Source organism: Neovison vison, chromosome 12 (genome assembly GCF_020171115.1).
Source record: "Neovison vison isolate M4711 chromosome 12, ASM_NN_V1, whole genome shotgun sequence".
NCBI classification, from domain to species: domain Eukaryota; kingdom Metazoa; phylum Chordata; class Mammalia; order Carnivora; family Mustelidae; genus Neogale; species Neogale vison.
In genome coordinates, this window is record NC_058102.1 from 20,935,741 (window position 1) to 21,037,756 (window position 102,016).

Here is a 102,016-nt window from a genome sequence, read left to right on the forward strand (position 1 = left end):
TATCTTTTTCAAACCCCAAGAATCACTAACAAATCATTTTCAAGAAATCTTAAGGTTTTTTTCATCCTTGGTTCATTTAAACTTTGTACATTAGTTTGTACAAGTTTGAACTTTGTACAAGTTCTCCTAAAAACAAGAAAACTTGCTTTCTCTTTCAACATTAGGCTCTAGTTCATTCATTTTCATTCTCTTTTATAATTATTCTGAAATATATCCATTCTCCCACTGATGAACATTAAGGTTGCTTTCAATTTTGAAATATTCCAATCAATGCTTAAGTGAAGATTCTCACATCTAACTCCAGGAGCACAGGTTCATTGTTTTCCTGGATATGTCCGTGCAACTGAAATGGTAGCATTGTACTGTATGCACACTTTAAACTTTAATAGACTTTACTGAATTGCTCTCCAAACTTGTTCTACCAATTATACTCTCATTTCTGTACATCTTCGCTAACATATCTTGTCAGCTTTCTTACTTTTTGCTTACTTTTTTACTTTCAATCATGAGACTGAAATAGTATCTCATTTTAATGTGCATTTCTTTGATTACTGTTTAGGTTTATTTGCCATTCAGTTTTCCTATTCTGTGAGATGCTTCTTTATATTCTTCACCTATTTTTCTATTGGGTTGTTTGGATTTTTCATTGATTTATAGCTAAATCTTTACATGTTTGGAATCTTAAATTTTTCTAGTGATATGCATTACAAATATGTTCTCTGTGGTCTGTCTTTTAAACTCTCATGCACAGAATTTGAACATTGTAGTGTCAACTTTTTTCTCTATGAATTGTGGCTATGTCTTAAGTCCTTTCCTACTGAAACCATAAAAATATATCTTTCAATATTTTATTCCATTAATTTTATAGTTTTTCTTTTCAAATAGAGGTCTTTAATCCATGGAGAAATAAATCTAAATTTAAACTTAAAAATTTTTAACTCTAAGAATACCAAATTGTAGCTTTTATGACAACTGAAAGACTTGTGAAAGAAAAAAAAATTATGAAAAAGTAGAAAGGACACCCAAGAGAGTCCAGAAAAAAGATCAGAGGTAGCTGAAAGAACTCTGTCATACGTATTTTTTTTTTCTACATCACTTTTAAAGCACTCTTCAGAGTCCTTCATCCATTTCTCATGCAACATAGGATCTTCAGCTTGTGTATTGAGCTCTGTTTCTGCTCCACTCCAGACCTGCTCATCCTTACATACCCTGCAGCCTTGGCCACTTGCCTTTCTTCCCAGGCTGGAGCCATCCCAGAGATGGCTCACATCCCAGCTGCTGCCACAATCACCTCATATCCCAACATCTCCAATTTTCTCAGCCTCCCCAGGGATAAGGGCTGGGCTTAGCCACAGATTCCTCTCTGCACCAGCTATGTGAGAACTGCAGCAGGTTTAGGGTGCAGCCCCAACCTGATTATTACAGCCAGTGGTTGCTGAAAAGGGCAACATCAGGCAAGTGAGTGAAACTTGGTGCCCTGTAGGGCAGGCTTTCCCCAGTGAAGCAGAAGATGGAAATAGGCTTGCAGATAAATGCCATGACTTTATTTTTCTTCCACAGTGGACTATTCTAAGAAATCATGAATCCATGTGGCCACTCAGGAGGTGTCCCACATTAGCTAGCCATGTATTCTTGAGAAAGTGTGTCTAAGTGTGGCAACATACCAACTTGTATTGTTTTCCCTCCTTCCCTGTCTTATTTCCATTTTTCCCTCTCTCTAGCATTCTTAGGATTACACCCTCTTCAGTAAGCATTGCATGGAAATTTTGCTTCATACTCTCTTTTCCAGGGATCCTACACTAAGAGAGCTTGCTTAAATTTTTCAAACACATATTATCCATCAGTAACTAAAATTTATTTTTTATCAAAACTGGTAAGCAGTTTTGAATTTGCAGATATTACCCATTTTTAAGGAGAGGGAAGTCTACTGGGGAACTTCTAGGAGGGATCTTTCTCCCTGATAAAAAAACATAGAGCAGCATGAGAAGAAAGCTCTCTTCTGCCTTCAAAACCCCCTTCCTTCCTTCTAAATGTGTTATGTGGGAACCTGAGGTTTGACGCTTTAGCTGCCATTTTGAAACTCTGAGGCAGCCTTTTTCGAATGGCAGAGCTGAAAGGTGGAAAGACCTTGGTACCTGATGACACCTCTGAACCCCTGAACCAACCCTGGAACAGACTATCTCCAGACTTCTTGTTCTGTGAGATGACACTTAAAGTTCATCATTGTTCGGCCATTATTGGGTATTCTGATGTCTGCAGCCAAAGTCTCCCTAAATAATGCAGATATAATCTGCATACCCATGGTAACTGAAGCTATAGGAGTGGATGAGACCTGCGCCTTGGGCAGGACTTTGAAAAAAGCCAGTATTAAAAGTACAGACAGGAGGGAATGGAATCTATCAAGGGATATTTAAAAAACCAGCTCAGACATTAACACTCTCAAATAACAACGGCAACAGTACTCATAATCTAGCAGCACACAAGGAAGAAATGTAAGTGAAAACTGTCAGTTTAGCTCTTTAATTGCCAATCTGTTCAAATATTTGACCAAGATAAGGTGGAAAACAGGAGCCACAGGGTTTTATCTAAATAAACTTAAAAAAAAATTCTGATAACTTTAACTTTATTCTTTTTTTCCCCACCCCATTATCCCATTGATTTAGTATGGAGACATTCATTGATAGATAAAGTGAACATCTTCAAATTCCTTGCCCAAGAGTTTCCTATGGGATTGGGTCATGAAATTTACTTGGCCCTGGAGAAATCATTGCTTGTCAGCATGAAGCCAGGCTGATGAATAATTCTGACAACATCACACACCAAATTAGCGAACTGGCCAACTTCAGATTTCTCAACTAGCTACTGTTTTTGCCAAGTTTTTAATTATGAATGGACACAATAAGGTTATCTCTCTCCCTTCACTTAGAATAAATATTTGTACACTCACTGACATTACCCTGTCCATATAATGCATTTATTTAGTCATTATGTTATTGGTGGTTTAAGGGAATAATACTCTGCCAGACCTAGCGTAAAAGATGAGGTCGGGGAATACTTTGTGGGAGATAATACTGCAATTTTAGAAATGTTTAAGGTAAACTAATTAGCACTGGAAAGAAGAAAGGGCCTGGGAAAGAGCTCAGGAGTGAGAGTTGCTGTTGAATTTCAGCCTGTCACTTAGAAACTGTGAGAAATTAAGCAAGTTACTTAGACTCTCTAAATCTCAGTTTTTGCTCTGCCAGAGAAATAATAATATCAACTCCCTAGGGTAGTTCTGAGGACTAAATCATGTCTGGAAAGAGCTAGCACAGTGCCTGGCTTATAGTCCATTTTAATAATTAAAAATCCTAAATGAAACATTTACAGGTTGTTTTTAATATTGGAAAAGATTATTGAGGGTAACTATCTATTAACTACATTGCAAAAACATTCTCCCAAGAATTCTTGTGTTTCTTAACTTTATATATAGTGTTTTACTTTGGGCAAAAAAATTTCCACTTTTCTGAGTCCTGTCCATCCATTTTTCTCTCCTTAGGGCTTCTCTGTTTATGTCTTACTTAGGAAAGCCATTCTCATTTTTAAGATTTAAATATGCTGCTCCTTATTTTGTCCTAATACTGTCTTACTTACATATATGTAATAATCTGAGACTTTGTTTTAGATTATGATCTAACTCTTTTCCAAATCAATATCCAGTAATCTTTCTTTACTATTGAAATGACAACCTTACCATAGATTAAATTCTGTAAATGTATGCCTCCATTTCTAAACTTATTGTTTCATTGATCAATTTATTTATGTCCACATAAGTACCACATTGTTTTCATTAACAATGCCTTACGGGCGCCTGGGTGGCTCAGTGGGTTAAGCCACTGCCTTCGGCTCAGGTCATGATCCCAGAGTCCTGGGATCGAGTCCTGCATCAGGCTCTCTGCTCAGTGGGGAGCCTGCTTCCTCCTCTCTCTCTGCCTGCCTCTCTGCCTACTTGTGATCTCTGTCTGTCAAATAAATAAATAAATTCTTAAAAAAAAAATACTGCCCTACAATATGTTTTAATATCTGGTAAGGCAAGATCCTCATTATTCTTTTTTCTCAAAATATTTTTTATTCTAGCCCAATTTTTTTCAAACAGATGAATTTTGGAATCAGTTTATTAGCTTTCTTTCAAAAAAAAAATCCAGCTATAAACATTATTGAGATTGGACTGAACTGACATGTTTATGAAAATCACTCTTCCCTTCCAGACCTATTCAAAATGTCTTTTTATATTGTAAAAATATATTGTAAAATATATTGTAAAAAATATCATAAAAATATGTATTTTATTTTGTATTCTTGAAAAGAGCTTTCTGCACCTTTCTTGTTAATTAGGTTTATTCATATATGTATGTATAATGGTTTTTAAGTCATAAGCACAATTCTTATTAGGTTTTTTAATGCCCATTTTATAGTTTTATCACTAAGATAAACAGGAGTTTTATGCTTTCTAATTGGTCCTCGCTGCTATACATGAGAAAGCTATGGTTTCTAGCTTCTTGTGTGATCATGTGTGATCTTCTGAATCTTCATATTAGTCTGCCTAGTTTTTCTATTGGTTCTCTTGAATTTCAAAAATAGAACATCAGATTTTTATGAAAAGTGACAATTTTATCTCTTCCAGTCCAATATTTATACTTTCTTCTTTTTCTCATTATATCATATGTGTTAAGCCCTCCAGAATAATGTTGAATAGTAGCAGTCATAATGGGCTTCCTTGTCTAGTTTCTGACAGAAGCAGGAATTTTCTGATTTTCACCTTTAGGTATAATGATTTTTTTCCAATCCTACTTTTGTTGAGTGGTTTGATGATCTACATACATATTAAAAGCCTTTTCAGTATCTATGTACTTTTTACCTGTTAGTAAACAGCTTTTCAAATATTGAAGCATTCTTATCTTCCTAGGATAAACCCTATTTTTTTGTGAAATATTATTTTTCTCTACATTGCTGGATTTAATAAGCTAGTGTTTTATTTAAGAATTTTTCATCCTGGGGTGCCTGGTGGGCTCAGTATGTTAAAGCCTCTGCCTTATGCTCAGGTCAGAATCCCAGGGTCCTGGGATCGAGCCCCATATCAGACTCTCTATTCAGCAGGGAGCCTGCTCTCCCCCCTCCCCACCCTGCTTGTCTCTCTGCCTACTTGTGATCTCTGTCAAATAAATAAATGAAATCTTTGGGGGGGAGAAGAATTTTTCATCCACTTATCAATGGGTGGGAATAAATTTTCCTTTGCATGGGTGCTCTCTGTGATAGTTTGAGTTACTGTCACTCAGGTCCAAGGCTACCCTTCTATACTTTGATTCGTGGTGCTAGAATTCTGCAAGCCATATTTCTGCTCTGCCAGCTAGCTTTTTATTAGGCTCTAACAAAGAAGACTACAGGGCTAGAAGAGGAAGAGGGGATTTACTCCTTCCTGACAGCTTGCTGTGGTCTTCCTGTTTGCTCCTCTTCCTGTGTGTGGTATCCTGGCAACAATTCTTGACCCAGGCAGCAGCAGTTCCTTCCCATAGCAACAGCTGACTCCAGTTGGTAGGGTTTTTTTCAATACTTGCAGAACCAGCCTCAGCGTGATCCACATCTCCACTCCACCGCATCTCAGACACCAGGACAAGTGGGGCAGTAGCTTCTCTTGAGAGATCTGAATTTCAGTTCATGTAGATCCTCCTCTAAACTTCTGTATTTTAATAAATTTAAGTTCTGCCCTTTATTTCTTCATGCCCTGGTGTGGAACCTGCTTTCTACTGTAGCTACAATGCTAATAGTTCTCTTGCTAGCCTTTCGGTTACCCGGGTAACAATTTTATATCAAGTTACCCATTCTTTCATTATTTAATCATTTTTCAGTAACTGGCAAGTTTTCTATCCCCTGACTGGACCTTCACTGTTCCACTATCCTGTCTGGCTTTGGTAACAAGGTCTGGTCACCTCTTTGAATGAGTTAGAAAGTTTTCCTTTTTTTCATCTGTTCCCTGATGTTTAATAAAACTCTTCTATAGATACTTCTGGGCCTGGTGCCTTTTAAGAGGTAATAGTTGAAATAAATTTTTAATTTATTTTGTAAATATAGTTCTATTTAATTTCTCTATTTCTTTTTGAGTCAATTTTGCTAATCTCTATATTCTTTTTTTTTAAAGGAATTTTTTTTTTAAAGATTTTATTTATTTGCCAGAGAGAGAGAGAGAGTACACACAAGCAGGCAGAGAGGCAGGCAGAGGCAGCGAGAGAAGCAGGCTCCCTGCTGAGCAAGGAGCCCGGTGCAGGACTTGATTCCAGGACCCTGAAATCATGACCTGAGCCGAAGGCAGCGGCTAACCAACTCAGCCACCCAGGCGTGCCTAATATATATATATTCTAAGAAAACTGTACATTGCAACTTTCTTTTCAAATTTGTTTCTATTAAGCTGTTCACAATACTCTTTTAAAATTCAGTTATCATTCATATTTTGATTTCTGAAAATTAATAGCCTGGGTATAGAATGTTAGATTTAAAATCAAATCCTGTCAGACCTTTGAAAATTTGGTACATTGTTTTCAGCATTCTGCCAATGAGAAGTCTGTTACTACTTAGCTGCTATCCATTTTGTAGAGAAAGCTTCCCTTTCTATTGTATTCTTTCCCCCCTATAAAAGTTTCCTAACTTTTTCTTTATTCTTTTAGGGTGAGGAATTTTCACCAGATAGAGTTTGTTACAAAATTTTTTTGTTTACAATTCTCTGTAAGAATGTCTATTTCAGTCACCAAACTGTGGAAAGAACCAAGATGCCCTTCAAAGGATGAATGGATAAGGAAGATATGGTTCATATACAATATGGAGTATTATGCCTCCATCAGAAAGGACAAATACCCAACTTTTGTAGCAACATGGACGGGACTGGAAGAGATTATGCTGAGTGAAATAAGTCAAGCAGAGAGAGTCAATTATCATATGGTTTCACTTATTTGTGGAGCATAACAAAAAGCATGGAGGACATGGGGAGTTAGAGAGAGGGGTTTGGGGTAAATTGGAAGGGGAGGTGAATCATGAGAGACTATGGACTCTGAAAAACAATCTGAGGGGTTTGAAGTGGCGGGGGGGTCGGAGGTCGAGGTACCAGGTGGTGGGTATTATAGAGGGCACAGATTGCATGGAGCACTGGGTGTGGTGAAAAAATAATGATACTGTTATGCTGAAAATAAATAAATTTTTAAAATTTATATATAAAAAAAGAATGTATATTTCAATGTAACATGTCTATTCAGTTTCAGAATTTTTTTATTGTCTTGATAATCTTTGATTATCTCTTTTCTCTGTCTGGTAACCTTATCAGACGAATGTTGGACCAGCTTCCCCGCCTACCCATGATTGGGTAACAGGGACTGACTTTATGCTTTTCCCTTAAACAACTAGAAAACTGAACAAAATATCAGAAATGGTGGGTATTAGAAATTGGATAATGGAATTTAGGACTATCATCCCTGAGAAAAGTGAAACAAATTAGGTGAGACTTAGGATAAGTCCAGCTTACTGTTGGGAGGCAATTTCCAGGCCATAATGCAGGGAGGTTGCTGCCAAACAGAAATCACTTGGCAATCTTGTTGAGTTAAGGATATAGAAATCATATTTTAGGGAGGCATCATTGCTCAGTAATCTGATGGACAAAAGTTAAAAAGTATAGCAAGACTGGGGAAACAGATACCGACACCTTCATACATGCAGGTGGAACAACCTAAATGCCCATATATAGGGGATTGGTTGGGTAAACTATGATACAACCACACAACAGCATGTAATTTCAGTATAGGAAAGATAAGATTCTATGAGCTGATAAAGAGCAATCTCCAGGATATTGCTAACTGAAAAAAAAAAGTACAAACAGTATATATAGTATGCTATCCTTCCTGTAAAAAAGAAAAGTACATAAGAAAAGAAATGTTTCTTCTCATCTGAGCAAAAGAAATAAAAGAAGGATTAACCAGAAACTAATGATATTACTACCTGTGAAGAGTGGGTGAGAATGGTATGATCAAGTGTGGAGAATGGTATGGAAACAACGGGGGAAGAGGCATGAGCTTATTACCTTTGAAGAGTGGGTGAAAATGATATGGAAAGAATGGGGGAGGAGGCATGGGGTGGTTGGGATGACAAGGGTAATGACATTTCTCTGAATACATCTTTTGGATAACATTGACTCCTAGAATCATTGTCATGTTTCATATGCCAAAAGAGAAATAACCAATTAACATCAACTGAGGGGAGGGGAAGAGGAGGACCCAAAATGGGGTGTAACAGTACAAGAGAACTTAACTGTATTGGGTGAATAATAGAGCCACACTTGCTGGACCTCTGAAAGGTCAAATAAGAGTCCAAACTGTACAGCAAGGTTCCACTGAACAAGCCTGAGACTGCCTCCTAGCCAGAGACCTAACTTGGTTATGCTTTTCCATGGCTGCATATATGGAGCCCTCTGTTTTATTGGGCTTCAGTTATTTGTCATCAGCCTTAGTGACAACCTTAGCTAGCATTTGAAGACCACATAGGTTTAGGAAAATGTTCACTATTTTTAGATTCTGCTCTTAGTTTTAGAAATATCTGCTACTGGGATCAGGAGTATGCCCTACCAAAGAGATTGACCGGCCTAGGCTTGGTGGAAAAGAAAATTCTTCTTTTGTGAAATAAAGGGCATGATGTTGGATGAAAAGATTTCATTATCATCAGTTTCTACATGACTTTAGAATGTTCTTCATGCTCATTAACAAAGATTAATTATAGTTAGCCTTTTCAGTTTAATCAAAAGTGAAAGAGGGACAGGTTTTAAAAGCCTGGTGAGACACTGAGTAAGTGAGTACTTAAATGATTCACTGTTGGGGACCTTAACTCTCAGCTTTTCATGGTGTGTTAGGTATAATGCTGAGAAATAATCAATAATCAAGAAGTCATTTTTTTTTTAACTTTTAAAAATATTGACCTACTGATTTTACACTCAACAATTTCTTACAAGAAAGTCATCAGAGACACACCAAGTGTTTACATACACAGATTGCAGCATGACTTTTCATAGCACAGTAATGGAAGGTACCTAGACATCCAACTATAGAGAAATGGCTAAAGACACTATATTACAGCTGTATTGTGGTATATTATGCATCTATTTAAAATGTTCTCCAAAAAAAAATAAATAAAGTGTTTTCCAAAACCATCTAATGACATGGGGAAATACTCAGAATATTAGAAAATAACACTAGGAAAGTTTGCCTGCATAACACTGCCCACTAGCAGAAAAATTTTGGGTATCAATAGCTCAGATATATTTTCACTATGTTTGTTTGTTTGTTTTAAAAAAGCAGGATGTGTGTGTGTGTGTGTGTACCGGTTTATATATACATTTATGTATTTTTGTAATTATGTATACATACACACACAGGAAAAAGCCTAGAATAGTAAATAAGGGAGGAAAAAATGAGTACATGGGGGGCACCTGGGTGGCTCAGTGGTTTAAGCCTCTGCCTTCGGCTCGGATCATGATCTCAGGGTCCTGGGATCAAGTCCCACATCGGGCTCTCTGCTCAGCGGGGACCCTGCTTCTCCCCCTCTCTCTCTGCCTGCCTTCTGCCTACTTGTGATCTCTGTCTATCAAATAAATAAATAAAAATCTTTAAAAAAAATGAGTACATGGAAATACCAAGTTTTTTTTTCCCAATTTATTTATTTTCAGAAAAACAGTATTCATTATTTTTTCACCACACCCAGTGCTCCATGCAAGCTGTGCCCTCTATAATACCCATCACCTGGTACCCCAACCTCACACCCCCCCCCCGCCACTTCAAACCCCTCAGATTGTTTTTCAGAGTCCATAGTCTCTCATGGTTCATCTCCCCTTCCAATTTACCCAAAAGCACATACCCTCCCCAATGTCCATAACCCTACCCCCCTTCTCCCAACCCCCCTCCCCCCAGCAACCCACAGTTTGTTTCATGAGATTAAGAATCACTTATGGTTTGTCTCCCTCCCTATCCCATCTTGTTTCATGGATTCTTCTCCTACCCACTTAAGTGCCCATGTTGCATCACCACTTCCTCATATCAGGGAGATCATATGATAGTTGTCTTTCTCCGCTTGACTTATTTCGCTAAGCATGATACGCTCTAGTTCCATCCATGTTGTCGCAAATGGCAAGATTTCGTTTCTTTTGATGGCTGCATAGTATTCCATTGTGTATATATACCACCTCTTCTTTATCCATTCATCTGTTGATGGACATCTAGGTTCTTTCCATAGTTTGGCTATTGTGGACATTGCTACTATAAACATTCGGGTGCACGTGCCCCTTTGGATCACTACGTTTGTATCTTTAGGGTAAATACCCAGGAGTGCAATTGCTGGGTCATAGGGCAGTTCTATTTTCAACATTTTGAGGAACCTCCATGCTGTTTTCCAGAGTGGTTGCACCAGCTTGCATTCCCACCAACAGTGTAGGAGGGTTCCCCTTTCTCCGCATCCTCGCCAGCATCTGTCATTTCCTGACTTGTTGATTTTAGCCATTCTGACTGGTGTGAGGTGATATCTCATTGTGGTTTTGGTTTGTATTTCCCTGATGCTGAGTGATATGGAGCACTTTTTCATGTGTCTGTTGGCCATCTGGATGTCTTCTTTGCAGAAACGTCTGTTCATGTCCTCTGCCCATTTCTTGATTGGATTATTTGTTCTTTGGGTGTTGAGTTTGTTAAGTTCTTTATAGATTTTGGACACTGGTCCTTTATCTGATATGTCGTTTGCAAATATCTTCTCCCATTCTGTCAGTTGTCTTTTGGTTTTGTTAACTGTTTCCTTTGCTGTGCAAAAGCTTTTGATTTTGATGAAATCCCAAAAGTTCATTTTTGCCCTTGCTTCCCTTGCCTTTGGCGATGTTCCAAGGAAGATGTTGCTGCGGCTGAGGTCGAAGAGGTTGCTGCCTGTATTCTCCTCAAGGATTTGGATGGATTCCTTTCTCACATTGAGGTCCTTAATCCATTTTGAATCTATTTTTGTGTGTGGTGTAAGGAAATGGTCCAATTTCATTTTTCTGCACGTGGCTGTCCAATTTTCCCAACACCATTTATTGAAGAGGCTGTCTTTTTTCCATTGGACATTCTTTCCTGCTTTGTTGAAGATTAGTTGACCATAGAGTGGAGGGTCTATTTCTGGGCTCTCTATTCTGTTCCATTGGTCTATGTGTCTGTTTTTGTGCCAGTACAGTACATTAAAAGGATTATTCACCACGACCAAGTGGGATTTATCCCAGGGCTGCAAGGTTGGTTCAACATCCGCAAATCAGTCAATGTGATACAACACATCAATAAAAGAAAGAACAAGAACCATATGATACTCTCAATAGATGCTGAAAAAGCATTTGACAAAGTACAGCATCCCTTCCTGATCAAAACCCTTCAAAGTGTAGGGATAGAGGGCACATACCTCAATATCATCAAAGCCATCTATGAAAAACCCACTGCAAATATCATTCTCAATGGAGAAAAACCGAAAGCTTTTCCACTAAGGTCAGGAACACGGCAGGGATGCCCATTATCACCACTGCTATTCAACATAGTACTAGAAGTCCTAGCCTCAGCAATCAGACAACAAAAGGAAATTAAAGGCATCCAAATCGGCAAAGAAGAAGTCAAATTATCACTCTTCGCAGATGATATGATACTCTATGTGGAAAAACCAAAAGACTCCACTCCAAAACTTCTAGAACTTATACAGGAATTCAGTAAATTGTCCGGATATAAGATCAATGCACAGAAATCAGTTGCATTTCTCTACACCAACAACAAGACAGAAGAAAGAGAAATTAAGGAGTCAATCCCATTTACAATTGCACCCCAAACCATAAGATACCTAGGAATAAACCTAACCAAAGAGGCACAGAATCTATACTCAGAAAACTATAAAGTACTCATGAAAGAAATTGAGGAAGACACAAAGAAATGGAAAAATGTTCCATGCTCCTGGATTGGAAGAATAAATATTGTGAAAATGTCTATGCTACCTAAAGCAATCTACACATTTAATGCAATTCCTATCAAAGTACCATCCATCTTTTTCAAAGAAATGGAACAAATAATTTTAAAATTTATATGGAACCAGAAAAGACCTCGAATAGCCAAAGGGATATTGAAAAACAAAGCCAAAGTTGGTGGCATCACAATTCCGGACTTCAAGCTTTATTACAAAGCTGTCATCATCAAGGAAATACCAAGTTTTTAACAATGTTTATCTTTAAGTGATAGGAATTTGAGGTAATTATTGTTTTCTTACTTATATTTTAGATATTTCCCAGATATTCTGCATTAAGCATGAGTCACTTTTGATAATTTTATTTTTCCTGTAGCTCAAGCCAATAATCTTGGAGCTACCACAAACCATTTATCTGAAAGATCCCATATCCAATCCAATGTGTCATCTCTACCTTCAAAAGAGTTCTGAATCTATTTGCTTGCTTACAACCTCCCCTTATGATAAACCAAATCACTGTCATCTGGCACTTGAATTTCCACCCTAGCCTTCTTTCCAGTCTTTAGTTTCCACACTTGCTCTCCACTTCCAGCCGCATCCCTAGAAGGAGCAGAGGAGGGGTCATAGTCAGAGAAATCTATGGAGAGTAAAATAAGGTTCCATTTACAGAACAACAAGCCAAAGTCTAAAGAGGAGCATTTTTAATGGGAGAATTGCAGGAAAGGTGAAACATTTCAAGAAATACCAGAGTCTGAAATTGCATATGAAGTTATGTTCCTACTTCCCACTCAAAACACAATAAAAATCTCTTATCCATAGTAACCTTCAGTTAGTTGTGCTTTGGGTTGCTTGTAATAAATCCATTCAGATCTAACACAGTGAAAGCAGGAGGCAAGATGACAAATGAAGAGCAGAAAAAAACTGGAGTAAGACGTGACTACCAGGAATCTTCAGAAAGCACTGAAGTAGGGCACTGATCTCCCAGAGTGCATGTGATAGAGGTCTGAGCCATCTTATTACCATATGAAGATAAAAGTTCTCTAAAGTTTAGAGAACATGGGACACCTGTGTGGTGCAGTTGGTTAAGTGTCTGACTCTGGTTTGGGCTCAGGTCATGATCTCAGGGCTGTGATATCAAGACCCATGTTGAGCTCTGTGCTCAGTGAGGAGTCTCCTTAAGATTCTCTCTCCCTCTCCCTGTGTCCCTCCCACTCTTGCTCTCTCTAAGATAAATAAATCTTTAAAAAAAGAAAGAAAGAAAGAAAGAAAGAAAGAAAGAAAGAAAGAAAGAAAAGAAAAGAAAAGAAAAGAAAAGTCTGGAGAACTTAAGTACATCCACTCAGGCAATTATGTTACATTAACACAATATCAGGGGAAAAAATGGGTTGAACAGATGCCATTTCCACATTGCTTTCTAATTGGCTTCATGTTAATATCTCATGAGCTGAGGCAGTGCCCCATTAATCTTCATATATCTGACACTTCCCACAGGATCCTTCCACAAAACAGTTGTCAGAAAACAGTCATAAAATGAGAGGATTAATGAATTAGGAAGGAAGAAGGAAGGGAGGGAGGGAGGAAATATGGAGAAATAAAAGGAAGGAGAGAAATAGGGTAGAGAGAAAGGAGGGAAGAAGAATGAATGAATAAATTTATAGATAACAATAAGAATGGTTAATGCTTCTGAAGCATTTACTATACCAGGTGCTATTCTAAGCACTTTCATGTATTAACTCATTGACTCGAGATTAGAATTCAATTCCCCCTGGCTTTATGTACCTTGTGTATTTTCATTATCAGCTTCACCAGTGATCAGACTCATGATGCAAAAAACTCTCTAATGAGACTGATTTTAAAAAGCAGACATCCTTAATTAAAAAGAGGATGCTCATCAAATCTGTTCTTACATAAGCTGTCCAGGTGCTGTTGACTTATGAAAATGCATATGAGCACCAGAAGCTAGAAATGCTGAGGGGATGTCCTCATTATTCTATTATATGGGCAACTAGAATTGACAGGCTAAGTCAAAACAAAGTAATTATGCTGTTAATTCCAGCCTCCCCAAAAGCTACTGGTCTCGGCAGCTGTCTTAGTTCACTAATAACATAACCTAACATAACATAATATAACATAACCTAACATGACATAACCTAATAACTAATAACATAACATAATCTAAACTAACCTAACCTAACATAACATAACCTAACATAGATTTGTACAGTTTTCCCAAAGGTCTTTGAGTACATTGTCTTTCATGTACTCACTCAACAAGTCTTTATTGAGCACCTACTATGCACATGGCACCACTCTAAGTGCCTGGGTACAGCAGTAATCCAAACACTGACATGGCTCCATGGAGTTCACATGATCTCACCACTGAGACAGCAGGACAGTAATCCCCACTTCAAAGATAAAGTTGAGGTTCAGATTGCTTAAAAGACTCTAATCATGATTTGAGTTAATGGCACTAGATTTTAAGTCTTACTACTTGAATTTAAAACATGGTAACCTGAGCGGGGGAGGAGCAAGATGGTGGAGGAGTAGGAGATTAAAATATCATCCAATCCCAGGAGTGCAGCTAGATAGTTATCAACAATTCTGAACACCTACAAACTCAACAGGAGATTGAAGAGAAGAGCAGCAATTCTAGGAACAGAAAATTGACCACTTTCTGGAAGGTAGAACATGTGGAGAAGTAAATCCAAGGCAACACACAGGAAGATAGACCACAGGGTGATAGGCTGGCTCCTGGCAAGCAGTAGAGCAGCAGAACATATAATTGGAACTTTTAGAAGTCTGCTCCACTGAGGGATGTCACACCAGAGGCTAAGCAGGGAGTGGAGCCCTTGCAGGGACTGTGTGGTCTCAGGACTCATGAGGTCACAAAAAAACAGTGGTGTCTGAGTGTGGCAGAGCTTCCAGTATCAGATGGGGAAACCAGCTGTAGAGATGGAACTAAGAAGTAGACTCTCAGGTAGGAGTTACCTTAAACCATGATCTAAGGCACATTCAGGCCACTGGTTTTCAAGCAGGGACCCCACAAGTAGCAGATCCAGGGAGACCCCTCCTTCCTCCTCTGGGAAGAGCAACATGGGAGGGTGTGGCAGGAATTTGTTGGGCTTGGAGACTCCTAACTGGGCCATGGGCCAGAGATAGAAATGCTCGGTCACAGCTTGGGTGAGCTTGGAGTGTAGGTGGAGACCAGGGAGATAGGAATGATTGTCCACTTTTCTCACTAAGGAGTGGGCCCCTGAGCTCTTGGCTCCTATGGGACCAAAGATTGGGAGGCCACCATTTTCATTCCCATTCTCCAAAGCTCTACAGAAAGCATTAAGGGAACAAAAGCTACCGAGAGCAAACCCGAGCAGATTACTTAGCCTGGCCCATGGCAAGCACAGTACAATTCTACCTCAGGCAAAGACATCTGAGAATCACTGTAACAGGCCACATCCCCAGAAGATCAGCAAGAATAATCCAGCCAAGACCAAGTTCACCAATTGATGAGAACTGCAGGGACGCCTGGGTGGCTCAGTTGGTTGGACGACTGCCTTCGGCTCAGGGCGTGATCCTGGAGTCTCGGGATCGAGTCCCACATCGGGCTCCCAGCTCCATGGGGAGTCTGCTTCGCTCTCTGACCTTCTCCTCGCTCATGCTCTCTCTCACTGTCTCTCTCTCTCAAATAAATAAATAAAATCTTTAAAAAAAATAAAAAAAATAAAAAAAAAAAAGAACTGCAGAACTCCAGAGCTAGGGGAAAGCAACACATACAATTCATGGCTTTTTCCACATGATCCTTTAGTCTTTCAAAGTTAAATTTTTTTAATTTTATTTTTTTCTAATTCTATTTCTTTAATTTTTGTTCTTTCCTATTTTAATGTTTTTTAACTATTTCATCTTATCAATACTTTTTAAATTTTTTTAAATTTTCATTGTTATATTCATATTTTATCCCTTCATTGCATTTAACCTTATTTTTTGTATACGTATAGTTTTTTTTTCCTTAAAATTTTGGGATACAATTTCTTCTAATAGACCAAAATATACCCTAAATCTACCCCATGGCTTTGTTCGAGTCTCCAGATTGATCACATCCTTTCCTCTTTTTTTCCTTTTTTCAACCAAATTCTTATCAATTCCTTTTTTAGAATCTTTTTAAATTTTTATCATTGCAGTCATATTCCATCCCTTCAGTGTGTTTACACTCATTTTTGTATATATGTAAGTTTCTCTTTCTTTAAAATTTTGGGAGGTAATTTTTTCTAACAGATCAAAATACATCTCAAATCAAGTGTGTGGCTCTAATCTATTCACCAGTCAAATATATACATTTTTCATTTTCTCCCCCCTTTTTCTATACCCAGTTTTGGGTCTCTTCCGATTTGGCTAGTATATACATTTCTGGGGTCATTGCTACCCCTTTAGTATTTTGTTCTCTCATTCATCTATTCCAATCTGGATAAAATGACAAGGTGGAAAAACTCACCACAAAAAAAGGAGAACAAGACACAGTACTGACAGCTAGGGACCTAATGAATATGGACATTAGTAATAAGTCAATTCAGCATGAAGAATAACAATTATCAAGGTGCTACCTGGGCTCAAAAAAAGCATGGAAGACACTAGAGAATCCCTTTCAGGAGGAATAAAAGAACTAAAATCTAACCAAGTTGAAAAAAAAAAAAGCTATAAATGAGGTGCAATAAAAAACAGAGGCTCTTACAGGCAGGATAAATGAGGCAGAAAAGAGAATTAGTGATATAAAAGACCAAATGATAGAGAATAAAGAAGCTGAGCAAAAGAGAGACAAACAACTACTGGACCACAAGGGGAGAATTCGAGAGATAAGTGATACCATAAGATGAAACAATATTAGAATAATTCGGATTCCAGAAGAAGAAGAAAGAGAGGGGCAGAAAGTATAGTGAACTAAATTATAGCAGATAATGTCCCTAATTAGGCACAGGGTACAAGCATCAAGTCCAGGAGGCACAAAGAACCCCTCTCAAAATCAGTAAAAATAGGCCCACACCGTATCATCTAATAGTAAAACTTATAAGTCTCGGTGCAAAGAGAAAATACTGAAAGCAGATCAGGACAAGAGGTCTGTAACATATAATGGTAGAAATATTAGATTGGCAGTAAACCTATACACAGAGACCTGGAGGGACGGAAAGGACTGGCATGATATAATCAGAGCATTAAATGAGAAAAATATTTAGCCAAGAATACTATATCCAGTTAGGCTCTTGTTGAAAATAAAAGGAGAAATAAAAAGCTCCCAGGACAAACAAAAACTAAAACAATTTGCAAACACCAAATGACCCATACAGGAAATATTTTTTTTAAGATTTTGTTTATTTATTTGACAGATACAGATCACAAGTAGGCAGAGATGCAGGCAGGCAGAGAGAGAGGAGGAAGCAGGCTCCCTGCTGAGCAGAGAGCCCAATGTGGAGCTCAATACCAGGACCCTGGAACCACCCAGGCAACCCCACACAGGATATATTGAAAGGGTCCTCTAAGCAAAGATAGAGCCCAAAAGTAACACACCAGAAAGGAACAGAGACAATATACAGTAGCAGTCACCTTACAGGCATTACAATGGCAATAAACTCATATCTTTCAATAGTTACCTTGAATGTAAATGGGCTAAATGTCCCAATCAAAACACAGAGGATATCAGAATGGATTAAAAAAAAAAAACAAGACCCATTGATATACTGTCAGCAAGAAACTCATTTTAGACCCAAAGACATCTCCAGATTTAAAGTGAGGGAGTGGACGGGGCACCTGGGTGGCTCAGTGGGTGAAAGCCTCTGCCTTTGGCTCAGGTCATGATCCCAGAGCTCTCTACTCCTGGGCTCTCTGCTCAGCAGGGAGCCTGCCTCCTCTCTCTCTGCCTGCCTCTCTGCCTACTTGTGATCTCTGTCTATCAAATAAATAAATGAAATCTTTAAAAAAAATGAAAAAAAAAGTGAGGAGTGGAAAAAAATTGACCATACTAATGGACATCAAAAGAAAGTTGAGGTGGCAATCCTTATATTAGAGAAGTTAGATTTTAAACCAAAGACTCTAAGATATGAGGAAGGTCACTATATCATACTCAAAGGGTCCATCCAACAAGAAGATATAATAATTTTAAATATCTATGCCCCTAACATGGGAGCATCCAACTATATAAACCAATTAATAACAAAATCAAAGAAACACATTGACAATAATAGAGTAATAGTAGGGGATTTTAATACTCCCCCTTACTGATATAGACAGACCATCTAAGCAAAAGATCAACAAGGAAATAAAGGCCTTAAATGACACACTGGACCAGATGGACATCACAGATATATTTAGAACATTCCATCCTAAAGCAACAGAGTACACATTCTTCTCTAGTGCACATGGAACATTCTCCAGAATAGATCCCATGCTAGGTCACAAAAAAACTGGTACCAAAAGATTGGGGTCATTCCCTACATATTTTCAGACCACAATGCTCTGAAGCTAGAACTCAATCACAAGAGGGAAGTTGCAAAGATCTCAAATACATGGAGGCTAAAGAGCATCCTACTAAAGAATAAATGAGTCAACCAGGATTTAAAGAAGAATTGAAAAACTTCATGGAAACAAGTAATAATGAAAACACAACTGTTCAAAATCTGTGGGACACAGCAAAGGCAGTTCTGAGAGGAAAGTATATAGCAATACAAGCCTTTCACAAGAAACAAGAAAGATCTCAATTACATCACCTAACCCTACACCTAAGGGAACTGGAAAAGAAGAGCAAATAAAGCCTAAGCCATGCAGGAGAACTAAAATAATAAAGATTAGAGCAGAAATCAATGAAATAGAAACCAAAAGAACAGTAGAACAAGTCAATGAAACTAGGAGATGGTTCTTTGAAAGAATTAATAAGATGGATAAACCCCTAGCCAGACTTATCAAAAAAAGAGAAAGGACCCAAATAAATAAAATCATGAAGGACAGAGGAGAGATCACAGCCAACCAACCAAAGAAATACAAACAGTTATAAGAACATATTACGAGCAGCTATATACCAGCAAATTTGACAATCTGGAAGATATGGATGCATTCCTAGAGACATATAAACTACCACAAATGAACCAGAAAGAAATAGAAAATCTGAACAGACCCATAACCAGTAAGGAGATTGAAGCAGTCATCAAAAATCTCCCAACAAACAAGAGCCCAGGGCCAGACAGCTTCCCAGGGGAATTCTACCAAGCATTTAAAGAAGAATTAACTCCTAGTCCCCTGAAACTGTTCCAAAAAATAGAAATGGAAGGAAAATTGCCAAATGCATTTTATGTGGCCAGCATTACCTTGATCCCAAAACCAGACAATGCCCCATCAAAAAAGAGAATCACAGGCCAATATCCTTGATGAACACAAACGCTAAAATTCTCACCAAAATACTAGCCAATAGGATCCAACAGTACATTAAAAGGATTATTCATCATAACAAAGTGGGATTTATTCCTGGGCTGCAAGATTGGCTCAACATCCACAAACCAATCAATTTGATACAATATGTTAGTAAAAGAAAGAACAAGAACCATACGATACTCTCAACAAATGCTGAAAAAAATATTTGACAAAGTACTGGATCCTTTCTTGATCAAAACTCTTCAAAGTGTAGGGATAGAGAGTACATCCTCAATATCATCAATCCATTTATGAAAAACCCACAGCAAATATCATTCTCAATGGGGAAAAACTGAGAGCTTTTCCCCTAATATCAGAAACACAGCAGGGATGTCCACTATCACCACTGCTATCCAACATAGTATTAGAAGTCCTAGCCTCAGCAATCAGACAACAAAAAGAAATTAAAGTCATCCGAATTGTCAAAGAAGAAGTCAAATTCTCACTCTTTGCAGATAATAGGATACTTTATGTGGAAAACCCAAAAGACCCCACTCCAAAACTGTTAGAACGTTACAGGAATTCAGTAAAGTGTCAGGATATAAAATCAATGTACAGAAACCAGTTGCATTTCTATACACCAAGAGCAAGACAGAAGAAAGAAAAATTCAGGAGTCAAGCCCATTTACAATTGCACCCCAAAACCATAAGATACCTAGGAATAAACCTAACCAAAGAGGCAAAGAATCTGTACTCAGAAAACTATCAAGTACTCATGAAAGAAATTGAGGAAGACGCAAAGAAATGGAAAAACCTTCCATGCTCATCGATTGGAAGAACAAATATTGTGAAAATGTCTATGCTACCTAAAGCAATCTACACATTTAATGCAATCCTATCAAAATACCATCCATTTTTTTCCAAAGAAATGGAACAAATAATCCTAAAATTTATATGGAACCAGAAAAGAACCTGAATAGCTGGAGGAAAAATTTTGAAAAAGAAAACCAAAGTTGGTGGCATCACAATTCCAGACTTCAAACTTTATTACAAAGCTGTTATTATCAAGACAGTATGGTCCTGGTACAAAAACAGACACATAGATCAATGGAACAGAACAGATAGCCCAGAAATAGACCCTCAACTCTATGGTCAACTAATCTTCGACAAATCAGGAAAGAATGTCCAATGGAAAAAAGACATTCCCTTCAACAAATGGTGTTGGGAAAATTGGACAGCCACATGCAGAAAAATGAAACTGGGCCATTTCCTTACACCACACACAAAAATAGACTCAAAATGGATGAAAGACCTTAATGTGAGACAGGAATCCACCAAAATCCTAGGGGAGAACACAAGCAGCAAGCTCTTCAACCTCAGCCACAGTAAATTCTTCCTAGAAACATCACCAAAGGCAAAGGAAGCAAGGGAAAAGATGAACTATTAGGACTTCATCAAGATCAAAAGTTTTGGCACAGCAAAGGAAACAGACAACAAAACCAAAAGACAGCTGACAGAATAGGAGAAGATATTTGCAAATGACATATCAGATAAGGGGCTAGTATCCAAAATCTATAAAGAACTTCTCAAACTCAACATCCAAAGAACAAATAATCTACTCAAGAAATGGGCAGAGGACATGAACAGATGTTTCTGCAAAGAAGACATCCAGATGGCCAACAGACACATGAAAAAGCATTCAATATCTCTTGGCATCAGGGACATACATATCAAAACCTCAATGAGATACCACCTCACACCAGCCAGGATAGCTAAAATTAACAAGTCAGGAAATGACAGATGTTGGTGAGGATGCAGAGAAAGGGGAACCCTCCTACACTGCTGGTGGTAATGCAAGCTGGTGCAGCCACTCTGGAAAACAGTATATAGGTTCATCAAAAAGTTGAAAATAGAGCTACCCTATGACCCAGCAATCACACTACTGGGTATTTACTCTAAAGATGCAAATGTAGTGATCTGAAGGGGCACATGCACCTGAATGTATATAGCAGTAATGTCCACAATAGCCAAACTATGGAAAGAACATAGATGTCCATCAGCAGATGAATGGATAAAGATGTGGTACATATATACAATGGAATACTATGCAGCCATCAAAAGGAATGAAATCTTGCCATTAGCAATAATGTGGATTGAACTAGAGGGTATTGTGCTGAGCAAAGTAGGTCAATCAGAGAAAGAAGATTATCATATGATCTCTCTGATATGAGGAATTTGAGAGGCATGGCGGGGGGTTGTGGGGTGTAGGGAGGGAAAAAAATGAAACAAGATGGAATCGGGAGGAAGACAAACCATAAGAGACTCTTAATCCCCAAAACAAACTGAGGGTTGCTGGTGGGGTGGGGGGGCAGGGATAGGATGGTTGGGTTATGGACACTGGGGAGGTATGTGCTATGGTAAGTGCTATGAAATGGGTAAGCTTGATGATTCACAGACCTCTACCCCTGGGGAAAATAATACATCATATGTTAATTTTAAAAATGTATTGAAAAAAAGCCAATGAAGCAAATATAATGTAATATAGATGATTATTATATTGGTGATAGGGGTTTAGTATATTTCCTATTTTTCTTATGATTGCAAGTTTGCCCAATATAAACTAAGTGCCTCTGGAAAAATAAATAAATAAAAATAAAACATGGTCACTTGTATAGAGAGATCTCCTTATATAGAGATGAAATCGTTTTCAGTGTTTTGGTTTCCTCTCAGACTATAGAATATTTTGCCATGTGTCACACACACAGGGTGAAAGCTTAACTTTCCATTCTCTTGTGGCAGTGTTGCTTAGAGGTTTCATTCTGGAAACTCCTGGTGGGAAAGCTGTAGACACCCTTGATTCCCGTCTTTCTCTCAAATCCCTCAGCAAATCTGACCCAGAACCCAGTTACCTCCCTCTACCTCCATTGCTATACTCTGGCCTAAGCCTTGTTCATCGCTTGTCTAGGTGTCTACCATCCTCCTTCCTCTTCACTTCTCTCATCACAATGGCAAGAGGGATCCTTTTAACATGTAAGTTAGATATTGTTACTTCTCTGCCCAAAACCCTATAAAGACTCCCCCATTTCACTGACAGTAAAAGCTAGCCAGCATCCTTATGGTGGCTGACAATGCCCTTCACAATCTGGCCTCCTGAGCACTTCACCTGATCACTTCTCCTTCATTCTCCTCTTCGATTCACATTGACCTTCTCAATCTTTCTCAAACCATAAGGCATGTTTCCACCTCAGGGACTTTACACCAGCTCTTCTCTTTGCCTCAAAATTTCACCCCAGATATCTGCATCTTCACGTCTTTGCTCAAGTATTATCTTCTTAGTGAAGGCTGCCCTGAGTACTCTATTTGAACTTGCCACACTCTCAGATACTTCCAGTATCTTTTACCATGCTCTGTTTATTTTCTGTATCACACTTACCACCTTGCAAAAAACTATATAAACTATTTCTATATTATGTTCCTGGCCTTTCTTCTTCCACAAAGTCAAAAGTCTTTCTTCCACTTATTTTCTTATGTATTCCCAGAAACTAGAATAATACCTGGCATATTGTAGGCACCCAGCATACATAATCATTATAATAATAATTTTTATTGATATTATTTGGGAATGTCGAGGGGCAGGAACTATGAGACCTTTAGAGAAAGAGATTTTCTCACTTGGAGACACTGGACTTCAGAGAAATATATAAAAATTTTTCAAAGTCAAAGATAATTAGATGTGAATCCTAGCTCTGCCATTTCCTTGGAGCCTTGGGCCAGCTACTCAGTGACTGTGAGTTTCAAGTCTCTTTAATGTCAAAATGGGAAAACTAATACCTATGTCAAAAGGTTGTAGGACGGGTGAAGTGATGTGATATATAGCCAGTATCTGGTGGTGCATTCCAAACATAATTAATATTGATTGACAATAGTGTGAATATCTCAAACTAATACTCAAGTAACAGTTTTGTTTTCCTTGGCCAGATTCTTACTTAACAGCATGGCTTTGAACACATTCCTTCCCCTTTAGAGCCTGGGTCCATGGAGCTATGTAACAAAAGTGTTTGTTGCCATGTTCTCTCAACAGAAGCCTATGATCATGGCTTGGAGAGTTCCAAAGGGACTGGTAGGAACCTTGGGCCTCACAAGACATTGCTTCATCTTTCCCAGTGGGTTAGCTAATCTGCCTCTGTTCGTTACCCAGCCCTTTAAAAGTCAACAGATAATAACAGGAGATAAATAAAACCTTTGTCACTTACTGCTGCCTCAGTTTTATGCATGTGATGCAAAAGGAGTTGCAATAGGAACCTTTGAACAGGAGACCAGTCAAATGGCACATGCTGATAAACTTGTTTAGAATGCAGCTCCCTCCCTCCACTGGAATTTCTCAAAATTAACTAACTGCACTAACCAAGACCCTGCTAGACAGCTGTTTTGAGTAGTTATTACCAAACTTCTTACCACTAGACATCCCCAATTACTTCCCATAGCCTCCATCATAGATGTCCTGGTGTCCAAAGTTATCTCTACCAAAAAAATTGATGTATCAATGATAATTCCTGTATTTTACATTAGTCAAACTAACGAATATAGTCAAGGACTTATGCTCATTGGAACTTCCAATCAGCATGAAGCAGACATACTTTCACACTGCGTGGTTATCATTTGAGCTACAAACAAAGAAATGTGATATTTTACACAGCCTGAGCAGCCTAATTAGAGGTATATTCATTCATTCAACATATACTTAATGAACCCCTTTTATCTGCCAGACACTATTCTAGGATAAAGCAGTGAACAAAATGCATAAAAATTCCTATCCCCATGGAGTTCACATTCTAATGAAGATAGACAATTAAGAAAAATAAATAAAATATATAGATAGCATAAGTTCTAAGGGAAACATATAGCAGGAAGGAAAATGGGATGCTCAAAACACAGTAGGGGCACAGGATTGTTCTTTGTAATGGTGAGGTTAGAAAAAGTTCTGACTGAGAAGGTGACAACTGAGCAAAGATCTGGAGGAAGTGACAGAGTGATCCCTTGAGACATCTGAGAGAAGAGGAATAGGCCCTGAGGAGGAAGCATGCCCAGTATCTCTGGAGAGCAACTAGAAGGTCAGGATGGCTTAGACAAAGGACAGAAGCAGGAGACACAGTTAGGAGAATAGATCAAAGGAAGTCTTGGATTTGTGCTCTGGATCATTTTTTACGATTAGTGAGAAGGGAGCCATTGAGGGGTTTTGAGAAAAGCAAGGCTTGCTCTTCGATTTTAATGGCATCATTCTAACAGTTGTGTGAGGCAATATGATGTTTCCAGCAGCACTGTTGAAGGGGTGGCTGGCTGGCTCAGTTGGTAGAGCATGTGACTCTTGATCTCAGGGTTGTGAGTTCAAGCCCCACTTTGGGAGTAGAGATTACTTAAATATAAAATCTTTTAAAGAAAAAAATTCCAAAATTGCTTTGTTAAAAAAAATTAAAATAAAAAGGGCTCATGAAAGTTGTAAAGGCTATCTCAAAGATGCAGAGCTTAAGCATTACTAATAATGGCCAAAAAGTGGAAACAACCCAAATATCCACCAATTGATGAACAGAAAAACAAAATGGTATATCCATATAATGGAATATTATTCTGCCATAAAGAGGAATTAAGTACTGAAACATGCTACTACATGGTTGAACCTTGAAACCATTATGCTAAATGAAAGAAGCCAGTCACATAAGATCATATATGAACCCAGGTATATGAAATGTTCACAACAGGCAAATCTGCAGAGACAGAAAGTAGATTAATGGTTGCCAAGAAATGGAGAAAGGGAGAATGAGGAGCAACTGCTAATGGGTACGTGGGGTTCTTTTGGGGTGATGAAAGATGTTCCGGATTAGATAATGACGTTGGTTGCATAACTTTGTGAATATACTAAAAGCTACTGAATTTTTCATTTTATTTATTTATTTTTATTTTTTAAAGATTTTATTTATTAATTCAACAGACAGAGATCACAAATAGGCAGAGAGGCAGGCAGAGAGGGGGGTGGTGGAGGGAGAAGCAGGCCCCCTGCTGAGCAGAGAGCCTGCTGCGGGGCTCGATCCCAGGACCCTGGGATCATGACGTGAGCCAAAGGCAGAGGCTTCAACCCACTGAGCCACCCAGGCACCCCTGAATTTTGCAATTTAAAAAAATAAAATTTATGGTATGTGAATTAATCTCAAATTTTTAAATAAGAGATTTGACTTTTGGAAAGCAGTGCCAATAAAATTTCTTCTCTCTGCTCTCTGCCCAGTCGCCCTCCTCCCCTCAGGAAACGCACAGCACTAAACAAAGTCAATTCTGTGAAACTAGTCAATGCTCAGCCAGAATAATTTAATCCAGGAGAGTGGATTGTGACTGTGACTTGTTTCTTTCCTCCAAATGTCTCTCACATATACCCTTGACTATATGTCCCTATCACCATGACCCTTATCTACTTCACATGGATAAATGCATCAGCCTGGCTGGGGCCCCTACCTCTTTTTTCTTCCTGTCTCTAATCTTCAATCTGTCCTGACAGAACAATCACAAGACACCACTTTCATCACTCCTGTGCCCCGCTTAAGAATCTGAAGTTGCTTACTCAATGCATATCCCATGTCAAAGAATGTATTTTCTAAAGAAAACAGAAAAAAAAAAAACTGTCATCTAACTATGATTTTTATATTGCTTCTGCCTTAGAAGTGTTGTTTGGATGCTAAAGTGTCAAAAGATGTTTTGTTGGTTTACATGAAATATGGAATACGTATTTCAGATCAGAGCTAGCTTGGAAAATTCAGGAGGAGTGGTTGATGCATGAACTGTTTATTGAATCAAGTATACCAGCCTATTCCTGACATTTTTTTAATTCTGCAACATCCATTTCCTTTTTTCCTTGCTCCTCCTATGTCTGTTCTCCCTAGGCCTTCTTCCTCCCTTCACTATTCTGAATCTTGCCTTCGTTCTAAGACCCAGCCCTCATTCCTGCTTCACTGTAAAGTTTTCAGGCTAGGCCAACGGTCCTTCAGCTTGGCTGTTCTTTGAGATCTGCTGGCTTACTAGTTATCCAGAGTGTCGTCTGGGCCATCACTCCACACCCTCTGGGGTGGATTTCAAGAGTAGCCAAGGTTGAAACCCATTACACTAGGCATATTTTTATCCTGTTATATGTAGGAATAAAGAAGACAGATGAAGCCTTAATTCCCATAGAACTCATATTGCACTGGGAAAATAAGCATTTTTTTTTAAGTAAGGTAATTTCAGAGAGTAATTTTCAAAATAGAGAAAAGCAAATAGGTAATAAAATGAAGAGTAGCTAAGAGAGTTGGAAGAGGCAACTTCAGACGAGTAACTTTAAATATTATGAGAATTCTCACTTACATGTGAAATCTAGAATAGTCAAACTCACGGAAGCAAAGAGTAGAATGGTTGTTACCACAGGCTGGGGGTGGAGGCAGGGAAAATAAGTAGGTGATGGCTGAAGGGTACAAAGTTTCAGTTATGCAACATGAATAAGTTCTGGACATTACTATATAGTTTAGAGCCTCTAGCCAGCAATATTGTACTGTATACTTAAAATTTGCTAAGTGTAGATCATATGTTAATTGTTCCACACACTAATAATAATAACAATAGGGGATGTGAGGAAATTTTTGGAGATGATGGACATGTCTTTGGTCTTATGGAGGTGGTTTCACGGATGTATACCTATCCCCAAACTCATAGAGTTGTACATATTGAATATATACAGCTTTTTACATACCTCAAGAAAGTGGTTTTAAGAAGAAAAAATAGATATTCAGTGACATTTAACCGAGACCCAAATAATGAAAGGAGCCAAGATAACAGGAAGGAGCAATTCAGAAACAGTTGTTTTTTGAAAAAACAACGCGGTACAGTTTGAATAACAGAAAAAAGGGCAATAAACAAAGGAAAGCAATGAACAATACAAGATTGATAAAGAAGGCACATGAGGTAGCAACTTGTAGGTCATGGCAAAGTTTGGGTTTTAATTCTAAACGTGATGAGAAGGTGTGGTGGATTGCTTGCAAAGACAACTACTATAATCCTTGCATCCCTATGTGGATGTGCCTTTGCAAAATGACTTTGAGACTCCTTTCATCCAGAGGCAAAATCTATTTTCCTTCTCCTTGAACTGAGGAGGCTGGCCCTGGAACCAAGGGGATGTGGCAGAAATGGCATTGTGGGACCTCTGAGACTTGGCCTCAAGAGGCCCTGTAGCTTCCATATTCTCTTCCTTAGAATGCCGCCCAGAGTCTACCATAAAAAGAAGCCCAGACCTCTCAACTGGAAGATGAGACCATCCAAACACCACCAAACACAAGATGGCTGAAGTCCCGTGAGTGACCCCAGGGGAGACCAGCAACAGAGCCACCTGCCTGAGCCCAACCCAAATTGCCGATCCATGGGACTGGGGCCATTACATAGTTTTGTTTTAAAAACATAAAAATTCAGTTGCAGCTTGTTCTGCAGTGATAAAAAGCACTACAGAAATCTTTGGAGTTTTAAATAAGGAGTAAAATCAGATTTTTATCATTTAAAAAAACAATTTCATCCCAGATACACTGATCAATCCATCTGTAAAAAAAAAAAAAAAAAAAAAACAGGGTCTTACAAGCACCTGGGTGGCTCAGTCAGTTAAGCATCCAACTTGATTTTGGCTCAGGTCATAATCTCAAGGTTGTGGGATCAAGACCCACGACAAGCCCCCACATGGGATACATGATGGGCATGGAGCCTGCCTGAGATTCTTTCCCTCTCTCTCTGTCCCTCCTCCTTTGCTTACACATGCACATGCTCTCTCTCCCCCTCTCTCTCTCAAAAAATAAATAAAAAGAATTTTAAAACAACATGGTCTTCAATCTTTCTTAAAAAGATAAAAATATTATGGCCTTCATTACAGAGAATGCTGCTTACAGGTCTATGTTGGACCACAGGGGCCTAAACCCTTCTCTTCAAAATAAAGTCTTATCCTCAAGCGTATTAAAACCATGTGAAACCACAAACGCTACACAAAAAAGGGAGCCAAAAGTTGTTTGACTCTTTACCCCATTTCAGCTAAGAATAGTATGAGAAAAAATCTGATGAAAACCAGGATAGCATTTTAGACTAGAATTCATTATGAAACTTATTTCTAAAGAAGATTAAAAAGGAAGTATCTGTGAATCCTAAACTCTGGAGCTTTGATTCCATGTTATGGTGAAATAAAGAAGCAATACATTATTCTAAAAAATGTGAAAGATTACATCATTCTTAAAAATGTGAAAGATTTAAAAAAGATTAAAAGATGATCTTTGAACGTACAGTCTCGGAAAGAACTTTAAAACAACCAGCACTCTTAAAATACAAAAAGCTATTTGTGTAATTAGTAAAAGCCAAGATGCTTGCTCTTGCTGTGCATAATTATTTGATCTGCAAAGAAATGGGATTCACTTTTGGTATATAAATAGCATAATTTTGTAAATGGCTCTTTAAGTGATAATATTTAACCAAGCTCTATGGGTATTTATTCACAGTATCTCATAGTATTTTCCAGTAATTTATCAAGAATGTTAACATTATCTTCCTGGGGTGCTCATCATCATGTTTGAGCACATATTATGGTCAAATGGTATATGGCTTGGAAAAAAAAACTACGCACAGTACTTTTTAAATGAATTTACCTATTTAATTCCAATGTCTTATAATCATATCTTATAAGAAGAGTGGGAAAGGATGGGAGAGAAATAAATTAAAGAAGTTCTGACCTACCTGATTGCCCCACCATTTGAAGACAAACTCCCCTGCTCAGTCTATGATGGTAGAGATAGAAGAAGAAAAGGAGTATAGAAATAGACAAAAATGAAGAAAGGTGTGTCCAAGTGAAGGAAGGAATTGAGGGGAAATGATAGGGAATAAACCAGGGAAGTTAGATGAGGAAAAGAGGAGCGATGAGGCCAGATGCTTGAGCCAGAGAATTAAGCTTTCACAAACGGCATGTCAGTTACAGCTGTTGTGTAACAATTAGGTTGCCTTCTATTCAGCACCTGTAGCTCATTCTGGGCAAATCTTGGCCTCTTTTGAGTCATGAACAACTTTGAGAATATGATGACAGCTATAAAATATAGATAGATCCTCTTTCTGGGCAGAATTGAGCTTGCCTGGAGAAAGACAACTATCATATGATCTCCCTGATATGAGGAAGTGGTGATGCAACATGGGGGCTTAAGTGGGTAGGAGAAGAATCCATGAAACAAGATGGGATAGGGAGGGAGACAAACCATAAGTGACTCTTAATCTCATGAAACAAACTGTGCGTTTTGGGGGGAGGGGGGTTGGGAGAAGGGGGGTAGTGTTATGGACATTGGGGAGGGTATGTGCTTTTGGGTAAATTGGAAGGGGAGGTGAACCATGAGAGACTATGGACTCTGAAAAACAATCTGAGGGGTTTGAAGTGGCGGGGGTGGGGGTGGGGTGGGAGGTTGGGGTACCAGGTGGTGGGTATTATAGAGGGCACGGCTTGCATGGAGCACTGGGTGTGGTGAAAAAATAATGAATACTGTTTTTCTGAAAATAAATAAATTGGAGAAAAAAAAAAGAATTGAGCTTGCCATTTCCTTCATGTTTTCTGAGGGTGTTCTATGATATTTGGTGTTCTATCCAAAATTGAGAAGTTTTAAGGTCTCACGTCAAGGTGCTCAGGTAGCTTCTCCCACACCAACATTATCCGGAACCACCGTGGCTTTACTTGGCTTCAGGATCCAACTATAACTGCTCCTCTTTCCCTTGTGATACTCCCCTCACATGAAATTTGTGGCAAGGTGAGCACTTGGCCAGAAAAGCTCAGCCTCCTCCCCTAGTTCCGGTAAAGGTGGTTATGTCTGTCCTGCCACAGGCCATGGCTGAAAGGTGGTGCTATTCACCCTCATTGGAAGAATTTAAGGAAGAAAGGAAGTGGAATCACCTGGCTGCGTATCTCAAGCCAGTCTGCAAACTCCACACAAGCTTCCACACAAGCTACCACACAGACGGCTGAAAGAGTTGAAAGTCTCGTAAGTTTGTGGGATGTCTTAGTTATTTGACGGAACTCAAACTTCATTTCAGAATTCAGACATTGTGAGTGGATGTGTATATGTAGAACAATAAAGTTAATTCATACATCAGGACCCCAAAAATGAAGGCAGCTTTTGTGGCCCAGCCCACACCACAAATCTAAACCCGATGCAGCCTGCCAGAAAAAACACTTGTTGGGGAAACCTAACACACACCAATCACAATTCTGCAACATAGTGTTAGTCAGCTTACCTGACCCTAGAAAATAGGACTTGTTTGCCTTATAGGAAAATCCCCAACCTCCTAGCCAGTCATGTCCTATTTCCATGTTGTCTCTTCTTTTTTTTTTTTTTTTTTTTAATCATGAAAAAACTGTATTTAGATTTAGCCAGCTGGACTCAGTTTAGATGATCCCAATTTTGTTGGCAACATCCAAAGCATCATAGTCAGGGGCCAGCCAAACGTATGCCTTCTTCTCTCCATCAGGCCTGATTAAAGTGTTGACCTTGGCTACATCAATGTCATAGAGCTTCTTCACAGCCTGTTTGATCTGGTGCTTGTTGGCCTTGACATCCACAATGAACACAAGTGTGTTGTTGTCTTCTATTTTCTTCATGGCTGACTCAGTAGTCAGGGGGAACTTGATGATGGCATAGTGGTCAAGCTTATTTCTCCTGGGGGTGCTCTTTCGAGGATATTTGAGTTACCTTCGGAGACGCAGAGTCTTGGGTCGTCGGAAGGTAGGTGATGTGCGGATCTTCTTTTTTTTGTGACTGTGGACGCCTTTCAGCACCCCTTTCTTGGCTTTCAAAGCCTTTGCTTTGGCTTCAGCTTTGGGAGGGGCAGGGGCTTCCTTCTTCGCTTTCGGCGCCATCTTCCCATGTTGCCTCTTCTAATGTTCCCTAAAACTCATGCTTGCCCAAACCCTCAGGAACAGTGTCCCAACTGCTTGTGGAACACTGGACTCCCACAATCTGTAGGTTGTTTTCCCTGGAATAAAGGACACCAAACTCATTACTGAATTGTTTTAGTTTTTTGTTTTGTTTTTTGGGTTTTTTTTTAATTAAAAATAAAAGTAAAGGGCGCCTGGGTAGCTCAGTGGGTTAAAGCCTCTGCCTTCAGCTCAGGTCATGATCCCAGGGTCCTGGCATCGAGTCCCACATCAGGCTCTCTGCTCTGCAGGGAGCCTGCTTCCTCCTCTCTCTCTCTCTCTCTCTCTGCCTACTTGTGATCTCTGTCTGTCAAATAAATAAATAAAATCTTTTAAAAAATAAATAAATAAAAGTAAATAAATTGCTTAGTTTTGTCATTTGGTGGGAGAGAGACAAAAGGGTAAGGGAGATGAGAGGTGGAGCAGGGAAGGGGAGGGAGAGATAAGAGGAAAACACTATTACTACATGCTATTCCTGTGCTTGAAGTACTTTCAGACCCTGAAATTTTAGTTACCTAGTCTTTTTTTATATAACTATTAAAGAAATGTATTTCAAAGCCACTTTGAAATTGTTTTTCAGACAGCCACATTTTTCCATCATCTGTTCTGTTGTTGCTGCTAATAAGCTTAACTGGTTACTTACAGAATGATAAATAGAAATGAAAAGTCAGGTTAATTTTCCCTGGAAAATATCTCTTACAGATGAAGTCAAGGATTTATAATCAGAACTATTATTTAAATAGTGAAAATTTAGAAATTGCCTAAAACATCTAACAACTGGTCTAGGCACGTAAGATGAAATGATACCAATCAACCATTTAAAAAAATCATGTTTTGGGGGTGCCTGGGTGGCTCCATTGATTAAGCTTATGCCTTCAGCCCAGGTTATGATCCTGGGATCCTGAGATTGAGCCCCATGTCAGGCTCCCTGCTCAGCGGGGACCCTGCTTCTCCCTCTCCAGCAGCTCTGCTTGTTTGTGCTCTTGCTTGCTCTCTCTCAAATACATGGATAAAATATTTTAAAAAGTAAATAAATAAATAAAAATCGAAAAAATTGAAAAGTAAAATGAAATAGCCATTGTGGAAAAGTATTTGGCAGCTTCTTACAAAGATTTACACCTACCCTATGACCCAGCAGTCCCACCACTAGAGAAATAAAAACCTATGCCTACAAAAAGACAAGAATGTTTATAGCAGATTTATTCACAGTAGCCTCCTCTCCCCAAAATTGGAAACAATCCAAATGCCCATCAATAGGAGAATGGATAAACAACTTTTGTTATAGCCATAGAAAATAATACTATATACCAATTTTGCTTAAAAAGAAACTACTGATAAACACAGTAACACTTATCAATTTTTTAAATATTATACTAAGGGAAGGAAGTAGGATTCAAAAGAGTTGATTCTATATGATTCCATTTATACAAAGCTCAAAAACAGCTAAAATTAGCCCACAATAATAGAAATCAGAATAGTGATTACCAGTAGGGTCAGTACACAGGTGGTATGTATACATGAGTAAAAATCCATCCATGTGTAAACCTAAAATTTGCATATTTTACTCTATGTAAATTTCATCTCAGTGATTATTTTAAAATCATGTTCTCAAGAATATTTAAAGACACAGGAATTTATCATATAAGGTTAAGTGCAAAAAGCGGGACATAAAACTGTGTCTTACGTATGATCCCAGATTGTTGAAAAATACATATGTATAGAAGAAAGACTAGGGCACATGTGCTGAATGGCAAGAATAATTAAATCTGCTATAATATTAGCATATATATGCTAATATAAATAATGTAAATCTGTTATAGTATTATATTATAAAGGAGCATGTTCATATTTTTTTAGGGAAAAGAAGTTTTTTAAGTATTCTGTAACTACCCTTTCCTCCCCATTTTCATTGCTCCAATCCTGGCTCTGCCTTCATTTCTAAATTATTATAGCAGACTCCTAACTGATGTCCCAGACTCAAGAGTTTATCTAGCCCAATCTGCTTCTCTGGGTATTTCTTCCTTTTTAAAAAATAGAATTCTATTTTTGTGTCATGCATGCAGTATTTTTTCTTCCCCTTTAGATTAAGATTTATTCTAATCCCTGCATAGACAATAAAAGGCCCACCCTTTATTTAACCCAAAGGCCCACCCTTTATTTAACCCATTCATCCAGGATTTTGTTATTACCATGACACTGAAACTGCTCTAGTCAAGGTCACCAACAATCTTCATGTTGCTAAATTCAAACATCCATTCTCAGTCCTCATCTTCCTTGACCCCCGTTTGATACAACTGATCATGTCCTAACCCTATGTCTCCCTCTGAGCCATGCTTTTCTCACTTGGACACTAGGTTCCTCAACCCACTCCCCAACTTCCCTCTGTCCTCCATTTCCCCATCTCTTCTGCTGATTTCTCTTCATCTTCCTGATCTCTCTATGTTGGAGCACTCCCCAGGTTCAGTCATGTTCAAATCTTGTTGATCTCATCTGGTCTTGTGGCTTTAACTACCAGTGAGACGTGATGATGACGCATAAGTACACAACTTCAGATCTGACCTCTGCCCTGAATCCCAGACTGTTTCCACTGTCCACCTCATAAGGCCACATAGATATCAATAGGCAAGTAAAATTTCAAAATCAAACATGTCTAACTTCTTAATCCCTTCTTTACCAATCCTGATTCTCCCCAGTCTTCTGCCTCCTAGTAAATATCTCATCTTCCTTCAAAATGTGTTCAGAACTTCAAGGAACTGGTGTTCTTTGAATATGCCAAGTGCATTCACCCTTAATGGCCTTTGTACTTGCTTTTTCCTATTCCTGAAACTCTTTGCCCAAATATGCTTCTGCCTTCCTCCCTCACTGCCTTCCTTTCTCTGCTCAAAGTTCACTTTATCCCTGAACACTCAGCATAACTCAACAACCTCCACATTGCACATCCCCCTTACCCTGTTTTATGTTTGTTTTTAACATGTATCATCCTCTGACATATTATGTGTTTGATTTACTCATCAACCTGCTTGTTTTTTTTTGTCTGCCCCCTAGAATGCAAGCTCTATAAGAACAGATACTTACTTTGTTAATTTATTTCCTATTCCCAGTTTCCAGACCATCGTAGGTACTCAATAATTGAGGTGCTCATTATCAGTACTAAATAATTATAGGATGAATGAATGAATGATGGAATTTCTATTCCCATAGCAGGACTCTGTGGGTGGCCTCCAAGGGAGTGACTGAGCAGTTATTTTGATGGAGGAAAAAACCCCAAATGTCAATGGCTATAAGCATTCTCTTAGTGAGTTTCCCCCCCTCACCCTGGGGTTCCTCTAATCTCTTACCTAGGGACTATAAACCTGGCTACCAGCGTTATGGAAGTTCAGCTCACAAAGGCGGTTGAAAGCTTTCAGTGTTCATTATGCAAACTGTTAATTAATTTCCCTGTGTTTATTAAGGTTCATTCATTTATTCCTTAGACAAATATTTACCAAATGACTATTAAAGCCAGGCACTGTTATAGGTACTTGAGATATATCGGTGACCACAACAGACTAAAATCTCTACCTTTTAAAGCTTATATTGAACTATGACAGGTGTTCTTGAGTCCAGAGAGTTCCTGTCCAGAAGATTAACCTCCTATTTCTACTAGGTATGGAGAGAAACAGTTCCTTGGTTGAGCTGATCAGGCACAGACTCTGGGGTTATATCTGCTCTGTATATGCATTTTCAGCAGGGTTGGGAAATCTGGCAACTCTCACTTTCAACCAATCCTTGTTTTCAGCCCCCTTCCTCTGATCTCATTCTACCCCTGCCCCTCCCCATCCTTCAGAGGTACTTGGTGCTGCTGCCTTCAATTCTTTAGCTTCTGTGGGTACAGTAACTCAAAACAGCTTCCTTCTTTTTCCTTCAGTTCTACTGAATTCAGTTAAGACTGATGTATCCCCATTCAACTTCCTAAATGCAATTTTCACCTTCTTTCTTATGTTTGTGTTTCCATAAGTGGGGTTTCCGGGCCTGGGAGAAATTCAATCCTCTGGAACCTGCCCCTGACTCCCCAAGACACACATGCCCAGTTAACATTGGGTTCAAACTTCCCATGTTATACTTTGTGTAGTCAGGAAAATAGGGAAAAGACAAGGACCTCTGATTCTTAATCTCATTTTAGTCCAGTAGCTGATGAGAAGAGGGATCTCACCTGTTCATCTGTTGTTTCACCTGTCCCTGGTGCATGGGTCTTGACTAAGCTACCAGGGCTCATTCCATCAGCTGGCTCATTCTCACTGAGATAACTGGGACACTCTCCTGACTTTGAGAATCACCACTGTCTGGAATTACTGCAGCCCAGGAGAAGCAGTGGAGAACAGATTAAAAATTAAGAATTAAGATTAAAATATGTCCACTAGAGTCTTACATTTAAGTTCTGCACTGAAACACCACTTACTTATTAATAAATGTTTGAAATAAATAGTTGAACCTTCCTCATGGGATTGTCATGAAAACCAAATGATCATGTATGGAAAAGCCTTAGCATAAGGTCTGGGACATAGTAATATGTGAAATCTAAAGAAAGATGTAGTTTTCCTTGTCCTTCAAATAGGTGCATGTAGTTATTAACTCAGATTTGAATCAGGCCAGAATTTATTCTGCTCTAATGAGACTGAATTGGTATGTTTGTGGTCTCTCCTGGATGGGGCTCAAAACTCCCTCCCTTATAAAATTTGCTCCCTACAACCTAGTTCAGATCTTCCAGAATGCCACAAAGCGGAGTCACATCATTTATGGCACTTGGAGTTAGGGAACTAATTCAGCATGCCACTTGAGAGTTCAAAAGACCCCGAACCTAGGCTAGAGCTGAGTAGAGATGTAATTAGTGTTCATTCTCAGGATCCACAGGCTCTCCTTCATGTCCTAGCCACCTCTGAAGTTAGCTTGGAACTATATGACTAGTGTAGGTTGATGGACTAGAAGCAGAAATGACTGTGTCAAGATGGTGGAGGAGTAGCAGACTGGAATGACATCAGGTCGCAGGAGTTCAGCTAGATAGTTATTAAACTATTATGAACACCTACAAACCCAACAGGAGATTGAAGAGAAGAGCAGCAATTCTAGGAACAGAAAATTGACCACTTTCTGCAAGGTAGGATGTACAGAGAAGTGAATCCGAAGCAACGGGAAGATAGACCACGGCTCCCCACAAGCAGTGGAGCAACAGAGCACAAAATCAGAACTTTTAGAAGTCTGCTCCACTGAGGGATATCGCTCCAGAGGCTAAGTGGGGGTGGAGCCTTCTCAGAGACAGTGTGCTCTCATGACCTGTGGGATCACTGAAAGATCAGGGGTGTCTGAGTGTTGCAGAGCTCCAAGGTTTTGGAGCGGGGAAGCCAACTACAGCAACAGACCTGAGGAATGAGCTCTCAGCTCGGGGGTTACCTTAAACTGTGATCCACAGCATAGTGGGGCCACTGCTCTTTTAGCAGGGTCCCCACAAGTGGCAGATCCAGGGAGACTCACCCTCCTCTGGAGGCAGAAATCTGCTGGGTTTGGAGACTCCAAATGGGGCTGTGGGTCAGAGATAGAAACGCTCAATCAAAGCCCAGGTGAGCACGGAGTGCAACAGGAGACCAGGGAAACGGGAGGGATTGAGTGCTTTTCTCTGAAGGTGCACTGAGGAGTGGGGCTCCCAGTTCTCAGGTCCTCCGAGCTGGAGATTGGGAGGCTGCCATTTTCATTCCCATTCTCCAGAGCTCTACAGAAAGCATTCAGGGAACAAGAACTCCCAAGAGAGAAGGTGAGCAGATTTCTGAGCCTGGCACCTGGCAAGGATGGTGCAGTTCTGCCTCGGGCAAAGACTTCTGATACTCACTACAACAGACAGCTCCTGCAGAAGATCAGAAAGAACATCCAGCCAAGACCAAGTTCACTGATCAAGGAAAACAGCAAAATTCCAGAGATAGGGGAAAGAAATGCATGGAATTCATGGCTTTCTCCCCATGACCCTATAGCCTTGCAAAGTTAAATTAAATTTTTTTAATTTTTTTTTCTTCTAATTTTTTTAACTTTCCCTCTTTCCTCTTTTAATATTTTTAACTAGTTTATCTTAATAATAACTTTCTTTAAAAGATCTTTTAAAACCTTCATTATTATAGTCATATTTCATCCTTCATTGCATTTAACCTTATTTTTGGTATACATATAGAATTTCTTTTTTCAAAAAAATTTTGGGATACAATTTCTCTTAATACATCAAAATATGCCCTAAATCTAGCACAGGGTTTTGTTAAGTCTCCAGCTGGAGCACATTCTCTACCCTCCACCGTTTTGGTTTTTTTTTTTTTTCTTTTTTCTTCTTTCTTTTTCCAACCAACTTATCTTATCAATTCCTTTCTTAGTATTTTTTTTAATTTTCATCTTTACAGTCATATTCTATCCCTTTATCATGTTTACCCTTATTTTATATATATATATATATATATATATATATATATGTTTTTCTTTCTTTAATATTTTGGGAGGTAGTTTCTTCTAAGAGACCAAAATAGAACCAAAATCAAGTGGGTAGCTCTGTTCTATTCACCTACTTGAATAGAACTCTGTTCTACCAAAAATATATATATAAGGAAGGACACTATATCATACTCAAAGGGTCTGTCCAACAAGAAGATCTAACGATTTTAAATATCTGTGCCCCTAACATGGGAGTAGCCAAATTTATAAATCAATTAATAACAAAATCAAAGAAACACATCAACAATAATATAATAATAGTAGGGGACTTTATCAACCCCCCTCACTGAAATGTACAGCTCATCCATGCAAAATATCAACAAGGAAATAAAGGCCTTAAATGACACACTGGACCAGATGGACATCACAGATATATTCAGAACATTCCATCCCAAAGCAACAGAGTACACATTCTTCTCTAGTGCACATGGAACATTCTCCAGAATAGATCACATGCTGGGTCACAAATCAGGTCTCAACTGGAACCAAAAAATTGGGGTCATTCCCTACATATTTTCAGACCATAATGCTCTGAACTCAATCACAAGAGGAAAGTTGCAAAGATCTCAAATACATGGAAGCTAAAGAGTATCTTAATAAAGAATGAATGGGTCAACCAGGAATTTAAAGAAGAATTGAAAACTTCATGGAAATAAATGATAATAAAAACACAACTGTTTAAAATCTGTGGGACACAGCAAAGGCAGTACTGAGAGGAAAGTATATAGTGATCCAAGCCTTTCTCAAGGAACAAGGAGGTCTCAAGTATACCACCTAACCCTACACCTAAAGGAGCTGGAGAAAGAACAGCATAGAAAGACTAAATCGCGCAGGAGAACAGAAATAATAAAAATCAGAGCAGAAATCAAAGAAATAGAAGCCAAAAGAACAGTAGAACAAATCAATGAAACTAGGAGCTGGCTCTTTGAAAGAATTAATAAGATTGTTAAACCCCTGGGCAGACTTATCAAAAAGAAAAGAGGGAGGACCCAAATAAATAAAACCATGAATGATAGAGGAGAGATCACAACCAACACCAAAGAAATACAATTATAAAAACATAATATGAGCAAGTATACACCAGCAAACTCGATAATCTGGAAGAAATGGATGTATTCCACTACTAAAACTGAACCAGGAAGAAATAGAAAACCTGAACAGACCCATAACCAGTAAGGAGATTGAAGCAGTCATCAAAAATCTCCCAACAAACAAGAGCCCAGGGCCAGACAGCTTCCCAGGGGAATTCTACCAAGCATTTAAAGAAGAATTAACTCCTAGTCCCCTGAAACTGTTCCAAAAAATAGAAATGGAAGGAAAACTGCCAAATGCATTTTATGAGGCCAGCATTACCTTGATCCCAAAACCAGACAATGCCCCATCAAAAAAGAGAATCACAGACCAATATCCTTGATGAACACAAACGCTAAAATTCTCACCAAAATACTAGCCAATAGGATCCAACAGTACATTAAAAGGATTATTCATCATAACAAAGTGGGATTTATTCCTGGGCTGCAAGATTGGCTCAACATCCACAAACCAATCAATGTGATACAATACATTAGTAAAAGAAAGAACAAGAACCATATGATACTCTCAACAGATGCTGAAAAAACATTTGACAAAGTACTGGATCCTTTCTTGATCAAAACTTTTCAAAGTGTAGGGATAAAGAGTTCATCCTCAATATCATCAAGCCATCTATGAAAAACCCACAGCAAATATCATTCTCAATGGGGAAAAACTGAGAGCTTTTCCCCTAAAAACAGGAAAACAGCAGGGATGTCCACTATCACCACTGCTATTCAACATAGTATTAGAAGTCCTAGCCTCAGCAATCAGACAACAAAAAGAAATTAAAGTCATCCAAATCATCAGAGAAGAAGTCAAACTCTCACTCTTTGCAGATAATAGGATACTTTATGTGGAAAACCCAAAAGACCCCACTCCAAAACTGTTAGAACGTTACAGGAATTCAGTAAAGTGTCAGGATATAAAATCAATGTACAGAAACCAGTTGCATTTCTATACACCAAGAGCAAGACAGAAGAAAGAAAAATTAAGGAGTTAAGCCCATTTACAATTGTACCCCAAAACCATAAGATACCTAGGAATAAACCTAACCAAAGAGGCAAAGAATCTGTACTCAGAAAACTATCAAGTACTCATGAAAGAAATTGAGGAAGACGCAAAGAAATGGAAAAACCTTCCATGCTCATCGATTGGAAGAACAAATATTGTGAAAATGTCTATGCTACCTAAAGCAATCTACACATTTAATGCAATCCTATCAAAATACCATCCATTTTTTTCCAAAGAAATGGAACAAATAATCCTAAAATTTATATGGAACCAGAAAAGAACCTGAATAGCTGGAGGAAAAATTTTGAAAAAGAAAACCAAAGTTGGTGGCATCACAATTCCAGACTTCAAACTTTATTACAAAGCTGTTATTATCAAGACAGTATGGTTCTGGTACAAAAACAGACACATAGATCAATGGAACAGAACAGATAGCCCAGAAATAGACCCTCAACTCTATGGTCAACTAATCTTCAACAAATCAGGAAAGAATGTCCAATGGAAATGGTGTTGGGAAATTTGGACGGCCATATGCAGAAAAATGAAACTGGGCCATTTCCTTACACCACACACAAAAATAGACTCCAAATGGATGAAAGACCTTAATGTGAGATAGGAATCCATCAAAATCCTAGTGGGAACACAGGCAGCAAGCTCTTCAACCTCAGCCACAGTAAATTCTTCCTAGAAACATCGCCAAAGGCAAAGGAAGCAAGGGCAAAGATGAACTATTAGGACTTCATCAAGATCAAAAGTTTGGCACAGCAAAGGAAACAGTCAACAAAACCAAAAGACAACTGACAGAATGGGAGAATATATTTGCAAACGACATATCAGATAAAGGGTTAGTGTCCAAAATCTATAAAGAACTTCTCAAACTCAACACCCAAAGAACAAATAATCCACTCAAGAAATGGGCAGAGAACACGAACAGACATTTCTGCAAAGAAGACATCCAGATGATCAACAGACACATGAAAAAATGCTCCACATCACTTGACATCAGGGAAATACAAATCAAAACCACAATGAGATACCACCTCATACCAGTCAGAATGGCTAAAATTAACAAGTCAGGAAATGACAGATGTTGGAGAGCATGCGGAGAAAGGAGAACCCTCTTACACTGCTGGTGGGAATGCAATCTGGTGTAACCACTTTGGAAAACAGTATCGAGATTCATCAAAAAGTTGAGCTACCCTATGACCCAGGAATCACACTACTGGGTATTTACCCTAATGATACAAAAGTAGTGATCTGAAGGGGCACGTGCACCTAAATGTTTATGGCAGCAATGTCCACAATAATCAAACTATAGAAAAACCTAGATGTCCATCAACAGATGAATGAATAAAGAAGATGTGATATATGTATATACAATGGAATACTATGCAGCCACCAAAAGGAATAAACTCTTGTTATTTGCAACGATGTGGATGGAACTAGAGGGTATTATGCTAAGCGAAATAAGTCAGTCAGAGAAAGATAATTATGATATGATCTCCCTAATACGGGGAATTTGAGAGGCAGAATGGGAGGTTTCGGGGGTAGGGAAGGAAAAAATAAAACAAGATGAGATCAGGAGGGAGAAAAACCATAAGAGACTCTTAATCTCAAAAAACAAACTGAGGGTTTCTGGGAGGAGGGGGGTATGAAGAGGGTGGCTGGATTATGGATCTTGAGGAGGGTAGGTGCTATGGGGAGTGCTGTGAAGTGGTAAGCCTGACGATTCACAGACCTCTACCCCTAGGGCAAATAATACATTATATGTTAATAAAAATAAGTAATAAAATAAAATAAAAAACTTTTAAAAAAAGAAAAGAAATGAAATGACAGTGACGTTTCCAAGTGAGGTGGTAAATAGCCAATGTGCCTTCCTTCCCCTTTGCATGGTGATAACAGAGGTCATATGTTCCAAATGGTGAACTGTAAGATGTGAGTGGAGAAAAAGACAAATCCTAGATACCTGAGTGACTGTTTGAAACAAGCTTCCAGGCCACCCACCTAAACCCACACTTGATTAGCAACATCAGAGAGAAATCAACATTTGCTGTATTAAGCCGCTGAGATTTGAGGTTTATTACCACACTATCTCGAGAGAGATAAATCTGTTCAAGAGAATTTGTGTAAATAAAATTAAAAAGGACTTCGTCGTCCATTAATGACAGTCTACTTAGTTTAGGTGAAGACACTAGAAAAGCTCGTGGGGGGGGGTGCTGGGGATGTCTTTTTTAGTGTCTGTTCAACAGTATTGGAGAATCAGCATGGAAGTGAAAAGTTTCCTGGCTACCATCTGGCCATCTGGGGGAAGACAAAAATCCTGAGAATTGAGGCTGGCATTTGAGGCCACTTTTCTCCTGGGAGCATTTGTTAATTATAACAAAGCCAGTGCTTGATAGTTGAGCAGTTTGAGGGCTTGGTATAAACCCACAGTAATGCACAGCAGTGTGGGTTGAGACCCTGATGTGCAATAATCTAGGAATGAAGTTGAAATGAGAGTAAAAGAGCCTTCATGCTGCCTGTAGCCCAGCTTTGAGTCATCTGGGTGGCCCAGAAGATCTCAGATTTCACAACTGGAAACTCTCTGGGCTCTTGGAAAAAAACAAACAAAAATCCTTTCTGGACAGAGAAAGGAAAAAAGGCATTATTTTAAACCTAAAATCATTTCTACAAACAATTTTTCTTTTTTTCCCCCAAGATTTATTTATTTATTCATTTTAGAGAGGGAGCAAGAGCAAGCATGATTGGGGGAAGGGCAGAGGGAGAAGGAGAGAAAATCTCAAGCAGACGTCCGGCTGAGTGTGAAGCCCTAGGTGATCCCATGACCCCAAGATCATGACCTAAGCTGAAACCAATAGCCAGACACTTAACCAACAGAGCCACCCAGGAGCCCCTCTACAAATAATTTTTTTTCTTTTTTTTAATTAATTAATTTATTTATTTTTTGTTTATTTGACAGACAGAGATCACAAGTAGGCAGAGAGGCAGGCAGAGAGAGAGAGAGGAGGAAGCAGGCTCCCCGCTGAGCAGAGAGCCTGATGCAGGGCTTGATCCCAGGATTCTGGAATCATGACCTGAGCCGAAGGCAGAGGCTTTAACCCACTGAGCCACCCAGGCGCCCCCAAATAATTTTTCAAATACAATTTTGGATACAGAGAAAACCAAATACAGACCAAGATAAGATAATTTGAACAAGAATCAGCAAAACCCACAGAAAATAGAAACAGAATTACATGGTCTCCAGATATTGGCACTGAACAGACTTCAAAATAATTAGCTTACTGTGTTCCAGGAAATAAAATACAGGATTGAAAATTTCAGCAGAGAACTAGAAATATTTCTTAAAAGACATAGTAGAACTTTGAAAGAATCAACAAAATTCTCAAACTGAAAATACAGTAACCGAAATGAACAACACAACAGATTTCTTTTTACCAGATTAGACCTTGCTCAAGAGAGTAATAAAGAACTTTAAAAAATCAGAAGATATCCAGAATGACACAGAAAGAGGAAAAAGTTTAGAAAATATAGAAAACGTAGAAGAGATATGGAAAACACTCCCACGTCCTGTCCAGCATCCATTTAGCTGGACTCTTCGAAATTGCACACAGGTGAAGCAAAAGCAGTATCAGAAGAGAAAACAGCTGAAAATTTTTCCAAAACCAATGTAAGACATTGATCACAGACTGCAAATAAAATTAAATAGATTTGGCGGGGAAGAGAAAGAGAAAGAATTACTTTTTTAAAAGTAAAAAATGACTCCAAGATTCCTAGCTCCAGCAAAGAGTGATGTGACTAGCTGAGAAAAGAAACAGAGACAGAAGAACAGGTGTGTTGGGGTCAGAAGGAGGCAGTGCGAAAGAGAACCAGTACATTTCAGTTCTTACCTATTGAACTTCACATCCACACAGGGATAACAAATGTGTCTTGATTTCTTGAATAATTTTTTTAGTCATATTTAGGAGTCTTCCAAGAGTTGCATTCTTTACAAAAAGTCAAACGTTTCTTGTTTCAAGAATCCAATACTTCAGGCTTTCCCATCCCTTCTGCTGAATTTATGGTTTGTTTCCTGGGTTGACCTACAAATGGATATTTGCAGCAAAATATACATGGACTGAAAACTGCATCTGTCTGGTGTTCGAATGTAATAATCTGTGTGATGCAACCTTTGCAGAACTCATCACAACAAAATAATGTGTTTTCATTTTCAACACAATGATCCAGGGCTCCATTCTTTTTTCTTTTTTTAATATTAGAAGGGCTAGTTACAGGCACCTTGAATGCTTTGATTTCTCAAAATGTGGGATTTCTGCATATGACATTGACTCTAAGTGATGGAGCAAATACGGCTTTGTATTGCAATCTTCAATATTAATAATAATAATAATAATCCTCAAGGATTATCATGAGTTTTTTAAAAGTTATTTGACTTTATTAATAGAAGAAAAAATAAAACACTAGCTACTGTAAATTTCTCTCTTTTTTTTTAACTTAGAAAACAACACAACCTTCACAACAAATTCTATGGCTGATGGATGAGAAATATATAGCATGCTTTCTTTTCAACTGAAAAGTTCCCAGAAAGTTTACAGGATGGTAATGATGATAATAGTTAATATTTATTGATCACTTTCTACATGCCAGGAACTGTCGTATGTACATGCATTCACTCATTAAACAGATTTAAAGATATAAGATAACATAAATTATATACCAATGATATACAGGATATTACTTACTAGAGAGTCAGACAATTCTTTTTTTCTCACAAAATTACCCTTTTGCAACTCTGCTGATACAACTAGCAACAAGAAATGTACCTGGTAGAACTTACAAAAAACACTTTATAATGAACTACAAATAAATCTATAATTTTTCTTTGACATTATATTTTTCTTTTGAAAGTAGAAACAAAATTTTCAAAACCAATGAACAAGAAAACAATTTTATTTTCAAGTAGTATCTTACATGCCAACTTTAAATTTTAAAATAACATTCGATTTTAAAATATATCCAGAGAGTATCCATGTTACTGCCTTATGTGATCAAAGATGAATTTTTCAAGATTAGCTATAGGTCTAGTTGTTACAGGTGCTTTCATTCATGCTTTCATTTCATTTCCCTATATAATTACTACTATGTTATTTTGGTTTTTCCCAATAACATTCCAAATACAATCATTAGGAAATACTTCAACCATAGTTGTGCATAGTTTAATCAAACTTCCCAATATCACTAGCAGAAATGGCTAAAGATGCACATTTTTTTAAAACAGAAGACTCTTCTAAGAAAATTTTACCTAATAAAACACATGAACCTACTTCTTAAATTACTGAATGTCTTAAAGCTGTATAAGTAATTTGGGGCATTATTTATTTAACTAAATTCTTGATGCCATGAAGGGTCAAAATTTAGCCAACCCCTTACTTACTTCCTCTCAGCCATTCTGGACATCAGATTCCTGAACATATGGCTATCTTATTTAGCTTTTTTCCTTTTCTTTCTTTCTTTTTTCTTCTCTTTCTCCTTTCTTTTCTTTGTTATGTTTTAACCTCTCTCCAAACTCGGGATCTTTGAATCCAGCCCCTCATACAATGGCAATGCTTTCACACCAAACCAGATGTTTCCCATTCCCCCATGGCTGCCAAAATAGGGAATTATGCCCAAGACAACCCTGTCAAGTTTCAGTTTTCAATATTTAAAAAAAAAAAAAAAAAGTCTTCTCTACACTGAGGTGAAAACTTCTTCCCCAAAACTGCCACCTATTTTGGACCCCATCAATCTCAGCCCTGGCCCTTGGGCCAATCAATATCTTGTTGCTTTAGCTTCCTTAGCTGTAAAATGAAGGCAAGAAAAATGTCATAGTGGTGTGGGAATTAAATGAGAATGTCTATAAAGCACCTGGCACAATGCAGGACCTCCATGAGCAGTGGCCTTTATTGGGAATAGGAAACCCTCTTCTGCATGGCTGCCCTCAGAAATGTAGAGACAGCTACTGCTTTCTTTGCCCCAGGCCAAATATCCTCAGTTCCTTTGGTTTTTCTTTAAACAGCATGGTACTGTCTCCCTTATTCTTCTAGTCATTCCTTCCTGAATAAGTTCAGTACTTTGAGAACTGAGCTTTGAACTGAACTTTCAGAACACTTCTTTGAGAAGAGCCAACTGCCAATCCAAAAAATTATATATTTATCCCCATTTTGTCAACTGAGAGTCAACTCCATACCCTAACATGTCATTGCAAGATATTTTCCTTTCTTTCTCTATTGCTGATTAGATTTCCTCTCCTCCCCAGCTCCTACTTCCAATATCACCATATTTGACCCTCTAGCAAGCCGGGTTATGGGGAAGGCAATAGGTATGGATACTTTCTGACTCTATGTAAGGAGAAGATGGAAGTGCCCCTCAGACTTTAGGCTGAATCTGAGAAGTTTCCCTCTTCATTCTGGTAGGATGTCAGCTCTTCTTCATCAAGGGTCACTCCCCTCTGTCCTCTCCATTTCTTCTGGACTTCACAATTCTGGGTGGTGGCACCATAAGACATCTTCTTTTTGGGACTTGCAAAACTCTCATGGTTGAATTCTGTCTCCTCGGCTAATTCATCCTGGTCAATGATCCCACACTTCTCCTCAGAGAGATTCTCAGGGTCAGCCCACTCCTGTTTCTCCCCTGAAGCAAAGACTCCATAGAAGATCACACCACTGTAGTGCACCAGAGCAGCTATAAGAAACACATTCTGCCATTCCTCACGGGTCTAGACAAGGAAATATTTGTAACAATTAATGTGTTTTAACCAAAAATAGAGATTAACAGTTTGTTCTAGAAGCTTCCACAGGGACAAAATCTCCTGCCCACAACCAACTGCAATGCTGTGCTTCTAGGGAAGGTATATGGCAGAAGCCAGCCCAGGAGCCAAACAGAATTTGAGTGTTTAAAAAATTAAAATTAACACAACAGTGAATACAGAAATTAGAGATGACCATAAATGTACATTTTTTAAATTTAGACAACTTCTTTTTAAAATAAACAATATTGGGGGGACTGAGTGGCTCAATAGGTTAGGCATCTGCCTTTGGCTCAGGTCATGATCCCAGGGTCCTAGGATTGAGTCTCTTGTTGGGCTCCCTGCCCAACAGGGAGCCTGCTTCTCCTTCTGCTCCTCACCCCTGCTCATGATCTCTCTCTCTCTCTCTCATGTTCTCTCTTCCTCTCAAATAAATAAATAAAACCTTTTTAAAAAATAAAAATAAAATAAAAAATATGTAAAAATACATACAGCACCATTTCACAGGTCTTTTAAATATACAAATGGGGTTTCCATTTACATGGTAGCTTACATTAAACTTGCTTTAGGAAACCACCATTTTAAATATCAGAGGTCTCCCTCTTGCTTGCTGTTGGATACATAACAATATTTGAATTATGAAATTGCACACTCTTGACTGTCAATAGCTTACTTTAATCATATTATCTGTGTCAGATATGGTAAATTGAAAAATAATGGGAATTTGTGTTTAAAGTTAGGTGAAGTCATTATCCGAGATTTAGTGGTCAAGTTATCCATCTCACAATCTCATGAAAAGAGAGGGAAAACATAGAACTTCTGCCTATAAAACCCCCAAATCCCACCTTCCTTTTCTATTAAAAAAGAAGAAGAAGAAGAAAATTTAACCTACATTTTTTTTCTCCAAGAAGCTGACTTTCTAAAATCATATTAGTAATAGGCAATCTAACTAAGAAAAGTCGGGTAAAAACTCCATAGAATCAGAAAATTTTTATTTGTGCAAAGCAGCATCCTAAAACCTTTTCAGTGACAGGGATTAAGAAACCATGTGGCCTCTGGTTGAACTCTGGATAGATCTGGGATCTTCCTCTACTACCCACCCTCCTCTAAATACACAAAGGTTCAGTTATGACTGAGTGCCCCACCCTTGAAGGTTCTTAGATAAGGCCATTAATGTATTGTTCATTTTCTTCATAATAAGGAAGTATAACACCACTAATATCTTTACACTGGAACATGCTAAGTAATAGATGGGAATAGGCTATAAAGTTTAATTACTTAGAATTATAAAACAATCTTGGGTCAATTATTTATCCTGAGTTGATCACCTCAGTTTCTTCTTTGTGTCTCTAAATAGTCCCTATGATGTTCATTTCTCTCCCCCATACCCCGCAACACACACCCCTTGAGGAAATGTGGAACCAAACCTCAATCAGTCCTCTTGCCATCAATAAACAATAATTAAAAAAAAAAAAAAAAGGAGGAGGAGGAGGAAAAAAGTTCAAATGACTCAGCCAAGGTCAAAGACATACACATTTACAGGCTGGGGTAGGGCCTTGAGATCTCAAGTTTGCACAGTAGTTCAGTCCTCTGATACTGCAACCCAGAGTCCCAAAGGAGACCATTACCTTGTGCTTGGTCATTGCACCAACAATGAGGGGACAGACCATTCCAGAGAGGGTCCCCACTCCATTTGAGATTCCCATGAGAATGCTGGCATAGCGGGGGGCAATGTCCAGGTGGTTGACGTTAAAACCTACGGTGAAGCCAAAATCTCAAAATCAGAGTCAAGAACATTTTGGTAACAACACAGCTTTTCCTAACTCTCTCCAATCTATTTGGCTTCCTCTACCATATGACTAATGAACACCTCTCCTGACACGGCTGGGTTGAGAATTGTCAGGCGTGCCTGCACATAGCAGAAAAATGAACTGTGATTGACCAGCAATAGTTCCCATGGGTTCTCCATGGAGAGAATTGTGACATCTGTGCTCCTAGGTGGAACTCCAAAATAACAGTGTTTTTGGGCAATACTGAAAAAATTGAAAGGATCACATTTACTCAGAGTAAACAATCGCACTGATTGTTTACATTAGGATTAGAACCAAACCTGGCCTTATAAAACCCTCCCTCCTAGTCCTTAACTCACTCCCAAAAGGCCACCGGAGGTGAGCTTGTCTTGGTGGCCACATGGCACAATGGAAAAGGTCCTTTTTTGATAACAACTATTTGCACAAACATTGGCAGAATCCTCTGTAACTTGCAAAAGACTTTCACATACATACTTGATTTGGAGTTTGTAAATCTGGATTTGAATCTTATTTCCACCACTTACGTAAGTTTTAGGGCTTTGTTTTCCCCTCTCTAATATGAGGGTAAAATGACTACTTAACTCCTAAAGATACTGTGAGATGAGCCTCAGGAAATATGTATGCAAGAGCCCTTGGCAAGCAGCTAAACTCTGCTAACCAGCACTGCTACCACCACAAGGACACCACCCGCTGCAGCTGCCAGGCTAAGCATCTCCCTCTCTTTGAGGTCTTCTATGGGATGATAATGTTCCTGGGAATGGTAAAACAATAAGATGCCAAAACCTCACTATTTATCAAGAGAGAGGAATGAATGGGTGGCTTAGTCAGTTAAGCACCTGCCTTGAGCTCAGAATCCCAGGGTCCTGGGATGAAGCCCAAACTCCCTGCTCAAAGGGGAGCCTGCTTCTCCCTCTCCCTCTGCCACTCCCTCTGCTCATGCTCTCTCTTTCAAATAAATAAATAAAATCTTTTAAAATATAAAATGAATGAATGGAATTAAGGGGGAAGAGCAAAGGCAGGGGAAGGGGCTAGGCTCCGAAGGAGGAGGTCACCTGCCCTCGGAACCAGTTCTACTAGTGTTGCCCAGGTGAGCATTCTAGAGTCAGAAAGACCTGCCTCTTGCAGACTGAGATGCAAATGTGGACAAAGGATTTAAACGTTCTGAACCTCTGTTTCTTCCTCAATCGGCTGGCATAATCATTCATATAAAATTGTGAGAATTAACTTAAAAATTGTATGCTAAGGACATGGTACATAGAAGTGAAAACCAACATGAACGTTCTTTATGGCTGGTTATCCATCTGTCTTGTTTACCACTATCTTACCTGAACTGGCAAAGTGTCTGGTACATAGTATGCACTTGATAAATAATTAATTATGCATTTGAGCCATTGAAATTACAGCAAGAGATTGTAGGTTTTGCTTATTCATGTTTTTGTTTTTCTTTGCCTTTCTTTTTAATTCTCTATTCTGTGCAAAGAACCTGAAAATAGGATTTAAAAAAAATTTTTTTTGCCCTAATCTGGCACATTGGTTGTTTTTCCCTATCTCCAGTTCAGGGAGAATTCTGAGAAAACCTTTTTTATAATAAATATACCTTCTCTTTCAGATCAAAGTGGCAGACAATCAGAATATGAAACAGCTGCAAGATTAATTAATCTTACTGTTGATTTGAAAGAGATAAACACTTTATTAGAAAAGAACCCAGAGATAAGAAGCAATTAGTATGATCGTTGAGTATTATATTCTGATACAAAGCCTCGGCATCTGAGTTCAGCTAAAGATAATGTGAGAAAAGCCATTTAGATTTCTAGCTGCACAACCCTGGTGTTTAGGAGAAAAAAATCATTGAGAAACTGAGATACTGTAGTGGATACAAAAAAAAAAAAAGCACACAAGCTAGGAGAGTCTGTGGGTCTGTCTTCTCTACATAGGACATTTCTCAAAATAAGGATCGCTCATCCCTGTATCTTCCTAATCCCATCTAGGTCAGCTTTCTTGTTGATACTCAGTTCCTGAATGGTACTATCATCCCTGGCATCCCTATGAACTCCTTATAAAGTGCGTAGATAGAAGATGCTGAGGAATCATTGTTCCCAGGGCCCTTGTCCCTCCCACAGTGTCACTACTGGGTCACGTAAACCATTTTTCCAATCCCAGCCATTCAATTTACATGGGCAATTTAAGTCACCTTTCTAAACTCTGGTGTCCTCACTAGTAAAATGGATATAGCAATATCGTTCTCACTGGGTTGTCAAAAAGAAAGAAAGAAAGAGAGAGAGAAAGAAAGAAAAAAGGCAGGTGCTGTTTTTTGGTATATTGGGTTTGTCTCCTTCTGATCATGGTGTAATTGCCAATCCAGGAACAATGTGAGCCTAAATATTTCATTATCTCTGGACACAGGATATGAATCCCTTTTGCATCACAGGGCTATCAGAGAAAGGTATCCACATCTACTGGAAACAAGTCATGATGGCTTTATCTTTGCTACTCAAAGTATAGACCATAGATCAGCAGCATCAGCAGTGCTGGGGAGCTTATTGGAAATGCTGAATCTTGGGCTGAATCAGAATCTGCATTTGGCAAGATCCTGGGGTGGTTTGTATGTGTATCAAAATTTGAGAAGTCCTGGGCTAAAGTGAATGAATAATGACTCAACAACACAATTCACAATAGTGAATACTTGTTAATTTTGTCGTGTATCTGGCACTGGACTAAGGGTTTCAAATGCTTTATTTCTACCAGAATGTAAACTTTATGACAATGCCATATGATTTTTTTTTTCTGCTATACTCTCCCTCCGGCTGCCAATGGCACCTGGCTCATAGGAAATGTAAGTCAATGCATGAATTATCTCTATTTCATGGCCATCTCCCAACAACCCCCATGAGGTTGCCATTATACCTCTCCAATTTCTAGGTGAGGAAACCAGGGCTTGAGAATTTAAATAACTTAGCATTTTTTCTTTTATAAATAGCAAATAGTAAAGCGAGGCCTCAAAATCAGGTCTATGCATCTCCAAATCCAATTTCTTAGCTGCATGCTACTTTTAAAATAGACCCCCTTGCCCCCAATTTCACTGTCCAACAGCTCTATTGACTTTGAAAAGATCAAGGCTTTATTTTACGATGGTTTAAAAAACTATCAGAGGTTCCATATTTTTCTGTTCCAGGATATTCTTACTCTGATGTTTCAGGCAGCCTAGAACAGCAGAAAGAGCACAGGCTTAGAGCCAGACAGAACTTTACTTCTTCCTTTGCTACCAACTATATGACAGTAGAAAAAGATCTGATTTTTCTGAGTTTTAGGTACCTCCTCGGTGAACTAGTGACATTACCTACTTGCTTCAAAGTGTTGTGACATACACACCATCTGTGTAAAGTGTCCAGTAGGGGATCACTGCCTGGTGACAGTCTGGTTTAAAGTATGAGAAAAACTGAATTTTACTTTTTCATCCAGTTGTGCATAGGGAGCTTCTGAAGCCCAAAGACATGATATAACAGTGCCCTGGCCTCTCACACACCCTCAGTAGACTGGTCTTCACTCCTGTGAAACGTGGAGACAGACTGAGGCCACCTCAGGTAGTGTGAGAATTTCACAGAGGGCTTTGAACAGAACCAGGAACAGAGTCTACGCTTGGTCAAGGTTAGCTCTCACTAGCATCAATATTATTCTAAGTACTTGCTCTTGCCTGTTAGGAAAGTCACTTCCCCTCTCTAGACCTGCATTTCCTTCTTTAGAAACCGAAAGCCATGGAGAAGACAAAATCTAAAGATGTTTTCCACTCTAAAAAAAAATTTAAAAACCGTTTGGATTTTATAACATAATGTCAAATGACTGCATCACCTGACTTTTGAGCTAATATTAGCCATTCTCTAGTTAGAGATGAAGATCGGAAATTTTACAAGAGCTTCTATGAGATGGGGTGACCTGGTCTTGAAGTATGAAGGGACCACTTCATCTGGGGCATGTGCTTGTGCCTCTGCCCATGGCTCAGGGGGGTTATCACTCCCACATGATGAAACTCTCTAGCCCAGAGCCTGTTCCCTGAGAGTGGGTTGGTTGCTAAAGGAAAGTGATAGAATATTCCTTTTCTCTTCCTTCCTCCCAAGACTCACTGAATCTGTAGTAAAGATTTGGAAAATGAAAGGACACCTCACCTGAAATAGCAAAGCCGCTAAATCCTACAGCAAGCACCAGAAAGGAGATGGCCACTCCTTTGGTGTGGGAAAAGCCAACCACCAGGAGCAAGGTTGCCTCCATGCCAAAACCTGCAAATGGAAACAGCAGGGAGAAAAAAAAAACACATTGTTTCCATGTCAGTCAGCTCAGTTCAAGTATTTATCAAATAAGAATCTATTCCTATTTCCACAGACCTAAGTTTTTAGTATCTACATCCTAGCCCATTGCTAGCAATATTACCTGGGTGCTTCATGATTACATGACTATGCTAACCTTGCCCAGGTGTTCTGTGAGCCTTGCTACCTACACCCTGGTGCACGGTGAATACTGAGTGTTTCCAGCATGTTCCAGTGATGCCCCTGGGATGGGGAATATTTTTTATCAGTGGCTTCATGGGTAGTTGCCCCTGCCATTTCTAGATACCAAAACTCTCTTGTATACTGTCCGTGATCCCCCTTTGATTATATAAGTGATGGCCAATCAGAAAAATACAACACTCTAACATATATTGCCAGAAATGACAAGAAAGCTGTAGTGAATATCTAAAAACAAACAAACAAACAAACCCAGCACCTCACTTCTTGTAAAGCACAAGGCAAAATTCTTCCCTTTTCAGAAGTTTACTAAGCTCTCAGACTGCTGCATAAAAGCTTTGAGATATTTGCACAGAAGTACAGGAGGACAAAAGTACTTTCTGTTCCTTTCATTCTAAATAAGTGAATCCAGTACAATAGAAAAGGATGAGGAAATTGTGAAGATGTTTCTTCTCACAAAACACACACACATACACACACCCGAGTTCAGTCAACAGCAGACAGAAAGATGATATAAGAGCCATTTTCAGGTATATGAAGTGTCCTGGGAGGTGGAAGATAATGATGCTTCATTCTGGAGACTGTCTGCTGATTCCAGACATCACCTGACTGTTCTGTAGTCACCTCAAAGACTACATACTCACATCAAATCTCTGTTCCCCTATTCTTTGCTTCTAAACAAAGAACAACAACACCATTTCACCTCCACCACGTTCTCTCTTCCTCCCTAAATTAATCTGTCCACCTGTGCTTAGAACCCAGACTTTAGAGTCAGACAAGCCGGGGCTCAGATTCCGCAACAAATCACAAATTATGTGACCCTGGACAAGTCACTCCACTCCTTAGATGCCTCGTCCCCCAAAAGGGTGCTAATAATACAACCTTGTAGGATGCTGGAAGATTAAATGAAATTGGGTAAATAAGGCATCAAATACAGTGACTATCACATAAGCACAGTGAACCAAAAGTGGGGCATGTGACTGACTCAGTCAGTGGAACGTGTGCCACTCTTGATCCTGGGACTGTGGGTTCAAGCCCCACATTGAGTGTAGAAATTACTTAAAAAAATAATAAAATCTTTAAAAGAAAAAAGCCAACAAAAGTCAAATGCTCAAATCTCAGAATCATCTTGGATACTTCTCATTCTCCCTCAGCTTTCAAAGACAAATCTACAGGTGTCAATCTGACCTCTGCTTTCTCCTCTGCCACTGTCGTGTCCTGATCCCATTACCTCTCACCTGGACAACTTCAACAGCTCCTTTTATGGTCTCTCCATCTCCCCCTCTACCGACCCATTCTCCACATCATCCTCTCTCTCTTAACCACAAAGCTAGACCACCGACCCTTTGCTTAAAACTTTCATCAAGAGTTCCACATTACCACTATAGTGCATATAATAAGCCTTTCCTGCTGTCCATCTGCCAGCCCTCACCTCTCTGCCCCTAGGCCGTATAAAACCCTCCTTGTAGTCAAGCAGATCCATGAGCCATTTCCTACTCACAAAATTTGTTACATACCCCTAATGTATTTTCACAGGCTCTTCCTTTGCCCAGGATACTCTTCTCCTACCACTTACTTCTCTTTTTCTGGAGAAAACTTACTATCCTTTAAAGTCCAATTCAAACATTGCCTCTTCTAGGAAGTTTCCCCGGCAACCCTGCCCTTCCCCTGCCCCCACCAGTGAAGCTGACATCTCTTTCTTCTTACTAATTTTACAGAACTTTTCGTAATTGCTTTGTAATTTTTCATTTGTGTTTCTGCCTCCCCCACAAAGATACCAAATGTATAACACAGAGCCTGGTTAGCATATAGTATCACTCAGTAAGTAATATTTAACAAATTAATGCAAAGGGGGAAAAAATGGGACCCAGAGTCAAGACAGTTAGGTTGAAATACAAGCCAAAACGCTTTTTGTAGACCCTGGTAAATTGCCTACCTTCTGAGCTCATTTTCTTAAAACTATCAAAGAAACAAGGCAAGCATCAATAATTGGTTTAGATGGTCACTTAAAAAGAATCAGATGATGGAGCTCCCGGGTGGCTCAGTCAGTTAACCTTCTGGCTCATGATTTCAGTTCAAGTCATGATCTCAGGATCACGAGATGGAGCCCTGCATTGGGCTCCATGCTGGGTGTGGAGACTGCTTAAGTATCTGTCTCTCCAAAAAAAAAAAAAAAAAAAGATTCTGTCTCTCCTGTCTTAATCTCACAAAACAAACTGAGGTTTGTTGGCAGGGGGGTGGTTGTGTTATGTACATTGGGGACAGTATGAGCTATGGTGAGTGTTGTGAAGTGTGTAAACCTGACGATTCACAGACCTGTACCCCTGGGGCTAATAATACATTATACATTAATAAAAAAAATTTTTTTTAATTTTTTAAATAGACTCTATCTCTTCTGCCTCTGCCTTTCCCCCTGCTTTCATACCCAATAAACAAACAAACAAATAAAATCTTTTAAAAAGACTCACATGAAATGGAAACAGCTGTGTTTCTCAAGTGTGGGGTTTGTACCACTGTTACTTGTTATCAATTTTGTTTCAACGTTTTAAATTAAATATAAGAGACAATTGCTAGTGTTTTATACACTAACTATATGTGCTTTAGAAGTGCCCTGTCTTAAATAAGAAAGCATCTGGCTGAAATGTCTTTAATTTTAACACTCTAGACAAAAGTTGTACCAAAAAATTAATTCTTCCAAACAATTAGAATGGAGACATTTGTGAAGAATAAAACTTATGAATGAAACATTGGTACATCTATAAGGGAAGAAAAATGATCTTTGCCAAATAGTTAGTAGATTTCCAAAAAGAGGAAAAATATAATTTATGAGCTTAAATGTTCCTAGTGAAAAAAATGCTATAGATAGGACTATATATTTCAGGAGCTTGAGGATAAAACTTGAACTTCAGAAGTGAACAAGAGACCTTGAAAGTGAACCTATCAGAGCTGACAAGAGAAACAGAATTAGGATTTAAAGGTCAGAGAAAAATGTTCATTTCATATTAAATAATCTAAAAGTTCACACAGGCAACCAATTCAGCCAGACTAGAATTTTTTACCTCAGTCACGCTTTACATGTACTATAGAGGGAAGTACAAGGATTTGACATCTGTTTTTGAGGATCTTGGAAATGTGCCCTGATTGAGAATGAAGTAGAGCAGAGCTTCGTGTCTTAGGTGATCTGTTTGCTTTAAGTAATTCTAGCAGCAAACATCCCTTGTCTATGGAAAGAAAAAAAGGTGACAGACTCTAGGAAATGTGTGATAGAGGATGAGAAATGTCCTCTGTATTTCCTCTTTGAGAACATGAAACCAACTAAATTCTCTAGAAGATCATGCAAATGCTTCCTTATGTCCAAATTGATCTGGCTTCCTCAGTGATGGAACAAAGCTCTCTCTTCGTGTATTTATCTCTAGTCTAGCATCTTTGCATATAAGCAAAAGAAGAAACCACCTTTTAAAACATACAACGTAGAACTCACTGGTCTGCTATTTCAAAATATAAAATGACATGAAAAGACATGTGAGAAGGTTTGGGTTGGTTTTTGTTGTTGCTATTTTGTTTGTTTGTTAAAGATGGGAGAGAAGCTAGGGAGATTCTATGTTTGCATTCTAGTTTCCAGAACAAAAAAAGGTTTATTTTCAACAGTCACTTCATTAGCTCTGTCAAATCTTTGATAATTCTCACCACCACTACCCAACACTGACACTGTCAATTATGGCGGGACAATGGCTGAAGTGACTGGGGTAAAATTAAACACGAACAAGACAGTCCTATACAGTATGTTCAGAGTCTTCAAGGCATGTGGCTTGAGAAACAGTTGTGCAAGTGGGGTTGAAATCCAGAATTTTTCTTCAAGTTCCAGGTTAAGAGGTTACATATTTTTGGCCATCAAAGATACATTTGAATAGCAGATAGTTGTCTAATGTCTCCTTAGACAAACTTCTGTTTTGTCAGTGTTTTAAACACGGGAGAGGAAAAAGGCACTAACATATGCTGACAACCTTCTAAAGGTTGGATCCATGCTAGGTGCATTTGTACCTTGTCCCATTTCACATTTGTAATAATCACTGGAAGTAAATTCTATTATTCAGATTTTAAAGAAGAAAGTTGGGCTCAGAGACTTTAGAAACCCATCCCACTCTATCTCCATTGATACCACTTTAGTTAAAGACACCATCTTCTCTTGACACAATTGAAATGGCCTCCTCACTGGTCTCCTTTCTTTCACTCTTAAGTTCTATGTTCTAGTCTTCAGATTTGAAAACATAAACCAGATCATGTCACTTTTTCTGTTTTAAACCTTCTATTTGCTTCCCAGGGCATTTCAAAAAAAAAAAAAAAAATCCAAGCACTATGCGTATCTCAAAGTCTCCCAAGATCTGGCTCTAGTTGAGTAGTCCCATCCCTTGTCACCCTCCATCTCACTCTTAAGCTCCAGCCATTCTGACTTTCCTTCCTTCTGCTCTCTGGCATGCCACATTCATGCCAGCCTTGGGGCCATTGTTCATGCTGTTCCTTCTGCCTAAAACACTTTCCTGCAAGAGCTATAATATGGTAGCTAACATGATGAGTTACCACCCAAGTGTATGCATTGGAAGGAGCAGTCACTGGAGGTTGATGTCAACTTCACAAGACGGAAGATGAACCCATGTGGAAGGACATGTGGTGAGGACTAGGTGAGAGGTGAAGGTGTGAAGAGCTCACAGTAAAGAGCGAGGAAAGGACCAGAGTCAGAGATGGAAAGAGATATCCAGGGCCTGGTGTAGAGGGAAATTTTCAGCTGGGGCAGAACATGATAACCAGAGGAGAAAAATTTGGCTCCTATATTTGTTTCTGATTGCTACAGTAACAAACTATCACAAATTTAGTGGCTTAAAGCAATACAAATTTACTACTGTACGGTACTGGAGGTCTGAAGACCAAAATGGGTCTTAGAGAGCTAGCATCAGGAGGCTAGCAGAGCTGTGTTCCTTCTGGAGGCTCTAGGGAAACCCCATTCTTGCTTTTTCCAGCTCTAGAGACTGTCTGCATTCCTTGGCTTTTGGCTATATCTCTGATGTTTGCCTCTACCATCATATCTCCTTCTCTGACTCTGACCCTCTTGCCTCCTCTTAGAAAGAACCTTGTGATTAAATTGGGTCTACCCAGATAATCCAAGATTATCTCCTCATCTCAAGATCCTTAATTTGATCATATCTGCAAAATTCCTTTTCGTCATGTAGGGAAACATAAACACACATTCTGGGAATTAGAACTTGAACATTTGGGGGGGCATCAATCTGTTTACCTCAGCTACCATAAATGCAGTGCCCCAGAGCTTCACCTCTCACCTGCCAGAGAGCAGGTCCACACCTGCCAACCTTCAGTCTCCTGTAAAAAAGTTCACGTCGATGGACACCTGATGCCAACACATTATTCCCAAACTCCCTGGTCAGACTTTATACCTGAAATACTGTGGGACCAGATTATGTCTGCCCTTGTGCAATCTCTATGTACTCTTCATTTCTAAATGGCCCTGACCCATTTAATCTAGAGTGACTGTCCCTCCATTCCAATGTAGTAGCTCTTGTGATTTATCACCCATAGATGGCGCTGTTCCCTACTTCCTGCCTGTCCACCTCAAACCCCACCAGTCCTTAGGAGGAGTAGCAGCAGCCACTGGGACATTGGCAATGAGCTCAGACAGACCTGGGATCTTGCACAACATCTGCCACTTGAGCAAGTCACTCTTCTTTACTCCAGTTTCCTCACTGTAAACCACAGCATGGTTATAAGGATTAAATAAGATAATGTGTATAAAAGATGTCATTTAGTGTCTCACACAGAAAGCATCCAATAAATGCTAATTTAAAACACAAAAACAAAAAGAAATAAGGAAAAAGTGGAAGGTTTAAAAAAGGTAAGCAGTCATAAACATGGCAGGGGCTCATGATTACTTTCACCTACCTCTTTTGGAAAATCACCCTGCTTCCTTGTCTTTGCCAAATCAAAACATAAAGCAGGAAATAAATACAGAAAAGAGGATGGGTGTGTGTGTGTGTGTGTGTGTGTGTGTGTGTGTGTGTGTACACCACATATACAAGCATAAGCTGAGAGGAAAGAAGACTATTCAGATAAAATATTTTTCTTGTGTTTCTTACCAAAAGCTGTATGTGCAGAAAGGGAAAGCGATAAGGGAATAAACTACATAAGCGAAGGATTATGTGTTTGGGAGAATGTATGGGGAGGACAAATGATAAAGGTATGTCACAGGAAATCAGTTCACTTTGGCTTAAGAGTAGACGAAAGAAGCATTTCTACAGTTGGAGGTGTGTACTGATTTACCAGCTAAGTTGTCCTATCTCAGACTGCACAAGCATGGGCTGGAGGACCAGTTGGCAGGGACATGATAGGCACTCAAGTATCGCTGGATAATGAACTTAGGAGACTTTAAGATCCTTTGTTATCTTCCTTTCTTCCTTTCTTTCTTTCTTTTTTTTTTTTTTTAAGATTTATTTATTTGAGAGAAAGAGGGAGAGGTCCAGACTCTCCACTGACATGGATCCCAACACAGGGCTTGATCTCACAACCCTGAGATCATGACCTGAACTGAAATCAAGAGTTGGCTTCCCAACCAAATGAGCCACCCCAGACGCCCCAGGATCCTTTCTAATGGGTAGATATAACCTCCAGGATATGCTCTGCAGCTCAGTTTCATCTCATTCTGTAAAGGTTGCTGAAGCCACCTATGAAGTATGAAGTCCATAGTACCTCCACAGTTCATGATTTTTCTGACAGCCGTTGTGGTCAAAATTTTCCTGCTTCTCAAATAATCAGCCAACTGTCCTCCAATAGGCACAATGATGGTCATAACCATGTGGGGAACTGCTGACAGGAGACCCACCTGGAATACAAAGAAGAAATGAGCTATTTTTAGCTGCTATGGAGAGTTGCACTTCCCCAGTTCTCTGGGTCCCCTCCACTCCTGCCCTGACTGAGTTTAATTATCTAATTACCTGGGACCCAGATGGGCCTGAATTTTGTAATAAATAATGAATGAGCGAATGATTTTAAGTACAGACCTGTGTCTCTGACCAGATTGGAAGCTCTTCGAGGACAGACAAGACTCGAGGACAGACAAGACAAGACAAGAGGCCCCAGAACCTCCCGTAGTGCCCCCACATGCTAGTCAAACACTTCTGGCAGAGTGAGCGCTCATTGATGGCAGCCATTATGACTTGACTATGCTAGCTCCTCCAAGGTCATTTCAGACAGTACCTGGAGCTACACACACAATGACCTCTCCTAGGCTACTGTTCTCCCCCTTGTACAAAGGAGGTTGTGTCTTTCATGATGATGGTTTATGTTTTACATCTACCCTTCCTTCCTGAAACACAGACAACCTAATGACAATGACTGGGGACATTGAAAGAGGTTCTTTATAAACCATACAAGGCAATGGTTGTTATTGCTATAACTGCCATTACAGAGAGAGGAATAGTCTGCTACTCACTGAGTAATTTGGGGGGAAAAACCCACAAAAACATCTTACCTTTAAATCTTTTTATCCTTACCTAATATGCAGTTCTTGAATTTAGCTTCGAAACCACTTTGAAATCAAATAGAACATAAGTCTTTAAAAGCAGTTTAATATAGCTCTGATCCTTATGAAGAAGAAATTAATAGCTATATATACCATGCCCAAAACGTAGAACTTGTCTGACCTCTAGGGTATTAGTGTCATAGAACTGTTATGAATGCTGATCATTAATTATTTTGTCATGCAAAGATTTTCTCAGTCGAAGCAAGGGATTTAAAGTTCAAGAACATTTGAAGCATCTCTGTGTTTACCTTACTTATTGCAAATCCAAAGACCTCTTCAAAGTAAGCAGGCTGACTTATTAACAGCAAATAAAAAGTCCAGCTTCTGCAAAAATTTGCCACAATGATTGCATAAACAGGCAATGATGTAAAAAATCTTTTCCACGGGGTGTTAAATTTCTAGAGAGTAAAAACACCATGAGATTTTTAGTGGTTATATTGATATATTATTTTTTTAAGAGGACAACACAATCACTAAGAGAAGTAGAAAAGATACCATTTTTCATCTTTCCTCTGTACTTACACTGAGGCTAACCACGTTGGCTCCTTCTCCTATGCTTGTTTCTATGTAGGTCCTCTCCTCACTGGATATGGTTGGGTGAGCAGCTGGGCATTCGTAGGCCTGCAATAGCCAAAATGTGTACCAAATAATCCCAAACATGCCTGCAGTAAAAAACAAAATGTTTAATGATGTGGTTTCCTTGTCCTCCATCTCTAAATATTCCAACTGTCATAATACTCCCAGATGGCATGATGTCCATCTAGAAGAAAGTATGTTTTGCTTTCCCTACTGCTGATGCTGCTGTCACTGCTGCCCATTGTTGTTGTTAACTGGTATTTAAAGAAAGATAATATTGTTCTCATTAATAAACCCAACTTTGATATAAGCATTAAAAGAATCCTAAGCAGACAAGTATTCCATTTATATGATAAGCTTGTTTTAATCATCTCTATCTTCCTACAGTAAATTCTTAGCCAACCCCATAATACAGTAAAATACCATCTCTATGAGTCATCCATGGGAACTCATGAAGTCAAATTACTCACCATAAATATAAAAGACAGAGGCCCATCCAATGTACTGAACCAACACCCCAGCCAGAGGCATGGCAATCACTGCCCCTGCATAGGAACCTAGAACAAGAAAACACAGAGGACACTTGACAACTGCTATGTGGGTCCCTTTAGCCCATCTAGAGTTCCTCTTGTGGAGAGGAAGATGAATCCACCTGAGCAAGAGCCAGAATGCCTCCGTGCAGAGGGCCAACTCTCCATCTGACTTAAAATACGGCTTCAGGGAGAGAAAGGTCACTGGCCTTTTAACTGTCCTTTAACTTTGTCCAGTACCATGGAAGGACAAGACAAAGATTACTCAGGAATAGCAATTTCGAATCACATGAAAAAATAGGACAAAAAGATGGGAAAAAAATCTATGAGAAATTTGAAAAATTCAACCAGGTACAATATTAGGGGTGAAGAGAGCAAACAAAGGAACAAATGAATCTGCCTTCCAGAGCTCACAGTTCAGGAGAATTATCACCTAGGTCTTTTTTTTAAAAAATATTTTATTTATTTATTTGACAGAGATTACAAGTAGGCAGAGAGGCAGGCAGAGAGAGGAGGAAGCAGGCTCCCTGCTGAGCAGAGAGCCCGACGTGGGGCTCGATCCCAGGACCCTGGGATCATGACCCGAGCCCAAGGCAGAGGCTTTAACCCACTGAGCCACCAAGGTGCCCCCACCTAGGTCTTTAAATGAGGACTTCAAACTAGTAAAAAATCATACTTTTTAGAGTCTTGATTTTTTTTAAAAATCAGGAAACAATTCCATTCCAGGATGGCAGAATGAACAAGAAGGCTGCTCTCTCCACCTTCCTCTGGAATGGGCCCATTTTTAAGTCTATTTCTTTGTAAAAACAATTAACCTTATAAATACTTACATATATGTGGTAATTTATCTTGTCTAGACAAGATCCCAAAGGCTAGAGGCAGCAGCCTGGTCTCCACCATCCCCTACAGATCCATGATAATCTGCTATAGAGACATGAGCCCTAAAAACCCTCAATCAGTATTAATTGAATCAAAAAAAATTACTCTCTCAAATTCCCTCTACAATGTGAATGAAAAAAACTCTTGTTCAGAAAAGTGAGTAGCAACAGGAAATTCTGTGTCTCAGACACCAATGCCAAGGACACCTTTAGGAAATGGGAGTTTGGGGATCTTCCACAGAAAGAGATGAAATCCCATCTTTCCAAGCTGGGCTTGACTGGCCATGAAAGGCTCAACCTGGAATCCTAAGTCTGGACATCATGACACGTGAGGGAGTCTCTCAGTCTCTCAGAATCATTATTCTCAGATAGAAGATAGGAAAGACATCTCTATCTCACAGAGATGTTTGAGAATTAAATAAACTATGTGTGTGAAGATGTTTTGTAAGCTGTAATCTGTGCCACACAAACCCCAACTATCAAGTGACTGTGATGTACAGAATGACAATGCATTTTTTTTTTTTGACTCAGACTTCCACAAACCAGTAAGACAAGTATTCCAAGGCACATTGCTTAGAAACATCTGCAGACCTGACTCTGCTGTGGGTGTGGGGAAGGCGGTCTTCCCTGGATCAAAGTTGCAAGAAGTAAGGGGTAAGGAAATGCCCAGGACAGTGAGGGTCCAGGGATAACTCCACCACCTAAGAGGCATTGGGTGCTTTTTGTGTGTCCACTACTATGTTGAGGATTCCAAAGCCATGATTCTACTTAACCCTTCTTTCAAACTCTTGGTGTTGGTACCAATATCATCCTCATTTATAAGGGAAACCAAGGTGGGGGAAGGGCAGATAAATTTCCTGAGGTCACACAGGTGTGAGCGACAGAAACTAGGTCTGTAGGAATCCAGAGCCTTCATCTGTAACTACTTAATAATTTGGTCCTGCTTCCTCCACTCCAAAACTCCCATTAATTCTTCATAGTAGGAAGCATTCTCTCATAGAGGAAATTTTACACTTGAAATTGTCCTTCTCTGTCTAGTAGAAATTCTTCCTCATCTTTCAAGACATGGCTGACTATAATCTGTCTCACTCACAGCCCCTGAGCATACCTCAATGGGCGTGCTATCCAGACAGCCCTGGGGGAGCTCACTGCACCTTGATCCCTCCATTGGCAGACAGTGGAGGACAGAGGAGCCCTCCAATGATTGTTGAATGGCGTGGGGTTGAGGGAGTAGCCATTAGGAGTGGACAGGTCCCCACTTCTGTCCTCACTAGCTGTGAAAACTCAACTAGATATTTCTAAAGTACCTGCCAACTCCAATATTTTTTGTGTAAGAATGGATTAACCCCAAATTTGGGTTTCCTTCTAATGACACTTGGCTGTTCTTTCAAACCAAGACCACACCTTAGCTGGGAAAAGTAATAAAGCTTGTGACTTTGATCAGATAACCTTCCTTGAGAGTCAACCATTTCTTAAACCAGTCCTTGAAGGGTTATAAAGATGCTAAGAATGGGGTGTGGCAGCTGGTCATTCTTGCTTTGCTGGCAAATCAAAATGAAAAGCCTTATAAATAAATGAAAAAATAAAATAAAAGACTAGAAGGAAATATATTTTAAAAAGCCTTATAAATAAACCATCCAAAGAAAATAAGTTCAAGGCCCTGACAATTCATAAGGTCAGAATCTTATATTCTTCTAGAGTTGGCACAGGTCAGTAGTGGAAGTGGAGATGATCTTAACTACAAACAAGAGGACAGAAATGGTTTCTGAGGACAAGAGAGGCTAAAGATGTAAAGACATCTCAACTGTTCATGCAGTTCCAAGCTAGGCATAATTTGGGCACATTGGTGAATACTTCACAACAAAGTCCCAGGGATTCTATATAATAATAATAATCTATATTATAATAACAATAATAATTATTATTATTCAAGGAGGTAAAGAGAAAGAGCAAGGGAGAAGTAAATGAAAATATTCACAGAAATTAAGAAGAAGCTTTATTTCTCCCTTTCCCTAAGAAATACAGGTTGGTTTTTCCTAGTAAAGACACACTAGCTTGAACAATTAGGCAGAGCTAAATTCTGATCCTAATTTTACCCAATCCCCATTGTGACTTTCATGGCCTGAGGCACTTTTATCTTCCTGAACCCCTTCCCCATAAAAAAAAATATTGGAAAATACATTTAACAACTGTGCTGATGGTGTCCGCATCCACTGTCCTTGTTAAGTTATTGATTGGTATCCAGGAGACCCTTCAAACACTGATTATTCCAGAGAACCATAGAGGGCCAGTCCCAGAAACATGACTTGGAATAAGACAACATTAACAAGGTGAAGTTTGGTGACCCAGTAATTTACAGTCACTTCATTACTTAAGGACCACTATTGTGCTTTCAGGTAAGATGGATGGCCTCCATTTTCATCTGGAATGTAATGGTTAAAATTAATTAAAAGATCTCTATGACAGTATGTACATAGTGTGTAGTGAGGAAAGTTCTGAATTAAGAAACAGGTGGTTTAGTGGTGCCTGGGAGGCTCAGTAGGTTTAGTGTTTGCCTTCAGCTCAGGTCATGATCCCAGAATCCTGAGATCAAGCCCTGCATGGGGCTCCCTGCTCAGCAGGGAGTCTCCCTCTCCCTCTGCCCCTGCTCTCTCTAATAGACAAAGAAAATTTTAAAAATAAAAAAGAATCAGGTAGTCTAGCTCCTGTTCCATGTCCAGTGTGACCTTGGACCTTGACTTCCACTCAATAAAACGAAACTTCAAATTTTAGTTTCAACTCCTCTGTCTGTAAAAAGAAGAGGAGCAAAAGGCTTAATGATTCTCTCTTTTCTGCTTTTGACCTCAGCAAATATCATTTGTTGGCTAGTTCAACAACCACTTCCAACCCCTTCTTTCTGACCTTTCTCTACTAATGGTGCTGGCAAGGACAGCACTTGGTTTCTTAGCTGCTTCTGCAGTTGCTAAAGAATCTGACACAATTAGGGCCAAGGAAATATGTGGAAGCCTCATAAGGGGCTTCTGGAAAGCATATGCTTTGCTGATAAAAGGAACAGATGTGGCTAGGACAACCATTTCCACTTCCTCCTGCCTGGAATGTGGGCTTGATGCTTGGAGCTGTAACAACCCTCTTGTGAACCAGAGGAACAAGTGGGAGAGTAAAGAGCTATCACTTCGAGTACAACGGAATAGAAAATCAGAGCATGGTCAGGCCCTGATGGATGACTGTGCGGTGAAACCAGCTCCAGCAATCACTCACCTTTGGACTTCTGTTATGCAAAAAATAAATAAATAAATAAATCCTACATAGTAGGGCCTTCACTTAAAGACAAAGCCTTCCTAAGTAAAACTTAAGATTCTAATACACTTACCACAAAAAGAGGTTGTGGCCAGTCGGCTTCTCTCCAAAGGTGGTGCCCACTTACTCCACATCCCATGGCATGCTGGGTAGGTCACACCCTGGCAAAACAGTTGAACATAGATTATTGATTTGACTCCAGTTTCTGTTTGTGTTTGAAACATGGACCCTGCTTCTTTAAGAGAGGCTACAAGATAAAACCTAAATCATGAATACCAAGTAGCTTATGTCAGCTATTTTAACTCACAGCACAGATGCTTCAATTTGAATATCAGTTCCAATGTAAGGATGGTGGGGAATGGGGAGGGAGTCTCTATAGTTCATATTATTATAGAATATTGGTGTAGAAAGAGATTTCTGCAATCAGCTGGTTCATCCCCTTAAGATACAGAACCTGAGGCCAAGAGCCATGAAGTGACTACATTCTAGTCTTCATGGCTGTTAATAGCAAGTTCTTTCCACCCATCAGTTATTTTCCAAAGTCTGGTATATGTCCCTCTAGTGGAACTAGAGTTGGATTTGAATTGCTACAACAAATGACATTTTTTTCCCATTAGGCTTTAAGAAACAATGTAACTGATGCATGAAACCAATGATTTCAAAGATATTGTTGCTTGTGATAAGATTCTTGTGTGTGTGTGTGTGTGTGTGTTTTAACGAATTGATCTAGGGAAAAACTGTAGGTAAATAATAGTACAAATTGTACATGGATATGACAGAAGTGAAGGAGGTTAGAGGTGAATGACTGAGCTTGGGAAACGCTGCTCTACATCAGGGCTCAGGAAACTATGGCCTGATTTAGTTCACCATCTGTTTTTGTACTACTCTTGAGGAAGTACTGGTTTTTACATTTTTTTTCTAGACTCACATTTTTATTTTCTTATTAATTTTTTTAATTCCAGTGTAGTTAATATACAGTGTTATAATAGGTTAGGTGTACAATATAATGATTCAACAGGTCCCTGAGTTAAATCTCTGTGTAACACTACATCCTGGAAATTTACAGATTTATTAATAAATCCATTTAAATTGTTTTAGGGGAAAGGGCCACTGCTATGTGAACTATCATATTTGGACTTCAGCTTCATCATTCATTAAATGACAGGGGTTGGATTAGATTGCCTCTAAAATCATTTCTGCCTCCTCATGTGAAATTCTGCACTCTATGAAATGGTCCTTTATTGTGTATACATTTGTAATCACACAGGCATTCTAATTAAAGCATTCGTGACAGTAGTTAAAACTGAAGAGTGGAAATAGCAGGATAAGGTGGAAGACCAGAAAACTCAGTAAAGCAGTTTTTCTTTAGAAGCTGAATTATCTAAAGGACCATACTTTATCTAGCAGTAGCAAAAACCATTAAGGAAAGAATCTCCTACCTCCACTAGACCTTGCAAGATTCTGACACACATGACACAGCCGTAATGCACTCTGGCTGCCGAAGGGATGAACATGTTCAAGGTTGATGTTAAGAAAATGGCAGCTCCAAAGACCCTGAGGGACCAAAACACTGTGTTAGGGGGCAGGCACACTTGTGGATATGGCGCTTAAGTCAGACATCAGGAATGAGCCTCACCATTCATGGAAAGTCACCATGGAAATTAATAAAAAGAGAAATAGATATTGTGTTAGAATCTGGTGTATCCCAAGCTAGACTGTTGGGCAGCTATGAATCCTGAGCTCATCCCTGGACCCGTTATAGGCAGGTTGTTGGCAATATGGGAATATCCTTCCCAAATGAAGTCCTGAAGCTGGAGATTGACCAACATGAGATGAGCTTGCTGGAGATGCACCATTCTGCTTACTTCTACCCAACAGACTCGTTCTATTACCACATGACATTGACACATTTGGATTGTGTCTCCTGCCTCACAATTATGCTGTCACTTTACCAAAAGGCCATACTATCGGAAAGCAGCCTGTGTCCTGGGACAAGCCATGCACAAAACGGGCTGTGTACCTGACTGAGCCCCCAGCCTGCTGCCCAGTCCCCCATGCCTTCTCCCTGCCTGGACCAGAGTGTCCTTAGAAAAGAGAATAGGCAGCCTTTTCTTCTTTTCTCACACATTAATGATGCTTCAGCCCTTTTAATATGTTAGAAATATGCGTGATTTCCTTTTATGGCAGAAGTATAAGCAGTAACCCCTGAGATCATATGAGCCAGTATTTTATCACTTTTTGAAAAGAATACAATAGATAAGTGATAATGAAGGACGCAAATTAGGCCAGAATGTAAGTAAACAAAGTCATGCTTGTACATATTTAGATCTTATAGTATTGACTTTTTTTTTTAAGATTTTATTTATTTATTTCACAGACAGAGATCACAAGTAGGCAGAGAGGCAGGCAGAGAGAGAGAAAGAAGCAGGCTCCCTGCTGAGCAGAGAGCCCGATACAGGGCTCGATCCCAGGACCCTGGGATCATGACCTGAGACGAAGGCAGAGGCTTTAACCCACTGAGCCACCCAGGGGCCCCTTGACTTTCTTTTTTTACCTTAATCCATAAAACAAAATATATTTTATATTGCAACTCAAAACATAATCATACTCACAAATGTAACCAAAACAAATTTCAAGAACCAATACTTAAGTGTGCAATGAATTAAGATATTTTCTATTCTATTTTATTCTATTTGGTTTTCCTCTTTTCTATTTTTCTGTCCTTTTTTAGAAAATGCTCATTGGTAAATCACATGTTGACTTCATTACCATCTAATGAGTTATCTTTTAGAGTTTGAGAAACTGCTTTATAAAATGTATGGTTCATGAAATCCATACATGTACTGTGACATAGGACATACAATTGGAAGGAAACTTGAGACATTTAGTAGACCCCTGTGCTGCTACATATACACCCTATGTATCCTCCAAAAGGCCATCTTCTTTGGCTTGAATGCCTGTAGTGACAGAGAACTCTACTGCTCCTTGAGGCAGCTCATTCTGTCTTGGGTAGTTTTAATTGCTCAAACACCTACGATAGAATTTCAAGGTCATTAAAGACATCTTGCAACCTAGAGGCAAAGCCCCTACTACTCACATGACAAAATCTATATGGTACTGAACTATTTTAATATAGTACATAGGATCACAGAATGTCACTTGTCAAAGGAAACGCAAACACAATCTAAACCATACTTTATTTCACAGATGAGCAAAAAGACCCAGAAAAGCAAAAAAAAAAAAAAAAAGTGACTCTAGAGGTCACCAAGTTGAGTTATTTAGTGTCCAGGAACATTTCTTCTGATTCAGATTCAACTTCTCTTTTTACTACATAATCACTAAAAGAGTTGCAAGATAAGTTAGACAAAAAAGTAAATAACAAGAGATGCTTAAGAACAGAATCACATCAATATCTGTGAATCACATCTATTGGAATGGCTCCTGTCTTTCCTTCTGCATCTCTAAATTGAGAGCAAACTATGCAGATTTTATAAAAACACAAAATCATGTTATGGTGTGTACCTCATTCGTGTTATTTCAGTTTGCCTTACCTGTTAGCAGCAAACTTATTTGAAATGAAACCACCTGGAATTTGGGTCACAATATAACCCCAGAAGAAAGATCCATGGATAAGGCCCACTGTCTCTGGATCCCAGTTAAATTGTGCTGTCTGAAATGAGAAATCAGATACGTTGTGTTGTGTTTGTAAGAAAACACTTGACAACCATTTTTCACCGATGATCCTACATAACAACCCCACCAGGTCCTTGTTTCCTTCCTTTATTCTACAAATATTTGTGGGGGCACCTGGGTAGCTCAGTGGGTTAAGCCTCTGCCTTCAGCCCCGATCACGGTCTCAGGTCCTAGGTCAAGCCCTGCATCGGGTTCTCTGCTCAGTGGGAATCCTGCTTCTCCCTCTCTCTCTCTGCTTGCCTCTCTGCCTACTTTCGATCTCTCTCTCTCTCTCTCTCTCTCTCTGTCAAAGAAATAAACAAAATCCTTAAAAATATATTTTTGGAGGACTCTTGTATGCTTGGGATATAGCAACAAATACAACAAAGTCCCTGCTGTCATTGAGCTTGTCTTCTAGTGAGAACAAAGAGAGATTATGTACAAACTTAAATACATATATATGTATGTAGTAGATCCATATATATGTGTGTAAGATCCATATATATATATGTGTGTATATATAAGTATATATATATATATATATATATATATATATATATATACACACTTAATAATGACACAACCCTTAAGCCATTGAAAATGTGATTCTCCAGGGCTAGGCCCCCTTTCCTCCCTTTCTTCCGAAAGTTACTCATTCTTTTCAGACTCCTCGCAAATGTTCCTTCCTCTGAGGAAGCCCCCCAACTCCCTTTTGAAGTGGTCACCTTTTCCTGCACTTGTCCCACAGACCTCTGTCCTTACAGCCATGGCCCCTACTGGGTGCTGTTCTCGAACTAGCCATTCACATGTCCATTTCTCACACTGGTGGCTAGCAAGTCTGAGGGAACAGCCATGTGCCTTTGGCTTTATAACCTGAGTACCTAAAATAAACTTCTGGAACATAGAAGGTGCAAGTAAATATTTGCCAAATGAAGGAATACATGAATGGCTTTGTAAAGGATTGGGGGCACCTGGCTGCCTCGGTCCCGAGAACATGTTCCTCTTGATCTCAGGGTTGTAAGTTCGAGCCCCACATTGGGTGTAGAGATTCTGCTTGAACACCTTTAGTACCAGAGAATTCAACTGCTCCTTGAGGCAGCTTGTTCTGTCTTGAATACTTATTGCTCAAATATCTACTACAAAATTTCAAGGGCATTAAAGACATCTTGCAAACTAGAGGCAAGCCCCTACTACTCACATGGAAAAACCTGTATGGTACTGGACTATATTTACATAGTCCATTAAAAATAAGTCTATATGACATAGTCCATTAAAAATAAAATCTTTTTTAAAAAGCAATCATATCAAAATGGAAGGTGTTCCCATTATGGAGGAAAGATTCTTAATTATCAACATATTATGCCTTATCAACTTCTGTCGGTTTATTTTCCCATCACAAGTTGTTACGTATTTATTTGCTCATTTATTCAACATTCACCTAGTGCCTCCTGTGTGCCAGGTCAGGTGTTAGACAGTGCAAATACTAACTCAAACAAGAATTGCCTTCATGTTCTAGGAGATCACAGTCCATGCAACACTGGCCTGTCCTCTATACCGTATTTCCCATTTTACCAATTAGGAAATTGAAGTTTAAGTGTAAAATGAAACTGGGGTTCCTGGCTGGCTCATTTGGCTGAGCATCTGCCTCTGGCTCAGGGTGCAATCACAGTGTTCTGGGATAGAGCCCTGCATCAGGCTCACTGCTCAGCGGGGAACTTGCTTCTCCCTCTCCAGCTTCCCCTGCCTGTGCTCTCTCTCTGTGTGTGTGTCAAGTAAATAAATAAAACCTTTAAAAAAAAAAAAAAAGGGTCAAATGAAACTGGGGTGCCTGGCTGGCTCAGTTGGTAGAGCATGTGACACTTGATCTCAGGGTCATGGTAGATAGATATTACTCAATATATATCATGATATATATATATAGATAGATAGATAGATAGATATAATATATATAGATAGATATCATGGTAGGTAGATATTACTCAAAAAAAAAAAAAAGAAAGAAAAGAAAAAGAAAATGAGAGAGAGTAAAATGAAACTAACAATCATTATTCAATCAGCTCACCAAATTTTTACTTTCTGCTACTATGTGCCACACATTGTACTAGGCCCTGGGGATACAACAGTGAACAGAACAAGAGTAATTGCTATCTTCACAAAGATGCCAGTAGGGACAGTAGCTAGTAAACAAATAAACAAGTACAGCCTGTGTTAGATGGTAATCAGGGATGAGGAGGAAAAATAAGTCAGGGAGGGGGACAGGAAGTGCTGGATAGGAGTGAAGTAGAGCGCAATTTTAGATAGAGAGGGAAGGCTTCATTGAGGAGGTGATTTTTGAGTAAAGCTCTAAAGGAAAGAAGAGAGCAAATAATTATCTGAGATAAATTTCAAGGCAGAAAAATAGCAAGTGCAAAGGCCCTGAGGTTAGAGGAACAGCAAGATGTTAGGATACCTGGGAGGTAATGAGTGCAGGACACAAGAATAAGAGTTAAAGTAAGAGAGGTTCAAATGATGAGAGACCCTTGAAATCACCAAAAGGATCTTGGCTTTTAATCAAAGAGAGATGGAAACCATTAGAAGCTTGGAGCAAAAGAGAGACATAATTTTATTACGGCACTGTCCATCTATTCCCGCCCTTAATTCTTACAACATCTAGAGGTAATTCTTGGCTCTCCTTTTGTAGATGAGGAAAATAAGGCTTGGAGAGACTAACTGACTTGCCCAAAGACATACAACTAGTTACAAGGAGAGCCAAGATCATGATATCTTATCAGCTTGACCCAAAAAACTACATTCTTTGCACTGTTTGTAGAACTTGACTTTCTTACTAAGAAAGAGAGATTAGACATTTTTGCCTTGAGTCACAGAATGACCCAAGGAGCCAAAGATCCAAGGCAGAGGGATTCACTTCTTCCAAAGGCTAATTACCAATCAAAATGTCTCCTACTCATACTTTCCTCTCTGAGGGACCATGTTTCCAGGTATTCTCTGAAGGAGATCATACATGTCAAACAGCACTTGGGCCTGCTGAGAACTGACTTTCATCATCACTTGAGCCCCATTAGAATCATAATAGCCACATGTATGTGTGTCTCTCTTTCCAATCTGAACCCAGAAATTGTACTTAGACAAGACTGAACACATGAACTGAAACTTTGAGTTTAGTTTTAGTTTCAAGGCCAAGTAAGTCAGTTCCTGAGCAAGACACTTCACTATGGAGGACGAACGTGAGAAGTGATGGAAAAGGAAAGAGAAGAGTCCACGGAGAGACGTAGGACAGTGGAGCATACTCAGAGAGAGGCAGATGAGGCACTGTATGGAACAAGCAAGCTGGAGACCTTAGCTAAGGATTTCCTCATTCCCAGGAGGGCCAGCTCCACTTTGCCCTTCCTGGCAGAGCCTCTGTTTATGCCCTGGAAAGAATTAGGTAAAGATTCATTTTCTGCCCCTCATGGAGTACAGCCAGGATTTCAGTCCCACCACAGTCTGAGCTCCCCACTGTTCAGGGCACGGACTGCACAAATACACACATCAGACCTGCTTTCTGCCCTTCACTCTCATGAGATCCCATACAGTCCTAGCATAATTCCTTTTTTTTTTTTTTAATAATTTCTTTCTTTTTTTTTTAAGATTTTTATTATATATTTATTTATTTGTCAGAGAGAGAGAGTGCGTGAGCACACAGCAGGCAGAGCGGCAGGCAGAGGCAGAGAGAGAAGTGGGCTCCCTGCCAAGGTAGGAAAGCGATGCGGGACTTGATTCTAGGATCCTGGGATCATGACCTGAGCCCAAGGCAGTAGCTTGACCGACTGAGCCACCCAGGAGTCCCGCATAATTCTTTTTTTAGCTTGACCTGCTTTCACTGCATTTCTATTCCTTACAACCAGCAATCTCTGACCAGGACATAAGGACAACTTGTTCAAGGTCCCGGGGTTAATAAACAAAAGAAGTCAAGTGTGAAACCAGGTCTGGCCAATTCAAAAGCCCATGCTCTTAACTCTACAGGACTCATGATTCATGGGAAAGTTTGGACTTTTCCTGAAGGTAAAAACAGATAATCACAAAGTTTCTCAAACATCAGTCACTTATTGCTTGCCATATGTCAGATGCTATTCTAAGTGATTCACGTGTTTTAAAATTCATAATTATTAAACTAAAAGTGAGTATTCACACATCAGCTAAAATTACCCTGTATACCACTAGTACAGTATAACCTAAATATCTGCAAGACGTACATACTCATACTGCTTACTTCTCTCCTCTTTTGAAAATAAGGACTTCAAAATATCTCAGTGAAAAATATGTAGTTCCCCACCCCCATAAAATGAAAAACCAGATAAACAAAAATACCAGTAAAATCTTTGTCATCAGGTTGAACATATTCAGCTGACATGTAAGCTTTGTTCTATTTGAGTCAGAGAGAAATGGCCTGCTATAAATTGGAGTTGTCCTAGAGCTTCCAAAATGCTCCCAAACTCCTATTTTTGAGACCAAAAGAAATTATGCAAAGCATATTGTAGATCTCCATCAGTTTCTCTAAGACTCCAAAGGGAAAGCTACAGAAACCAGAGAGCACACACTAGCATTGTTCCTTAGATTTATCAAAAATGTCTTTTCCATATGCCTCCAAGCAGACTCTGTGGACCTAGGCCTATCTTTCCAGGCAACAAACAAACACAAACCAGCATCTCATTTTGATCTGGGCCTCGGCAGACAAGTTTTAATTAGCTGGCCCTGCTCACAAAAGCCTGGGAGAATGCATGTGATACACATCTGAAATCTCACTAATATACATCACTCTTTATTTAAAAAATGCATGGCTTGCCCCATCATACCTCTTCTGCCCTCCCTCCAAACCAAAAAAATAAACAACTAGCATATCCTTTGAGAACAAATTCAGCTGCGGCATCAGAAAGAGACTTGCAAATTCTCCATTGTTCTCTTTTCATCTGGCAGAAAAATCTCTTAGCTAAAAGAAAAGAAAAAAGAAAAAAAAAAAAAAAGCCTGCAGGGCCAACTAACGACTTCTTTTTAGTGGATAAGAATCAAACTTTCCCACACCAGCCCTTAGCAGGAACTGTTCCAGTTAATGCTAATAGCTGTGGCATGAAAGAGGGTGTTCGACAATAAAGTCCGGGAAATAATGCACACCACAGCCTCCTCTTGGAGACTCTCACACAGGACACAGTACAATAAAAGCTCCCATTTCATATGACACCTTCTTCCTGGCACAGCCTATAGACAGTGACCAAACAGCAGTGGGGAAACTCTGATGTCAGTGTTTCTCCACATACGCGCAGGGACCAGAGACCTAGGTGCCTCTCTGCGAACTGGTGTACCTCCACACAAGTCATTCCCGGGCGTGTGTTCAATACAATGAGACATGTATGCACTGGGCATACATTTGGGTGTTTTTTTTCCCCCATAGCCTCAATACTTCTCTAGGTCTACTATGTAAGAAACAAGCCAGATTTCATCTTTCCAGTGATTCATAAAAAACAATGCTTTTTTCTAATATAAATTCAATTAGCCAACATAGAGTATGTCATTGGTTTTTGATGTAATATTCAATGATTCATTAGTTGCATTTAACACCCAGTACTCATCACTTCGTGCACCCTCCTCAATGCTCTTAAGTCACATCAGAGCATGCTTGCTTATGACTACAACTGCCTTTGAACTGGGCTTCCTGCTTCTACTCACTCCAATCCCAGTCCACTGGGAGATCCCTGGCTGGATTCAGTGGGCCCTGCACAAAGCCCACCCATGACTCCCTACATGGCTTACCAGTCATTACCTGGCCTAACCCCTATTTACCCTGGTGTCCCCCTGTCTCGATGCTTGCCATGCTCTACTCTCCTACAGGGGTTCTCAGCCTTTAATCCAAAGATAGAAGGTTGCGGACCTGTGGACTTTGGTGGGAAAATTTGGCATTTTTATTTTCACTAACTGCTAGCTGAAATTTAGCATTTCCTGTGATTATGAATGTAGGCAAAAAACCACAGTAGTAGTATCAGTACCTGTGACTCCATCACTAGTGGAAATTCTAAATCTGGTCATATGACAGTTGTCACCACTATCTTAAACTATGGTTTATACTGCAAACTTCAAACTTACAGTGATTTTATTTTATTTTTTTAAAAGATTTTATTTATTTATTTGTTGGGGGAGGCAGAGAGGACAAGCAGGGGGAAGTGGCTGGCAAACGGAAAAGCAGGCTCCTGCTGTGCAAGGACTGTGAGGTAGGACTAGATCCCAGGACCCTGGGATCATGACCTGAGCTGAAGGCAGATACGTAACTGACTGAGTCACCCAGGCACACCAAAGCTACAGTAATTTTAGACCCATTGTTAAATTTTGTCATCTGATGGGTTCATAAAGAAGCCCATATGTTTCTATATCATTAACCTTATTTTTCAATAATTTGATATATATATTTCAATATAATTAGTTTCATTTATAATCCCATGCATTTTATTTAAAGAATTTAAAACATTATTTTGACAAAGGATTCATAAGTCTACAGCAGATTGCCAAACGAGACCATGGCTCAGAAAAGTTGAACTTCTATCTCAGTTCCTAAATAACATCATTTTCTCTCTCTCTTTCCTCCTCTCTGCTTCCCTCCCCTTCTCTCCTATAGTCTTTATCACAAGATGTTCCTTTCTCTTCAAGCGCTCTTCTTCCCACCTCAAGGAAACACCTTTTGTCTGTCAGTTCCTCCTTATCTTTCAGAACCAGCCATCACTTTCTGTGGGAATTCTTTCATGATATCCAAGTCTGGCCCAGCATCCTCCGATGTGACCCCAAGCATTCTGAACACCTCCAACCCAGCACTACCACTATGAATCATGCTGACTTACTTGTACATCTCTATGGTGACAAGGGCCCAGCCCATGCTGCTCATCATTCTCTCTCCTCCACCTTGCACAGTGCCTGGCACATGGTAGCTATTCTTTTTGTCACATCAATGGAAGAGGGGCAGTGCTTTCTTTCCTATAGCCAAGTATTTGCACAGCCCCCACCAAACACAGACACTGACCTGAACTTCTGGTTTTCCGTCAACATAGACAGTGCTGTTGTTGACCATTTCCACAATGGCTACTCCTAGATTGCACCGAATCCCAAAGGAAATGCAGAATCCCAGCCCGCTCATGATGGCAATGATGTAACGCTTGGGGAGGCCACAGCAGTGGCAGTTGCAGAGCGGGGGCGTCTGCCTGGAAGTCTGCACTGGCCTTCCTTCTTCATTCAACTCAGTGTTATCTTCTTCCTCGTTGGTCCCATCAATTTTTCTATAGTGGAAGAAAAATGGTCAGAGAAGAAAAGCCAGGATTAGAGAAAAAAAGGAAGTATACTACGCAAAAAGAAAAGGTCTACCAAAGAAGAAAAAGGGAAACCCAAAGTAGGTTGCAGCCTGCCTTTTTGAAAGTTGTTATTGTCATGAAAATAAATAGTAGTGACTAACATTACTCATCTTCTGGGGATAGTATTGCACTTTTATAGGCATTAGGTCATTTAAAGCTCACAACTATTCCATGACATCGATGGTGTTATCTTGCTATTATACAGGTCAGGAAACTAGGTCTTGTATGAGGTGGGATGCAAATCCAAGTCCAAGTCTGTGTCTTCGACAATACACATCACTGAATTTTCTGCTGGAAAAGTATTGACAGACTTCCTTCACATTGTATGACCTAGCTAACTATTACACTTCTTGATTTTAGTGTCACCTAAAGCTTGCTTAAAAGATACACAGTAGAAAATCAATCCAATTGCAGATTCTTTTCTTCCTCTTTATCTAAATCTTAATAAAATGTTAGGTAGAGGTAGGGAGGCACATTTTCTACCACAGCACATAGCCAGTTGGTTGTATATCCTTTCTTTCTAGGTGGTTCTTTCTAGGATTTTTCACTGACTTCTACAGGTTCAGATTATGGTATGTCAATACAGTGAATTTACCCTTTTCTTTAAAAAATAATAGGGAATTGGGCAAATTGAACACTGTCAATTATCAAAGGAGCTATTTGCATCTTCTCACATATTGTAACCCTTCTAAGGATGTTGCTATGGCCCAACTAAGGTCCAAACTTTTGTAAAAATAAGCAAAGCTTTTAAGTTTTCATGAATATTGAATTCAATAATAAATAGCTAATATAATGATTAGCAGAATGGATTGAGATGCCAATAATCTGCCCACTAATCCACAGAGAATATGATCTTGGTAGTTTTTAAGACTCAAGAAAAATCAGATTTAAAGGTTTTGTATAGAGAAATAAATATACTAGATTTGATTCAATTCATCAAATATTTATTGAGTGCATGTTGTATGTCGGGCACTATGTCAAGGGTTGGGGAACGATAAAGTATGTGACATGTTCTCTGCCCTCCTTCAGGTCTTAGCTGGTGAGGAAGAAAGTCAAGGAGCCATAATTACTGGATTATTCAGGTTTTGTTGAATTCAAAGCGAGAGCAATGATAAAGCCAGGGAAGGGAGCTTTCAATTTTAACTGAGCTCAGAGTATGAGTTTAATAAATGGATGAGCACACTGAAATAGCCAGAAGAGAACATCTCAACTTCTCAACGTACCTAGCTACCCATCTGCATTTATGCTGATGCATTCTACATTTTCTTTTTTAATTATCCATGCTGCTACCCAAAACCAACCTCTCTCCCTGGGCACCAGATTTCACCTCCTCTCACCTACTCAAGGATATTATTCCAGAAATTCCCACTTCCATAATTCATCAATTATTTTCACCTCTCTGCTAGATCATTCCTATTATCTACAAATATGTTCTTTATTTCTACCACATCGTTCTCCTCCAGCTACCCCCATTTTCATCTTCTTTTTTTTAGAAAAACTGGAAGACTCTTTTTTCAATTCCCCACCACCCATTCTTTATTGGACCCATTCCAACCAGGTATCCCCCAGCCTGTCCACCAAAATTGCTCTTCTTAAGGTCATCTGTTGAGCCTTTTGCTCAATCCAATGGTCATCTTAGGTCCTCAAGCCTCAAGCACTTAACACAACTGATCAGCGTTTCTTCCTTTATTTTCTCTCAAAAACCACTCTTTCTGTTTTGTCTTTTAAACCGATTCCCTACTTCCCTGATCTGTAAACACTGGGATGCCCAAGAGTCAGCTCACAGATCTCTTTTCTTTTCTATCTACACTCTGTAAGTGATCTTATTCCATCTGTGGGCTTTAGATACAGATCCCAATTTTCATAAAGAGACTTATTTGACATCTCCTTGGACACACAATCAGCATCTCAAATTTACCATATCCAAACTGAGTTTCCCTTTAAAAAATAATTTCTAAGATCTTTCCCATCCCAAGTAATGATAATTTTGTTCCTCTGGCTGCTCAGGTAAAAATCTTGAAGTCATCCTGGATGCTTGATTTCTTCTCCACTCTATACCCAAACTAGGAGCCAGTGTGACTTAGTTTGAATGTTTACTCTTCCACTTACTTAGCTGTGTGACTTTGGCCTATTTAACCTCTCTGGGCTTCTGTTTCTTCATCTGTAACCTAGGAATCATAAAGTAGTTTCTTCTTCATGGGATTCTTCCCAGGATTATCATAAGTGGATTATTATATTTAAACCACTTAGAACAGAACCTAACACACATGAAAACTCAATGTATATCAGCTACTTTTATTACATTAATCCCCACAATCATTTAATGAGTTCATTCTGTTAGACTGAGCATTGGTGCCATGTATTGTCATTAAATTGATGTCCAAGAATCATTTGAATCACAGGACTATTTATAATCAGTGGTCCTGGTGATCTCCATGAATTTCTGGCATCAGAACATATATAATTTGTATCCCATGGAAAACTGTTGCTCTAATGTTGACACCCCATTACAATGGTACCAGTCGTATCAGCTAAAACAGGGATAATATGCAACAACTACACTAATATTGGTATAAAGCAAATTCAGTTCTTTCTCCCCATTTCATATAATGACCTCATTATGGTTAAAACAGCTTAGTAAGATATAGGAAACTTAATACTTCCATTTAACGCAAATATAACTATAGTCCAGAAAGCAAGAATGGATTGGCCAAGACCACAAAGCCAGAAGAGGATATAGGCAAGGTGGGAAGGCTTTCTCCTGGTTATCAGGTCTGCCAATTCCCTCTCACATGTGTTTCCTGGCTTACCAGGCTGTGTTCTATCTCTGTGAGTTCCCATCACCTTGTCATCTGCATTCTTGCCCTTGCCCCAGCCACCATGGACCACCCAGTAGAGGAAAATATTTAAGAAAATGGACTCTGGAATGCGAGAAGCTGAGTGCCATTTTTCCTGCATGCTAGCTCTATGACTTTTGCCAAGCCACTCGACCACCTGAAGCCACAATATGCTGGTATTAGCTTTCCAGGGCTGCCATAATGAAGTACCACACACTGAGTGGCTCAAACAATGGAACTTTACTTTTTGACAGTTCAGGAGGCCAGGAGTCCAAGATCAAGCTGTTGGCAGGATGGGTTCTTTCTGAGGCCTCTCTCTTTGACCTGTAAATGGCCAAAACCATGAAAGACTCTTAACTATAGGAAATAAACTGAGGGTTGCTGGGGGGGGGGGGCAGTGCAGAGATGGGGTAACATGGTGATGGCCATTAAGGAGGGCATGTGATGTAATGAGCACTGGGTGTTATATAAGGTGGATGAACCACTGAACTCTAGCTCTGAAAATAATAATGTGCTATATGTTAATTAATTGAATTTAAATAAAGAAAAAATTTTTAAAAGATGGCTGCCTTCACATTACCTTCCCTCTGCATATCTCTGTGTCTAGATTTCTTCTTTTTATAATAACACCAGTCATTTGGATTAGGACCCACCCTGAAGACCACATTTTAACTTAATTATCTTTCATTTGTTTATTTGATTAATTTCTATATTCTTTTATTTTTTTGTTTAAATCTCAGCATTCCTTTATTTTCTTTATTTAACTTTTAATTTTAATTCCACTATAGTTAACATATGGTGTTATATTAGTTTCAGGTATATAATATGGTGATTCAACAACTCTGTACATCACCTAGTGCTCATTCATTGTAAGTGGACTCTTTAATCCCCATTATCTATTTCACCCATCCCCCCACCCTCCTACCCTCTGGCAACCATCAATTTGTTCTCTGTAGTTAAGAGTCAGTCTCTTCCTAGTCTCTCTCTCCGTGTCTTTTAATTACTTCTTTAAAGAACCTATCTCCAAATACAGTCATATTCTGAGGCACTGGGGGTTAGGACTTCAACATGTGAATATGGGGGGAACACAGTTCAGTATACAACAACCCCCATCTCTAAAATGGGCTAGTGATCATAGCTAATTCATACGATTGTTTTAATGATTAAATGATAGGACGCACGTAAATTATTTAGTGCAGCGCCTGGTACATGAAAGAGCTTTTTATTGCTTAATGGTAAATACTACTATTATTGCTATTAATAAAGTTGTTACAAGTCATAAACTCAGCATCTCTCTATAATCATGCAGATGTTTGGATGAAGAGTAAGACAGACGAACATTTTCAGACACCAGGGAGCCTTGAGGAGTTTAATTAAAGACAACCCCAGCTGCTATGCTCTGAATGCAGCAGAGTTTTGCTGGGAGGACTACCTTCCCTCAGGCTGCTCCCCCACCAAGCACTGAGCACAGCAGGCGTAGAGGCCAGGCCCTTTCCTGCAAGAGGCAAGGCCCATCAGTGGCCCAACTGGCTCCAGGGCTCCCCCTTGGCATTACAAAACTTCCTAGTACTGGGGTACAGTCTGAGACTCTTCCCAGAAAATCTTCCTTCCCTTTCTCCTACACAGATAGCATCACAGTCCAAATGTTCTCCCAGGCCTCCTCAGCTCTTTCCCCATTTTCCCTCAATAAATCTCTTATGCATCTGGTCCTGTCTTCTCAGAGGGCCTGGACCAACACAAGCACCTTCTGTGTGCATGTTGCCATCTGGGATACACTGAGAGTTTCCAGAAGGACACAATGGTATGGGGGGCAGAGAGAAAAGAAAGAGTAGTGTGATAAAGGGGAAGATAAAACTCCATGGAAGGAAATATGGGCTCCCCAAGTAGCAGGACCTATAGCTGCCTGACCTTGAGCCATCTCCAATAGCACTCCTCCAACTTGGAGGTAGGATGTGGGAGCTGTGGAGAGGTATCTTGGGTTCTGGGTCACAGTTTCCCTTGCCCCATGTGATAGCGGAGTCAGTAGACTTCAAGCCACCTGCGACCAGACACAAACACGGATCAACCACTAGAGGGACCTCCTAGGTTGTTTGTGTGGTCCTTGCACACCGTAGCTGCTGCAGAAAGAGCCCACCCACATCAACCGGAAGTTCATTTCCACCAGACTTGGTTCAGAGTCAGATTTGATTGGTTTTAAAAACAGTAAAATAGTGGAACATTTCTTGTATAACAAGCTCAGACAGGAAGGTTCTCAACCCCCTCCCCCTCTATGATGGGACAAGTCAGGCTTCACGGCTATCAGTCGATCCAGGTTTGATAGCCAGCCGCCTGTGTACTAGCTGTACCACTCTGGGCAAGGGAAGTCGGCCTTTCTGAATCTCGTATTTCCTCATCTGTAAAATGAAGGTGATATTTATCTCATAGAGCTGTTGTTGAAATTAAACAAGCCTAACCAACAAAGAGTAAAACATTACCACCACAAATGAGTAGACATTGATTCAGTGTTAAGGCTACACCATCCCAGATGTGACCTAAGTATTTCACGCATTCCTCAGTCAGACCGTTTATCACACTGAGTTAGTTATTTGCTTTTATCAGCACAGTAGGTGTTGAGTAAGAGTTTGTGGATTTGAGAAAGTGAATGGGTGGATGAATGCCTCCCCAGAAGATGTAAGCATTTTGAAGACAGGAGCCATTTCTGACTCCTCTTTATTCCCAGGGCTCAGCATAAGGCCTGGACATAATTAATCCCTATTCAGCTGAATAGAGTGGGTGAATCAGTTCCATAGTCTTCACTCCTGACTTGAAGCACTTACACACAGAAGTAAAGATCTGTTCACCCCTGCCCAGAAACGAGTTTGTTTGTTGGTTTGTTTTTCTAAAGAGGGCTGAGGTCATAAGATGGAGAAGAGAGGACTCTGTTCTTAACAAGTGGAGGGCTTTAATTATCCAAAAGAGCTGTTTATCATATTAGTGTTTTGGTGTTTGCTTGCACTTGGTCTGGAAGATCAGAGAATCTTCATTCTTGCCTACGTAACATCAGTCTTGTTGTTTCTCCAAATGCAGAAAGCAGCAGTCTGTGGACTGCCGGCCCCTTGCACTCTAGGAAAGTCCAAGCCCATTGTTCACAAACACAATTGTCCAGTAAACACGTCAGCACCAGGAGCCTAATTGCTTAAGATATGCTCACTAGCCTACAGGCCCTTAACAGAACTACTTACTTACAATTCGAATGCACCCATAATTACAGCCCGGTTTGATTTGGTTTTGTAGACAGTAAGGTCAACATTTGCAGCACAAAATGAACAGAACTTATGGATCATTTTATGGCTTTTTAACATCCATTCACTTGCTCACTTATGGTGAATATTTATTATGGACTGAATTGTGTCACCACTATCCCCATCCTAAATTCTTACTTTGAAGCCTTAACAGTCAGGACCTCAGAATGTATTGGGACAAAAGGCCTTAAAGAGTAATTAAATGAGATTATATGGGTGGGCCCTAATGCAGTAAGACCAGCATCCTTACGGGAAGACACAGTGAGTAGGTGGCCTTGAGGAGAAAACCAAACTGTCGACCCCTTGATGCTGGACTTTGAGTTTCCAGAACTGTGAGAAAATAAACTTCTCCTAAATTACCCAGTCTCTGGTACTTTGTGATGGCAGCTCAAAAGACTAATAGAGTATTAGGGAATGGAAGGGTACTACCTTCTAAACCGGTACTGTGTGAGGTACGTATTTAGATATACATCTATATACATCATCTCCCTTAATCCTCAGAACAATCTTGAGAGGCAGAATTTATCCCTCTCACAGCTTGGGAGACTCAGAACATATCAAAAACTTGCCCAAGAGGCACCCAGCTGCAGTGGGTGAAGTGAAAACACAAGCCAGATTTGGTATCAAGCCCGTTCCTGCCAGTATACCCAGGACCGAACCAGAAAACACCTTACACAAATCAAGGGCTTCAACTAAGTAGACCTTTTTAAAGGTTTTGGAGAAAGAATATTGAAGAAGGATTGAGGGAACATGCCCTATAGTCAGACAATCCTGTGTCAAATGCTGAGTCCAGTATTTATTAGCTGAGTGACCTTGAGGCAGAGACTTAACCTCTCTGAACCTTGGTTTCCTGGAAGGATAAGGGACTAATGTGAGCACTAGAGGAAATAAAGTTTATAAGGCACTTAGTAGCCTTCCTACCGCTGGATCAATAATCAATAAATGGTAACTTTTTTAAAAGGGAGGAGGTACTTAAAATCTGACTCCCAGAGCTAGTTTGGGATTTGCTTTAGGATCTCATCCATGCGGCTCTCAGGACATCAAATTCTAAAAGATCTCAATAAAATTCAACTCCTATGCAGTCAATACTGTTCATACTACTTGTTTTTTGTAATTTTTAAAATTAGTATTTCCCTCTTCCAGTATACCATAATAAGTTCAAAGTCAGAAACCAAGTATCCCTAGCACCTGGCACAGTCACACTGATTTTGATGTGTTAACCTGTTTTTATTTCCCCCCGATAATTTCATGCTTTCCTGTCCCCTCATTCAAGCAGAGAGTCAGAGCTTATTACCTAATCAGGAAATGGTAAGATGGACAATTAAAAAAAAAAAAAAAAAAAAAAAGACATGGTCTCTGTGGCTTTTTTTTTCTTTCTTTCTTTCTCTGTGGCTTTTTATTCCAAAAGCCAGGCTTACAGATGACAGCTCAAAGGCCAGTCTAGCCCATGTTTTGTTTGATGGTTTAGAGTGTGTGTGTGTGTGTGTGTGTGTGTGTGTATGTGTGTGTGGTTTTTCAGAATTTGGATTAATTTCTAGAGTTTAAAAATCAGGAGAGTACTCCCCAAAACAAAAAGGTATTTTATCTGTAAATATGACTTTACTTAGAAATAGGGTCTTTGGCCGCCTGGATGGCTCAGTCGGTTAAGCAGCTGCCTTCGGTTCAGGTCATGATCCCAGCATCGCGGGATCGAGTCCCGCATCGGGCTCCTTGCTGGGCAGGGAGCCTGCTTCTCCCTCTGCCTCTGCCTGCCGCTCTGTCTGCCTGTGCTCGCTCGCTTGCTCTCTCTTTCTCTCTCTCTGACAAATAAATAAAATCTATAAAAAAAAAAAAAGAAAGAAATAGGGTCTTTGCAGACATAATCAAGTGAAGATGAAGTCATATTGGATTGGGATGGGTGCTTATCTGATGACTGGTGTCCCTGTAAAAAGAGGGAAATCTGAACATAGACTCAGAAACTCAGGGCAGAAGGCCAGATGACAGCGTAGGCAAAGACTGGAGTGTCGTGCTTGTCTACAAGCCAAGGAATGCCTAGGGTTGCCTGTAGCCACAAGAAGTGAGGAAGAGGCAAAGATAATCCCACTTCAGAGGCTTCACAGAGAGCATGGTCTTGCTGACACCTTGATTTTAGACTTCTGGCCTCCAGCACAGTGAGAGAAAAAAATAAATTAAAGCCATTCAGGTTGTTTGTTATACAGCCTTAGGAAAAAATGGATGCAAGGGGCCCATGACACAGGATTTAACATCCTGGCAAAGGCCAAAAGAAATAATTCCAACAAGCTACCAGCATGGTTCTCAGAAGTTTAGACAAAGTAGAGATGCCAAGAGGAGACTGACAACTTCTCTTTAAAAATAATAATAATAATAATAATTCTGTACTGATTTCTAGTCATTGTTGCACTGTGGGAAGAGATTAGCCACTATGATGGTTTTTTGAAAAAAGCTCAAGAGTTTCTTATGGGTCAGAAATTGAGCAGAGACCATCTCTATGAAGTGGATTTGACTATCCGTGACATCTGCCTTTCAACTTGACCATGAGCGACTTCCCCCTTTGAATAAGAACCTAGAGATGGGGACCTGGAGAAAGTCAGGTCATGGCTTAATAAGCGTGTCCGACATCATTCCCCTTGCCATCCACATTCATTCCAAAGACAGAATAACCAAGGCTACAAGAATATCCTTTTTTGGGTTCAGGGGCTCACTTTCTCTCCCTTCTTTCCTTGGCCAATAAACCTAAATTACAGGCCTATTTCGTGTTTGAATGCCTGTTACAATGACTACTAAATTTGATTGGACCATATAGATGAATTAGTGAGGATTAAATTGGTTATCCTCTATCCTTTAGCTAAAATTCTGATGCCTACTATTTGCAATATAAAAATTCATGACATATTTTCTTTTTTTTTTTAAGATTTTATTTGTTTATTTATTTGGCACAGAGAGAGAGATCACGAGTAGGCAGAGAGGCAGGCAGAGAGAAAGGAGGAAGCAGGCTCCCTGCTGAGCAGAAAGCCCGAGGCGGGACTCGATCCCAGGACTCTGAGATCATGACCTGAGCCAAAGGCAGCGGCTTAACCCACTGAGCCAACCAGGCGCCCCTCATGACATATTTTCAATGTTAATCATACTCTTCAATAAATAGGTCTCCCTTTAACTGTTTGTTTTGTTTTGATTATTTTAAGAGAGATGCTAGAATATTATGGCAGATTATAGAAAAAGATGTGTTGTATGCATTTAATAGATACGACAGCAAGTCCACACGCTAAATATATTCCTCAGGAAGCTTGAGGAATCACACTCCTTTACCAAGGCAATGAGGAATGGGCCCCCAGCACCACTGAGCCTCTCAGCAGTGTCCAAGGCAGATCCCGACAGACCGCAGGAGGTGCTATTCCAGAACTGGGCTCCCAGTGGCCACCAGAACGCTAGAATTCTGAAGTAGCAGAGGCCAGTAGCAGCACTTCAAGATCAGAGACAAGGGCAAGCAAGATCAGAATGGCATTTAAAGGATCTGATTCACAGGAACGGACAGACATGAGGATGCACGTAGGGCACGGACATAGAGTGTGAGATCTTTGGGTTGCTCCCGAACACACACCACAGAGCTTCCACTTGGAGAGAGGCGCTAAGCTAAACGGATGGCTGGCTTGGCTAGTGGACGTTAGCCAGCTCCTCCTCTCAGCCACCCAGCCCCGCAGCAGTGGCATGTGGGATAGCCATGGTCGCAGAGATGGAAGGTGTGTCTGGGATCTCACTCACCAAGACTGGTGCTACCACTGGAGCTACCACAGCTGTCAGCAACAAAACCAGTTCTGCACCCCTGATACTGCACAGTTTCCAAGGAGACAAACCAGCCTTCTTGGTAGCAAATTGTTTATATCAGACTCCTTCCATCTTGGAAAAGGTAGCAATTCATCCTGACTGAGGCTGACATACATTCTACAAATGAGCCTGCAAGTCTCGGCCAGCGTCACTACCTGAGGATTCAAAGAATCCTGATTAGCCAACATGGGATCCCACATAACATCCCCTAAGACTAAGACACTCAATTATGGCAAAGGAGGTACATCAGGGGGCATAGGACCATGGGATCCACTGATCCTACCTCAAGCCACACCATGCTGAAGCTGGTAGCCTGACAGAGCAAAGGAAACCCAGCTCTGCCACTTATAAGTATGATTAAGATGCAGCTGAGACATTGGCTCAGAGAAGAATCCCTATGAAGATAGGGTGCTATACTTTAGAATGAATATGTTCCATAAACCAACAGTTGTTATAATGGGTGCTGGGCAGAATGCATTGGTCTGAAAAACACAGAGTAGAGGTGGGAACAGCCCACTTACCATTATGTCCAGTAACTCACTTATGGGATATCTCACCGCTTCAACTTTGGACTCTGTGGCTCTAGGAGTCCTGATGCCCAAGGAAGAATTCTTCCACTTGGGAATACAGTGAAAAATCCCACTAAATAGAGCTATTAGTGCTGCCCGGTCATGTTGGGGTTCTCATGCCAAGAACAAAAGTCAAGGCCAAGGGTCACAAGAGTGGCAAAGCTGATTGGTCTTGAAATGGTCCTGATCCCCAGCAGGGGCAGCCCACAGTCAATGACTGAGGGATGCAGGGACACAAAAGACTGGCCCCTTCGCTTCAAGGGACAGCACAGTGCCCAGATCCTCCCACTGTGATCTGGCCCCTGTGTATTACCTGAGATCACATCCTTTGCTTGGTTTTCTCCTTTCCTATCCTGCTTTACTCCCTGCCTCCCGATTTCCATCTCCGTAAATCACATCCTAGGCTCTCCAAATTCCTGTTTCAGGGTCTACTTTTAGGGAACCCTAGCTAAGATAGAAGTGGAGTAAAATGCAGCAGGGAAGAGAGATTGGGAACGGGTGGGAGGAGGAGGGAAAGAGAGTCAGGAGACTCCTCCCTGGGAAGGTAACTTTGGGGAAGAGACTTGAAAATGGGAGAATAAGCCATCAAGGAACTGGAGATAAAACCTTACAGGGTGAAAAACAGGATGCAGAAGCTGGCACAAGAGGGGTCTAGGGAGTTCCCCCATCAGTGCAGAGTATGGCTGGAGTGGGGTGAGGCAGGAAAAGAAGGCCAGAGATGAACTCAGAGTTCTCAAGTTCCCACAAATCAGGTAGGGTCTTTAAGTCCACTGAAAGGACGTTGGCTTTAATTCTGAGAGAGGTGGGAAACCGTGGGGAGGTTTTGAGCAGGGGAGAGATGCGACCTGACTTTGCTTTACTAGAATTACCCTGGCCAGTAGATGCCAGCTTGCCTGAGGTTGTCCAGGCAGAAAGTAAATGATGTCGCAGCAGTTAGAACCTGGACTCACCTGACCTCAGAGCCCACTCTCACACACTTGTATTTGTCAGTGGACTAGACAAAGCATGTCTGGCACATAAGTTGAATACACAGTCACTGAATGCTGATGATGGAAGCAGCACACAAGGATTGGTTCCATCTCTTTAAAGGGAAGATATAAGTACGTATAAGGAGACCAAGCATCCCATCAGTTTCCCTTGGGAAATCTTCAATACTACAACTGATTGGGAGAAAAGCTCATACGTGCCGAAAAGATCCAGTGATTGCTGGCTACACTGCAGCTCAAGTAACTCCTTAAACCTAAAAGAGTCATTAAGTTTCAACACAATAAGTGGGAAAAGCAAAGACAGAGAGGTTACATAGTGTAATGACTAAGAATGGTGGGCAGAGAACATCTGGTCTGAAACCTGGCTCTGCCACTTATAAGCTGTGTGACCTTGGGAAACTTACTGAACCTCTCTGTGCCTCAGCTTTCTCTTCTAAAATGGTAACTGCAGTAGTCCCCATCCCATAGGGTTTAAAATAATTAAAAGTGTTTACAGTGCCTGGAACAGATGTTTGCCATTATTATTTTATTATATATAGGCAATCAGAGGACACCCATATTGTCATGTAAGTCAAAAAATCTACATGTCTATTTCTAGAGATCAGTCTCTAAATGTAATGCCTTCCAAGTCATCCGTTCCAATACTGGACTATGAGTGAACATATTCTTTCTTCCCACACTTCTGAAATACTAGTGTACTTTTAGCTGATGAAATTGTTCAGTTGTGTTTTATCAATGACTCTTCTCCAGAAAGGCTAATAACGCCTGACTATAATCAGCCTCATGTACAAACTTCAAATGTTTCCCTATGCATGTGCCACTCCCCTGAGCATGAGAAACACTCAGTAATTAAAAAGCCCCCCCCCAAAAGAAATGCCTGGGTGGCTCAGGTATTTAAGCACACTACTCCTGGTTTCCGCTCAGGTCATGATCTCAGGGTGGTGAGATTGAGTTTTGAGTGGGGCTCTGTGTCAGTGTGGAGTCTGCTTGTGATTCTCCCTCCCTCTCCCTCCCACTCCGCTCCTCTCCCCTGCAATGCATGTGCATGTTCTCTCAAATAAATGAAATCTTTTTTAAGAAAAGCACTCTAAGAATTCCATTTAAATGATGATTTCAGTATCCAATATTACAAGACATCAGTGATTTACACTGCTTGCTGAGTTAGGAAGTCAACGTTTCTAACTTCTGAATGTTCTTGTACCTTACAAAACAGGAAACAGTATTTTCTGATTTTTTTTTTCCATTGAAGTTTGCCAACTGGTTTTAAGTGAAAAATCAGCAGGGAGGAAGGAATGTTCATTGTATACCAGGCTCTGGGTGGGGCACTTAAGTATAAATATCTTATAGACAAGGCGAACACCAAGTGTGTATCAGAGTTGGTCTCGGTGAAGGAGTCCTAATTCTGGAGCTCTGCTCAGAGACTGTCAGAGCTTAGGGTCAACTTGGATTGCTAGTCAATTCATGCCTTTTTTTACCTTCCTCTGCCAATAATTTCCTTCTAGGATCACAGAAAGAAGGGGTTTGAGTTTGGCACTATTTTTTCTCAAGTTATTCTACTAGTAAGCCAACAGTGATAACATCTACCATGCATTTAGTGCACCCTATATCCTCTCGAGCCCTGTTAGTTATTTTCTATTGTGTTGTGATTCACTTCCAAAGAAACCATTCAGAGTCCTAAACACATAGCTCCATGTTGGGTTGAGGTCATACAACGTGGAAATTACGAATCTTGTTCTATTCCTAAGCAAACCAATCTGGCAAACAAAAGAATCTTCAAGTGGATCATCTAAGCAAACACTAGAAAACCAGCTCTTACAATAAGTCTCTTACCGAAGAAAGTGATTCAATTTCAAAAAAGCAATTCAACTTAATGTTGGAAAGAAAATTCCTAAGTGCTTCCTTGTCAAATATTGTATAAACTAAGGCACAGAGTTGCATGATTATAATGGTGACTGTTGTCAACGATAATCCAAAGTCACGGTTTTTGTTCCTGGCTTTGTCAGATGCCTTTGTCATCATACTTAAATATGCCAATCAGGCCATTGTGCCTTCCTCTTTCATTTTTAATCAAAGGAACGCTACCGCAGTAAGATGGACGTTACCTGGGGAGTGCGCAATACAAGGCTAAATAACACATTCTTAAAAGGAAATGTCATTATAATTACTTCCTATGTTTGGCTGGTTTATCCTGCTGTCCGCTAGGTTTTTATCTATACGTGATAATTCATTGTGGGCCTACTTGAAATCTTTTTGTTTTTAACATTTAAATTAATGACAGGCTGAACCCAGTTCTCTTACTATGAAAGTTCATCAAGAGTAAAACAGTGCAGGGGCACCTGGGTGGCTCAGTGGGTTAAGCCTCTGTCTTTGGCTCAGGTCATGATCCCAGGGTCCTGGGATCAAGCCCTGCATCAGGCTCTCTTCTCAGTAGGGAGCCTGCTTCCCTCTCTCTGCCTGCTGCTCTCCCTCCTTTTGATCTCTCTCTCTGTGTCAGATAAATAAATAAAATCTTTAAAAAAAAAAAAAAAAGAGTGATACAGGGAAATTTCACACTGACAAGGAGCCCCTGTGTTATAAAACCCAAGGAATGGAGTGAACCTCTGTGTGCCTAGAAATAGTCCCTTCCATGCTGAAGTTTTTTTTTTTTTTAATTTAAAGGATACCATATAAAAGTTAAAAGGAGATACCAGATGGCATTTTCACTCATCAAGATTAGAAAGAGTCATTCAAACATATAAAAATCTTATCAAGATTATTTTTCACATTTTTTTTATATCAGAGAGTTTAAAGAAGTCATTTTACCTTGTGCCTAAGGACTGCTCATAAATTCACCTATAAAACCTAGAAAGGCGATGTCTATAAAAAAAGCACAAATTAAAATGTCCCATCAATTCATTCATTTGTGGCAAACTCTCCTTCCAATAACAATGTATTTTACTTTTTTTTATTTTATTTTTTTCAGTGTTGTATTTTACTTCTAAAAAATGTTTATTTTTTGGTTTGGAAATGACCACTTACATGCATTTATTCTAACATCCAGCTATGAATCTCTATCTTAATACAAAGCGTTTCTATTTTGGACAAAAACATTCACTTTAATGATAGTACATAATATTTTCTCACTGTAACCATGTAAGGTTTTTTTTTACTTAAATACTAATTTTTAAAGATACTTTCTTCAGACTATTATCTACCTATTCTTTTCTTTCAAAACCGATCAGCAACCACCCTATATAGTTTATATAACAAGCTAAATACATATCCAATTTTCATTTGTAGTGAAAAATTCTTAAAAATTATTTCAACTAAAAGCATAACCATGTAACGGGGTTCCTGATTTTGGCATTATTATATTATTGAATTAACAGGAAATATTATCTCCCTGTATCTTTTCTAATTCAATGCCAAACACACAATATGCAACATCACCATCTCCAGTAAGTACACACACTACCATATAAACAAATGCCTGTCTTGTTATTTTCCTAATTCAATCCTATACTTTTGATGCTTTTTTTTTTTTTTTCAAACTCCAGGCATTGTGTCTTGGAGCCGGAAAGGACTCCAGAAGCCATCTAATCTGACCTACCCACTCCTTTTTAAAAACGTGGCTTTTAAAATATGAAGCAAATTCTTTCAAACCTTGGCAATGTGAAACTACTCAGAAATAAACCCGAAGTTTGCATCCAAACTTTACCTTTGTAAAATCCCCAGCGAATCTCCGACGGCGTTTTTCACTCCTTCTTTTCCAGGTTTCAGAATGTTTTCTTTGAAGGTATCAAATGCTTTAAAAGGCATTTTGAATGGGTGAGGGGGACCTCCAAGCACTAACAGTTAAGTCTCAGAAACTGTCATCCTTCCTCATCTCCAGCGTGGGGACCACTCTGCTGTCCTCGATGAGTAGTACCCTGAAGTCAGTTCTCATGGAGGTAACTACTTAACATCAAAAAGGAGATGAAACCCAGCTCAGACAGTCCAAGATGAGACACCCTTCCTAAATCCCTCCCTCCTCCCCCCAAAAAGAGAGGCCAAGTTCAGTCCCTTGAAAGCCACAAGCTCAGCAGCAGCCTGTGACACTGTCTCAGGCAGCCACTCGCGGGCTGAGCGCAGCCTCACTCCCTCCCTGGGGCTGCAGCTGGAGCAGCTGAAGTGGGCTCCGGCCCACGAGGTGTCCTGAGCCCAGCAACAGCATCTGCAGCCTCTCTCCAGCCCCTCTGGCTGCTTCTGACCACATCCCCCTCCTGCCTCACTCAGCCAGTGGCTCTCACGGAGGGATCCTTTCCAAGGTGATGCTATAGTAACGGCACAATACCTGCCCCTCAGCCGCTGGGGCTCATTAATGGGCTGTCAGCCAGAGCAGACACCCAGGTCGAAGTGAATGAAGCATTTACAAGTCCTCAGCTTCTCTGAGGTCTAGCCTTACAGACAGGCTCTCGGCCACCACAGTATGCCTCATACGCCCCTCGTGGGAGCCCCGAAGCGGTTTCTCAGCCAGACACTAGTGTGGATGTGGTCCTTGGAGGAACACTTGCATGCTAGAGTGCTAAATGCAAATATCCAGGAAGGCATTTATTTGCTCCTGATGGACAGAGCAGGATCTCTCAAGGTACAGTGCGAGGGTCCATTGGGACCGCCTAACTGAAGGTATCTGAGCCGGTCCTAGTACTTGCTTAGACCTCTTCACTGGTCCTCACTGTCCTCAGGAGAAATCCAAGTTCTTTATTACTTGTCATGGCTCACAAGGACCTCCACAGGACCTTGTTTCTTGTCACTCTTTTCTTCGTATCAGCCCTTCACTGAACTCTTCGAGCTCCATGTAGGGGTTTGCACAAGCTGTACCTTCTGCCTGGGTAACTCTCCACATCCCTCATCTGGGAAGTGTCAGGGGATTGTTAAGCCTCACCAAGACATCTCTTACTCTAGTAAGCCTCATAGACAAGGTGTGCCTCCTCCACACCTCCAAATCACCTGTCTTCTGCCCCAGTAGGACCTGGCACATAGTGGGATATAACATAAAGGGTTGTTGGACTGGGGTTAAAATATGTTATTGGGCAGCAGGTGACACCTTTGTAAATGATGCTGCCATGAAGAAACAGCTGTCATTAGCAAGGCTCCTGTGCTCTAATCTCCCAGCCTGCATGCACCTAACAGATCCTGTGCTACGGGCTCTCAGGTTTCCCCAAAAGTCATGTCCACAGGACTGGTCACTGTCATTTGCAAGCTGCAGTCTGATCCTTCTTCAAGATTTGAATTAAGTTATCTAAATCACAGCTGCATCCTTGGTAGATTAAATACTACTACCAATAATAACTATTATTATTATTATTATTATGGTTAATATTTTATCGGGCTCTCTCTATGGCCCAATTCCGTTAAGCACTCTTCACATATTATCACAATCTTCCCAAGACTGCTTTGTGATTAGTAACTCATTTTTCCCAGTTTCACTAATAGGAAACTGAGGCAAAGACTTGCCAGGTTTCAGATCCGAACATCCTGCTCCAGCCGTTCTCACCTGTTCTCTTTGTGTCTCTCTCTCCTCCCCATCACACCCTCTGCTTTGCCTCCTCTGACTTTACTGAGGTATATTTTGTATATCATATAGTTTATCCATTTCAAGTGGACAATGGTTTTCAGTAAATTTACCAAATTATGCAATAATGGTAGGCATTAGGTGCTTAAGCTAAAGCACAAAGTAGATAGAATGTGTCTATCATCCCCCAAACATCCCTTATATTCACTATTAATGCCCATCTCCACCCCCCCATTCCCAGTCCCAGGTACCCACTAATCTATTTTCTTTTCATATAAATGGAATCATACAATATATGCTCTCCTGTGCCTGACTTCTTTCACTTTTGAGGTTTGCCCAAGTCACAGCTCCTATCAGCAGTTGTTACTTCTTTTTTTCTTTTCTGCAGAAAATTTCAATGTATGGACTTACCACATGATGCCTATCCATTGATTTGTTGATGGACATTCAGGTTGTTTTAAATTTGGGGTTATTATGCATAAAACTGTTAAGAATATACCCGTGCAAGTCTTTGCATGGACATAACTCTTCATTTCTCTTGAGTAAATACCAGGAATGAAATTGCTGGGTCATTTCATAGGTATTTGTTTAACTTTTTAAGAAACTGCCAAATTATTTTCCAAAGTGGCTGCATTATTTTATGTTCCCACCAGCATGTATGAGGGCTCCCATTTCTGTACATCCTCACCAATATTTGCTATTTTTTTAGTGTAGCCATTCCAGTGGGTATGAAATGGTATCTCACTGTGATTTTAATTTGCATTACCCTGATGACTAATGACATTAACCACCTTTCCATGTTCTTACTAGCCATTTTTATGTCTTTTTTGGTGAAATTTCTATTCAAGTATTTTAACCATCTTTTCAACGAGATTTTTGTCTTATTATTGAAGTGTATATGTTTTCAATCCTTTTTTAGATTATGTGTCTTGCAAATATTTTTTCTTGGTCTGCCATTTGTCTTTCTGTTTTCTTCATGCTATATTTTGAATCAAACAAAAATGTTTGATTTTGATGAGGTCTAATTTCAGTTTTTTATTTTATAGACTATGCATTTGTTTATGTATCTAAGTGATCTTTGACTAATCTGAAGTCTGAAAGATTTTCTTCTATTTTTCCCCTACAAGTTTTATTGTTTCAGTTCTTATATTTAAGTCCATAATCATTCTGAGTTCATTTTCATATATGGTGTGAGGTATACATCTAAATCCATCATTTTCCATGTTGATATCCATTGTCCCAGCACCATTTGTTAGAAAGGCTATCCTGGATTAATTGTCTTGGCACCTTTGTCAAAAAGTCAGCTGAACATAAAGACCTATTTCTGGAGTGTCAATTCTTTCTATTGATCTTCATGTCTATCCTTATGCCAGTATCACACTGTCCTAACACAGCTTAATAATAAGTTTTGAAATTGGGAAATTAAAACACTTGTTCTTTAAAAAAAAATTGTTTTGGCTATTCTAAGTCTTTTACATTTCCATATAAATTTTAGAAGCAGCCTGTTAGTTTCTACAAAAATTTCTGTCAGCCCTGTGCTCTTAAAAGGATAGTTTCTGGCCACCAATCCTCAAGGCTAAGAATGCTAAGACCCCAGGACATCACACATACAATCACTTCCCCAAGTCTTTACCTGTTTCCCAAAAACCTTGCTCCTTCATCAAAAGCAAATACAATCACAATATGATAAGCACACTCATTCACTACAGAAAGCATCCACTGGCAGAACTTCTAACCCAAAACTTAGTCCCTAAATACTCTAAGGTTACTTATCTCTTAGAGCACACAATGGAAGCACTACCAAAGACCACATGAACCTCTTTCTGAAGGGTCAATGACTGCTGAAAACACTAACCATCCTTAAAGAACTAGCCTTCATGTTGCTCATGAAACACACTTAAGGTCTACAAAAGTTTCTTGGTGGTGATTTAGATGGTTGATAATGGTAATAACCTTTGTGGAGTAGTTTCTAGGTGTCAGACTTTAAGCACTCAACTCATGTAATCCCCACAACGACCCTCTGAGGTAGGTACAATTATTATGCCATCTACAGATGAGGAAATGGAGGCCAGAGAGGTTAGGTAAACTTGCTCAAGTGCATACAACCAAGACACTAAACAGAGACAAGAGACGAACCCAGGAATTCTGCCATCAGAGCCAGCACTATAAGCTTCCACACTAGAATTGTGGATAATAGAGACAAGAAAATATCAAGCCAGACTTTAAAGAATTGAGGTTTGTTTTATTCACCTGCTGTTTTTCTTGAAGGCCTACTATGTGGCAGGCCCTACTGAGGCACTGTGAGAGGTTGAAATGGAAAGGCCTCTTGAAAAACAAAACCAACCACAAAATGAGTTCGTGCAGCACAGCAAGTGTATGGAGTTACGGGAGCACAGGGAAGGACACCTCACTTGGCTTGCTGATGGGGAACAGGAGAGAACTTCCTAGATGAGTGGTGTGGGAGTGTTACTTTTCAGGGATGAGAGAATGAGGCAAACTAGAAAAAAACACGTGGGAGCAAAGACTTGCATGAGGGAGTGTAGCATCTGAGGGTAACTTGCATACTTTCAGAGTTGGGTGAGTGTGTGCCATGTGGTAGAAAACAGCCAGAATGATGATCTTGAGCTTTCTATAACTCAACTGTTAAACATTGGATCCCCATCTCAAAGCATCAAATAGTGTAAAGATACAGGAAATGTGTAGAATAGAACCTCCTGAGGGCCATGAAATGAAAGCTTTGTTTTGGGATATGTAGACGGAATGTTTATTAGAAAAGAGTCCACCCATCAACACATAGTAGATGACTTCTTGGCATCCTGTATCAAAAAAGTCTCTTTCCTTAGACAAAATATTAACTAAGACCTCTTTAGAAATACTTGTTCAGATCACAGCAGGCTCTCATCTCTTCTGACCACTGCTGGATGGATCAGGGGTAAGCTCCTACACCCAGCTAAGGCAGTCAGATGCCAGATTCTCCTGGTAATTAAACTTTGGAATTGAAAGACTACTAGTTAACCGTGCAGGACCTGGGGGCTGTAACTGTGGAGTGGGCTACATTCCCTGTATGGACTGGAGATGCAGAGAACACTGGTCTGACAAAGAGAGGAATGAAACAGAATGAAACTTTATCAGAGTTAGTATGTCTCTGCTTATAACAACCTTCCAGTTCCTGTTGGTCTGGATCCAGCTGTGCTTATACCCTTGGGTTTCATGAAATACCCACACCCTTCTAACAAATTGACCTTTTATAGTCTGCCCTAGTTAAGACATCTTCTGCTCCTCACAGATAAAGAACTTTGACTATTGCAGTGGGTTAAAACCCAAATCCTGTAATGCCAAGACTGTCTCTACCTACACGATATAGGAAGATTCACTGTCCAGTTTAATGACAGGTAGGATTTCTAGTCCCCAACAGTGAAAAGAGTAGAACTTGTGGCCTGGTTGTGAGCTGATGTTCTAAACTACCTGGGATGGGTGTATGGGGTGGGGTGGGTAAGCGAACGAATCCTAAACAACCTGAAGATAATTATTCAAGAACATAATTTCATCAAATCCAATCAAATTGTTTGGTGGAGAATTTTAACCAGGCTTAGAGCTAATGACCAAGTTACTCTCCTTTTCAGATAGGAAACTGCCATATTTAACATTCATTCTTTTATTAATAGTCAAGGTTGTATACAAAGCAATTTCAAATATGTCATTTGATTCTCACAACAGTCCCGTGGAACAGGTATGGATATCAAGATTCAATTCTGCCCAAGGCAATCTGACTACTAGAATGTGGAGATCTGGGGGTAGGTCCTTACACCCATTTCCTGAGTTTATAATACCAGAGTACACAGTACATTGTGATCCTATAATCCTACTGTGCATTCTGAAGACTGCCTTTAACATAACTCAGGAAGGTGGACTCAAAAATCTTTGTATCTTTAAAAACATCATTTGAGGGGCACCTGGAGAGCTCAGTCCACTAAGTGTCTGCCTCTCGATTTCTGCTCAGGTTACTGTCTGAGGGTCTTAACAGCAAGCCCCAAGTCAGGCTCTACACTGAGCATGGAGCCTGCTTAGGATTCTCTCTCTGCCTCTCCATCTGCCCCTTCCCCCTCTTTTGCTCTGTCTTAAAAATGAACATAAGTTATACTTCTAAAAGTAATAAAGTAATAAAACGCTATATGTTAAATTGAATGTAAATAAAAAGTTAAAGGGGTACCTGGGTGGCTCAGTTGGTTAAGTGTCTGCCTTCAGCTCAGGTCATGATCCTGGGGTCTTGGGACTCAGCTCCACATTGGGCTCTCTGCTCAGTGGGGAGCCTGCTTCTCCCTCTCCCTCTGCTTGCCCCCCTGCTCATGCTCTCTCGTGCACACTTTCTCTCAAAATCTTTTTAAAAAAATGTTAAAGATGGATGAATGAATGAACAAACATCATTGAGCACCTACTGATAGGTAATCTTGTACAGCTACTGTGGAAATTTTAGAAATAAATAAAATTGGGTGCTGATTTTTAAAATTACATCCTGTGTTGTTGGTTTTCACTAAAAAGATCCACCAAAAAGTAGGGCCAACCGATAGTAAAATCAAGAGAAATGGACATAAAACACTGATGTACTAGCCCCTATATTAAGATTGCCACTTTCCACCAAAGTGTGGTAACATATCCTTTCTAAGGTTAATGGGAACCTTTGGCCCATTCTATAGTAATTGCTTCCTTCTCTATCTTTGTGACTTGAGTTTCTTGATATTTTATTCTCACAAAGCAGAATGATGAAGTATATGCAAAAAGTAGAATGACCAAATAGATATTGTCTCCATTTTGCAAATAAGGAAACTGAGGCTGAAACTCAGTAACTCGTTCAAAGTTACAGTTTGTGGAGGAGCCAGGATTTAAACAAACCTGATTACAAATGTTCATTATTCCCTGCTGATTCAGGTCCATCAATAAAGCATTGTCGTTCCTATTATATTACAGCTCACTCGGAGTTGGGTACTAGAATTCAATTAATTTGGCTCTATGTTCCTAAATCATAGAACAACATTTTATACCCTTACTAAATAAAATACATCTCCATATACTTTGCAAACATAAGGCTGCATATATGGACACCCTGAAACATACCCAATTCTATTTTTGGTTCATCAATGTAATTGCCTAAATATTTGGTGTCATTAATTTTTTTCCCAATTAATGAAAATTTAAAAGAAAGTCAAATAATCAAAATAGAGAAAGACAGGATGCCCATATAGCATGGAATAATTTCTAAGTGTTTCACATTTTTCATAAAAGAATTTACTCTTGACATAAATTCCTTATATTTATGAAGCACTTTTAACTTCATTCTTAACTGCTTCTTTGATCTTTATAACTATCTAGAGGACCAGCTTGGGCAGACTACCCCACTTTACTGTTAAAGCCAACAGCATGGAGAAAACTAATGATGTACTTTGTTCTTTTGAGGTACTGAGCAGAATTGCACTCGAAATCATACCGATATATTCATCTGCTAGCTATCCTTGAATGCCTTTAACAAATTACCTACCATTTCATCTTAAAGAATCCCATTCCCCACAGCCCCCAGCACAAGACAATTATCAATTATCAGCTCTGTCTTCTGGCTATAAAGACAAAAGAATTTCTTTTTCTTTAACAATATGTTCTTGTCTGGACACTCTTGTGTATATTGGCTCAGACTCAGTCTGATATCCCTATTTGTAAGTAATTGGGGAAATACTGGTTCATTTCATCCATGGAAACACTTTCCAGCTCTGCTTTACACACAATGAATGGTGATTTGAAAAAAAAGATTCAATAGCTTAGGTTGTGTCCAAGGCCAAAATATCCTAGAAGATCTGATAAATTAGCAAATACAGTAGCATCATAACAAGGCAACCTGAAAATGTAAGCAGAAATCAAGATCAGAGAGAATATTTTGAAGAATTTTTCACCATCTTCACTTTCAACTTCAGACAGAACTCAGAATGTCCACATAATTTCAATATATGGAGCGGCTAACAGGGTTCATATTTAGTGGATAAAGAATCAAGATGAAACAAACCTACACACCTTGGATACATATTTCTTGTGAGGTCCTATCCTTCGTATAAATGCAATACTAGAAGACAAATACTCTTAGCAATCAGGCTGGTGTTAAAAAAGTACCTGCAAAAGTGCCAAAGGAGCAGACCATTAATTGGGAGACAGTGACATCTTCTGGTAGTTTATGACAAAATACATTTATGCCGGACATTTTTTTCCCCTGGAAACCAGCCGCTGTTTTAAAGGAATAGATTTACTTACCTATTTAGTATACCATTATTATAACCACAGGTGCAAATTCTTTCATTTCTGAAATGAATGAAACATAAATTAGCTAAAAAGGACATTATAGCTCACTTCCTTGCTCCTTGCCTTGTCATCCCTGGGTTCATCTAATACAGAAGGTTTTAAGCAGCCAATGTTCATTCTACTTTTTCTGGTAATCAAAGTCATTCAAACACTTTCCTTAATTCAAGCAATTTCATATAATCTTTTCTTTTTTTTTTTTTAAAGATTTTATTTATTTATCCGACAGACAGAGATCACAAGTAGGCAGAGAGGCAGGCAGAGAGAGAGGAAGGGAAGCAGGCTCCCTGCTGAGCAGAGAGCCCGATGCGGGGCTCGATCCCAGGACCCTGAGATTATGACCTGAGCCGAAGGCAGCCTTAACCCACTGAGCCACCCAGGCGCCCCTCATATAATCTTTTCTTAATAAAGATTTTACTTATTTATTTGCCAGAGAGCGGGGAGAGTGAGAGAGGGAGAGAGAGAGAGAGCACACAAGCAGGGGGAGGAGCATGGGGAGCTACAGAGGCAGAAGGAGAAGCAGGTGCTCTGCAAGCACAAAACCCGATGTGGGACTCGTTCCCAGGACCCTGGGATCATGACCTGAGCTGAAGGCAGACACTTAACCAACTGAGCCACCCAGGCATCCCTGTCTTCATATAATCTTGTAATTCCAAAAAACCCTGCTCCCTATTCCTCTCCACAGTGTATACAGCTTAATTTGGGAAAATGTGATCCCTAAAGTAATCACTTGATAGCATCAAAAACAATTTTAAAAGGGCAGCATAAACAACTCACTGTAAGCATGTTGGGGGAGGAGGGGGAAGGTAGCATCCAAGGTTGACCTCATGTCCTATCTCCTGAGGAAGCCTTCCTCACTTCTAGTCTAGGTTGGGCTTGTCTCTTATGTACATCTGTCATGTTACTGTCCTATAATTGTCGCTTTCTCAGCTATCTTTGTAACTACAGTGCAAATTCCTTGAGGGCAAGGCCTATATCTCATTACTATTTGTGTCCCAAAAATCTCACTTTGCCAAACCCATAACCTATTTTTTGAAGAATGCATTCAAACTATCCTAGGTGAGATATCTGTTCTTCATTCAAACAGATATTATTTTAGAGGCCTATGTCCGTCATTAGAAGATGAGGATATCAATTGAACACCTACTATGTGCCTGAAGCCTTTCCAGGTACTTCATACACTTTTACTTCATTTAATCCTAATAACCCTGTAAAGCATGATCCTCATTTTATGGCTGGGAAAACTATCTGTGGTCAACTAGTGAAAGACACAAGATTTAAACTCATTCATTCTATATATTTACACATTTATTCCAAAATGATCATTTCTAAATAAATGATACAAAACTTCAAAGAAAAAAAAGGAAATCAAAACAAAGGAGAAAGTATAATTTAAAAATGAACCAGAACCAGAAGGTAAACACTAAACAGTGCATACTATTAACACACTACATTTGCTACAAGTAGACTACAAATTGGCTGAACTTTCCAGCTCTCTATATGTGATTTCTTACATTATTCAGAGACATTCTTTTAAAGGTAAGGGCAAACCAGTTACTTAGAAGCACGTTTACTCCTGAACTGAAACGTGAAATTTCTCCTGTGGGTCCTCAAAGAAGGCATTGTATGTTAGAGTGAACCATCGTCATCCCTGGCACGAATTTAAGTTTCACAATACAGTCCAAAGCTAAG

General features: G+C 39.6%; 1 protein-coding gene and 1 pseudogene across 1 annotated transcript; both read right to left on the minus strand.

Annotated features, from left to right (window-relative positions):
• Window positions 1–30,856: 30,856 nt before the first annotated feature.
• Window positions 30,857–31,327, minus strand: LOC122891645 (annotated as a pseudogene).
• Window positions 31,328–44,946: 13,619 nt separating this feature from the next.
• Window positions 44,947–92,421, minus strand: SLC17A8 (solute carrier family 17 member 8). Its single transcript, XM_044227982.1, has 12 exons — window positions 92,153–92,421; window positions 76,636–76,888; window positions 69,476–69,594; window positions 67,364–67,478; window positions 65,998–66,085; window positions 61,690–61,776; window positions 61,166–61,305; window positions 60,892–61,041; window positions 59,812–59,944; window positions 52,723–52,833; window positions 48,380–48,507; window positions 44,947–46,721 (listed from the first exon to the last, which is right to left on the minus strand). The coding sequence occupies exons 1-12, from the start codon at window positions 92,251–92,253 to the stop codon at window positions 46,380–46,382; spliced, it is 1,767 nt and encodes a 588-aa protein (XP_044083917.1). The 5' UTR covers window positions 92,254–92,421; the 3' UTR covers window positions 44,947–46,379.
• Window positions 92,422–102,016: the final 9,595 nt, after the last annotated feature.

Coding starts and splice junctions, on each gene's coding strand:
- SLC17A8 (XM_044227982.1), bottom strand. CDS start 92,253: ATGCCTTTTAAAGCATTTGATACCTTCAAAGAAAACATTCTGAAACCT. Junction 61,042..61,165: donor CCAACGTGGTTAGCCTCAGT/GTAAGTACAGAG, acceptor TTTACTCTCTAG/AAATTTAACACCCCGTGGAA. Junction 46,722..48,379: donor GTGCAATGACCAAGCACAAG/GTAATGGTCTCC, acceptor TTCCTTGTCTAG/ACCCGTGAGGAATGGCAGAA.